This window comes from Lepidochelys olivacea, assembly GCF_965140295.1.
Source record: "Lepidochelys olivacea isolate rLepOli2 genome assembly, chromosome: 14".
In the NCBI taxonomy this organism is placed as follows: Eukaryota; Metazoa; Chordata; order Testudines; family Cheloniidae; genus Lepidochelys; species Lepidochelys olivacea.
The window spans coordinates 5,683,537-5,827,715 of NC_140424.1; the positions used below are offsets into that span (position 1 = coordinate 5,683,537).

At 42.0% G+C, this 144,179-nt stretch overlaps 2 protein-coding genes across 2 annotated transcripts; both read right to left on the minus strand.

Moving 5' to 3' along the window:
• Positions 1-32,533: 32,533 nt before the first annotated feature.
• KCNJ2 (potassium inwardly rectifying channel subfamily J member 2) lies at positions 32,534-39,742 on the minus strand. Its single transcript, XM_084648546.1, has 2 exons — positions 39,615-39,742; positions 32,534-34,344 (listed from the first exon to the last, which is right to left on the minus strand). Exon 2 carries the CDS (start codon positions 34,120-34,122, stop codon positions 32,839-32,841), a length of 1,284 nt encoding a protein of 427 aa, XP_084504672.1. The 5' UTR covers positions 34,123-34,344; positions 39,615-39,742; the 3' UTR covers positions 32,534-32,838.
• Positions 39,743-60,234: 20,492 nt separating this feature from the next.
• On the minus strand, positions 60,235-108,882 carry KCNJ16 (potassium inwardly rectifying channel subfamily J member 16). The gene is made up of 3 exons (XM_084647560.1): positions 108,802-108,882; positions 108,651-108,721; positions 60,235-63,166 (listed from the first exon to the last, which is right to left on the minus strand). Exon 3 carries the CDS (start codon positions 63,043-63,045, stop codon positions 61,816-61,818), a length of 1,230 nt encoding a protein of 409 aa, XP_084503686.1. The 5' UTR covers positions 63,046-63,166; positions 108,651-108,721; positions 108,802-108,882; the 3' UTR covers positions 60,235-61,815.
• Between the last annotated feature and the right edge of the window lie 35,297 nt (positions 108,883-144,179).

Genomic DNA, 144,179 nt, shown 5'->3' on the forward strand with positions numbered 1-144,179 from the left:
GGCACCTCCCCGTCATTTGCAAACGCCACAAAACCGGGATTTAGATATTGTGGCTCCCCACTCCCTCGCCCCCATGTTTGGAATTGAGGGTTTGGTTTGGATCCATCTGGGTTCCAGAAATTCAGAGCAAAACTCAGCTCGAACTCTCGGATTTTGTTTGGTTTCACATAGAGACCATGCAGTGGCACCAGTTTTACATGTTTTCCACCCAGTCCCTGTAAATCAGTCCCTGTTCTCTTGAAACTCAGCCCAGTTTTGCCATGCGGCTTATAAACCATGGAGGCTCTGTGTGATCCAAGTTTCGTCACAAAAGACGCTCACAGCTCTAGCCAGGACTCTTCCTTGCAATTCCTGGCTCCGCTACTGACTTGCTGCATGTTCCTGTCAAGTCACTTAACCTCATTTTGTCTCAAATTAGTCATCCTTCATGTGGCTATGAAAAAAAGCTTGCCTATCTCTCTGGGGTCTTGTGAAGCCTAATTGATGTTTCTAAAGCTTGGCATTCTACAGTCGAAGGTGCCACATAACTGCAAAGGACAGAATCATTCACATTCTTTGCGCCAATCTGAGACATCCTTTCCTCCTTGTATTATTTTAGAGTCTGTCTTCGGAAAATGTGGTGCGTGCTGCATGATCACCCCATTCCCTATCATCAGTGCTTGGGGAGAGTCATAGCAAAAATAGAAGCTGAGAGAAGGAAGAATTTAGGAAGCACTAAATAGCACACAAGCTATGGGCCAAACTCTGGTGCAGCTCCATGAGCTCTGATGCTGCTATACCGCCAGAGATAATACTCAGCTGCTCTTCTAATAGTCAGCAGGTAATGAGTCAAGTCTGTCAGCACTCACAGTTAATAAGCGATGGGGGTTTTTTTTTTTCTACTCACAGCACTCCAATGAGTATGATTACACATTCCCCAAAGGAATATAAAGAAATAACACAACACTTCAACAGTGAGGGTAATTAACCATTGGACCTATTTACCAAGGGTCATGGTGGATAATCACGGGCAATTTTTAAATCAAGACTGCATGTTTGCGCTACAAGGTCTGTTCTAATTCAACAGGAATTAATTCAGGGAATTCCTATGGCCTGAGTTATACAGGTCAGACTAGATGATCTCTGTGGTCTCTTTGGGGCTGGTGATCTGTGAATCTATGAATAATGAACTCATCCCAGCTGACCCTACAAAGAAAGTTTGGCTCTCTTTACAATCATTGGTCAGCAAGTGCACACTTGTCAGAGCCCTTGCAGAATTCCCTGCTGATGCTCATCTTTGTTTTGCACTGGTTACCCACAAGAATTTCCACACAGATGAATGTACAGTATTATACCTGGTATATGATGCTGTTTTTCCAAAGCTCTGTACCACAGACACATGACACTGTGTATGTATTCCACTATTGTAAAGCCTTCAAATCATCCAGCTACTCTGGATCTAGGGATCGGTAATTACCCATTGTCTGGGAAGCAAAATTTACTCTGGATCGGTGGAGCTGTAATTACGCAATAGACTGTATGACTAACTGATTACTACCAGGCGGGAGGTTTTTCGGTCAGAAGGTGTAATGTAATCCTCACTGCCACTGAATGTTTTGCTATGTCAAGAAGCGGCTGTGATGATTCTGGGGCAGGACATCAGTCAGTCGTGGTAACTTCAGGTAGTGCAAGAGATACTAGGCCAAATTCTCTGCTGGAGTAAAATTAGTGGAGCTCTGTTGACTACAGTGGACCCGACCCAGTTTATACTAGAAGAGAATTTGGCCAATTTTCTCTAGGCTAAATTGAGAAACGGAGAGAGTGTTTCAAACAGCCCTCATTCTTGCAACCACAATGCCCAGATTCACTTCCTTTGCTCCAACTAATCTCTCATATTAAGTGTCGAGTGTATCACAAAAGAGAGAAGTCTCCATCACAAAGTGTATCTTTTCCCTCCACAGGCTGAGGGATTTTTGCAGATTTGGGGTCACTTTCTTTTCTGATGGTAGGTCCCAGATTCCCTAGAAGGGACCAAATTGTTGGACTAACCCCCAACATCTACCGTTGCTACTCTGAAGCCTCAACATTGTCTAAAAAGAAAAGCCACAGGGGTGGAAGGATAAGCAGGCTTACAACCAGTGCTAGTGTGAAAAACTTTCTGAGGAGAGAAAATAATTTATCCTGATTTAATTGAATGCCACAGCACATAAGCAAAATAGATGCAATTTTTAGCTATGATAGCTGAAGCCTAGCTAAAATTCTGATCTTGGAGGCTACCAGTCAAATCTCACATTGGGTAAGATTTCTACACACTTTCTTTCAAAACATCAACAGTTAATCCAGCAAAACAGCTGACTGCACTGCTGTTACACTGGCAGAAGATCCACCTTGAGAAGTGATGAGAGAGAGAGAGAGTTCCGAGTATTCTCTTTGAGCAAATGTACACAATGTCCTTGGCAAAACTGTTAGATCCCTATTTTAATTTTCTTTTGTGTAAATTCAATCATGATAATAATTTGCAAAAATTTGGAAGGATAACAAAATATACAAGAGGAAAGAATTTGAAGAAAATGAACTGCAGAAGATAGAACAGTAGAGGATGCAGGCAAGGAGAAGAAAGGAGAGCATAATGAATAGAAAGTCCTACATTTGAAGAGAATACAAACAGGATAACAGGAAGACATAACCAAGCAGCTAAATAAAATACACGACATTAATTTTCATTTTATCTCCTTCAGATTATCCAATGACTACCTTGTTTATGGAACAAAGAAAATTCATTGTTGCAGGGAAGTTGTGGAATTAAGATTGACAATTTAGATGAGCAGACAATCTCTAGCTTAAGAAATCATCCATAACTTGAGAACCACTGTTGGAGGAAGAATATTGTCTTAAGTATTAGTGCAATGAGTGAGGAAACAATTTTTTTTTTTTGGCTGGTCGATGTGTGGGTGGATGGGTGGTTGCTTGTTTGTTGGTTTGGGTTTGTTTTATTTTGTTTGAAAGAAGATGAGGAAATTGTGACTTGATATGCACCACTTGCCAGATTTCTCTAACCAGCCATGATAACTGGTTTGAAAGCAAAACTTTAGTTGATCATCCCTGCAATGAAATTCAAAGGTGTTGAGGGCAGGACTTTGCCAGTAGTGCAAGACTTTGCCTCTGAAATTGATTCCCTACTTTAGAGCCCAAATCTGGCTGGACACATTCATAACAAGATGCATGATACATTTGTTTATGCAAGCCTTGAACAAATATCTGCAGGTTCTAGAATCCCCTATTAGATAGATTTTCCTAGTGTTTAGCTAGTTCAGTGCTACAGGCTCTCTCAGATTATACATTCCAGATTTGGAGCAATATAGTTTCATATGGTTCTGAAAATTAGTAATATACACCACATTGGATGCTCTATCAAGTGCTTGTAACAATAATTATAATTAATTTAATTGCCCAACATATCTAGCCTGTATACAGTGTATAATTGCAGGCTATATAGTCCTGAATTAATTTGCTATGGTAAATATATCTAGTGTGAAATAGTTGTTATGCCTGGAAATGAATGCTGAGCATTTTCCAGACAATTTGCAAGGGCCTGTATCATACCAGTTGTCACTGTAACTCTAAACTTGAAATAAACCTTGCTCTCTGGCATCAGTTCATAATAGGATGGTTAGACTTATCCTTTTAGAACTTTGCCTGGAAAAACTATCTACAATAGAAATGGAGATGGAAGGTGGAATAAGATTGGTAAATTCTTGTACAATGTCCAGTTGAGATACAGTTAAGATTTGCAAAACAAACTCAAGTGTTTTGATACATTTTCCATACATTTTAATAAAAATATGTGTCTAAAGATCCTCTAGACAGTTTTGGACATCTCAATGTTCATTCGCAATCTATCATAACTCAGCTCCAGTCCTTCCTGTGCTGATCATGCCTACTACAACACAAGCCAAGAGAGCACTGAAGAATTATATTCTTTTCACTAGGCAGATAGAGCAATTTAAACAAGGCTGTTCACAGTGCAAACCCAACCACTAATGCATGAGGAAGCAGTTTTAATATTAGACTGAATATGGCTTACAGATTTTTACTGTAAATTTATGGCATATTTTGATTTTTGTTTTAGTTACAGTAGCTTTATCTTCAGTGGGGCATAACATCAACAGAAGGCAAGAAGATGGGAAGATGCACCAGTGGGGCAGGTGAATGTTAAATTTCACAGTAAATGTCTGTATTTTTTCCTATGATCACTTATTGCAAATTGAATTTGTTCCTTCTCTCTCTCTTTTTTAATCTTTGGTGTTGTTTTTTTAGATTTCAGCAGTGATGCAACCCCAAAGCTGCAAAATTTCTCCAAGGCTTTCTCATGCTGTCTTCAGCTTTACTGGGCCCATACATCATGAGAAAGGAAAGCCATTCGTACATCTTAATAAGGGAATTAAATTGCACTACTGCAGGGCCAAATTCTATACAAATCTATAAGCTTCACTTCAGGATTCCAGCACTGTATATATCCCTTAATCTCTGATTTTTAAGGACAGTTTTTGCAAGGGTCTCACTTATTGGAATACTCAAGATGACTTTGAATTGTTCTGTTCTGCTTGATGGAATGCACTGCCAGATGCAGTCCAAGCATAGGTGCTGGGGGTGCTACCGCACCCCCTTGGCTTGAAATGGGGTTTACAGTTTGATTCAATGGCTCTCAGCAATGGATCTCAGCACCCCCACTATACAAATTGTTCCAGCCCCCTTGGGTCCAGGTTCTTTTCTCCAGCCTCTCTATCCTCTCTCCTTACAACATTCTAGTCTCACTTCCCAGGCCAGCAAAAACTGGAAGGTATTGCAGAGTCGGAGTCATCCTTTTCCTCTGTCATTACTGTCACTGGCTGTATTTGAGCCGGAGTTGCAGAGTCAAACAGTTCTATGTCCCATTCTTTCTGCCCTAAACATTATCCAGTTTTCCAGATGTATGCTTCTTTATATGATACACAAATAATAAAAAAGAAACAAAAGCAAAAATAAATATATAAATATATTGTGGCACTAACAAAATTGATCATGGGGCCACGTGCATATGGAAAGTGTGATCTTAGCACAAGAACAGAATCACCTTCATGACATGCAGTCATATTGGTCTTTACCTGTGGCCCACTGAAAGCAAAGGAAAGATTCCGATGGAATTCAAAGAGGTTTGGATCGGGCCCATTGTGCATGATATATATTCATATTTTGCTGATGAAAAGAGCATATGTGCCTTAGTTTTAAATATATGTATTTAAGGCACTGATGCGCTTTTCATCAGTGATAGATAGATAGATAGAACCCTGTTCACATTAGATGTTGTTGGTAGGGTAGAGGGTAGGGTTAGGAAAACATTTTCTATTTCCAATTTTGGAAAGGAAATAAGTAATTATTGTCTTAAAAAATGAATGTCATGAAGTTCCAAACTTCATTTGTTTCTGATAAATATCTTGCAACTTCTGACAAAGGTTGCTGGAAATCTGTCTTACTAGCAGTGCCATGTTGGCCAAGAAATGGTTAATCTGAGCTTTGGCCTTTCTATGGAGTGGGTTGGAGAGGTCTATAGTCAGACACAAACCATCTGTTTGTTTGTTTTTTCAATGACTTTCAGCCAGTCGGGGTAGTTTGAACAGCTACCCCAGCTATGCAAAGAAGTAGTTAAAACTAAAAATGGGCCTGGATTAGAATGCCATATCTGCCCACTACTGAACACTGTGGAGCACATTTGCAATCTTGAGCTACATTTCGGTCTTATATCTGTGACTTGGACCCAATTCTACTTAATACACAAGGCTTGGGTATACAGTCTGTGCTGAGCTGTATGCATGTAAGTTGAAGCAGATCAGTGCTATTTCAATATTTTACTGGGGCTTTCATTGAGACACCTCAAAGCCAAACTGTGAACAGACTTAGTGCCCCCCTTTTTTTCCCTAGAGTAATAAACGCAGAGTTTAAGGCCATAAGGGACCACCAGAACTTCAAGTCCGACCTCCTATATATCACCGGCCACCAGCACCACCAAGCATGCACAACCTACACCCAACAACTGAAATTAGACCAAAGTATTACAGCCCATAAGAGACCAGACCATTGTGTGCTATGGGTAGAGAATAGACGAGATCAAGGTGCACCAGTGCCTGAGACCCCTGAAATGGCAGGGAATTGATTAAATGAGATATAGACAGACAAGCCCAGCAACTGACTCACACTCCATGCATAAATGTTCACATGAGTACAAAGAACATCAATGTGGCTATAGTGGGTCCATCTCTCTTAAGAAATCTGTCTTGAATACTTATGTTGGCCATAATTCTATGGCATGTGAGAGCCTCACAATCTTTGGTATATTTATTCTCATAGAATCTCAGTGAGGGATTACGCTATTATTGACACTTTATAGATGGGGGACTGAGGCACAGAGAGACTCACAGGTAACATTTTCCAAAATGCCTAAGTAACTTAGGAGCCTAGTTCTCATTTTCAAAAGTGACTTAAGCATATAAAATAGGTCCAGTGAGACCTAGCCAGTTTATGGATATAGGAATACGGGGACTTTATTCTTCAACTTCTCAGATGAGAAGGGGGAAGAAGCTCCAGCCCATCTTACTTGCAGCCTTGAGGTCTAAAGATGTGGTGGGGAACAGCTAATGGGCTTATCTGGAGGCACCATATTACTACCCATTCCAGCACTCTTAGGGCTGGTCTACACTACCGCGGTAAATTGATCTAACTTACACAACTTCAGTTAGGTGAATAACGTAACTGAAGTCAACATAGTTAGATCCACTTACCACGGTGGCTACACTGCCCTGTGTTGACAGGAGAGCATCTCCCATTGACTTCCCTTACACGTCTCGGGAAGGTTTGAGTACTCTTCCATTTGTCTTCACCAGACCTGCTAAATTGACCAGCAGTGCCGATGTACCAGTAAGTGTAGACATGCCCTGAGTCATTCACCTCAGTCACGATGCGTCCTGCTACATGCAGCTTGGGACAAATCCTTGCCCCTGCTCTTTGTGGTATGTACTAGTGTAGAAGATCCCAGACACAGCAGAACAACAAGCAGGTGAATTCTAAGGGTAGGGCAGGATTTCTAGAATCCACCCAGGAAGTATGTATCCTGGCTAGTGCTTGTGACTACCACTGCAGCTTGCCAGAGGCAACTAGAATTAATTATGCATCTTGAGAAGATAATTTGATAACAGAATTGAAAATATTCCCATCTATTTCCCTTCTATTGGATTGCACAGATAATGTCTACTCTTCATAAAGTACTATGCAATCTGAGATTACACAGTAATTAGAGGGACATTGCTTCAGGACTCTCTCGCGTAAACTTCATGAGGCAAGACCCAAGGTATTAATGTGGTTGGATTTCTTATCCAGATTTCATTCTGTTCAATGTGTTCTGGTATGTCATTACAGGATGTGTAAGTCCTATCACAGCAGATAGGCCTTTTGCTCCAAAGTCCCTGTGAAAGATGACTGCAGAAAATATTGGCAATTGTCACTGGTTCTTGAGAAACAGTGGACAAGAGGGACAACATGACCCCTTTTATTTCACCATAAAATAAGGAATAATGCGCAATCATAGCTCTAAAACCTTACCTTGGTGGATATGTTCTCTTCTTGTTCCCAGAGGAGTGAAGTCATGTAAATGCAAGCTTCAACACGGACTAGCCTTGCAAATAATTATCCAGGGTTCCAGACAGGTTTGTACAGCCCACGCTGAAGAATACACTGCCATCGCTTCAACTGTTCTGGGACCTGAGCAAGCTAGATTGAAGCTAGCTTGAATATGTCAGCTCGAGCTGAAATCATACCCTGTGATATCAGTCTAGACACATCCATAGTTGAAATCTTTATCTCCCCCACACTTCACAACTGGGTGTGAGCTAGAATCGACATACCAAGCACTTGTTATAATCCTGAAAGCCCACCCCAGCTGTGAAGCCCTCATACTCAGAGGCCTTATCTATACTAGGCTTTTATTGCCCCAAATTTCCCACCACTGCTACTCCAGATCCCGCTCCAACAGTAGTAGCAATGGTAAGTGCACTCAGATACAAACCAGTGACTGCTGGCATTTTTAGACCTGTGTCATTTAGGCTCTCTCTGCTAGCAAGGTCAAGTGGCTGCCTAGAACCCAGTTTATATAAGAGCTTCCACTGATGGAGCGAATAATTTGATTCCTTTGAACCTGAGTTATCAGACTGTAAAATGGGAATAAAAATCCTTCCTTTGCCTACCTTGTCTACTTTGGGTGTAAGCAATTCAAGGTGGGAATTGTCTCTTAGTATGTGTTTGTACAGTTACTAACACAATAGGCCCCTGATCTCAGTTGTGTCCTCTAGGCACTAATGTAATTCAGAAACTACTACTAATAAATGTGTTTGGCCTAACAGTCCCTACTTCTTAAACATACCCCTGTGTTAATGTAAATATATTAATTACTTAAAGTCATGTTCAGATGGATGAACTGGACAAATAGCTGAAGTTCCTACCTGAATCACCACCTTATTTTAAGCCATTGGGTTATGAAGAGATATGTGTTCTACAGGAATTCCTGTGTTTTATAGATACGTGTTTGCTAGAAAAAGCTGAGTGGTGAAAAATCTTTCCTTCAGAATGTAGGGACTACATTTTAGTTTTACTGCAGAATATAGCCATCACAGTTTGCAAAGCAGTTTTCATGCAGGTTTATGGATATTTTGCCTGGAAGTGCACATCATTCTCCTACTGCTTAAGCAGCTTTAGATAAGAAAGTATGGCTTCAGAAAGATTAAGAGCATAAGAAAGCTCTCAGGGCTAAGAGGAAGTCAAGGGAGTCATCAGGCATTTGGGAAGAAACGCAGCCACGTGGAAAGGCTGGAGAGTCATCAGAATAGTTTTAGGGGTTCAATAGAGAGAATGATTTGGGGGATTACTGTACTTTCAGACGATAATCATGAAGCCAGGATAAGTGTACAAACTTTCAGCTGAAGAGTTTAATGGCTTGAGACTGCTGTCCGGAAATAAATCGGGGATTATGCTCCTCCTGTTATTATTTTACAGTAGGTTTGAATTGAGATTAGGGCCCCGTTGCATTAGATGCTGTACAGACACATCATGAGAAGCAGTCCCTGTCTTAAAGAGCTTATAAGCCAAATAGGTAAGACAGACAAAGGATGGGAGGGAAAACAGAAGCATAAAGAGGTGATGTGACTTACCCATGGTCAGACAGCAGAGCTGGCTTTCAAACATGTCTTACACCCTAGCTCTTTCTACCAGAGTTCTTTCTTCTCTCACATCCCTTATTTTCTGGATAGAATGTAATGCTCCAATGAGTCAGCAGTAATGAACCTAAAATCCCTGCTCAAAGGATGGTGTAACAGGAAAGCCTGCCCTTGTTACAATGTGGTCAGCTGGGGAATATTTCACACACATTTCTGGGCTGCAAAATGGCCCGGAACAAAATTGTGATAATTTTTTTCATGAAAAAAAATCATAATTTTTGTCCATCACAGAGACACCACAGCCAAAAACACTAAGGTCAAGGCATGTTACTATTTGAGTGCTAACATTTCGGGAGGGGAGGGGGTATTAGAGAGGTTTGCATTTTTAAGGTGCAAAAGTACCATTATAGCTGTAATTTATTTAGAAGGTGTTTTTGCTTGTTTACTATTTTGTTCCTTGCTTTCAAGTAATTTTAAATATCTCTGTGTTTAAACATCTCTGTGTGATGTTTTGCCACCACCAATCCCTTTCCTTGCTTGATTTTTTGAAGGGAAAAAATATTTCCTTGTGAATCTTTTAAAAATTTTTTTAATAACAAGTGTTGTTATTATGACCTGATGTGATGTCGAGATGCATAGAGAGTAGAAAACTAATCAGTGGAAACTCCTGTATTTGAATGACATGGAAAAATCCCTCAGGCTTTCAGTCAGCTAAAAGTAGAAGAAGGTCAAATGTAGTCAGGACTATAAGCCTGTCAATAGATCTTAAATCCAGTATTTAATATCGATCTTCACCTTCATAAATAGTGTATCGATACCAGTGACATAAGTATTGACATCAACATGATGAAATATAGCCACTAAATATAAAGGTGACTGATGCAGTCAAACTTCATCCTAGCAAACCACTGGAACGAAACAGAGTGACAAAAATGGACCTTTTGTAAATTGTATTAATTGTTATTCATGATGAAATGCAGGAGGGAGGTCTACATGTAAGATGGAAGATTCTTCTTTGCTCTCCAGCTCTCCAGCAAACTTCTCTTACATTATGTGCTTACGGAGCAGTGACATGTTTTATATTATTATAGGGAGGTATTGTTAATATTAACCATATTTTTCAGTAGTTATGGTAGGGCAGTTCTCGCCTCATTTAGTGCCTCTCCAGCCCTTCTCCCTCACCCAGACTGTACAATGTGGGTTTCTCAAAGCTTTTTTTCACCATGTGGACCACATGATATCTGGTGCACAACTTTCTCGCTCATGCATGATTGCATAGCAGCCCCGTGGCACCTCAACCAATTGCTTACCTGAAAAAAAAAAATAGGAAAGTACTGAATGTGTTTTCAGACGTATTTTAATACAGATTATCCGCTAGAGGTGAGGAAGAGAGCCAGAAACACATGGCCAGACAGCTGCCTGCTAACTATCAGGAATGTTCCATGGACCACCAATAAGCCAGGGGTGACATTTTGAGAACCTCTGCCGTATGGTCTGAAGTGAGGAGTCATCCCTATCAATGGGGGAGAAAACACTATAGAAGGGGTACTGTGATGGTCTTCTTGAAGATATTTCCTCAGAATGTTCCATTTGGGGGTACTGAATTGCTGGGGTTTCATGGTGAAGGTCCCGTGCTTGCAATGTTTCATGCCCTCATACAATATTGTAATATAATAACATACAAATACACATACACATCTATGCACAGAAAGAGAGCTGATCAGGAATTGTTTGATGAAATAATTATTTGCAGAAAACTGAGATTTGCTGAAACTGGAATTTTTTGTGGGAATGTATCATTTTTGACAAAACTTTTACTGGGAAATTTTCTTGGGTCCAAGATTGAACTTCTAGTCAAAACCAGAGAGTGAGAGGGAAAAAACCCACCACAGCATAGTCAATACCCTGGTGGTTAGGGCACTCACTTGGCTCTCTTACATTCCAGTGAGAAACCTGCCACTGGACTTGTGGTTATTCAAGTTATTACACAGAAAAAATTGAAAAGTTTTGGTTTCCTCCCAAAGCAGAATGGGAATTCTATTATTTAAATTTCCATAGGACAGAAAAAATATTCCTGCCCCGCTATGTATATATAAACTAAAATCAAGGAACAGCTCTAATAAATCACACAAAGACCACTAGAAAATGTTGTAAAACCTGTTGTAAAAGTTTGCAAATGACCACAGTAACATTTAGGGAAACAACCATGAGCTGGCAAAATTTCACATCCCAATTATTTTCAGTAAACTAGTTGTTGGGGAGGGAGGGGTTCAGTCTTGCCCTGAAAATTTTACAAAACTGTTTTTTACAGAGCTCAGTTAATTGTCACTGCATTCATGATGTTCACTGAAAATCTGTGCCTGCAAAATTATTCCATAAGAGCCAATAAAATTATAATGGCATAGCTCTTCGTGGCGCTGACTTACACTGACCGATGATCTGACACACAAATTGGGGATATCTCTTTTTATACTATGATTTATGGTCACCCGTTATAGCCTGCTCAGGAATAGGCCCTTTGTTATAGACAATTGGGCAGCAAAGGAGAGAATTGTGTCTTAAAGTGATGATAGTTCAAAGCACTGCCCTGTTACTTTGACCCTTGTATAGATCAGAAACGGTCCTTGGTTTAATTACATTATCAGTCTCCAGACTAGACAGCTCCTAAACTCATTTATGTCCTAATCTATTTTCTGGTGCACTTTGTGATGATTTACAATACAACCAACGGATTCTTCAAGCAACAGATGAGAATTGTTCAGAGAAATTTGCAGTGTGTGTGTGCAATTACATGATCCTTTGAAACAAAATCAAAGTTCATTTCTGAGACTACAAAAGTCTCTTCTTTCTTCCCTAGCACAAAGAATAAACAACTTGCTCTTTTAAGTCTGGAGTAGCAAAAGCTTCAGGCATAGAATTAAGGGACTGTAAATTATTATAGACAATACACAGCACACGTCTAAAAAAAATTCTATTTAAAAGTGGAGGCTTGAATATTACACAGCATACAGCGGAGGAATGTCTTTTTGTTCTGTGTTTGTATAGCGCCCAGTACAATGGGATTCTGGTCCATGACTGGGACTCATAGGCACTATAATCATACAAATAAATAATAATAACAATACATTACAGAATTGTCCTGGCACAAATATCTCATCTTGATGGGGCTTGCTTTTGTTAATCCATGTGCTAAAATAATGGTAACGATATAATATTCCCTTGCACTTACAAATATCCGAGTAGCTCAAGATGCCTTACAATCAGTGGATAATTAAGGGTCAGAACACCCCATAAACTAATGATACACCTTGCCAGCAAATATTATTTTTTACTGGGGCAACACTACAATGGGCCACCTTGTGACTGGGTGCTCAGAAAAGGGGCTTTTCTTACTTAATCATCTTTGGGCTCTATGAACATTGATGGAAAATCTGCATGTGGATAGCTTAGGGATGACTGGAACAATGCCAGCACAAATGGGTGGGGTGGGGGGGCACGGGAGGGATGAAGAAGTCATTAATTCATACCACTGAAGGAAAATGATCCTTGGTAACTGGCTTCTCAATATGAAACTGGTTTATTAGCCTTTAAATAAAGCATACAATGCTCTTTTCCCCATCCAGTAGAGCATAAGCATTCTTAAGAATGTAGCCCTCTGTTAACACACTCTATAAATGCATTTTGTTGTGAGGTAAGATTTAGAGACACCTTTACAAGAATACGTTGCAATACACTTGACTTGAGGCAGCTCTTGAACAATACCTGAAATACAGGAGTCAGGGCAGCCCAAGAATCTCCATGAGATAAGGCAGCTCGCTGCTCTGTTGTGTTAAAAAAACAGATCAAACCAGAACGCTTTGAGTTTTCCCAAACAAAAATGATCGGAATTTCAAGATTTCTCGCTTTTTTTTAATCTCAACATTTTTTGTCAATTTTTTGGGAATTTCCCATGGAACGACTATTCCAAGTTCCAGACAGCTCTACTGGTTACACACACTACAAATCACTACATCGTGTGGGAGTCAGGCACTGAGATATTGCCTCTACCTCCATTCCCTAATGGAGTTATGACCCACTAGATCTCTTCTTGCTGTGTGTTCCTGGGGGTTAAATTCTCTACACTTAATGGGAAGGCATTCTCCATGGAGAGGCTATACCTCTGGATCTCCAGCAGACCAAGTTTAGCAGTCTTCACGGTCTATCATAACAGCTTTCTTCTTCGTTTCCTCAAGGCATTCAAAGATGGTCAGAGCAGAGGCCTGCCTGCCCTTTATGCTTTTGAAAATGTCTCCCTCTAACTGTACTTTAAGGGTATGTCTACACTGCTTGCAATACAGACATGGCTTTGACGTTGCAGTTTTGGGCTGGAGCTTGGGCTCTCAAGCCAACATCTACACAGCTATTGTTAGCCACTAATGCAAGCCCCGCTAGCAAAAGTCTGTGGACCCAGGCTGGGAGGCTTACTGCCGAGGCAGCGTAACAAGACCCTAAGTGCCTGAACCTGACATTGAAGTCAAGGGGTGGGATTTTCAAAAGTGCCTAAGGGATCGAAGCGCGTAAGTTCCATTGTGTTTTATTAACTTCCAATTGACTTCTGTGGGCTTTGGAACAGGGCCTATATTCCGCCCACCTCTTTGGTGTACTCTCTTTCACCCACAACCTCTTTCCTCTACTCAGGACCTCTTTTGCCTTTTCTCTTCCCATTTAATGTGCCCCCTTCCTGTTCCTCCTCCTCAGTCTTTTTTCCATATTATTTTTTTTGCAGTGGGTACTTGTTGAGAATCTTCCTTTCCCCCTTGGGTCATTTTTCGCTGCCATCTGACCTCTGGACAAAACCACATGACATCTCTCCATTCAGTAGCAATGTTCAGATGCTATTATCTGACTGAATTCATGTCAAGAATCGCAAAGTTCTAAGTTTACTACAGAAATTACTAGGTGAAGTTCTTTGGCCCAGATGTCAGACTAAATTATTCTATGAATATTTATTTTTCCAAAAAAATTCAGGGAGCCTACTTTCCCACAATGGGCATTTCTACCATCCCTACTTTTGGCCTCAGATCAGCAGTCCATCCATATTCAGGAAAACATGTAAGCACATGGATAAGTTTAAGCATGTATTTAAATTTTAGGGATGTGCTTAATATAGACAGAGTTAAGGACTTGCTTCTGTATTTTAGATTCATAGAGTTTAAGGCCAGAAGAGACTACCACATCACCTAGCCGGAACTCCTGTATATCACAGACCACTAACCAATCCCTTACCAAGCCAGCCACCAGAATTAGACCAAAGTATTACAACCCCCGGGGTGTGCCACAACCATTGTGTGCCACAAGCAGAGAACGGGGGGGACTGAGGTGCACAAATGCCTGAGGCCCCCTGCCATAGCAGTGAATTAATTAAGCAAGATGTACCCAGGTGATGCTTAATCATGTCATGCCACTGATTTTTAAGAACTCTCAGAACTTAAGCAGAACTTTGACAATCAACAGCATGGTGAGTTGTAATTTTTATACCTCATGAATATATATTTGTTCTTTTTTTGTGTGATTCTGCTTCACAGATTTAAAAAAAAATTCCTCCATGAAGTTAAACCCTTTATTTGTCACTTTTAATATATGCTATAAATAAATTTGCCTACTGATATTAAAAGAAACTTTTTCTATCCAAATAAAATATTACAGTTCTCTAAACTGAAAATACATTTAAATGGCACATCAATCAGCCTTAACTGATTCACCCAATGAATTACATAAAATACCCCTAAGTTGAACTGCAGTTAAAGTTGCTTTGAAATTATTTTACAGATCTGTTCTATCGCCAGCAAATCAGAATTTTTCTATCTCAAAAGTGTCTTTTAATAAGACACCAAAGCATTGCACTGACATATAAGATTGCTTTATAATGAATCAAGTGCCTTACTAGAGCTAATTAATATATATCTCAACATATACAGATGGATGCATCCTATTGGGGCAGTATAACAAGGGAACTGACTCAAGGGAAAAGTGAAACACTGAGGATATGGGCCAAGATTTTCAAAAGGTAATTTGAGGTATTTCTATGTGTTTGTACATAGCTTGAGAGAACTTAAAGGGCCCTGCTTTTCAGAAGGTAGCTGCTCAGCACTTTATGCTCATTCAGACCCCTTTAAAATGTCTCAGCTTGGCCAGGCAAAGTCATTTGTCCCTTTGGAAAATGTTGGCCACATATCGCTTCCAATATAGGACTTTACAAATTCCATTAATGTTTTGTAGCCAAGATTTTCCACAGCGAGTGCCCAAAGTTAGGATCCTAAGGCCCTATTTAGGAACCTAAATAAATGGTCTGATTTTCAAATGCGCTGAGTAAAAATGGTAAAGCAAATTTTTTAAAAAACGGATTTTTTTAATGAAAGGGACAAAAATTTCACCCACACAATTACAATAAAATGTGTTCTTTTTTCAGCAAGCTCATTGATTTGGGATATTTGAGGTTCACGATGCTTTAGATGCAGGCCAATGATTTAGGCACTTTAATATGGTCTGAGGACCTGAAATTTAGGCTCATCTTTTTAAAAATATTGACCTGAGAGGATAATTATAGCTCTAAAGCCTTTTTTCCTAGTATCTAAAGAATTTAATTAGATGACATTATAGTCTAATTTGACAGTACCTATGCAATTTAATTAAAGTACATCACATTGCTCTTTATGTGAGCGTTCACCCTTGGAAAATCAGGGTCCTTAAAGAAGCTTCAATTTGGACAGCAAAACACGGAGACATCCAAAATTCCCCAGACTACTTTTGAAGCTGTAAGTCTTTATTTTAAGTAATGAAAGGAGTGAGGTAGAACACAGAGGGGGTTTTTTTTCTGCCCATTAAAAATATTTGTCTCCACTAATAGGCTCAGAAAAGAAAAGGAAGAATAATTTGAAGATTGGAATGATTCTGCTGTTTCATAAAATTGATCCGATAAGAAGGAAATAAAATCACGGAGCCATAAGATCACTCAGACATCTGAATCAAGTTAAAAGATATAAAATACAAACTCCTGCAGCACTGCAAACTGGGTTTTTGCCTACTGATATTATCATTGTGTTGAATCACACTACAGATGTATTAAATAAATGAAACAAAGGCCTCGTTCTGATCTTACGCTGGCTTTACAAACTCCATTGACAAGGTGTGTGTAAAACTGACATTAACATCAGGCCCTAAATGCTTGAAATAAATCGATGTTCTTCAAAGAAAAATCTGCTCCTGCAATTTAGAAGGAGGGATACAGTTCTGAATACCTCACTGAGGCAAATTTCCCACTGAAGCTGGGATTGGTGCCAATACATATTATTATGAAAGTTTTCACCACCACCTTACGGTTCAAATAGAGTTCCAATTCTCTGTTCCAGTCACGAACAACCAGAGTGTAGAAACACTGTCTGATCTTACATGTTACACAGATGGGACAGCGTAGAGCTGTTATGCCAGCTCCATGCCACCTGGACATAAGAGGCTGGTTTTCCACTCTGTTATAGAGCACCGACTCTGGTGTAACTTTTTTGACTTCAGTGAAGTTTAGGACACCCAGCATCTGACAAGACCAAATCCTTAATTTGTTGGATCCTATGTATTTATATAATCTGTTTCTCTGGACTTTGTTTATTTTATCCATACTTTGTGTTCATAGATTTGTTACAGTTGTGGGGCTTTTAAAATCCTAATTCCCTCCTCCCCTAGTGTAAACCAGGAGCAGATGAAGTTACTATGGTGTGAAAGTGGCGTAAGCGAAAGGAGAATTATGCCCATCGTCTTTTGAATGAAATAGTTTCTCTAGGTGTTGCCCCTTAGGAAACAGAAATCATTTGTAACGATGTCTTAGCACCTGATTTCGGAAAGACTTAATACTTGTAACAGAGCTTACTTGTGTGAGTAGTCTTGTTGATGTCAGTGAATTTTCTCATGGTAGAAGGCACCATGCTTAATTGTAAGTCTTTGTAGGATCTGATATTGAGAGTTAGAGCTGGATCTTCAGTGGGTGTAAATCAGCATAACCCCTTTGAAGTCAAGTCTATCCTGATTATACCAGGCAGGGCCCTAGCCTAAAAAGAGAGTTCTCCAAAATGGGGACAAAGATAACCTGCTGAAGTAAACTTGGCTTACATCATTGCCTGTAAGTTAGTAAAGGTAGGTAGCTAGGGGGCCAGGTTCTGATCTCATGTACATGGGTGTAAATGTGGCATCAGTGATGCTACTCTATATTTACACCTGTGTGAAATCAGATATAGGGCCAAGGAATCTGATGAGCCTACCTCCAGGAGAGATCTCCATGATAACAATAAAGGCTGAGAACTTACATAGCGCTTTCATCTCCAAAGAGCTTTATAAGCAGTAATTAATTAAAACCAATTGCCTATTAAACCTAAGATATGAACAAATTTAAAAAAAGCAGAATTCTTGCCCAGGTCAAGTCCATTTCAGCTCTTCTGCACGGAGGGCAGAATCCCACAGGCAATTTGGTCCTTCACAACAGCAGTTCGGCTAAGACTGCTATTATGATTTCGCTTGGTGCCAAGTCAAACGACTGGCGGCAGTATTTGTTCAGTTTCTGAAGCCTGTTGATCATAAGGGAAGGAAGCATCACAAGGAGAGCATTACAGAGGTCCATATGCCAGTGCTTACAGCTCAGCTTCCGCCTCAGCCTGAGAAAGGTATGGGCAAACATTCCCAATACATTACAGTGAGGATAAATGATACTCAGGGGGCACAGGAGCAAGACTGTCCAAACAAAGGCCCCCTCTCAACTCCGGTTAGCCAGCTTGCAGTGCTAGGAGGTGAAGGGACAGACCTGCTGCTGAACACCACCGCATGGCAGCTGGAGTTCAAAGGTGGCTTAACGACAAGTTACCCCATTACCAATATATCAGAGGGGCCCCACACGTATCTTGGAAAATATAAATGATTTCTTTCCTTCCTTGAGCTGAAAGGAGTCTCGGGAGACACCCATAAGCAAAGGCTACCCAGACATGCAGACAAGCACAGTTGCGTCAGAGCATGCACAAGGGAGCCAAATTTAAAATATGCTTGTAAAGCACCAGTAGCTCTGTTCCTATGACTAACGTATCCCAAAGGTGCCATAACATATGCCAATGCCGTACGCATTCTAACCACTGAACTCTGGAGCACTAGAATAAGTACAGTGAGAGGAGAAGTGAGGGGGGGAGAGAGATTTTGTTATGAAAGCCCAGGGGATATTTTTCCACAATTTATCATGCTACTTTTATGCTGCATGTTATCCTTTCCTTAGAGTGCAGAGATGAAAAGTTGCACATTTCCAAAATGAATAAAGCCTGCCAAGAAAAAGAGAAGCAGCTTTCTCTGCTCCCTGTATATAAATTATGTCTGTATGTTACCATTTTTTAAATTGCTGAACTTCAAGGAAAGAACATGAAATTCTCAAGGCTGCATCTAAGTCTCCCATTTTGGATAGGGACAACCGTGTATCCAGTTAGACAAGTGCATGAATGATAATCCCCTAAAGTATAGTTTTAGGATTATTCCACCATTCAAGATGAATAATAAATAATGTCCTATCCTTGCTAAGGAAAATCCCCTGGCTGACTGTTGTAATCAGTAGATTGTGGAAGTGACAGGTAGCAGGTCCATACTCAGGGTCTCCTCACAGTATGGAAACACCCCTACGAAGTAGAAGATTTGTGCCTGTACAAAATCCAATGGACCATATCTGATGGCATCAATGAAATCTTGTCATCAGGAAAGTGTCACTGGTAGTTTTTAAAGCCTAGAGAAATCATGGTATCTTATAGAGCTGGATGGGAATGTTTTGATGAACTCTTCATTCACCAAAAAAAAAAAACAATTTGCCAAAAACTGAAAATGTTCGCAAAACATGGTCAAAGTTTTTATGAGTCTCCACTAAATTTTTTTTGAAATTGTTTTTATTGAAATTATCTAAAAGTTCCATTTTGACATTTTCAAATCAGCAAGTGTTGGTTTTTCAAGCTGAAATGACCTTTCATTTAGAAATTTTAGTACATTTAGACTAATAAAGGGTTAAAGAGAAAAGATCAAAATCAAAACATTCTGAAATTATTGAAATGAAATGTTTTGATTGACTTGAATTGAAAATCCTCAGAATATCCATGGGATGGGAAAACCTTTTCCTAACCAGCTATAATATGTTATCAGTTTACAGAGCAAAACATGGGCTCCCTTGGTGAGATTTCTAATTGTCCTGAATTGGGTTGAATTTTTATGATATGCACAACCACATCTGTAGGTACACACATAGGAGTCCAAGGGTGTCTGGGAAATGAGACTTACCAGGGTCTCCCATCAGGAGGAGAAGTAGACTCTAGATAAGATAGTGTGCAGACCTTTTTTTAATTTTAACAATCCTTTTCCTTTTATGTTATGCTTTCTTTCTACCGTGAAGATTAAACAATATTTTGGTTTGAAAAGACTGTCTGGTCACTGTACTTACCAATAGTCCTAGCTCCCAAAGAAAAGAACTGCAGAAACCAAATCCAGAAACCAGATAAGCTTAGTTAATGCACAGGGTCCAATCTAAGTGTGGGAGAATCACAAGATTTCATCCCAAGAGCAGTAAAAGCACCGGACCAGTAAAGATGTACTCAGAGGGTATGTATACACAGTTCGAGCTCAGGCTCAAGCCTAACCCCCTTCTGTGTACACTGACCCAGGGCTTCAACCCAGGGCCCCAGGACCCCACAGGGATGAAGGTTCCGAGCCTGAGTCAAGCTGAGATCCAGGGTTCAAGCCCTATTGCTTTGCAGTGTAGATGCAGCCCTACTGGACTCATACTCTGGGAGTCCGCCAAATATATCACACAATCCCAAGAATCAACTTTCTTTGTCCTCTGGATAGTCAAGTTTTCCCACATTGCACCACGAACAAAAGACTAGAGCGGCCACATCTGGAAGGGCACTAGGACGTCTGGGATATGGGTGGCTGGAGTCGGGCTTGCATAATGCAGCGTAGATGCTGGGGCCTTAGTTTGGGACCCAGTGTTCAACAATTCCTAACCTGGGGTTACAAATGAGTGTAGATATTCAAGGCCTAAGTTAACAAACCTAGGGTCTGCTAACTCGAATTCTACTAACCCTGGGCTTTGCAGCGTAGACATATCCAGAGAGACCAAAGAAGGGTTCAGATATGCAGCTACTCCTATAACCGTGACAACCATGAAATCATTTCAGCTTTGAATCGGAGTGCATTTAAAGATCATAAACTAATGGAGAAAGGTTCTGTATCATGACCAGTTACCTCCCCAATTCTGCCTAGCAGCTATGTACCAAAATAGCCCTAAACTAAAATGTCATGGAAATTCTCTGCTAGGTTAAACTGTTAGAATTTTAAAGTCCAACCAAAAGCCCATGAATCCCCCTGAACACTTGAGAGCTGAACCCATGTCAGAATTGCAGAATTATTTATTTATGTATTTATTTTTTACTGGGGAGGGTGAGGGGAAATAGATCTCAGATTTGTGGTGAACTGCTTCTGAAAACACAAGCTAAATGGCTCCAGTCCTGGGATAGATAAGGGTGGAATTTTCAAACTCCCACTGCCTTAATTCCCTTAGACTCCTTTGTAAATTTGAGCCTCTGTGCACAAGCTCTAAAGGCATAGCTCAGCATGCCTGGCACAACTAAGCAAATCCGTGAAAGGAGATATCAGCCAGAAGTGTTTTTAGTGCGTTGTACCTTTGGTGTACAATCTTAATGCAATACCAGATTTGCTTGTGGGCCAGGTATAAAAGAACCAGGAAGGTGCTCCTGGTCCATGATAACACCTATTACAATCAATGTAGATTCAGCAAAACAAGATGCAGATGACACAGGGTTTCCTCTCTTTAATTAAAATCTTTTCCTTCTCCAGCTGTTGCTATAGCAATTGTCCCCAATATAAGCAGCAACATACTGGTAGTCTGCCTGTGGGTGGGGCACTTGATCAGCATGTACGTTTCTTAGCCGCTCCAGCATTTCCCTTTGCCTAATCTATGCAAATAGGGATTTTACTTTGAACGGTGTTACATACTTTCATCTCTTCCATAATTTCGGTCATATTTTTTTAGCCTTCCCATCTGGAATTCTTTACTGGGATGATTAATGGGGGAGGATCCACGAATTTATCTGTGAAAATAAAGAGATGGATCTGTCCTTTTCCATTTTTTAGAGCACAGCGGTATCTTAAATAAACTGGTTTCAGAGTAGGAAAGCTTATGCTCAAATAAATTTGTTAGTCTCTAAGGTGCCACAAGTACTCCTGTTTTGTTTTGTTTTTTTAAATAAACCTGGTGTAGCCAAAGCATTTTTGCCTAAGGTGTAAACAGTGACAATACTAACTATTGAACTACTTGCTCTGCCTTCCCTGTGAAGGTAAAGTTACTACAGGTATCAACATGAAAAAGTGATTTACTGGCCCTGTCTCTTTAATTTTCCTTGGATTTTTGTGTGAATGCTGTTACCCAAATCATACAAAGGAATCATAAATGTATGCAGCTGCAAAGACTTGAAGGTATGAATTACATCTGGCTATAGGCTGAACTTCACCCCTGCCACAGGACTAAAACCTGAACATCACTTGAGAGAATGACTAACGCCCACAAAATAAGGCTTAAGCACTGTATTGGGTGCTTGGCCATGAGTGACTTTAATCCATATACATAAAGGTCCCATGTCACTAACCTGTAGCCTTCAAACCCAGCCTTTGCTGGTACCAGCCTATTGTATAACGATGAAATAAAAGCCCAGATAAGGCCGGACAGTGATTTTGGGTGAAGAGATATCTCTAAGCATCCTGGCTTAGTTTTTTTTTTAATTTATTTTCATTTGACTAACTATTTAAACCTTGATAGCAATGTTGGTGGTGCTGCCTGGTTTCCATCGTAACCATAAAAGGCTTGCACTTCACTATTCCATAACCTGTGCTCTCTTTGGCCACCAAGAACCTCACCCCACCCAAACACCGGGGTAACTGTGCAGCGCCATGCAGGGCATATTATGCAAAATATTTAATGAACCAATTTGTGTATTCAAATATAATTGGCACATAACCATATGTTTCGCCTTAAAAAAATTGCATGTTAGTGAAGGCCTATTTGACAACCCTGAAGAAGAAAGCCCTCTGGTTTTCTAAAAGGGCAGCAGTAAAGCAAGCTTCACACACACTCTGTCCAAACAGCATGGCTTGACTTATTCAGAGTGACCAGATAGAAAATGTGAAAAATTGGGGCAGGAGATGAAGGATAATAGGAGCCTATATAAGAAAAAACCCAAATATCGGGACTGTCCCTATAAAATCAGGACATCTGGTCACCCTAGATTTATTTGACTTATGCCTCTTTATTCCTTGCAAAATGCAGGCCACTGTATTCACCACTGCTTTCCATCTTGGCCGATCTCTTGCTGCAGTCTTAGCTTTTTCCCAGGTCACTCTGATGACTTTCAGTTCTGCTTCTGTTGTGCATTTCCAAATTGGCCTTAGTCTACCTCATCACCTCTTGCCCTGGGGATTCCGGTCCAGCGCCTGTCTTGTTATGTTGTTCAGTTTTTTCCTTCATTTGTGTCCTAGCCACCTCCATTTTCATTCCATAATTTGCTGTCCTATCCATTTCTGGTTTGGCCTCTACCAAAGCTCTTCTTCTGGCTGACTGATGTTAAGGATTTGTCTAAGGCAGCTGTTTATTTAAACTTGGAGATTAGACAGTAGGATGTCCTACCAGCATACTTCTCCCCTAAACTGGGAGAGGGTAAAGGGCAATTCCCTCTAGGAGTAACAGGGATGGGGTAGCAAGAGGCTTGGGGCAAGTGGGGGTTGTTTAGGATCTGAGTTAGCAGCCTCTATTTTCCCCCATGCCTCATTAGTTTTCCCTATTCCTATCTTTTTCAAATCCTGCTTGTTCTCAGCTCCCTCTTCAGTCCCACGTCAGGGGATCTGGAGAGACAATGCAAGCCCTTCCCCTCAACAGATGCAATACTGTATGTTACATTTCTATAGCATCCTTCAGCCCAAAGGATCCCATACTGTACCTACAGGAATCACGTCCCCACAATGATGTAGACACTTCTGCACACCTTTGCGGAAGGAGGAGGAGGATCACTGCCCAGACAGAGCAAACCAAACCCCTGCTATTCATAGAGAGGCCTGTATGCATGACAGCAGTTCCTCAGAAATCATACTCTCTGCCAGGACTGCTTCTTGCCCCTCTTGGTTCTCTTTGATGCACCAACCTGTGCAGAAATGGGGCGGGACAGGGCTATAGCCCCACCTCTTCCCCACTCTTCATCAACCCCTTTTCTACATCCTACTTTCTGGGGGAAGAAGAAGACTATTGTGTGACCTGCTGTCAGGGGTAAAGGGAGCTTCTTGCTCACCCCTCTGGCCCCATACAATGGTCTTGCCTCATCTGGCCCTAAGTAACTTGCTCAAGGCTACAGAGGAGAGTGCAACTCAAAAAGAAAATAGTGGAACTGGAAAAGATTCTCAGAAGGACAAAAAGATGATGAAGGGTATTGAATGGCTTCCATATGAGGAGAGACTTAAAAGATTAGGTCTGAAACCTGTCAAGATTAGGTCTGTTATCGTAGAAAAGAGACAACTAATGGTGTGGGGAAGGTATGATAGGGTTCTATAAAACCATGACAGGTGTGGAAAAAGTGAATAGAGAAGTGCTATTTACCCTTTCAAACAATACAAAAACCAAGTGTCACGCGATAAAATTAATAGGCGGTAGGTTTAATACAAACAAGAGGCAGTACCTTTTCACATAAAGCACAAATAACCTGTGGAACTCATTGCCATGGGATGTTGTGATGGCCAAAAGTATAACTGGGTTCAAAGAATAACTAGATAAGTTCATGCAGGATAGGTCAATCAATGGCTATTAGCCAAGATGGTCAGGAGCGCAACCCCATGCTGGAGGTGACCCTAAACCTCTGACTGCCAGAAGACAGGATTGGATCATTCCATAATTGCCCTGTTCTTTACACCCCCTTGAAGCTCCAGTATGGATCACTGTAGGAGACAGGACAGTGGGCAAATTGAACCATGTTCTGTCTGACCCAGCATGGCAGCTCTTATGTTCTTATATTCTTATGCCAGAGCCAGGATTAGAGATCATGACTTTCTTCTGCACAGGCCTACATTGAAACCAAAAGATCACACCTCTTTTATTAAGGGCTTGATTCTCCAGTTCTTTCTCAGCCCAGAATTACACTGAAGCCAAACCCACTTCGTTTTGTCTGAGTCATTCAGGATCAAGCCTTAAGTGTGTTTTTTGTCTCTCCAGAAAGAAAGCAGAAGGGGCATGAAATGGGCAATAAAATGCCCAGGAGCCGGGTAACCCAGTAACTATTTCATAATTCACTGCATGTAACTTGTATGAGTCCCTACAAGGCTCTTTAAAAAGCTTATTGCTTTACCTCTGTCCATCCTCATTGACTGTATTTCAGCCCACAAGCTGAGGGAACTTATTTTTTAAAGAATAAAATAAAACTTATGAGCTGCTTAAATAGGTGGGTTTTCCTCAGGCTGCCCAGCCCTACAAAATACACTTTGCTTGCCAGGCAACACTTTGGATTTGTACCTTTGGTAAGACTATAAACTGCACTGTTGGAATGAAGCCTGTACTTAGGGAAACCCTTGAAAGAATTGCCATTTCCTTCAAGGCTTGTATTTTATTTTTACACTATTGAACTGTCTGTAATATTAATTTTCTTTACTTTTGTGTTCTCCTGTCTCCCCAAACCCTCCCCCCGCCGCCCATGCACGGACACACCAACATCTGCAAATAACTATCCAAATTTCAAGAGAAAGTGTTATTACTAGTCCACTGCAGAAAAGGAAAAAGCCAAAGGAAGGCATCAAAACTTGTCTAGCAGTAAGGTAAAGTGCAAATGGGAGGAACTGCAAATCCTCACTCCTCAAGAACTTGCATTAAGATGAATGTGCTGGATTTTAGGTAACAGCAAGAGTTTACAAAAGAAAATCTACCCTGCATGCAAGAGAAATGTAGAGATTTAGGAATGGATTTGAGCTCCTGTTGGAGAATTGCCAAATGTACTGAAAACGCTTGCCCATGGTCTTTGTTCACTGTTCTGGCCTATGTTGCATGTCTCCTTTCTGACTACCATGCTGGAAGTGATGTGAATAGTTCACATAATCTCTCTGGTGTTCCCCTGGCAGCATTATCACCATTACAACATTCCTTCCCGTTTTCCTAATGGGAAAAAATATAGATATGCCATCATCTGTGATCTACCCTAGTGAATCTCCCACTTCTCATAAAGTGTAGTTCCCACAGCATTCGCAATACACAACGGGGCACTGCCCTAAGTGTTTTAGAGGAGATTCCGCCTGCTTCTTCACCCCATGCCAAATTCTGATTTCAACCACCTTGCTGTAAATCAAGAGTAACTATTGATTTTACTTAGCTTCTGATTTCAACGGAGTTACTTTCGATTTGTACCTGTGTGGGTGAGATGAGAATTTGGTCCTCTGGCTGTAAATATTTTGTTGATTAGTAAGCACTGAAAGATTCTTACTCTCTTTTTTGGGGTGACTTCTCCAGTTAGAATGCCTGGCTTTCATGTTCTGTAGCACTGGCCGTTTTGTCTGGACCCACATTGCTAGGGTTTTGAACTAAATACAGGTCTAAACTTCAGCGTAAGTGCAATTAACTGGAAAAATTTGAAATGCTTCCAAATGCCATGCCACCTACCAGCCACTGGAGACAGTTCTTCAGCAAGTCGGGTAATTCTGATTCTTCTGAGCAAGAAATTCTACAGCTACAGAGGTTAAATAAACAATAGCATCTTAGAGATTGTAGAAAACCCCTTGTGCACTGATGGCCAAATGCAGAGGTGAATTGAAATAAGACTTGAGAGACAGTTAGTGTAACTCAACAGCTGTTCCTCTCCTCCCCTTCTCAGAAATATGTTATGCCCCTCCCCTCTCAAAACGTATATGTTATTTCAACTTAGACTCCCGTTCGCTGTATACTGGGGTTTATATAGCAGTGCAAACCCTCATTGTAGATAGGCTTCATTGTTGTAATACAAGGCGCTCCCTGATGTGAGTTAAACCAGTATATTACCAGGATAAGTGTCCCTACTGTAGTGCATCTACAATATGATTTGTGCTGTTCTAGCCACATCAATGTATTATTACTAATAATTATTTATTATTGGCATGGCAGTAGCACCTAGGAGCCTCAGGCATGGACCCCATTGCGCTAGGCGCTGTACAAAACCAAGAAGACCATCCTTGCCCCAAAGAGCTTACTGTCTAAATAGTTACACCAGTGCAAATTAGTTATTCTAGACAAGCCCTTTTAAAATGCTCTGACCCACTTGCCAATATGAAACTGACCCCAACATTGCCACCCCCAAAATGTTCAAAAGTCATGACTCCGACCCTCCACAATCATTAGACTGGCTTAAAAACGCTAAGTTTTTTTAAAAATAAGTTTAAATTCTTTTTAGTTTTTTTTCCTGGCCTTTGAGCCTTTACTCTGCAACCACGAAGCCTTTATTTTTTTTTTAAATAAAAGCTGAGATCCTCACATCATTCCATAACTCTAGGAGCTCATGATTGAAATGAGAAGAAAAAGAAAAAAGTATTGTGAGATTCCCACTACAATCACGAGAGTTTGGAACACTGGTGCTGTTACTTCCACATTTCGTCTCTGAATGGGGCCTACAGAGTCTAACTTCATCTATGGGAGGCTGCACCGGTATAATGCAGGTAGAGAGACCAGAAGAGGGCAGCACAGTAAGAGAAGCAAATAACAGGAAGACAGGCTAAAGTGCCACTTAAAATAAGCCTCTCTGCACTTTGAGCCAGATTCTCAGCTAATGTATATCAGAATGTCTCCATTGTCTGGCTTTTCCACGTACACTTTCTGCTGACCAGTGCTGACAGTGGTGTGGATTAGCCATTTGGCCCTGTTTAAAAACAAAAACCATGGATATGTATGAGTTTCAAAGCATCACATAAACTAACTTTCTAAGGGACAGATTTTGGAAAGGGAAGCTGAATTTACAATGGGGTCCTTACAGAGGACAAGGTTCTGTCTTGAAGAATCATAGTAGAGATTCATTTATATACCATTAAGGACCCGTAAAAGCCAGAAATGCAGTGCAAAACTCAATTTGAAACTCTATACTGTGCTTGGACATTAATATATTTAAATCTTGATTATGTCGGCCTAATCTTCTTGAGCCGAGTAGGAGTTCTGCAGCGCTTATGCTGGCAATATTAGATAGTTTGTAAAATCTTCTACTTTTTCCAGCTCCTTGTATATGGAGGCACAAAACCTGAAATCTGTTTGCTCTTGTGTCTTTGTCAGTCATAGCATTATAGCAAAAACTAGAGGGTATCACTACAGTGGTGTGGATTAGCCATCCACTTGTACCATTGAATTTAAGTTTTCAAAGCCGTGTGGGGGCACACCTCTCAACCCTAAATGATCAAATGCAGGAAAGAGACTAGATCAGATCTTGTACCTTGCTTTACAAAAAATGGGCACATATTTTTGTCCCCACATCATAGACAGGAGAACTGCTGCATGGAGAATTGAAGCTACTTGCCCAAAGGCACATAGGGAGTTGAGGGACAGAGCCCAGAACAGAAGTCAGATTGAAGGACACACACACACAAAATGGTGCAAGAAGTGCGTCTGGGTCTTCAGCCTATTTATTAGAGGCAGAGATTCTATTCCCAGATACTCAAGCATAAATCCAGCTGACATCCAGAGGCACTACATAGGAGTATCCCGAGGACAGAATTTGGCCTATTGTGACATCAGGTTAATGATTCAGAATGATCTAAGAAGTTTATGATCATTAAACCAAGTCTGTTTGTAATAGAGGTAAATATGGAACACACCTTTGGGATGCTACATGGGCATTTGGAGTTGCGGCTCCCATTTTATTTTCAAATCCATGCCCAAACCTCACAGGAGGTCAGTTTATGCTCTGAGTGTCCATTTTCCCACCTGCTACGCTATATTGGTGAATGCATACACACTTTTTTCAAGGCCCCTTGTAATCCGTTATCTCATCACCATTTTGATTGATGTGATCTCTATTTTGTGTACAAACACTTTGTACTTAAGAGAAGAAGGATGGTCACATGCAATGCTTAATTTGTGCCGGGGTTTGCCAGGGCCGAGCCCTGGCACCTCTAGAGCTGGCAGTTCATAGCCCCAGCACCCCTGGGCTTGCTGCATCAATTGTGAAAGTAAAAAAAATTGCTTGAGCCCCAGCACCTCTTTCATTACAACTTAAGCACCGATCATGTGGTTAAGGCTCTGGAGTAGGACTCCGAAGGCCTGGGTTTAATTCTCAGTTCTACCACAGTCTTCCTGTGTGACTTTAAGAAAGTCACTTAATCACTCTGGGGCAGATCCTCAACTGGTGTAAATTGCCAGAGGAGACAATGAGGCTCTGTGCCTCAGGCCCTAATCTGCAAACTGAGAACAATATCACCTTTCCTCCTACCCTTCGTCTACTAATATTACAAGCTTTTGAGGAAAGGGGCTGTCTCTTAACATGTGTTACCGTGGGAGGCACTTCACAGGGACCCCTATCTTGGCTGCAGGCATTACTACAGTACAGTTAAAGAGTGATGTTCTGACCCACCCTCCGCACACAGAAGATACAGACAGAAGATTGTTGGGTTTTTTTATTATTATTATTATTTAGAAATAATAAAATAAGACATAATATATAAAAATCTGTACAATCCATGATTTGTGCAGTACATGAGGAAGACTTTGATACAAAAAGGCTGCAAACAGGAAAATAGTAATGGACAATTGTCAAATGTCTCGATTGTTCATCTTACAACAGCTGCAGACCAAGAGTCATTGTAAAATAAATTTCTGGTTGGCGGTGGGATGGCAACCCTGCAGCACCCTTCTGCCTTAAAATGGTCAAGAGCAGCCATAGTTTAAAGACATTACAGTACTTCTTGGTTTTACCTTGTAATCCAATATGGAAAAAAAAAAAAGGACCTAAGAGACCAGATAAAAACATACAAACCCTTTGTCTTTGCCAAAAGAGAACAAGTGCTAAGTTAACACCACAGAAATTTACCATGATTGGGAGAATGTATCATTAAACACAACTAAAATGTAGTGATTTCCACCCTTGCTACTTATCCAAAAAACAAGTTGCACCTAAGAGACAGAGAGAAACAACATAGCCCACCTGTCTCACAAATGCCTTTTGTCATTGTAGGCAGTATTATGTTCAGACATTAAGTCTTATTCAAGTATTTTCAGGGAAGGGCAGAAATAACTAAATCCTCCCCGACTCCCCAAGCAAAATACATAAAACCACCTGTGCCAGACACTAAAGACATTGAGCCAACTTCATCCTTGGGGTCATGCCATAGACTAAGGGCTAGATCCAAAACTTTTAAAGCCAATGGAAAGACTCCCATCTGCTTCAATAGGCATTTGGATCAGGCCATAAATGAGGGATTAATTTGGCCCAGTATCACTAAGTATGAATGCTGTCAGTCACTATGCATGCCTTTAAAAAAAAAAAGAATTAACCAACCCTACAATAGTCAGACCTGTATTGGGCTTACCAAGGCGTGTTCAGAAATGTATTTAAACCATTTGAGATATGAACAAGGGGTGGGGAGGGTACCATGAAATATACATTGCAGGTCAGGTCTCTTTCCTAGCAGCTTTCACAAGCCAGAGGCTGAGTGCACATCTGTAAAGCTAGATTCAGTCGGTAGAGACAAAGGGTTATTTAAAAATAAAATAAATCCAGCAGAGAGTGCAATGAATTACCTAAGTATCCACTCTCAACAAGACTAGCAATCTGAAAGCTTGTAACTTTTAAAAATGCCAGTAACTAGAAAATATTTTCAAATTAAAAGTCCATGCTTAAATAAATAACAGAAGTTCATAGCATTAGGAACCCTATAAGGCTTGCAAGTATTTGCTAAAACAATGCTAACCGGTAGCATCTAGGTACGAGCTAGCAGAAACTGCTGAACTGAATTTATACTTTCTATGGATTTATTTAATTTTTCATTTTTCTTCTTCTCCTTTACAGACTTCTATTTACATTTGGCTTTAAATATGAAAATACTTGATAAACTTTATAAAATGTACATTTAAAAACCATTTCTGAAAAACCGTGACTCGAAAAACCTGTACACCAGAAATTTCAGATTTTTTTCCTTTTTGTTTTTGTTTTGTTTATTTTTTCTTAAAGAAACAAACTGAAGCTTTTTATTTTCCCTTATCTCCTGTCCCTTGCTCTGATTTTTCAAGTCTCCTAAGTGGGGCACTGTGTATTTTGGAGTGATCTAATTGGGGAAAAGGTTCCCTTTTCTCCATCTCATTCCCCCATTTCCTCCCTCCCTCATTGCATCTTCATTTGTTTTACATTTCACTGAAGACTCTTTGGTTTAGTTGTTTTCCTTTACAAGAATATCATGATAGCAGCACAAGTAGCATTCACTGGCTATGACCCAGAACTGTGTTCAAGTTGCCGTGTGGGTTTAATTCCCTTTTCCCCTCCTCCCCCCCATAAATAGTTTTAGAACTTGTATTTAAATAACATCTGCCCTCTTTAGTATATCCAGAGCTACCTTTACAATGTAAAATTTCCACAGTTTTAGAACCCACCTACTCAGGTTACTGTAAATACCATCTTATCAGAAACCACCATCTCATTGCAGGCATTTCCTTCAGGCAGGGCTGTAAGGGGCCAGAGGCCTTCACAGATATCCATTTGCAGAAGACATTAGACCTAGAACAAGCTGTTTTTTAATGGCATACAGTGATCCAATACTGTAAAAGAGTTGACTAGGATCTATTGTCCCCACCACCACCACCATTACCTATTCCTTGAGGAAGATTCAGAGGCAAGGAACCTCCAAGTACAGCTAATGTATATGCTTGATCGTAGAGGCACAGAAAACATTAAAGCATTCTTGGCAAGGGGGCCAAAATACCATTCGAGCCATGATTTTACAAAAGGTCTCAAGACTTGATGTCATAGTTCATCCACGGATAGCTCAGTCGAAGTTTACAGGTAAAAAGGAGGTGGGAGAGGGAACTCTTTTACAGTATTATCTGCAAATAATCCTTTTTCAAATGATCCAGAGCACACTATTATATCTGGGCTGACACCCGTGTCCTGCCAAAGGGAAGCATTTTCCCAAAACATTCACATCCCTCTGCTCTTTCAGATTGCTCTGTTACAACTTCCCTCCCTTCCGCCCCCCCCCCCCCCCCCAGGGATTTACGTGTTGCTCAGCTCACCTACACCCAAATGCCTGCTCCAGCCGAGTTAGCCTAGAGCAGATCAGCAGCTTTGCATGTCTCTAGCCTAGTTTAACTGGAAATGTAATGACCGCCTGCAGCATGTCTGATGGCTCAGTTCTCAGAACGCTGGGTCAGCTCTAAAAGGGCCCTCTAAGTTCTAGAAGCAGTTTTGGAATGTGTGTAGAATAACACTTGACCTTCTGCAGTAGCCCTGCTGGTGTTTTGCTAACAGGAAAGAACAGATGTTTGCTTCCCCCCCCCCGCGCCCGCCCCCCCGCCCCCCGTTGCTTTCCTTCTTATAAAAAGAAAGAGAGGGAGCTCGTTTTCCCATAGAGGGGGGAAAATGTCTTGCTTACTTAGATCTGAGTCTTACACTCTATTTTCTGAATAAGGTGCGAAATGAGGCCCTTTAAAAAGAAGTCTGAGGTTCAAATTTTGTTTGTTTAAAGCAGCCTGTTTCATTTAAATAAACTCCACTGTGCAAAACTGTGCATTTTCTTTGGTATCCATTTAGGTAGTTTTAACTTAATTTTTAGATAGAGAATTAAACTCTATCAGCCCCCTCCCATCCCCGCTCCTGGAATTTTTTTTTTCCTGGAGGCTACCAATTGGCCTGATGTTACATAATGCCCCTTATGTAACTGAAAAGAGAAAGAAATTGATTCTAGCTATCAAACTACTGGCCTCAAAAGAAGTTCAGACTATATGGCCGTATTGGCCTCTTTGAAGTGTGATCACGAGCTTTTCAACCCACAAAGTTCAATGCTGACATTTTTTAAAAAAAAATTACACAAAAGAAAAAGAAAAAACTACATGGCCACAAAAAAATTACAATTTGTGTCAATGTAGTTAGCAGCAGCTTTCTTAAAATAATAATAATAACAACAACAACAATAATAATAATAAGGCAGATTCATGCCTTTGTTATGCCATTAAAAACATTCTTGTTCCCTAAAGAGAAGCATTCTGGAAAAAGTTGAAAAAAAAAAAATAACCCAACCAAAGCTCGCCTGCAAGTTCAAGTTTTGTAAAAAAATATATACATAATTTATTCTACAATATATATGTGCCTTCTGATCATGCTTAGACATTGTTTAGTGCTTCGTGTTTAGAGTTCATTTTCAGCTCTCTCTCCTGTAAAGACAGCCCTAAAACTGGCTTAGATTCCTCAGGACCACTTGTCTTCACGCCTTTCTTCAACAGTACCATCATCTGAAAACTGCTTTGGGCCAACTCTCAGCTCATTGTGCCTTTGACCGACATTTTTCTTTTAAACCAAAAGATAACAGAGAAAAAGTCAGTCAGTCATATTTCCGATTCCCGCCTTAATGGCCTAGGTTCTAGTGGCACCCCAGCTTGGTTATGATGGTCCATGTCTGGGAGGGTGTCCGTGCTCATGCTTTCAGGCACCCCATTGTCACTCTCGTCCTCTTCTTTGCTGGTGAGGGCCACTTCATTCTCGTAGCAAAAGGAATTTGCATTCGAGAGAATGTATTTCTTTTCTGCTAAGTCTCTGGCACTACAAAGTGGCGTGTTGGGCACTTCGTACGTTTTGTGGAACCTAGAGTAGTCCACTTTATAGTAGTTTTTCTCTTCGAAGAGCACAGGCTCATAACGGTGGCCCCAGAGGATTTCATTTGCCAGATATGAACTACGGCACTGGGTAGTCATGGCGGTAGCTTCCACCATGCCCTCTAATATTACTACAATTTCAAAGTCTGCATTGTCCATGTCTTGCTTACTGTAGTCATACAAGGGACTTTGTTCATCTATTTCATGGACTATTGTAATTGGGGACACCAGGAATATGCGGTCTATCCCACTGTCAAACCCAACGTTGATGTCTATTTGGTCCAAAGGGATGTATTCTCCTTCGGAGGTGACCCTGGATTTAAGGAGCTGGGCTCTCACATGTGCCTCAACCAAATGGCTTTTCCGTAGGTTTCCAACGCGCCACATTAAGCACAGCTTCCCATCCCTCAGGCCCACAACAGCATTGTGGCTGAAGACTAGAGTTTCGTTTCTCTTTTTTGGTTTAGCCATCTTTGCCATGACAGCCCCAATGATGAAGGCATCAATGATGCAGCCTACAATAGACTGGAAAACCACCATGAATACTGCGATGGGGCACTCGTCCGTGACACACCTAAAACCATACCCAATTGTTGTCTGGGTTTCGATGGAGAAGAGGAAGGCTGCAGTGAAGCTGTTCACATTGGAGACACAAGGTTTGTAGTTTGCTGGCTCCTCCAGATCCCCATGCAACAGAGCAATCAGCCAAAACACACAGCCAAAAAAAAGCCATGAAAGAATGAAAGCCAGGCAGAAGATAACTAGCATCCACCTCCAGCGAATATCCACGCAGGTGGTAAAGATGTCTGCCAGGTAACGTTGTCCTTTCTCACCCACATTAATGAATTGGACATTGCAGTGTCCATCTTTCTTGACGAAGCGACTCCTGCACTGCTGCCTAGTGTGTACCTTGCTCTTCCCGTTCCCGAAGCCATTGGCAACTGCCATGGTTGCCAGCTTCATGCCATCCTCTTCTGAGGAAACGATGCTATAGCGGTTGGTTCGCACGCTGCCCATCACTACTGCTGTGGACTGAGGTGCTTCTGCTTTAGAAAACAGTCTGAGTTTCTGCAAAACCCTTTGGAGAAACAGTTTTGAAAGTTCTAGAGGAACACACACACAGGAAAAAATAAAAGGACTAGGTTGGAGTTTCCGACAACCCCTGGCTCTACCAAGGAGAGTCTGCTGACATGCAGAGTTAGCTTAGCAATTGAACATCCGTCATAGAGAGCACATGGTCTGCAAGAGAAAGACACACTGCATATTAGAACTCAATGGGACAGAACACTGAATCAAAGCTATATAAAGACCCCAGCCTCCAAATCCATATGGTTCGTTTTTCAATCTATTCACTTCTATTCATGGAATTGTCCTGAGGCACAGAGATTCTCTGTTTATGGATCGACAAAACTGACATCATTAATACAAAGAAGTCATCACTCTTTCCATAGCAAGCACTAAAGTGAACAGGTCTTAAAGAAATATTCACTTAAAAGCAGGAAATACACGTATCTGTCTAGCACATACACCTGCACCTTTGGTGGTTTACTTGGGAATGGTGAATTAGCTTTAACACATGCATGTCTGTTCAAGTCTCAAAGTTGATTTACAATGACATAGAAGTCTGTGTCTCAGGGTCTATTCCAGCCAAGATACAGGTGTGTGTTAATTAAAAGGAACAAGTGCATTATGAGGATTAAATGCTCCTTGGGCCAAATTTCGCTCTAGTGATACTCCACTAACTACCATTAAATTACAGTTGTGCAGAATTTAGCCCTTTACTAGTCCATTCAAGCAAAAGTCATGCATTCATTCTTTGCCAGCAATAGGAATAAAGCCATACAGACTATGTTGGCAACTATTTAAACCAAAGCTACAGCAATTTGATGGGATCCATACAATCATTAAATTCACAGTAGGAAATCATCACACAAACCACATGAGGCCTCATCCTGCTCCGGCTGAAGTTATTGATAAATGGCTTTAACAGAAGCAGGATTGGCCTAACATCTCTGTGGTGCCTTTGATGGTGGGTACAAGGCACTTTCGTCTCTGGAGATAAAGGGGATTCCACCCCAAAAAGGAGAACGGTCCTGAGTTTCCCTTGTGTCTTGAATATCAGTAGTTAGGGCTTAGCCTAGTGGATACAAGATGTGTTTGCTGAGACTGGAGGGCACCAAATTCATTTCATGGAAGTCTAGCTTAGACCCAGTGTTTGCTTTTAACAAGCACATCATCCATTAAGTCATCACCCATTGTATTGGAGGAGATTTAATTGAAATACTGCAGAGGAGGCAAAATGCATGAATTGTAATAATCCCCCCTACACACACACGGCCAACGGGGGAAAGAAAGTCATAACTGATTTTAAAATAATGAGGATTTTAAGATAATGTCTGTTGTGGGTTTGCCACAGCAGGAGATCTAAGTACGAATCACATTAGTGGAAGAGTGCACTAAAATGTCTTTTGTTAACGGATATTAACAAAATTAATCCGACTCAATTCTAAAACCTGACACAATTGTGTCAGCCAAAGAAAAAGACTTCTGCATGTGAAATAGTTTGCACACACTCTAGCTGTTCTTCCTGACCTGGGTAGAGCAAGGTTAAAAAGTCATACTGTAGATAGGAACGTCCCCTGGTCCAATAACAGGGTTAAAACCTAGACAGATTTGGAATCTCTAGAGTTCAGCATATGATCTCTTAATTCCTCCGTCCCCTACATCTTTCAGCTGCATCACAAGGACACAGGTAAGCAGATGTGTGTAAGAAAACAGCAGGTAACAAGCAAAAAGAATAAGTGATCTTTACAGATGTGCATAAGACATTTCTTCCTGAAGAGCTACTTCATGGTTTGCTTTAAATGCACACACACTTCAAATTACTCTACAAGAAATGTGGCCCAACACATATTTCCTGAGATTAGTCATCTGTGACTCCTGCAGTGCGTGATACATTTTGGCAGCTTTCAACTTTTAAAATACCCAGTTTGAATGTAGCTTTCATATTAATGTATAAAGATGATATGATGCTGTTAAACTTACACCTGTCTGAATATTTTGTTTGCATTGTGTAAAGTTCCCTTTGTATTTTTGGGGGTGGGGGGGGGGGGGAAGGAAGGGTGAGAAGAATAGAGATTTTCATTCCTGCCAATATATAGCTCTCTAAAGCGATGGAATGCTTCTAACATTCAGTTTGAGATATTTTCTGTTGTATTTGGTTTTAGATGCATTTTCAAGCCAAGTGGGAAAGCCAAATTACTATTTATATGTTCCATGAAAAAGAACAGCTCATTGCAAAATCATTGCATTGGTTTGCAGATTAATCACTTTTATAAACCACATCCTAAAATCATGATCATGTTGAACTTCCCTGTTCCAAGCAGGTTTTGCTCCAAGTTGATGGACATATATAGCCTTAGAACTAATTTAGTCATTTTTCTGCATTGTCTCTTGGATTTCAAGGGAGGAAGGGTCTGGGGAAGGGACAGCTGTGAAATCTGAGGGACCTAAAAGTGCAACTACATACCAAAAAAAAAATATTTTTTTTGACCCCAAGACATTTGTTTGAATTCCACAAATCACTGAAACCACAATGCCAGGTTCCTACAAATATCTTGCCATATTTAGAATCCTGGAAATAGCGATATGACAATGGTAGGTGCCTATTTCCATTGCTAATTGTCACCTACTGTACATCTGCATGGTATTATTAGTTAGAATCATAGAATATCAGGGTTGGGAGGGACCTCAGGAGGTCATCTAGTCCAACCCCCTGCTCAAAGCAGGACCAATCCCCAATTTTACCCCAGATCCCTAAATGGCCCCTGCAAGGATTGAACTCACAACCCTGGGTTTAGCAGGCTAATGCTCAAGCCACTGAGCTATCCCTCCCCCTATTAATAGTTATGTCACTGCACGTGTTATGCCTTTGGAAGCAAAAACTGCTCCGACTTTGGCTTAAACGTTCCTGACACACTGTAATGCAGCCTTGAGGGGATCTCTTTCCTGTGTTTATAGACTTTCTGGATGTTTAGACAACAAAACTCTGGCACATGCCACATATTACAGTGCTGGTCATAGGATAGCTGTCTACTGTCTTTTAACACAAATTGCCTCTCATCCTTGTGTGTGTGCTTTGAGTAGCTAGGATATGTGCGGGGGGGGGGGGGGGAATTTGTAACACTTCAACAGTCAGACTCACAGCTCGTGAAACACAATGGGCCTGATCCTGCCCCCAGTCAAGAAGGTGGCAAAATTTCCATGACTTCAAGGATCAGGACCTGTAAATATGTGGATGGGGGGGAAAAAAAATCAATAGATCCACCAGTGTTGGGATCTGAACTTTGTGTATCCTAAACTCTTCCAGTTGGCTGCAGTGGGAGTTTGGGGACTGCAAGGAATACAGGGTCAGGTCTTATACAAAAAGTGTGCACAAAGCTAAAAATGCACAGACCTGGGCTAAAAATCTAATATTATGCCTTACGTTGATAATCCACCTGCTGCTCAGTGGTAATGCAAGTTTAATTTTTCCAAACATTCTCTTGTTATCACTGAGGGGACCAAACCTACAACCCTCACTTGGTGGGGCGGGTTGTCTGTAGTATTGGGCCCATTGCATAATGACATCTAGTCAGACATAAACTAAATTATCTTATTTTATTCACCCCATTATCTCTCTACAGAAAAACAACACCATTTTCACTGTACAGAAGTATTGAAACCAGTTGCTGGTACGTGCACAGATTCACTACAGTGAGGTAGATCAGAATTTCAAGTATTGCAACGGGAGGCTTGAAAAAGGGGGAATAGAAGGGGACTTCACTATTAATGAAGCATTCCAGGACAAACACTGATTCAAGAACAATAGAATCTCTAAGAGCCCACAAAGAAAAATAATTACATCGATGTCTGTAATTTGCACTGATCGAGTGGAAGCGGAACGTGCAGGAGGGCTTCAGACTGATCAGAGATAGAGATGATACAAGAGTTGAGAGAGAGAGAGATTGCTAATGAGCGATCCGGGCAGTTATTCCCAAGCTGACGCCACATTACCCTGCTTTGTGTGTGCAGGGCACATGTTGCTAAGTGAGCACAACTGCTACCTTCCTCCCTCTTCAGTAAACAGAACACAAGAGCGGTCTGCCAAGATATATAGCAAAACCAAAAGTCCATGCTCTCTTATTTTATTGGTCAGAGATCTTCAGGTGTAAAGGCTCAGTGACCTTTCCCCAGTCCTATATATTATTTAAAAGTTATTAGCCCAGACTCTCCTCATTTCCCTACTTGCTTTGGTTAGGGGATTTGAGGCATATTACATATTAAAGGCTAAGCTAGCTTGGATCATGACAGATTTTCTTTAATAAAACAATGAAGACATTAGAGAAAAGAAAAGTAGGTGATATAGGAAAAATGTACGGAGAAAAAGGGGAAAGAGAAGTGGCACTGTCATCCGAGATCCTGCTCTTTTGCAGATCTCAGGATATTTCTAGATGATGACAAAGTAACTACAAATGAAATATTCATCACCGGGGGTGTTGTTGATGTGCTGGCCAGCAGGGTGGAAAAGCAAACAAGTGTAAAGGTAAGGCAGAGAACACAAAAAAGAATACAGCCTGATGAGCAGAGATGTGGCAGTGAACACATCTTTGTTAATACCCAGCATAGACTTTCAGTATGTTCTGCAACTACTGTCTACAATCTCCAAAGTGCAAGTGAAGCACTTGCCTGGTTAAAATGGAAAAGCTCATACAATACAGCCATAAAGAAGTCTGCCATTTCCTATATGTATTTTTTTTTAAACTGTCATGAATCAAGTTAAAATGACGCAATCTCTCCACAGTCACTCAAACCACAATGGCTTTTTTTTTTTTTTTTACTTCTTCTTTTTGCCAGACCCATTAGGAAAGAATTCCACAAGTTCCTTTGATGCATCTTCCATAGACTACAGTCGATTTGCAGTGTTATGAATAAATGTCACGGTGTTGTGCAAGAGGTGAGAGAACATCAATTTTTTTTAAAAAATGAATCTAAACTGTAATTCTGTATGCTTTGATCCCTTCCCTCTCTTTTAGAATCCCTGAAATACTAGGCAAAAAGAAAAGGATGCACAGGGCAGAGGAACGGAGAGTTTTCATGCTAACTTCCAATCCTCCCCCAAAATACAATATCCTTCACTGGCAGCTGGTGCCTGGAAAGAAATGAGCACAAACAGATGCTCAAGTGTTCCAAGCATACCTAGCTAATTATTTGCGCTAGTGAGATTAATTAGACTGTTTGCATGGTGTATGAGAAAGGGTAAAGCTCTCCCTTCATGTGACTATGCAGAAAAGTGCAATCAATAAACCTGACAGTAAAGCACATACATATAGACTGATCCCCCCCCCCCCGCCCGCCCGCCCGCCTCCGTCCCCCCTTAAGGCACAGACATTCGAGGGTGGCATTTCAGAGGTGACCGTGCTGCCGACTTCACTACAGAAATAGGTAGGTTCAAATAAAGCGCTCCTTACCTGTTAGTGGATTTAAACTGGGGATGTAGATACATAAAAGAGCGTAAGATCCAGTGGCTAGGGGGGAATCAGCAAACCAATCCCACGCTCCCTACCCCGCTGCACCGTTTGCAACTCAAACACTTCACGGGCTACTGCCTCCCTTTTGAGGGCGGCCATGTGATTTTTAACACCGGCTCGGCAGGCTCCGCCCTCCGGGGCTGCCCCAGACCAATGGGAGAAGGGAGGCCGGCCCAGCCTTGGCTGGGTCTCCGCTGGCGCGCCCGGCTCTGCCCAGAGCGAGGGATTCCCGGAGCGGGGGCGCCCGGGCTGATGGTGCTGCGCCGAGGCGTTTGCGGCGAGCGCCGAGCCTTGCGCTGCCCCCCGGCCGGCGCGCAGCGGGGACCGGCTCGCCCCCGGCCCCGCGGCGGGTGGCACCTGGCGGGCAGCAGCGGCTGGAACTCGCTGCCCCAGGCTGGGGCGCGGGTCTCCTGCCCCCGCGCCTCCGGCAGCCCCAGGGGGCCCCTCGCCCCGCCGCGGGGCTGCCCCGTGGCGCGCTCCGATCCGTCCCCGAGTGAGCCCCCGGGGGCGCTGCCGTGCCAGGAGGGAGAGCAGCCCGGAGCCCCTGGCCCCTTGTGGGGGCGAGGGGGGTGCAGGGGGAGGACGCACCTTGCAAGGGAAGAGGAGGGAGTGCGGGCCGGGGGGGGGGGGATGTGCCGGTTCTTGGGGGAGGAGGAGGCTTTTCAGGAGCTGGAGAGACTAAAGGAGGAGTGGGGGGCAGAGAAAGTGAGGAAGGGGTTTGAGGGGGGGGTTGGAGGGGATAGGGCGAGTGGGGGCAGCCTGGAGAGGAGAGGGATCTGGGGGGGAGTGGGTTATGAAGGGAGGGAGAGAGGCAGATCACAGGGCCCTGTTGGTGCAATGTCGGGTGATCATTCCCTCCAAATGCAATAGCCAGGCGCTGTATGGACAGCTGGTCTGCGAGTTGGCCTTGAGGCAGATCTCGATTTATATCCGGTGCAAATGAGAACATGCTGTCCAGGGGTATGTCTACACTGCACAGTGAGCTCAGGTTCCAACTCAGGTTTGAGCCCCAGCCCGCCTTCCGCCCACATACAAATTGGGCTGATGCGGGTCAGCAAGCACTCAGGACCTAGGATCCTGCTATGGGGGTGGGTCAGAGCCCAAGTCCTGTTGTGACTTGGGTCTGAGCCCTGCCATTTTGCAGTGTGAATGCAGATCGAGCCATAGACCCGAGACAAAAGATCTGCATGGTGCAGTATGGACACATTAACACAACTGTGAGGCCTGGGTCTAGCAATTGTAAACCCAGGTTTACAACACCGCGTGGACTCTCAAGTGCAGGCATGGAAAGACTGAGTCCAGAAGTCCGGGTCCCATAGACCTAGGTTTATCATAGTGTAGAAATATGCTATGCTTCCAGCCTGGCTGGCAGTAAAACCCTTCCCAGATTAATTCCTAGGCTGAAGGGCACTGGCTCTCGTGCTCTTCGACTGGACCCGAGAGTATCATTATTATTTGTATTGCTCCAGTCATAGCCTGGGACGTCATTGTACTAAGTTATAGCAACACAAAACAGAAAAGACTCTCCATGCTAGAAATAGCAGGTGCATCAAACAGTGTGAGTAAAGATGTTAGTAAATTGTACACTTCAGATAGGGAGGGATTTCAGCCTCGGGCCTTGTCCCTCTGACTTCTTCCTGTGGGGCTTGACAGGAATAGAGAACACCTGTTAAACATATTGCCTGTGTCCATAAAGAAAGAAATCACATAACAGGGTGAGAAGTTAGAGAGACAAGGTGGGTGAGGCAATATATTTTATTGGACCAACATCTGTTGGTGAGAGAGACGTGTTTTCGAACCACACAGAGCTCTTCTTCAGGTCTAGGATATTACCTCACCTACCTTGTCTCGCTAATATCCTGGGGCTCATACAGCTAAATTACATACAACAGTGTTAGATATAACATATCAAAGCAACTTTCCTACGTGTATGGGAACCCTCAGGATTCATCTTCCGTTAAGAGCCATCCTGAGAAGAGGAAATTAATTTCCGTTTAATTTTTCTGGGAAATCTGCCAAACTTTATTGGGAAATCTGCCGGACGTTTTGGTCTGGTCAATCTAATCTCGCTTTCTTCAATACCCCCATCACTCTTAAAAACATAATAGCACTTAGATACAAGTCCCACGTAGTACTGAAAAAAGTCTTTTATTTCTATCTGCTGTAACAATGTCCAATATTTATTTATTTATGTTGATAGGTACCCTTTCTTAGTATTTCTAACCAGACACTCTAATCACCAGTGGTATAACTTTAAAAAGACATCACAAATATTACCCCAAATGCCACAATGCAATTCAGTATAACACTCCCAAAATGAGGTTTGCAAATAAAGGCTATTTTGGACCAACGGAGGAAGCAATGGTTGTTTCCCCATCACCGTAATAACTAGGCCTTACATACCACCTCTAGGAGATGGACCTGGGTGCTGTCCCACTATTTAAAAATATGCAAGTACCAAAAATTATTCCAAAATATTCTGCCATTCCTAAAGCTCCTTCGGTCCAAAATACCCAATAAAGAAAATGATGAAGAAGTGTTTGGACAAAATACCCAATCGGAATAAAATAAAAGGCTTTGTAATCATGATCTGAAGTATGCTGAACTCTGGCTGTGATGGACAGTCAGGAGGTGTTAGTTTCAGAGGCAGGTGCCCTCAGGAAGCTGAGTTCTTGGCACTAGCAGCTGAAATGCATCTGAGAGCCTCCTATGTTGTGATGGAAAAATATGGAAGAAAGCAGCCTGTTAAATGAAGGGGGTCACAGACCACATAGTGCTTTAGAGGCTTTAGAGATTATCACTAGCACCTTGAATTGCACCCAGGACTGAAATGGTAGCCATTGCAACATATGGTGAACAGGTGCTCTGAGCACTGAGGGCCGGATGTGCACAAGTCCATGGGGCCGGACGAGTTGCATCCGAGAGTGCTAAAGGAATTGGCGGCTGTGATTGCAGAGCCATTGGCCATTATCTTTGAAAACTCGTGGCGAACGGGGGAAGTCCCGGATGACTGGAAAAAGGCTAATGTAGTGCCAATCTTTAAAAAAGGGAAGAAGGAGGATCCTGGGAACTACAGGCCAGTCAGCCTCACCTCAGTCCCCAGAAAAATCATGGAGCAGGTCCTCAAAGAATCAATCCTGAAGCACTTACATGAGAGGAAAGTGATCAGGAACAGTCAGCATGGATTCACCAAGGGAAGGTCATGCCTGACTAATCTAATCGCCTTCTATGATGAGATTACTGGTTCTGTGGATGAAGGGAAAGCAGTGGATGTATTGTTTCTTGACTTTAGCAAAGCTTTTGACACGGTCTCCCACAGTATTCTTGTCAGCAAGTTAAAGAAGTATGGGCTGGATGAATGCACTATAAGGTGGGTAGAAAGTTGGCTAGATTGTCGGGCTCAACGGGTAGTGATCAATGGCTCCATGTCTAGTTGGCAGCCGGTGTCAAGTGGAGTGCCCCAGGGGTCGGTCCTGGGGCCGGTTTTGTTCAATGTCTTCATAAATGATCTGGAGGATGGTGTGGATTGCACTCTCAGCAAATTTGCGGATGATACTAAACTGGGAGGAGTGGTAGATACGCTGGAGGGCAGGGATAGGATACAGAGGGACCTAGACAAATTGGAGGATTGGGCCAAAAGAAATCTGATGAGGTTCAATAAGGATAAGTGCAGGGTCCTGCACTTAGGACGGAAGAACCCAATGCACAGCTACAGACTAGGGACCGAATGGCTAGGTAACAGTTCTGCAGAAAAGGACCTAGGGGTGACAGTGGACGAGAAGCTGGATATGAGTCAGCAGTGTGCCCTTGTTGCCAAGAAGGCCAGTGGCATTTTGGGATGTATAAGTAGGGGCATAGCGAGCAGATCGAGGGACGTGATCGTCCCCCTCTATTCGACATTGATGAGGCCTCATCTGGAGTACTGTGTCCAGTTTTGGGCCCCACACTACAAGAAGGATGTGGATAAATTGGAGAGAGTCCAGCGAAGGGCAACAAAAATGATTAGGGGTCTGGAACACATGACTTATGAGGAGAGGCTGAGGGAACTGGGATTGTTTAGTCTGCAGAAGAGAAGAATGAGGGGGGATTTGATAGCTGCTTTCAACTACCTGAGAGGTGGTTCCAGAGAGGATGGTTCTAGACTATTCTCAGTGGTAGAAGAGGACAGGACAAGGAGTAATGGTCTCAAGTTGCAGTGGGGAAGGTTTAGGTTGGATATTAGGAAAAACTTTTTCACTAGGAGGGTGGTGAAACACTGGAATGCGTTACCTAGGGAGGTGGTAGAATCTCCTTCCTTAGAAGTTTTTAAGGTCAGGCTTGACAAAGCCCTGGCTGGGATGATTTAATTGGGGATTGGTCCTGCTTTGAGCAGGGGGTTGGACTAGATGACCTCCTGAGGTCCCTTCCAACCCTGATATTCTATGATTCTATGAGGGGCAAACAGATCCTTGCCCAGCAACTGGGCCATCTGCTGGTCTGATATGGGAGGAGTGGAGCTCTCCACACAAGGTAGCGTGTAGAACTATGGAGGTTATGCCATCCAATTGCTAGACTAGGTTCCCAGCATATGTGCCCCCACCCCCAAACTCCATGGAAGGGGTGCATGATCCATTCCTGCTCCCACTCACTAGGGTTGTAGCCATGATGTCAGCCTGGTTTAAGGAGCTTTTTGGAAATGTTTTACAAAAACCATCTCTCTTAGAGTCCAGGCTTTGCATAGGTCTCAGTTCATCGTGGAATGTTGTGATCATAGAATGAAATCGGGTTTATAATGCTAACACTGATAAAGCAGTAATCCTAGAGACTCTAACTTGTCCTACATTTATCTGTGTGAGTGCACTTTAAAAACTGCCGCACACACTTACCACTTCCACTGTTATTTGTGATATCTGAAGTATTCTCTATTCTCAGAATGGGGAAGTACCACAGATATTACAACAACCAGTAAAATAGTCAAATTTGGTGAATGGAAGTTTTAAAAATCCTCACCCTACGTCTTTCTGTTTTTAGTTTATACAAGCTACACATTACATAGGGGTGAGAGGGAGAGACAGAACATAAGAATGGCCACAGGGGTCAGATCAATGGTCCATCTAGCCCAGTATCCTGTCTTCCGACAGTGACTGGTGCCAGATGCTTCAGAGGGAATGGACAGAACAGGACAATTTATCAAGTGATCCATCCCTTGTCATCTAGTCAGAGGCCTAGGGACATCCAGAACATGGAGTTGTGTCACTGACTATCTTGGCTAATAGTCATTGATGGACCTGTTCTCCATGACTTTATCTAATTCTTTTTTGAACCCAGTTATACTTTTGGCCTTCACAACTTCCCCTGGCAATGCTTTCCACAGGTTGACTATGTGTCGTGTAAAGAAGTACTTCCTTTTGTTTGTTTTAAACCTGCAGTCTACTAATTTCATTTGGAGATCCCTGGTTCTTGTGTTATGCAAAGGGGTGAAAAACATGTCCTAATTCACTTTCTCTACACCATTCATAATTTTATAGACCTCTCTCATATCCCCCACTTAGTCATCTCTCTTCTAAACGGAACAGTCCCAGTCTTCTTAATCGCTCCTCATAAGGAAGCTGTTCCATACTCCTGATCATTTTTGTAGCCCTTCTCTGTACTTTTTTCCAATTCAATTTTTTTTTTGAGACGGGGCAACCAGAACTCCACATAGTATTCAAGGTCGTGGGTATACCATAAATTTATATAGAGGCATTATGATATTTTCTGTCCTATTAGCGATCCCTTTCCTAAGGGTTCCTAATATTCTGTTCGCTTTTTTGACGGCGACTGCACATTGAGCAGATGTTTTCAGAGAACTATCCACAGTGACTCCAAAGTCTCTTTCTTGAGTGGTAACAGCTAATTTTGGCCCCATCCTTTTGTATGTATAATTGGGATTATTTGTTCCAATGTGCATTTCTTTGCATTTATCACCTTTGAATTTCATCTGCCATTTTCTTGCTGAGGCACCCAGTTTTGTGAGATCCCTTTGCAACTCTTCACAGTCAGCTTTGGACTGAACTATCTTGAGTAATTTGGTATCATCTGAAAACTTTGCCACCTCATTGATTAACCCTTTTCTAGATAATTATGAGTATGTGTATATGTCATGCAGATGTATATCTTATGAATCATAAAAACCTTGGGTCACTTTCTATCTAATAGTTCATTAATAAGAAAATAAGAAGTAGCCGCTCCATTAATTAGATACACATTTCCTTTGCATGATAAATCTAGTAAAAATCAAGTTGTCTAGTAAGAATAATTGATTTTAGTAATTTATTATGGTTTTGAAATAATTGAATATGGGTGATTAGAGAAAACCACTACCAAGCTTCTGCACCTATATTAGGATTGGGGAGGGGGGACCCTTATTAGTTCTCCAGAGTCCCTGTTTATTTTTATTACGAAAATAAGTATAACAGTTAAAACAGATTTCAGAGTAACAGCCGTGTTAGTCTGTATTCGCAAAAAGAAAAGGAGTACTTGTGGCACCTTAGAGACTAACCAATTTATTTGAGCATAAGCTTTCATGGGCTAGAACCCACTTCATCAAATGCATGGAGTGGAAAATACAGTAGCAGGTATATATATATACACAGTACATGAAAAGATGGGAGTTGCCTTACCAAGTCGGGGGGTCAGTCTAATGAGACAATTCAATTAACAGTAGAATACCAAGGGAGGAAAAATCACTTTTGTAGTGGTAATGACTAATTTTACCATACTAATTTCTCCCTACTGTTACTCACACCTTCTTGTCAACTGTTTGAAATGGGCCACCCTCATTACCACTACAAAAGTGATTTTTCCTCCTTTGGTATTCTACTGTTAATTGAATTGTCTCATTAGACTGACCCCCCGACTTGGTAAGGCAACTCCCATCTTTTCATGTACTGTGTATATATATACCTGCTACTGTATTTTCCACTCCATGCATCTGATGAAGTGGGTTCTAGCCCATGAAAGCTTATGCTCAAATAAATTGGTTAGTCTCTAAGGTGCCACAAGTACTCCTTTTCTTTTAGTTAAAACAGATAAACCTGCAAACTGGGAATGGTAACATGATGATCTGTGTTGATGAAAATATATTTCAAGTGGGTGTAATTATATGCAAGTGAATGAAGCACTGATGGAACGTTGTTTAGACCATACTGTGAGTTCTACAATGCATTGCACAATGTACCCAATACATTACAGAATAAGCTTAACCCTACAGACTCTTGCATAAAGACTCCTCTCTTATGCACACTTATGCAAACAGACCCAGTGAGCTCTGGGATGACTGGCATGAATAAGAATTACTCACAGGAAGCAAAGCTTTGCAGGATCAGGCCAAGTAGTGTTATATATTGAACAGGGTATTAGAGAAAAGCAGAAAGTGATATTCTACTGTTGCTAGATTCTTTGCAGTGCTCTTAAGGTAGTGGCAACTATGTTCTAAAGACCCTTCCTAGCAATGAAACATCCATTTCAAACAGGTTGCTTTATTCTGCTATTCTTAAGAAATTCATCTCTGGCCTGTGAGAGTGGCAGAAAGACAAATGCTTCCTAAACGACCTATGTACCAGGAAGTTTAAGTTACATGAAATGTTTCTAAAAAAACCCTTTCCTGTTGCAAATCTCTTCTCGAAAGACGGGATGAAGTGGGTTAGATGCAGTTGAAAATTTAACCCTTGAGAGTAAGCATGGCTTGTTTTCTTCCTAGCCATGAATGGTTCTCTGACATGGTGTTACCTCTTTCTCTCTCACATTGGTTGTCTATAGCACTCATCTGAGCACTAACTCCATTGTACGTAATGTCCTTTTTTCCAGTCCAGGAGTTAATTTTGCTTTTAAAATATGTTTTTTAAATATAAGGTATAAATAGTTGCCACTATAAATATCTCCTACTTTGCTTTTCCCCTTTCCTAGCCCTTATAGGGTCTGGACCCCAGGGACTGCACAGTGGGAGACAGTGAAATTGGTTGCGTGGGGAGAATAGTCAGTTCTTTCAGCATATTATCTGCCCTCCAGGATGACTTTCTTTCTTTCTCTTCAGCACAGCATCTGAGAACTGCTTTTTCCCTTGCAATGGGGAATCTCCCCAATGCCCTATCTGAAGGAGCAAGTCTACCAAAGGCCAGAGGGGGCAGTGGGAGCCAAGGCCTAACACAGCATCATCAGTCACATGACCAGTGCGTCCGAGATCGTGCGTGCACTGAGAGAGGAGCAGTGAGCACCAGGCTCTCACTCCTTATAGAGACAAAATTTCAGTCATACACATGAAACCACACTGGTATAAAGAAAGGGTACTCTTCGTCCCTATGCAAGTAAGCCTTTCCCCAGCCCTGCTCTCACCTTCCTCCCTCCATTCCTTCTCCCAAACTTTGCAGAACACAGCAGAGCCCTTGTGGAGAGAGACTTCCCTGGGGAAGGATGGGATCCAGAAACACATTGCATTGGACATGTAAATAAATTGCTTTCTATGTCTGAGTGGTGGACTGCCCTAATTATATAGCATCTCCATATCTTGAATTGGCCAAGTACATTTTAGTTCCCAAAGTTTTTATTTCCAGCTGAAAATATCTTGACTCAAACATTACATTTACAATGGAATCCTGGTCTTTTATCCACTTGGTACAATCGGTTCACTAGGTTCATGCAAAACCAGAAGTAAAGCTTTATATGCAGGGAAATGGAGATTCAAGCAAAACACAATATATAAACTGGTATAAATTAGCCTTTCTCCTCTAGCTGTTAGGTCAGCTAGAAAAAAATCCATCAGATAAAGGTGTTTGTCTCATTCACAATAAAATCTTGAGGTTGAGATGTTCTTAGATGTTAACAGGTCTGATGCCTAGGTTCTGTAAGAAAAATTAAGCCATATTTGCAACAGAAATAATAGAATATGCAATATATAAATCAGTAATGCATTCTGTAAGTAGAGGCAATTAAATATATTGAGTTTTGATGAAGGATCTAAAAGAGCGAACAAATGTGTTGCATATTTTGCAAGCAGATAGGATGTTCACATGTACAGCCTGTGACACAGTGATAACAAGTTTAAAAGCCAATTGTTCATAAGAGGAGGAAGAAATATGACATAGAAAATGTAGTAGGTTTACATTCCTGACACTAAGGAGTTTTCTCCGTCTTTCCTATTCACTATTCTGATTTGTGGGAGCTGCAAAAATTGCTGAAGACGGTAGAGTGTCGTATTACCTATTATAGGATGGAAAAATCCCACCAAGCAACATCTTTATTTCACAGGTTTAAAAATGAATCTGCATTTTCTGCTCCCTACACACCAAACCTGGGCACAACAGACGGTGAATGCAACAAGCAAGGTGAAGAAAGGGTGAAATGATGAGTCAAAACTAACAATCCAACAGTGAAGGCAAGAGATACCCTCAACGACAGAGACAGTGCTTAATACGAAGAGAAACTTCCTTTCCGCAACATAACATTTTAGGCCCTGACCTTGCAACAAATAGGCATGGAGCACTCTCAACTCTCAGCAGATGCTTACCACTTCACAGGCGCAAGCCCACAGAAATTGTGGTGTTCAGTGTGCAGCTTGCATTTTTACAGTACTACAGACTCCATCATTCCTGAGAATAAGTGACCATGTTCATTTGTAGTGCACTTTGTAGTGATTCTACCTAAATGCCGTCTTGACAACCTTCATACTTTAGAATCATGGCTAATCATTTGGGTTGGAACGTTAAGTCGACCTCTTGGGTCATCTAGTCTATCCCCCCGTGGCATTATAGGATTGGCTAATTTTTTTGATCCAGTTTTGAAGGATATACTCCTAAATACCGGTTATAGATGCCTGGGTTCTGATCTGAGTTCCCAAATGCGGAACTGAGCTCCCTAACTGGGCTGAGTCCTCAGTTACAATGTAGGAGCCTTAATTTACCATAGCCTCAGCTCCGCCAATAGTAGCAAAGGTGAAGGTTGTTGAAATGAAAACCACCTGGATCCTATCTGTACATTTTTATTTTTTACCACTATGTTGTCCAACACTACTGTGAGCACGGCTAGGCAATAGGAAGATAAAACCCTGGAATCCTCTCTATACTAAAACCTGCAAAGAGTAGAATAGACACAGTGATGGAATTTGCAGGTTTGAGGTCCCTGTGTAAAGAGGTGTCTCTACTGATTATACAAGGGGGCCCTAATTCTCATTTATACTAAGGTTACTGCTCTGGAAATGTGAAGCGACTTTAGTGTATGTAAAAACCAGGCCTTGAATGTTAGTAAGAATATATTTTTCTATATGTCTGAAAGGCAGTTAATTATCTTCCATAATCTCCATTCTTTGTATATCTCAAGAGAAAGGGAGTTAATGGTTAATAAAAAGAAAAGGAGGACTTGTGGCACCTTAGAGACTAACCAATTTATTTGAGCATAAGCTTTCGTGAGCTACAGCTCACTTCATCGGATGCATCGGTGTATTCCCTATGCTTAGGTGCACCTAAGCATAGGGAATACACCAGTTTCCACCATTAATTTTGGTCTTGTTCTGGTCTTTTCAGGCTTCTGACAGTCATGTTTATGGATTGAGCTTCTTTCTCTATTGTTCTGTGTCATGTTTCTATAGGTTGCCATCATTGTCTCTTCCCAGGTGGTGTCCATATTATTACTAGAGGTGAAAGTCATTTTAGTGGCATCCTTGAAGCATATCCTAAATATGTCCATCACCATCTTCTTACCATGTTAAATGCTTTCTCTTGGTTTGCTCTACGTACAATTTCTGATGTTGCAAGAAACTCTTTCCAGTGGACTCTGAAGATTTTCTGCAGGCATTTACTTTGGAATGAGTTGATGTTCTTATCAATTTCTGATGTAGATTTCCACGACTCTGCTCCGTAAAGGAGGACAGGCATGGGGCCTGTGTTAAAAATTCATTATTTTAGTATCAGTGCAAAGCATGCTACTTTTCTAATTTGATTCAAGTTTATGAAAATCGTTTGCTGCTCTTGATAGTGTAGAAAATAATCTACGGCTTCATCGACCCTGCAAGTTTTAGCATCAAAGGCAAAACTCCCCATTGTCTTCAGTGACATGATCAGGACAGTGCTTAATTTGTGTCAGGGCTGAGCCCTGGCACCTCTAGGCTTGGCAGTTCATAACCCTGGCACCTCTGGGCTTGCTTCATCAGTTATGAAAGGGGAAAAATATTGCTTGAGCCCTGGCACCTCTTTAATTACAAATTAAGCAGTGGATCAGGATCAAAATCCATGGTAGTTTTCTAAGACAAATAATATGTCAGTAGTTGTTTTTATTTCACTGGGTTTAGAGGAGTGTATGTTCAAACAGGCAGCACTGAGACAGGCAGGGGACAGGACCAGTGAACAAGAAAGTCAAATTGTTTTACAATGGCTGATTTTTTAGATGCTGTACAGTCTGATCAAACTAAGCTCCTGAGCAGTGGGGTGGGGCCACATGGATGAAATAAACAGGCCCCTTCCTGAATTTCCCTCAAAATTCAAACCAAACCAATGGGTCAAAATAGTTCAGTGAATTTCTTGACATTGTTTCTGATTGATTATCCAGAGCAGTTCACCCACGCAGTGAACCAACTCTGTGGTTAGCAAAATATATGGATGGAGACACAACGATCTTCAATAAACAATATGTCACCTTTTCCTTTCCTCCCCTCTCATATTTCTGTGTTGCTTAGCTTCCTTTCTGGGGCCATGTAGCGCCTGGGGGCAGATCCTGCTTGCTCTTTATGTGGGCACACCGTGGGGACATGAAGCACCCTTCACACACCTTTATGCTTCCTGTAGAGTCAAGCAGAGCAGCAGCCCTGGTACTCAGAGAAGCTCTGACCCTACTCCACTAAGCGTGCATAGGCAGAGGGGAGGCGATTGCACCTCATGAAAAGCTGTAATAACAGGCTCTCTCCCCTTAGCACAGGGGAGTGCCTCTCCTGGGGCCACTGCACTCTACTCTGGCTGTTCCTAGCAGGCGCAATCCAGCCTTTACTTTATAATCTCCCTAATACTTTAAAAAGTTGGCTTTGATCCTCTACTATTATTTGAGCCAATGTCCAAATCCTATGAAGCAAACACTTGTTGGGAAGGTCAGAGAGAAAAAGATTATGCCATTTTCTTATCAAGTGCACGTGCCCACACATACACACACACACAAATCGAAAAGGAAATTCTCAGAAAGTTACCCACAGCTGGTTGTGGCAGCATGAGGCAACTCAGTGCACTGCTTTCTGCACGGGTCCCGCATAGAACACAGTCACAAATGCAGTGTGTCTCATTTGCAGAGAGCTGGTGTTTGTGCTTTCCAGCTGTGAGCGAGTGCTTCAGAGAGAAGAATCTTCGTGGGCAAATGTCCTCTCTTTTGCTGTTTGCGGAGTGGATGCGAACAGGTCATGATTTTCCCCAGTTACTTGCTCATCCATAATAATCCCGTGAAAAACTTCTGCAAATAATTCTCAGTCTGTAATTCATTCATGAGTGAAGATCTTTGCAAGTATTTAACAGCTGTGTTAATTTGAAAAAATAGGTCATATTCCAACTTTCTGTTCTTTTACTGGGGCCTTGTTACGGGAAACCATCCTTTTTCAGCACAGTGCTTAAGCACCGGGGTTAAGCACTCTCCTGAATTGAGATGGATTTACGCACAGGCTTAACGGTTTTCCTGTACTGGGGCCTGGAAGAGTGAATTTGCAGAACTCCACATCTGAAACGCATGCTATTCTGATTTAACAAATATTGTAGGACAGGGGTTCTCAACCAGGGGTACACAGACCCCTTGGGGGTTTGCAGAGGCCTTCCAGGGGGTGCATCAACTCATCTAGATATTTGCCCAGTTTTACAACAGGCTATATAAAAAAGCACGAGTTTTACAAATTACAAATGAAAATTTCATGCAGATAATGACTGGTTTATACTGCTCTATATACTATACACTGAAATGTAAGTACAATAGTTATATTCCAAAGGATTTATTTTATAATTATATGGTACAAAGGAGAAAGTAAGCGATTTGTCAGTAACAGTGTGCTGTGACAGTTCTGTATTTTTGTGTCTGATTTTATAAGCAAGTGGTTTTTAAGTGAGGTGAAACTTGGGGGTATGCGAGACAAATCAGACTTCTGAAAGGCGGACAGACGTACAAAAGGGTTGAGAGCCATTGGGGTAGAACACCTGATAATGGCCCCAATCATAGACAAAGGAGAAAGGATGAGAGACAGAGAACAAATCGAACCTGACACATTAGTCAAATCCATGTTGTGGGCTGAGCGAAGCATGATTAGGCTGGTGGGTGTGGCCACCGCCCTTCATTTAGGATGGCTGTGGGAACCAGGCTTCTTTATAGCAGCTCTCACCTAGGACAAAGGGGTACGTGAGCCCAGCCAGAAATTAGAAGTATGTGAGTAGAGGACTTTGCTGGGTATTGGTTCACCGAGGGTGAGGGTGTTTGAAAGAGAAGCAGGAAACATAGCACAAAGAGGGACTCGGGCCTGGTCTACACTTAAAAATTAGATCGACCCTTCTACATCACTCAGGGATGTGAAAAACTCTCACACCTGAGTGTCATAGGTAACCACATGATAGATGCAGCCAGTTCAACAAAGCAGTTTTTCTGTTCTTCCTGTGCTCATAAAAGGGATCCATAATTATATGTAAGCGAGGGAATAGTCCCGCTATTGTGGGGAACTTTCCTGGCTTCTGCACTACCCCGGTGAAGTGGGCTAGCAAAAGGATCTGAGTCGTCGCTCCCACTTCCTTTACCCATTGGTCTCCCTGCCCTTGAGGACTCCCCTTCCACTCTCCTGTCTGGCAGAGTCCTCGTAACCCCAACAAGGCTGGGTCCAGGATTCCGGGGGGGGGCTCGACCCCCAACCCTGTGTGGTCTCCTAGGACAGGGGCTCGGGTGTCCCCACTCCGGGGTACTCTCTCTGCACTGGGCACTTCTCTGACCCACTGACCATTACATACAAGTTAAAACAAATGCAAGTTTATTTAATCAACAATTAATTTTAAAAAGGATAAGGAAAAATGGGAAAGGTTAAAGGAAACACATCAGCCCGCTCTGTGGCAGGGAACATCACAAACCGTGTCTCTGGAACGTCAGGGCAGTTCACAGTCTGTTCCTTGTAGGTCCCAGGCCCCTTCGCAGGCCCTGGCCGTGCTGCAGGGATGCTGTGGGTTGGACACTCGCTCTGGTGGTGGCCACACGCTCTCAGTGGTAGGACCCTTCTTCCCAGTGTGGCCCCCGCCCTGTCAGGGTTACGATCCAAGCCTGGCCTGCAGAGCCTCTTGACTGAGGCGTCTCCCTGTGCTGGGCCCGCTGCCCAGGGTCCCCCTCGCTCTCCCCAGTTCCGGACTGCTCCAGCCCCAGCTGCACCACTCGGTCTCAACACTGCTGCTGCTCGGCCTCCAGCTCCCTGGGCTGCTTCTCTGGCCCCTCTGGCTCTGGTTGCTGCAGCTCGGCTCCAGGGCAAGTCTGCTCTCCCTGGGCTGTGCCTCTGGCTCTGGGGCTGCAGCTCTGCTCCCAGGACAGGGGCTGCTCTCTCTGGATCTGGCCCAGCTCTGCTCCCCAGCTCAGCTCGGGCCCCTGCTTTCTCCTTAGCTCGGCCCCACTCTGTCTGACCCAGGCAAATCCAGCTCACACGGAGGACGGGACCTCCCTGGCCTCCTGACTCCCTGATTAGCCTGGCTCGCCCTGTCATTCAGGCTGACCTGTAGCATTGGCCTCTCCCCATTGTTCCTGGGGGCTGTCAGTCTCAGGTTCCTGATTCCCCATCGACGCTTCCCCCTTTTTAGTACCGGGAGCTAGCAACTAAAACGCCCGCACTGAATGTTAGTAAGGGGGAAAGAGTCCCCTTACATATAGATCAGCTGTGTGTGAGTCTTCCCTTTATATGGTCCTGCTGTTCCCATGCTCTTATCAGCTCTGGTGAAATTAGCAGTATGGTAATTACACTGGACCAAATTCACTGCTGTGAAATAGCACATCTTTCATGGGGGTGAAACTTGAGGTTAATTTAGCCCTCTCTGTTCCATTTTAATAAAGCCAACTTAACTAGGGCAGAGGAGCTATTTCTCTCTCTCTCTCTCTCTCTCTCACACACACACACACACCTTCTACTCTGCAATGATTGCATCTCCTGCAGCATTGTACCTGCATCCTGAAATAGCAGATATGATGCAGTTTTAAAAGTGATCCTGGTGCATCTCTTGCATTGGCATTCCTAATGGAAGACTGTCCCCTTCAGTGCCAGTGTGTGTCTTATGACTTCCCCCAGAAGAAGAAGAAGAGAGAGGGTGGAGAAAGAGCTGCTGGGCCCTTCGAGAGTAGATGCTGCTGTCCTGAGTGTTAGTGGGGCGCTCAACACACTGTGACACCCACAAACATATAAAACAAAACCCAGTGGGGAGGGGATTCATGTCTTTGTGAACAGGCTGGTGACTAGCCAAACAGAGAGAGGGGATTTTAACCTATAGCCATGGTGATTAACTGGTGAGGTGTTTACCAGAATCTGCCTCCCTAGTCACATACTACTGTGCTGTGCTTTACTCTGGGAGCAGTCCCACTGAAATCAGTGGGGCTGATTTTACTCAGCATGAATAAGGATAGCAGAATCTAGCTCTAAATTTGGGCTGAGAGGGAAGTTTTCCCCTAGGCTATATTGATAAGAGTCTTTTCCAGCTTTCTACCTAGAGGAAGGACTTATCCATCTATTTGCATTTTCTGGTGTTGGTGCCCATCCTAAGCTGTGAGAGCTTTTACACACATTAAAACTAACCCTATTTCATACAAAACTTAAAATCCTATAGCACAGTGGTTCTCCATCAGGGAGGTACAAAGTACCCAGAGGTCTTCCCAGGGGTACATCAACTCATCTAGATCAATTTATCTCAACTTGGGTGTTGTGACCCCGAGGGAGGTCTCAGGAGAGGTTTAGAGGGGTTGTAAGTGCCAGATGGACATTAGAGGGTGACAAGCAGGGAAATTCCCTGGGACCCCATGCTACAGGGGCCCCAAAAGCTAAGTTATATGCCAAAGCCCTGGGCAGCGGGGATCGGGGTTCGGACTCCTGAAAGGGTTGCAGTAGTCTGGAAAGGTTGAGAATCACTGCTATGGCACACCCCGAACAGGCTGCCTATATACATGACAATGATGGGAATGAGCGCTGGTCATATCTGACATGATCAGTGTAGGTCGGTGACCTTACTGGGACTTTGGCCTGCCTGTCTTTGTGCTGTTCATTTTTGTATTGTAGTAGCACCTGGAGACACCAGTCATAGACCCAAGGCGCCCCATTGTGTTAGGTGCTGTACAAATGCATAACAAAAAGATGGCCCCTGCCCCGAGAAGCTTACAATCAAAATATGAGATGAGAGACAACAGACAGAGAGTACACAAGGAAACAGTGAGACAATACAGCTCAGCATGCAAAACAGTGACTCCAGCTGCCTGACCATTGTCAAGTTTTCTGTGGGCACCATGGTACAGGAGAGTTTTAAGTAGGGATCTGAAGGAAGACAAGGGGGTTGCACTGCAGATGTTTACAGGGAGCTCCTCCCATGCAGCATGGAAGAAAGCACAAAGGCACTTGTTTGAATATTTGTGTTCAGCTATGCACAGTGAAGGGAGCATTGAGTGTGAAGTGATCATTATGGTATTTCCATTTTAGAGTCTGCCTATTCTTCTGTATTATTTACCATTATAGGCATATAGTGATACTTTGTAGTTGTATTTGATGAAGTATCTTGATAGCCCTTGGGCTCACACATGCAGAGCCAAACAGACTGGCAGCATGTAACTTCTTGTCACTGATACACATTGAAGTAAGTATCTTTGACTGTAAATAGATTGTTGTTCTATTGGAAAGGTCCCTGGTGGAGTGTAGCCAGTTTTGGCTGGTTATATAAACCTATGGTGGCAAATCAAGCAACCCTCCAGTTCTGCTTCTATATATAAAAGGAATGATACAGTATAAATCAGAGGGACTGAACATGTGTGGAATCAGTATTTATAGCAGCATTATTTATTCACTGAGCTTTGATTTATTGCAATGAGGTGGTGGTGTCTAATGGATTGAGGATAAGGGTCAGGTTTAGGAAGCCCTGAGTTCTAATCCTGTATTTGGGCAATGCCATATAATTGCTGTCGTAGCTTCCCCATTTGTGATGTGTTATAAAAACACTTTTTAATGTAGTGCATAGGCATATCAGGACAACAAATTGGTTGATGCATGTACAGTGCTTTGAATATTTGGAGCATTCTATGTATCCTAAATGTTATTGGCTACAGTGGTGGTCAGATTTTGTAGAGATCGGCACATGGGAAATAGCTAAGATGAATGGAAAGAGAAGGGATGGATTCTCTGGGCTGAGCTTTAGGAATTATTTTTAGTCTATAGCCCTTTTCTGCTAGTAGGTGGTTTCCAGAAATGTTTAATTATATACCTCGGCATCAGTCATGAAGCAAAGTGGGGCCAGCATGCTTAATGACTGCTCAGGCCTGTATCCTGTTATGGCCACAAGGTGGCGCACAGATGACCAAAAATATGTCTCACTGGCTATGAGTGAGCTAACGTCAGATGATTATTTTTGTGTGTGTCAGACGCTTCATCTTTACAGTGTGTCAATGCCAAAGAGCAAACCCAGGGGATTTGATTTCTTACCTCCCTTGTCTGTAAATGGAAACCGAGGTCTACCAGCCCTGCATGTCTGCCATCCACTGGCAACCTACCGAATTTCCACTAGTTGTATGAAGTCCAGCTAGAGCTCCATGAAATTCAGTTGTATTGCTTCATATAGGTTGGTGCAAAACTTTGGTTCTGTTCCAGTCTACATGGGGGTTTCCTTTGCGAAGGAAAGTGATGGGACTGATTTTCACCTGAAAACCATAACGCCGAACTGCCATTTATGTCAGAACCTTGGCTGTCCCAGTTTGATTCCATTCTGGACCCACGTGCGGCCTGATGGCTTGGGAATCTTTTGATTTGGGTTTGAAATGGAACCTGAATGAGTTTTGAGGTACTTTGGGGTTTCATTGCGAATGTGTGTGAAGTGAGTATGGGTAACAACATAAATACCACATTTGCAGAAAAAGATGAACACTCCTAGAGATATGCAAGAATCAGAAATCCGTTCTGAATTTGGCAGTGATCAAAATCCAGATGTGAATTTTCCAGTTTAGTACCAACTCTACATGCTGCTTCTTTGATTCATTTCCATTCAACTCCAATAGAACTAGGATTTGACCTTATAAGCAGGCTCCAACTTGCTGGAACCAGAATCTGGATCAATGTTTGGGGGGAGAGGGGGAGAAGGAGCAGAGTTGAACAAAATCCAGATCCAAATTTTCTGTCTTGGCCCTAATGTCGATACAAGGATTGCTTCACTCCTTTAGTCTCTGGACTTGTTCTTATCCTACATGTTATTTCACTTGCTTTCTTGATGGTTTGAAAATGAGAGTGAGCTGTTAAAATGTAGCCTAAATGGGCTGCCTAAAATTGTCACCCTGCTCCCAACCCCCTTCTGTGTGCATTCTCCCAGATTAAAAACAGCAGAAACTTTTAAAAAATGTCTATCAACCCAGCTTTGTTCCTACAAATACACCTTCAGTGCGCAGTATTGCACCTGCGATTTGCTGAAATGACTGTACAGCTTAATGCTTCATGTTCGAAAGAGAGCCAAAGTCAGACCTCCTGCGCAGTGTTTAGAAATGAGAAGTAAACAACGGGATTATACATTATGTTCCCCATCTGAAAACTGACTTCACATGCGCTAAATGATATATGATAATGGGGAAGGAAATGGCAACTGGCTGAACGAATGGTGGTGGGCGGATCTGGAAAAATGTTTTTGTTTTTTTTTAATAATAAGCTCTTATTATATTCCCTGTATCATAAACTATCCTTGACTTCAGAACAATAGTTCTGAGCTTGCGGAGAAAATAACTGAGATGCAGCCTGTGCTAATGAGATCACTGCAAGGAGATTTTTACTTTCTAGTCAACAATTCACAGTATCACACATGTTCTGCTGCAATAAAATAAATAAAATTACCTGGATAAAGGGAAGAGACAAACTGGCTGTTCAGTTCAGAGCCCAGTCTGCTGGTGCAGCCAGTCTCTCCTAGTCTCTCCACGGTGGGCGGCAAAGGGATGAGCTACATACAGGCCTTTGCCCTTTTGCCCTAATCTTCAGATCTGCCTCTGTACAAGCAGCATGTGCTGCAACCTTGTAAACGGCTGCATAGCAGCTACATTCCCCACCACCCCAATCCTTTCTCTAGAACTCTGCAAAAGTCGGGGCGTATTGCCTTGGGGAGTTCCCGCTGAGCAAATAATTCCACCTGCCCCCATCGCCGGGCCATAGCTGAAAGGCACCACCTCACTCTTTGTGGGCCCGTGATCAGTGGGTGAAAAGATTCCCATTAACTTCAATGGGTTTTGGTGCAGACCCTATGCCCATTTTTCCGCTGATGATGTGAGTGAGAAAAAACTGCGTGCTTTTCAGGGGCAAATTCTCCATCTAGTTCCCAGTGTGGCATGGGGATGATACCCAGAGCCAGTGGGAAGCGAAAAGCCGTCTTTCTCACCCACCACCAGGCTGTGGTGCCATTCAGACAGAAGCAGCCACTGCAGGAGTTTGCAAAGTCCCGTTATGGGAGGGAGGATGGAAGATTCAACCAGGAGCCAGCCATGCCCTGCCCACTGCATGACATCATAGGGGAAGTTTGTGTGAAATGGGACTCCATGCTAGACCGTGGTTCTGTGCCCCATTCACACCTTTAGCTAGTCCCCTAGCTTACACAGTGGAACCACACAAGTTCCACTATAAAAGGGCCCTCAACACCAAGGAAAGTGGGGCTCGATATGCTTCTTTGGCTAACAGCCCAGGATCAAATAAAGGTCAGATGTTAACCTTGGATGGTCACTTTAGATGAGGGGGATACCTAGTGGAAGTCACCTATAGCACAGGGTTGTGGATGGGTTGTTCTGTGCCTTCTTGATAAGAGGCGTCCCTGGAATGTATTTATAATGTTGAGGACTTCACTTTTGTTTTTAAATTCTCATCCTACAGCTGTACCCCCTTGCGCCCTGACAATCTTTCCATGACATCTTCAGTGCACAAGACATGGAAGCTGCAAACGCTCTGATCCAGAGAGGATATGCCATCATGGGTTGTATGTGGCAGAAGCATACACTCTCCCTTAATGCATTTCTTTATTCCTGTGTCTTCATTAATGAAAAGCCAACGCATGCATTTCCAGGCTGTATCCAAGAATGGCTAGCCTCAGATGCTTCAGATAAATCTGTAAGAATTGCTGTAGCGGACTGTTATGAATTAACCTGCCCACAGAAGAAGTTTCTTCCTAACCCACATCAGTTGGCTTATGCCTCAGAACATACATTCTTGTACACACACACACATCTATATCTGTATCTACAGCAGGAAGCATATGACTGTACTCTGGATTTGATTAGCAGTAGACATTTACAGAAAAGGGCAACCTGCTTATTGTGAACTTGTATATAATGAAACCCTAAGTATAAAACCCTCTTCCACAAACACTTACTCACACATGTTGCTTTATTACATGAGTAAATCTACTCATTTAGGTGTTTGCCAGACCAGCAATTGGTGATAGAGAATGAAAAATCCCCAAATGGGTTTAATGCATTTGCAAAGTGCATAGTTCAATAGTTCACCAAGCTTCTTGTTTATCAAGCCGTTATTCTCCCAACACTGTTGTATGGAGTCGAAACTTGGACAACCTATAGACACCACTTGCAAGTCCTTGAGAGGCACCATCAACACTCTCTTTGTAAGATTCTGAAGATCAAATGGGAAGACAGGCACACCAATATTAGTGTTCTGGAAGAGGCAAAGACCTCCAGTATCGAGGCAATGATAATCCATCAGCAATTTCGCTGGACTGGTCATGTTGTCCGTATGCCAGACCATCGCCTCCCAAAACAGGTCCTGTTCCCTCAGCTAAAAGAGGGGTAGCGTAATGTGGGTGGACAACTGAAGCGTTATAAGGACTTGCTGAAGGACAACCTAAAAAAGTGTAATATTGACATTGACACTTGGGAGACACTTGTCCAGGATCGCTTAAAATGGAGTGAAGTCCTACGTGATGTTCCCCTGCATTTTGAACTTCCTCGCCAACAAGCTGAAGAGGATAAGAGGTGCAGGAGGAAGGAGAGACTGGCTTCCAGTCAACAGCCAGTTGGTCATGATCCACAGCCTCCTGCTGAGCCTGAAAACATCTGCCCTCATCGTAATAGAACTTGTGGTTCAAGGATTGGCCTTATTAGCCACCTGAGGACCCATAACTCCCATGGAAGATGATCATACCCGGTAACAAGTAATCGCCCATCATCATCAATTCAATAGTTCTGTTTCCAGAGACACCTTTTCTTGTTGGAAAAGTGTTCCATGCAAGGAACTGTATTAATTGTAACAGACGTACACTGTAGATAATGCAGAGGAGATTACAGGTGGACTGCTGTGAAAACTGGATTAACAAGGGAATCTGTATTAAGGGTTCAGAATAGAATCCAGAATACCAAAGTGATCAGATAAAGGGAGAACAAATAACAAAAGCAAGGCAACAATATTGTTTTATGTTACAGCTCCTGGGTTTCACTTCCTGAGCGTTGCAAAGAATCTTGTCAGAGTTCATCACTGTGACCATATTATAGATCTGTTCTCATTACCATATTATGGATTTTGTCTTCAAAAACATGAATTTTCAAAAGATTCTACCACTGTATATGCTGATTTCAAAACAACCAAATTTCCCAAACATTTTCAAAAAGAATCTTTGCAAAAAAATTTCATCTACAATTTTGAGATTCAAAATACAATATATGTTCAGGTTTTGAATGGAGAAATTGTTTGGGATTTTCAAAGCCACAGTGAGATGATGGATACCCAGATCCCATTAATTTGGGAATTGGCCATCCAAATAAATTAAGTAGCTTTGAAAAATCTACCTACAGGGTACATTATATTGTTTTCATTCTCTAATACACTTAGAATTAGATTTATTATGTAAATACTTTTGTGTATGGAGTTCAACAGTGGTTATATTTTACAGGCTGCTTAGGGAACAGTTGGGGCAGTAATTTTAATGGCAATGAATAGCTAGATCTTGGACTTTGCTAAGATTTTATTTAAGGTCAACGGATCTTTCTGATGAGGAAGTTCTCTAGAATCTTGTTTGACAGCTTTCATTAGATCTTCTGGATCTTCAGAACTGCTGATGAGGGCAACTGCCTTAAATGATGTATCTCTGACCTCCAGTGTTGATGTACTTGTTCCTCTGTCCAATGTTTTCTTAGTTCTGTTCCATTCATGTTCCTTCCTATCCAGAAGCTTTGCACTGCAATAGGGAGCATAAATTTCCGTGGTTTCCTCAAACTGTAGGCAATCGACGTTGTAGTATTTTTTCCTCACCTGCAAGACATTGTTGAACCTGTGTCCCCAAAGGATTTCTCGGGGGACGTATGAACTTCTAGACTGGTGTGAAGTTCCAGTTGAATCCCCAGTGTAGACAAATGTAACCAAGATTTCAAAACTGTCTTTGGCCAAAGCTTTCCGATCTAGACCGTATAAAGGGCTGTCATGGTCAATTTCATGAACGATGGTCACTGGTGTAACAAGTATGACCTGGTAATTTAGTAACTTCAAGTCCTTGTATTCCATTGTCATTCTCCCTTCCTTATCTTCCATGTAGCGCAGAAGCTGAGCTCTTACTGTGCCTTCAACCATGTGGTTTGGCCGGAAATCACCAATGCGCCACATGAGGCAGAGTTTATCATCTCTTAGGCTTACAGTGGCATAGTAGCTGAAGCGGATGGTCTGAGCTCTCTTTCGAGCTGTGGCCATTTTAGCCAAGGCAGCTCCAATAATGAATGTGTCAATAATACAGCTTAATACTGACTGTAGGACCACCATGAGGATCGCTACAGAGCACTCTTCAGTGACGCAACGAAAGCCATAGCCTATGGTTGTCTGGGTTTCAAGTGAGAATAAGAATGCTCCTGTGAAGCTATGCACCTTATCAACACAAGGGGTCATTTCTTCATCATGTACTAAATCTCCATGTTGGATTGCTATAAGCCAAAAGACCAAGCCGAAGAACAGCCAAGAAAGAATGTAAGATAAAGAGAATATCACAAACATATGGCGCCATTTGATGTCCACTAGTGTGGTGAATATATCAGCCACGTAGCTCTCCCATTCTCCAAAGATGTGTTTGAAATACACATTGCAGCTGCCATCCTTGTGGAGAAATCTCTTCCGCATTTTTTTTGCCCCCATTGTGGTGCATTCTTGGGCAGAGTTTTGGTAGCTGAGCTTATTTCCTTGCATGTTTACAAGCCTCTAGTGATCACAGTGCTCAGTCATCTGTCTTGTGTCGGCTCAGTGGCCCCAGGTCGCTGGACACGTCCGTGGTTCCAGTGGCTAATTATTCTCTCTCCTCATTTGAAATCTACAAAAGAAAAAGAAGAGAAGAAAGTTTACTTTTGATTTCCTATGCTGGACTTTCTGTGACACCTAAACTATGCACATTACCTCTATGGTTTCAGTAACTCCTATTAAGTTGTACAAATATTAAGTATTGATTATGCCTCTCACCTCAGAAAACATCATTAATTTGGGACTGTACTTGGAAAATAAAACTTTCTGGCAATTTCCTGAACTTTTTAAAGATTTTTTATCCCATCAAAATGGACAACAAAGAAGATTTCTTTTTTCTATTTTATATATTATATTTCTAATGTTTCTCACAAGTAGCATTTGGTCAGGCTGGATTACCATGAAGCCTTAATAGGAATGACAAGCACCTGCAGATGGACCTTTTGAAGAAAGAGCTGGAATGAATGAACTAGAATAGAGAGATTCTTGAAATGATGCACCCAGTTGCCAAGCTTAGAAACCCAAATCTGGTTGCCCAATTACAGACTGAGGCACTCAGGGGAGCTCACAGGCACACTGATACCTTACTGAAGTGTTAAGTGTCAACTGAAACAGTCCATTGAAAATGAACGTAAGCACCTACATTTCAAATTTTGGTTCCGAGGGCCAACTTCTGCTCTCAGTGACATGGCTGCAAATTCCGAGAAACTCAGCTGAAGTCAATAGACATACTTTGGATTTATAACTGTATAACTGAAAAAAGAACTTAGACCTGAATCATCATTCCCAGTATCATACCAACATGGGAGAGTATTTCACACATGCACAGTCTTCTAAGCTCTTGATGGCCCACCAAGCTCCAGAAGGACTATGCTAGCTTGCTGAAGTTTTTCTTCCACAGTTTTGCAAAGTTCTGCTAGTTATATTGCTAGAAGGGGCTAAACCTCTTTTCTACCTAGGGCTAAGCAGATGACATCATATACATGACATCAGTGGACCAGATTCTCCTCTCACATTGCTGTAAATCAGGGGTAACTCCATTGACATTAGTGGGGTTTGACTGGTATAAAACTGGTTTGAGTCAGAGGTGAATAGGGGCCTATAATCATGTCACATTGCAACATGTAATAAAAGAGAGACTGAGGTACTGACTAACCAATGCCTGGCACATTTCATGGTTATGTATACCCATGCCTAGTGGGTTTGAAACACCAACAAATCAGAGTTGATTGTAGGGCTGGCTGAAAATTTTCAAGCATAACTTTTTTGACAGAAAACTGAGTTTTCAACTGAACAACATTCTTTGTTGAAAGTGCTTGCTCTCCTCAAAAAAATCAGATTTTTCAACCAAAAACCAGTGTTCCTTCTCCCCCACCCTCTGTTTTTTTAAGTTTTTAGCTGAACATTTTTAGCTTTAGGTTTTCCAATGAAAAGTGAAACTTTCCCATGGAAGGAAATAAAACATTGGTCAACCAACCTGGGTATTTTCCACCAACTCTGTAGTCATTTTGCATGGGCGTAAATGACCACGCAAGATTCAAGATACTGGAGAAGCTGTCCCATAGAGAGGAATATTGGATGAGCTAAATTAACAGGCCAAAAATTCTTCTTACATCTGAAGAGAATGATAGGCATGCTTAGACACTATTCCAAAAACACTTAAAAGCCAAACATACTTTCCTTTTCTTTCTTTTTCTTTTTTATTTTTTCCCTTTTGGTACAAAAATGAATGTGACATATGGTGTCGTAGCCTCAGAATGTGGCCTTCATTAAAAAACACAACATGAATGTTTCCAAAAATACTCCTTGGAACACAGTCTTTGGAAACATTTGTATGATTTGCTTTTACTTGTGGCTTTAAATATGCACTGTAGTGTCGTCCATTGCAGACTCTTGACCTACCATTTAATAAGTTGCCGTTGAACAACGAACAAAAGTTGGGAACAGTTTTATTATTTGAAAATACTCCATGATGTGAGGTGTGAAAATGAGGCAAAATCTGATCAAAGACCAATATGATTTCAAATGAAAAAACATGCTTAGGGTTATAATTGTTGTTCTTGTTGACTGGTTCAAACAATAGTTCCTTAAGAAACCACAAACATCATGGGATTCTGAGAGCAAGAAAACAGTTCATAAATCAAGGGCTACTGAGTTGACTCTGCTCTCTACTGCTTCCAACAGAAAATCATCATGTTTGAAAAATGGCATTCCATTGGAACCATCTTAAATTCTAATGGTGCTGGCAACCGGTTTCTTCTCAAGCACATTCTACTGCACATAAACCCCTGGAGAGCTTTCATTTTACAGTAACGTGTGAGATGCCAGGAACAGTATTTGAACATATGCTTGTACAATGCTTAACACAATGGGACTTTGATTTCAGTTCAGGCCTCTACATACTACTGTGTTACAAATAGTATTATCTATACATTCATGAATATTAGTATGTAAGTATTTTTGTCATTATCGTGAAGACATGCAACAAAACTGTAGGTAACAATTTTCAAAAGCAGCTATGTGATTTAGCAGCCCAAATTCCATTGAAAGTCTGCAATTTTGGCTCCTAAGTCATTTAGGTATTTTAAAATATCTTGCCCTGTATCTTAGATTTGTGATTAAAGAAAAACCAAGCCAATAATATGAAAAAAATCTGAACATGTTAAGGTTGACCTATGAGTAAATTTCATGTAGTAAATATTTTATATTGACCGATGATATTGAATGTATCTTCAAAGTATTAAAGCCCATCCTCCAATACCCTAAAATAGATGGGTCAGTATTTTAATCCCCTTTTATCAATGGGGAAATTGAGATACAGAGAAGTCACATGACTTTCCAATAACAAATCAAAGATCGAGCTAGACTCTGAACTCAGATATTATTGGCTTCAAGTTCTGGTCTAAATCCATTGTGTCATTATTCCTTTTGTAGAATAATGTGAGGACTATTATTATTTGCCTTTTAATGGAGAGATTTTTCAAAAGAAGCTAAGGGACTTAGGCGCATACATCCCATTTACCTACAATGGGACTTCTGCTCCAAAATCTTTTAAGTGCGTCTATTTTGCTCTTTGCCTCAGCATGAAGGGATGGACGAGATGACCTACTGAGCTCCCTTTCAGACCTACATTTTATGATCCCGTAAAATTGTCCTCCTAAAAGGAATGGATGAAACCTTGTCTGAAAAGACACATGAAATTCTATGAACTGGACTAAAGGTTTTGCCATCTAGTAAAGATTAACAGAAAAAGAATTGATTCTGAGACATGCTCCTCTCACTAAAGCTCATGGATCAGTTGCTGCAAATGAATCTCAGATATTGCCAAGGAACATTTTTGTGCTAACACACTAACTCTTTTTTTGTTCCTGGCCATGAGCATGAACATCATAAGCCTCTTTTTTCTTTCCCCTCCTCCTCTCTCCTCTCCAACCATTTTGCTCTCTTCATCAGCGCAGGAAGTGTGTTGAAATTTACAAGACTCTTGCTGAGTAGATTTACTTCTTGTTATTGTATCTGAAAGAAAGAAAGAAAGAAAGAAAGAAAGAAAGAAAGAAAGAAAGAAAGAAAGAAAGAAAGAAAGAAAGAAAGAAAGAAAGAAAGAAAGAAAGAAAGAAAACTGGTTGCTGCTAGAAATGGAGCAGTAAGGCTGAGCTGGGTAGGAAGGTGCATAGCAATGGGCAAATTTCAGAAGGGATAGATTCCGTGAGGGTAAACATCCCTAGCTTCAGAGGTTGATCCAAAGCTTCTATATGAACCCCAGAGGTCTAGAAATCATGCCAGAGATCAGAACTCTCTTCTTAATTATTTGAACCAAGATCAGGATCCAACTTTGAGAGACAGCCCCTGTCCAAAAGAGCTATAATGATTGGAGCTGAGCACCTACCTCACACTGGTGCATTTGAAAATCTACCCCCGAAATTAACCAGACAGACAAAAGGCAGAAGGGGGAGTAATGCATAGAGGTGAAATAACTTCTCCAAGGTCACAAAGAGGTCAGTGGCAGAGTCAAGCATAGACTCGGGTCTTCTGACTCTCAGACAAGGATGTGAGTCATGCAAACTTGTATATATCATTATTTTCACCTCTTCTCGTGAGTGGAACCCAAGTCTGAAGAGCCGTATAAAAAAAGCAGACAAAGGGAAAAAATGTATACATTTTTTTCAAATCTCAAAATAGCTCCAATTTGGTTCAATGTTGGATGAAGGTATTGAGGGGTTCTCATCGTGTCTGAACGCTCTTTGGCCATCTCCCAAGACCTGAACTCTGATTTGAATTTTGTCAACTTGGTCAGAGAAGCAATAGCTTTGGAGCACTGAGCATCCAGCTGAAGTCTTTGGACACTCACAGTAAACATGCGTTCCAACTAAATCACGTAATTTTGAGCTTATTGAGTGTGACAGTGTCACTTTAAATCAAGCGTACTGTAGCACCTTCACCTAATACCCTATTAGTTGCTGTTACACCCATGATGAAGCTAGTTTCCCCATCATTATGTAAACTAATAGAGGTGAATTTTTGTTCAATGATACGTCAGTCAACAGTCTGGTTGTAAAATATTAAACAAAACAGTGTGAAAATCTTTGTTCCAAAATAATGCTATTCTGAGAATCAGATTAAATCAAAAGGAAAACAATCTGAAACCTGCAAATGAAATTGTGTACTCTCCCTCTAACCCCTGATGCATTCAGTGAATCTCACTTTAGCGTTGGCTTAGCAATCGCGTCACACTTTCCCACCACATGTTGGAGGGGGAGCTGAAAGTTTTCCAGTTTTGTACATTGTTGTGTAACCCTGGATGACTTTCAGTTCAGAGACAAGAAATGTGAAGAGCTGAAATATTTAGAACTGGTTTGGAACTGATTCATACTCTAGTTCCTCTTTTTAAAAAACAAAACAAAACAAAAAAAAATCTATTATAGGTTGAAGAATCTCAAATGAGGCCTTTTCCTTGATTATTCTTCTGCAAAGGGAACATTTACTTCTCCCAGCACAGGAAGGTACTGAAGATTATCTCTTGGTTGTCTGAAAGTTTTCACCCATCCATATGCTCTAGTAGGCTACTATCTCACTAATCCCTCACCCTATTTTTCCATGACTGCCAAAGCAGTCCTTTTTTGGTCCTAGGATACCTGTTCTTACCCAACCTGTCCCTCTCCTCCTCTACAGACAGAAAGAGTCTTCACTAGTCCCAGTTTCAAATAATGTCTCACCCACTCCTGACTCAAGTCTCATTATACCTTCTTCTCTAGCACGATTCCTTTTGTAGCCAAAGTTCCTCACCATGGCTCAAGTCCCAGCCAGTGATGGAATCCTCAAATCAGTGATCTGCATTAAGGCACCTATCCAGTTAAGCATGTGATTAACTTTAAGCATGTGAGTACTTGCACTGATTTCAGTGAAACTACTCATGAGATTAGGTTCTTTGCTGGATCAGGGCCTAAACAGCTGGTCCTGCAACATAGAACATCAGAGTTGGAAGGGACCTCAGGGGGTCATCTAGTCCAACCCCCTGCTCAAAGCAGGACCAGTCCCCAATGTTTGCCTCAGATCCCTAAATGAAGGATTGAACTCACAACCCTGGGTTTAGCAGGCCGATGCTCAAACCACTGATCTGTCCCTCCGCCCATCGATTAAGTCAATGTGTGTTTTAATACTGATATCAGGAAGAGCGGCATCTGGACCATCGCAATGAGACATAGTCAGAGGTTTAAATGCAGAGTAATTCCTCTGAAGTCAACGGAGTGAAGTTTTTCAAATCAAATGACTCTCGTTTCTCTTTCATATGAATTCTGTGTCCTCGTTTTGTTCTCTTCAGTTTGCATGTTTGAATCACAGCTTGCATGTTTGAATCAATCCAGGGTGCTAAGGCTGCAATATGCCAACTGGCAACAGTATTGTCCTGCACAGATATTTCTTCAGATATTTGTTTCAGTTCTAGTAGTAGCTTCCCATAAGTGATGCCTTTTCCCTACATCATTTTACATATTTAAAGACTGTTCTTTTAAAAAAAAATCCAAACAAAGAAATAAAAAGAAGCTCTGTAAGGGCTGAGATCTGAGACGGGCAGAAGAAAAAAAAATATCCTTCTTGGACTACCCATTCCAAACCGCAGTGAGAGACAGAAGACTTAAAATATCAATATAAAAGTGTTTATTAAACATTTTAAAAGGCAGACATAAATAGCATGTAGCACCAGACAGTTGCACAGACTTTAAAGTCATGCAATGGTACTGTAATCGGCACTGGAACAACTCACAGCAACAAATACATTGACATTTAATTCATCTAAGTAAAACAGATCTTGTTTAAAAGAGAGACAGAGAGAGAGAGAGAGAGAGAGAAGGCATTTGGCCATTGAGGGTTGACAAAAGAGGCTTGGAAGTTGATTTCACTTGGTAACTTACTAAGATAGGTGACCAGGTTCAGAGTTAAAGAAATGATCCAGAGCTTTGTCCAAAACTAAGACCAACTCCCAGATCTGGGGTAAAAGAAATATTTTAATGTTATTTTAGCCCTATGCACTGGCTGGCTTTAGCCAGGATCAAGCTGTGGAAATATTGAAATACCGTGAGAAATGGAAAGCACATGCAACTTGAAACTGATGATTTTAGGGCTCCCTACTAATCTCAGTCTCTTGGCAAATTTGGGGAGGCAGAGAACCTAAAATGTTGTTATTTCAGGGATTCCCACTTTCTGTTTTTAAGTGCCTTTAAAGGGGGCATATAAGAACCCAGACAGTTAGGGCTTGATCTCACCAGCTTCTGTGCAGTAGCAGCCAGAGATAGCATTCAAAGTTCTGGTGTTGGGACGCAAGTATCAGAATGCCCTTTAAATCACCGGAAGGGTCCCTGGGTCCTGCCAGACCACTAGAGCACCAGCACTTTAAAGATGGTGTGCTTGGCACATGGTGTATCCCTAGAGGTTTGCTGAACACAATAAGCATGAGCACACGCAACAGAAGAGATGCTTGTCTGATCTCATTCGTGTGGAGGTCAGTGCAAACCTCTCACTGACTTTAGTGGAAGCAGGCCCAGGCTCTTAATGCATTTTAGGTGAGAAGCAGTTAAATATAAGCGTGAATGCTGAGCCTAATTGCCTCCTCTCTCATGTTCTTCCTCCTTCTCTCTGACATGCTGATCTCCATTATGAGCACAGTGAAGGTTAATTTCAGCAGCTCTGATGGTTGATAAGCTTAGGTTTGGTTGTCTCTCCAGATTTCTCCACACAAGGAGTCTCAGGGGTTACATGTAGGGGTCAGCCTAAGGAGGCATAGAACAATCCTCCCCAAACTTCGAGGAACTTTTCCATCAGCTCGTGCTGGCAAAGGACAGTAGAACAGTTTGTTGCAGCTCTAAATAGGACATGATGTAATATAATAATATACTCAACAAGGTAAATGGAAGGTCAGGAACAATGATAGAATCAGATTAGATAATGCTGGCCACTTTCAGTTAACAGAGCCTACACCCTCAATCCCTTTATTTGCAGTGTTTCACTGCTGCCATCTCTGCTCTCAAAAACTGACTATTTTTTAATAGTATGTAGATTTGGGGGCTCGGAAGGACTGGTTTTGTAATGTGATTGTATAGTCTAAAGCCAGACCTTGAGTATCAAGGTATTACATTTCCCATTACATTGATTTGTTACAGTATATTTACAGCTCCCTGAGGCAGAAAACGTACATCCCTTTACACATCAGACTGTACCAAGCACAGTGCTAGCATCCACCAAATATTCAAATAATAAATAATAATGACAAGGCTGCGATGCAAGTGTTCAGAGCCGGTTTTGTAAAGTCGTTGAGTTTAAGACCAGAAGAAACCACCATATCATTGCGTCTGGTGGCCTGTGACTTACAGGAGGTCAAACACCACCCACCAGCTACACGTCAAATCCAACAATCAGAATTAGACCAAAGTATCGCAGCCCTCAGGAGACTAAACTAGTACGATCCACAGGCAGAGGACAGGAGGGACTGAGGGTGTACCAGTGCCTGAGATCCTCCAGTGGTAGGGAATTGATTTAGTCAGAGGTAGTCAGATAATCCTAGCAAGTGACCATGCCCCATGCTGCCCTGTCTTTCCAATTCTGCCCTTTATTTAAGCTCGTCTGTAGAGTACGAAAGGTGGAGAAATATTTCAGAGTAGTCTTCATGATGATAGGTTAGTGACTGCAGCATGGTGTGGGGAGTTTGATTGCTACATGCTCTATTGTGCACACACACACACACACACGCAATATATATAAAAAGCTGGAGAGGAGGAAGCGTTGGCTAGTTGTGATTGAATGGGATCTCTTGTGGCTATATGAATCCTGCCAGCTGACTAACCAGCGCCTTTGGTAATCCTAGTTCACTAGAGGTCTGATGCAAAATCCACTGAAGTCAATGGAAAGACTGATTGTTTCAAACAGGTTTTGGGTCCGACACTAGGTGCTCAGGTATCATGGTAGTGGATGCAGTTAATAGGTTGGGTAAGATCAGTTCAAGAGAGGAGTAAGAGGTGAGGAGACTGCCTCACTATAGAGGATCAAGAGCATAAGAGAAGATGGGATTGCCCGACTGGAGGAGGAGACAGGTGGTACCAATAATAGGTACAGACTAAATGATGTATTGGAGGAAGGCAAGCATGGAAGGATCATGAACTAACACTGAGAGCTTGTAGCACAGATGTAGTAGAGTGATTATGGACGCATGGCTCACAATAAAGCTTGTGTGAAGTGTCTCCCTTCGGATAGTCCTCTTGGATCATTTGGCATTAAATACTTTGATTAAGAAATCCAATTCAGAGGGAAAAATCTGGCACAAATTTGTGATCGCCCATCTTCCTCAGCAGTCATGCTGCAGAGTTCCTGAGGGATCATATCACATAATACTTGCTTGATGTATTCTTTTGTCTCATCCTACCTGGTCCACATGGATGAAATGACAGTTGCTTGGAATACAACCCTAGAAAGAGAACTACCAGATTAAAGACGAGAAGGCAATGCAAAGGGTATTGTCTGAGGTTGCTGGAAAAAAAATGTCATTATCATGTCAGATTGCAGCTCTAACAGTTTCTACTGACTCAAGAATTCGAGCTATGAAAATACTGGCACTCTGGCACTTCAGAGGATAGTAGGGGTTTCTTCAGAATGGCATTTGTTCAGTTATTCAGCAACCGAGAAATTGCTCCCTTCATCTTTTGCGTTGATGGGTCATTTTCCCCCCCTGCTTTGGACTTACAGGAGAACAATAATCCTCTCAGAAATTAGATGTTTTACATGGCCGATCCACTGGTGAATATGGTGACCTATTTGTATGTTACAGGACATGCAGGTGTGGATTGTTTCTTTCAAATATGTGACATGAAACCTAAAACCATTCACATCCAGTAGGTTTTAACAGGGCACTATTGGTATTAATATTGTTCTTCATAAAGAATTATTTAATCATTATTATGGGCCTGCTGCCACTGAGTTCGCTTGGGACAGGCCTGATAAAACATCCCGCCTTCCCCTCACAAAGCTGTTTACAAGTACAGCACAGTGATTCATCATAAAAACATTATAAACACAATAGAAATACACTGTGATTAAAAAAAAAAGCAAGTGAGTAGGGATATTTTTCCTGAACATCATGGGCCACATGCCCAGCTGGTATAAATTGCCTTGGCTCCTTTGATTTCAACGACATCATGTCAATTTACACCAGCTGAGGATCTGGTTTTTAAAAGTGCGTAATACAGAAAATGCAGGGCCCCCCAATGTCGGACCAGACCCATGCTTTATCTAGTCTGGAATCCTTCATCTTGTAGAGGAACGTTAATACTCTTCTATTTCAACTAGCCAACTGTGCAATGTTGTATATGTTAGAAAAATGCCTACCTAGAGTGCTTATCAGCTGACACACAGAAGAAAAATGATATTACCATGTTAATATGATCTAATCTCTATCACATTATCTAATCCTTTTTCTGCAAGACAAATGATGCTTCTATGGTCCATCCCAACCTCTTTACTCTGCAACTTCAGCATAGATGGCCCATTTATGCACACAACCTCCAGAAGGGTGCCACATTCTTAAAGGAACAGGGATGACAGCCAAAAGAGTATGTGGTATGAGCTCTGGAGTGAACAACTCCCAGGATGGGAGTTTAATGCAATTTAGTAATATCAAGAAAATAGGATCCATATTAATTCCAGCTGTAGACCACAGGGGCCATGGAACATGGGAAATGGGGGTGGGGCTGACACTCCTATAGTGGAAATATTGTGTGGGCTGTGCCCCTACATGTAAACTTGGAGGCAAGGGCAGGACCCAAAGATGGGCTCAGAAGTAAGTAGGAACCTGCAGGACATCCTTCCCAGCCTGGAGCCAGCTGCCCCCTCTATCCACCCTCTTCCCCCTGGTAAGTCTTAGTATCTTCTCTCTCTTCCCCTCCTATCTCTCTGCCCTCCCATTCTCAGGGAACTTCTGCCCCCTTGGTAGACTATGTTCTCTTCCCTTGCCAAAGGATAATGCAGGGTGGGCAGAGTTCTCTCCTCGTGGGAATCTCCATTTTTTCAACCATATCCAAACGTCACTGTGTTCCCATGTAGAACATGGGTCTCATGTACAAAATTAAATTTAAACAAGAGGTATCCCGAGCCTGGAAAGCAAAATAGAATTAAAAATCTCTGACAAGAATGTGATCTACACTCTGAATACCCCAGGTTCGATGGGGATGACCCTCAGTTGTAAATTGGCCTAGCTCCATTGAAGCCAATGGTTAAGTTCAGTGACTTACACAAATTGAGAATATGGCCCATATGCTTATGGACTATATGGGACAAAGCTAGCTACCATCTCCAAAGGAGTGCAGGTTTTCCAAGCAGCAGAGGCAGGGCCATTCTGTAGCAATGGTTGGTCATTTTGCTGCTATGGAGGGTGAGGGGTGAGATATGGGGTGAGCATACTGGTACTGTGGTAGTGGTTGACATAAATCAAAATCAGAGCATTAATGCTGATGGGGATCATGCTGGTGCAACACTGTAGCCATCTAGAATCATCAGGAGCCTCCATGAGGAAAAATTAGGCAACATGATTTCTTACAGCATATATATATATATATATATATATATATATATATGGGTTTTTTTAATGAAATAAGTGATTTTAGGGCTCTCATGGCCAATATCACATATTAGTACTGATTGAATTCCTCCAATTACTGTAGAACAGGTCATACATGGCCAGCATCAAAGCAAGCTTCCCCCAGGCCCTGCTCCAACAGTGCCCCTTACTGTGCAAAGTTCAATGAGTTTGGGTCACAGGATTTCAAGCAAGTAGGCTGTGAGTTTACACCCACTAGGTAAGGTTCAGACCTGGGGCAAACAAGTGCATTCCCTTGATGTAAGTGTATTTGTACATGTTCACAACACCAGGTCTGAATTTGATCTTTCTGTCTCCCCACAAAACTCTCAAACTTAGTCAGATCTGCTGAATTTCATATAGTTTTGCATCTCTCTGAGACATACAGTTTACAAAGCAATAAATCAAACTAGGCTGGCTCAAAACTGGGCCAAGGTTTTGAACCAATAGTTCATGACCCTGGACTGAGTTTGCAACGAAACTTAAAATGAAGCAAGTGTCCTGTGGTTTCATGCTTCATTGTAAACATTTCACAGAGTTCTAGGCTTAACCTTTTCTGAAGCGGACTCTCTTAGGGTCCATTCTCCAGGTCATAAAATCCAGCTTCTTTCTGCCAAAACACACTCTGTTTTTCAATAGTGGCCAAGATATTCAAAAGATGCCTGATAACTGGGTGTCTCTATTTTTGGTTGCCCAACTTGAGAGACCTTAAAGGGGCCAGGTTTTCAGAAAGTGCTCTCTGAAAGCCAGGTCACTTTATGTTGTCTCAGGCAGGGTAATCAAACATCACTAGCCATTTTTGAAAATCTTGCCAATGTTGTTTTCTTGTGTGTAAAGGTCACTAAAAGATGGACCGAGACCAAGGACTAATTTCTGTGGATCACAAAACAGCTGCAGATGGCAACAATGTTTGGTTACTACTGATCTCAGTTTCACAAATCAATGACCTTGATGTGAATCTCATTACAATTCCCAGAAGCTGTCCTGTCCCACCTAATAAAATAAGATGCTGATGGAATTAGTATGGCCTTTATATTTTCAAAACTAAAATAGGGTGGAGTTGTAAAAAATATCATATTTCTTCACTTCAGGGAGCAAATGGAAGGGTGAAGAAAGAGGGAGAGAGAAAAAACTAAAAATAAAACAGGTAAATAAAACTAATCCCATCCAGGCTGATCTAATTGTTTAGGAAATCTCACCAGAAAACCTGTGCTTTCCAGCCTAATTTCCCGATCAAAGAGGTTGAGATAAGTGCTGGCTCAGTATTGAGTCAAACAATGTATCTGTTTTTTTAGGAAAAGGGTTGGATGATTTTCTGACCGATATTAACACATGTAGTTATGCAAGCTAAAATGAGGGTGATCAAATTTTATGTTCCTGGATGTCAACTTGTCAATGGCTACATAGGCCAGGAAGATATTTTTCCTCCCATGTACATCTTGGCACTATTGGCTTTGGGTATTCACACTTGTGCAGAGGTCTCTGTTTCATAGTTTAAAGCCAGAAGGGACCATTAGATCATCAAGTCATATCTTCTGTATAACATAGGCCATTAAATTACACCCCAAAACCACATTATTAAGACCAAAAACTTAAGTTAGACTAAAGCATTTCAGTCCTCAAGAAGCTAAATTGTTGTGTGCCAGACGCAGAGAACTGGAGAGACTGAGGTGTCACCAGGGCCTGAAGTCTCTGAGATTCGATGAAGTGAGATGGGCCCACATGATCCAAGCAGGTGTTCCATGTTCCATGCTGCAGAGGAAGGTGAAAAAACCCAAGAGGTCTCAATTCAGACCTATTTTAAGGGCTTCAGTGAGAAGAAAGAGGTGTATTGGTGCTTAGCACAGAGCTGAATTTCCCCCTTTGTGCATTAATTGAGAAAAGGCTGACAGCTTTCCCTGAGATATCAGGACAGGAGCATCTTAGATGGCATAATGGAGTCTGTGGGCCTGTGGTCTGATCTGGTCAGGCAACTCCAATAGTCCTATGGCTCATCCCAAGTTTTAGATGCTTTATCCAAAACGAAAGGAGCCTCCAAATATTTTGGGGGTTCATTTATCACATCTTTTTATCAGCTTTTGAAATATAGTAAGCAGGGTATGCAGGGCCTCATCCAAAGCCCAATGCAAAGACTCTCACTGACTGCAATTGGTTTTGGATTAGGGCCCTATCACTGGATTTCTCAAGCAGACAGTATCCCAGTTTGATTTTTAGGACTGGCTGGCTTGCTAAAATGACAGCAATTGCTTTCGTGGCACAAAAGTTTTCTTTTAAGTTTGATTACTTCCCCCTCCTCCCTTCCCACAGAAACAGATCTGCAAGTTTATCTGTCTTCAGGCTTCATCCCATGGAGCACTGGGATTCCCATACAGGGTGCTCAGATCCCAATAGCGTCAATGGGAATTTAGGGCACGGGTAGCAAAGGAGTGCAATCTGTACTTCTCAAGAGACTCCCACCATCTCTGGGAGTTGACCCACTCGTGTGTACTTCCATATGAGGGTCAGCTTCCCAGAAAGGCCACAAGTGACCTGGAAAGGTAGGTTACTCTGAGTCTAGGCAGCTGCTTTTGCCAAATCTCCTGCTCAGCATGTTGTTGGCCACAGCTGTTGTTTTCAATTGCCATTTTCCTCCTGAGTCCAATAATACTTTAATTTACAGTATGCTGGTGTTTTGAGAGGCAGATAATTAAAATAACCTGTAAGGGAAAAGTCGTGTGTGTGTGTGTTTGGACTGTACACTTACAGATCCTTAGTTTCATCTTAGTGTGTGGGTTTTATGAGTTCTATTCTATATTGAAGTTCATATGCCATCCCCATCAGTATGGTATTTCAGCACCCAATTTAGGCCCTTGAATCTCAGATATCAATGTGAGTATAAATATGGTTGAGAAGGATGAAGAGATTCCTCTTGGCTCCCTACTCTTCTTCCTTTACACCCTCCCACTGGGCAATTTCATCCACCCATCAGAAGATAGGAATTGCCAGACCAGATCAGATGTGAGATCCATCTAGTCCGGTAGCCTGTATCTGACTGTGGCCAGAACCAGATGCTTCAGAGGAAGGTGCAAGAAACTCTGCATTGCGCAGATGTGGGGTAATGTGTCCCTCCCTATTAGGTCTCCTGCTGATCCCTTGAGTCATAAATTGGTTCAGTCCCTGAAGCACGAGATTTAAATCTCTTCCAACATTTGTGTCAGCATTAACTATAATGCTGGCTTTTGTTATCCATATGAATGTTCAAACCCTTTGGCTTTAACTTCCATCTCTGCACCAGTGGCTCATAGATCTACCTCTCCACTCATAATGTCTCCTTCCTCCTAGTCCTGCATCTCAGCTTGTCTTTTGGACCATCTCTTTTGGGATATCTTCATGTCAGCATCATCTCTGGAGGCTGACACAATGGAGATAGTGAACTCTCTCTCTCTCTCTCTCTCTCTCTCTCTCTCTCTCTCTGTCTCTGTTGCGGCTTTCATCACCCTATCACACATTCCTTTGAGACACTGAACTTGGTCTTTCCAATTAGGAACAAAAGTTCCTCTCATGCATTTTAAAGAGAGACTTTCACAATAGAAAAAACTTAACAATGTGTTCTGATTTAACATCAATTGTCCTCATCTCACTCGGTGTATTGCTTTCTGTGCATTTCATAGAATATTTCATGCCAACTTCTCCTAGCTAGTTCTTACTTTAAAAAAAAGATTTGCTACAACAGTTTCTCTTACTTCACTTCTTATGGAAAAGTCCAATAGAATTAAATACATTGAACTAAGAAGGTTCTACAGAATCTTAATTGGGTTCTACACATTAAAATCATATAGACCTCAATGGACCTATGCCCATTTACACCAATTGAGAATGTGGCTCACAAAATTTATAGAAAATGAAATCCCTTCTATAGAATGTACACCAACTAGAAAATTATATCTTGGCTACAGATTCCTGTAGGATAGTTTAAACATTGAACAGAAAAAATACCATTCTCCATGAAATTCTGTCCGGCTTTTTTAATAAGAGACACTGCATCTATGAAATGGATAAAAATGCCTTGGAGGATGAGCAAAGAGCTGATTGGAGACCTCTTAATTATGTCATCCAAGCAGTGTGTAAATTAGCTGTTACCACTCAAGAAAGAGATTTTGGAGTCAGGGTGTTAGGAACCATTAGGAAAGGAGTAGATAATAAGACAAGAAATATCATTCTGCCACTCTATAAATCCACCTTGAATACTTCATGCAGTTCTGATCGCCCCATCTCATAAAATATATATTTGAACTGGAAAAAGTACAGAGAAGGGCAACAAAAATGATTAGGGTCTGGAACAGCTCCTGTATGAGGAGGGATTAAAAAGACTGGGACTGTTCAGTTTGGAAAAGGGAATAAGATCGAGGTCTATAAAGTCATGCATGGCATGGAGAAAGTGAGTGCGGAAGTGTTATTTACCCCTTCACACAACAAAAGAACCAGGGATGACTCAATGACAGCAAGTTTAATAGACAGCAAGTTTAAAACAAACAAAAGGAAGTACTTCTTCACACAACATGTATTCAACTTGTGGAACTCATTGCCAGGGGATGTTGTGAAGGCCAAAAGTATAACTGGGTTCAATAAAGAATTAGATAAATTCATGGAGGATAGGTCCATCAATGGCTATTAGGCAAAATGGTGAAGGATGTAACCCCATGCGCTGGGTCTCCCTAAACCTCTAACTGTTAGAAGTTGGGACTGGATAATGGGGGATGGATTGCTGAAAAATTGCCCTGTTCTGTTTATTCCCTCTGAACTACCTGGCATTGGCCGCTGTCAGAAGACAGGATATTGGGCTAGATGCACCACTAGTCTGAGCCAGTATGGCCATTCTTATGTTCCAGATCCAACAGGAAAATTGGAGAAAACAACCATCAAGACAGAACTCCGCTCTGAAAGGGACCTTCTACCTTGTAGCATGGAGGTGTCCTACCTGTACAAATAGTTACTGTGGCCAATGCCATAAACAGGGTGTCCAGAATCTAGCCCACAAATTTGCTAACAAATGCAATCATATGAGTAAAAGACTTACAAATGGTTGCCCAATCAGTGGTCCATCCCCCTGCCAGACCCTATCAATCCTCATTACAAGTTGACACAAAGCACTGTTTATCTAATACATAGCAACTGAGATGTGGGAATTTTTCAGTGGGCAGGTTTGCTCCAAATCATACACTGTATAAATATCCCGGACAAACACTGTCACAACTCCATGTTTAAATCTAGATTTCTGTTCTCTTTGTTTCCCATCTTATGCAGCCATAGTATTTTCCACCAGGACTGATGTTGATAGTGTTGTGTCTATCTATAATACAGGCTGAGCAACAGGTGATATGTTGGTGTTAAGATGATAACACTTCTTGTATGCTTTACACACAGTGAACACTACTATTGTTCCTCCAGTGCATAGCTTGTTACATTTTCTTCCGACGGTGTAACTGGCAAGCCTGCTTCACACCAGCAGTAATATTTCCTTGAATACTTAACTGCAGGCCTTGCACACACTATAAAAATAATTAGGTTTAAAGAGGGCTGTGGACAAATGCTGTAATAACATGAGCTGTTTTATTGCCCCTGTGAATTTAAAAAGCAAAAGAAAACAGACATATGATAACTGTGTCAGGTTCCGTCTACCCAGAGATAAAAGACCTGCAGCATGGCAGCAGCTGGCCTGACTCAGGCTCACGGGGCTCAGGCTACGAGGCTAAAAATCACTGTGTGCAGTCTACACAGTGATTTTTCACCCCCAGAGCCTGATCCCTGAGAGCCCAAGTCAGCTGGGTGTTTTATCCCTGTATAGACATAACCTTAGAAACCTAACATTTTAATTATCTGCCAGGGTTTAAATACAGTTCTCTAAACATGGTTAGGGTGGGAGGGATTGAAAGCACTGTCCACCCAGACAAGAAAAAAATTACATGCTTTGGCAACAGCTATGTTGCAAAACCAAGGATAATATCCAGGCACAGAATCTTTATTTATTTATATAGATGCCTATCTAAGGCTCTTGGTGTCCTGATATCATTAATGACACAATTAATACCATTCAATTAAATCTCTAGAGCATTAACATCGTCAGTTCCGCAGGAATTCAGCCGGCCAGTCACCTACCCACTGTCATCATCTTCAGCCTTCTCCAAAGGCCCTGTAAAAAGATGTCTTCTGCAGCATGCCTCAAAAGCTGACCCAATTCAGGCTATTTCAGCCCATGGAGGGGGAGCAAGTTCCAGAGTGCTGGAACCCTCACAGAGAACATGGGGCCAGATGCCCCCTCTCTTTTGTAAGAAGAAGGCTCCAACTCAGGTAGCTTTTGTGACCACAGCTGTGGCAGTATGACACAGAGAGAGAGGGGATCCTTGAGTCCCAGGCCTTTTACAGCTTTATAGGTCATAACCACACCTTAAACTGTGAGCCCAATGGGCATCCAGCGCACATGCCGGAGCACTGATATCATGGGCTCCTATTGCAGTAAGCAGGCATTCTGCACCTGCCTTTTTCTCTCAATGGTTTGAAGGGGTGTAGCCCCATTAGAGCACACAAATAATACAGTGGGGTGAGGAAGATGAGTGAACTAAGACACTGGGCTCTAATTCAAGAAAAACACCTACGCATATGCTTATCTTTCAGCACATCATAACGATGGATGGATGCACATACTTAAATGCTTTCCCGAACTGGGGCCAAAGAGGTTAAATACTTGCTAAAGGTCTTGCGGTGAATCATTCAGCTGTCCTGTCTCCCAGCCCTATCATAGTGAGGCCAGTGAAGCAGTGTATCGAGCAGCTGTGTCTGTGAAAATTAAGATGTTACTTTCTGTCCAAAATAACGAGCTGTTTCCAAAAGTGACCATGCCTGTTTCCAAAGAACAGGAGTACTTGTGGCACCTTAGAGACTAACAAATCTGCCTTTAAAAATAAAAGTCAGAGCTTATGCATATGCCTGCGGGGCTGGTTATTAAATAGATGCTGGATATGCCTTTTTTGTGCCCAAGCTGTATGACCCCAGGGTTAATCTTTGCTTGGAGGAGTTTCACGTAGCAGTTTTGTCAGTGAGTTACAGAAGGGAGGCTCTGCTAATTTTGAGATGTTAGTCATTAATCTGTTCAAACAGCCATGCTTTTCTCATTTCATTCTTGAAAGGCAAACATAGCAAACAAAATGAACAGATCTTATCAAGATGTTAACTGAAATACATCAAATAAAAATCTGTTACATTAGAAATGTCAACATTTGCGAGAAAATTGGTAGAAACTGCAGTAAAGGTTGTTTTTTATTGCCAGAGCAACTCCTCGGGAATGTTTTGGGAAACAGCTCCTCTTGTTTTCCTTATAGGTACAACTGACCTATAAAAGTTAATCTATCACTGTTTAGCCTAGTACAGATTAATTTTTCAGTGTATCATCAAGTGGCTATAGCATGCCATTGCATTATTGTTCTGGCGTCTACATCATTTCAATTTCTAATAGTCTTACTTTTAATGTATTTTGAATATAGCTAAGCTCCATTTACGGTTAGGCCAGAGCTGAATGAATAGTGGACAAAAATTTCAACATCAATGGAAATCAATGCGAGTTGCGGTCAAACAGTGATAGTAGGAAGTTTTATCATTTATCTCCCCATCTGCATTTTATTTGGTTTCAAACTACATGCACCTAGAGGTTTCCTTAGACTTTTCTATTTGAACAAATCCCAAAAGCCAAAGAGAAACTCCTGAGTTTCACGTGGTTTTGACATAAAGCCTTAAATCAGCCCACGGTCACTCAAAATATTAATGAAGCATTTAGTGAACCTTTCATTAACTCTGAGACCAGTTTCAAGGCTTAAACCCTGAGACCAGTTTCAAGGCTTAGCAAAGCTCAGACTCCAGTTCTGAGTGGTAGCAGGGTTTATTAAGAACGTTTTGTGCAGCTCCAGTTTGTATTCATTCCACAGTGAAAAGAGTTTTAAGTTCCTAAGGAATGGAACCTGCCAAGGATGTGAAGAAGCAAGCTGAGAAAGCAAAGGGTTTGCTGAGCTTGAAATTCCTCAGTCTAGGGGCAACTGTCATTTGATTGTAGTTAGAGTTCAGTGCAGGAAACACAGATAATGGAACACTAGAAAGTAGTTTGGAACGGAGCCAGAAACACTGTAACAATGGAAAAACAATCAGGGAATGATGATGTCAGAAGGTATCCTGAGGAAAGAAGAAAGGATGGATCTTCAGCCCACATGAATACTAGAGGGATGAAGTTATCTTGGAACTAATTGTTGACACAAACATGCTTTAAAAAGTTTGACAGCTGTGTAGCAATTAGCAGAGGAATTTGGTGTGTCAGAGCAGAAGTGATAACAAGTGGAATCAAACAACATTGTGACGCATGTTGACACTTATGACTTTATGGCATTAATTTGGTCCTTGGGTGTTTTTCAAATCAGGAGTTCAGATCTCTTTGTTCTTCAGTGTAAAGCTCATCTCTGAGGTCATTCTCCTCCTCAGACGCCCATGGCTGTTTATGAACACCCTTGCAAAACTCAAAACCCATTTCCCACAGAGGAAGACAGAAACAGGTTGGGTTATTGGACTGTCTCAGTTGTTCTTCTTAGCAGCATATTGATCCCAAGGAGAGGAACACCGTCTGTTCTTACTAGCTTGAAGCTTTATTGTAGCCTCATGTCAGCAATGAAAGGGAAATACATGCCAGGGACCCATGATTAAAGGAGGTTCTGCTTTTTAGATTAAGCCAAAATGAAAAAGGAAGACAGCTCCATGTGCCTAAAAGAAAAGTTTCTGCTAGAAGATTCCAGGGTGTATTGGACAATAAGTGATCTAAAAGGGCCCACTCATGCTACTCCTTACTCTATCCAGATGCCAATGTTGGGAATCCCTAATTCCCTAGCTGCACAGATTCAAATCCCAGAAGAGGCAAGCTCAGCCTTTTGTGCTTCAGGTGTAGATACAACTGAAAACCTAATTTCTCCACAAGGACCTCAAAGCCCCTGCTGCCTGGTTTGTATTGGTACTTTAAGAGGGTTTTTAAAAGAGCATAGAGTTTTCCCTGCTGTTCTTAGGCAAAAGCATTTCCTTCCCCCATTCTTGTGTATCATGCACTGCACCCGAGAAGTAGCTGCATTTATTTAGTTTGTGAAGCATCTGGGGATCTTGCGGGATAAAAAAGATTAAACTACCATAAGAAGAAGAAGAATAACAATAATAAAGAATTGATATTTACAGTTGGGTCAAGCCACAATATGCAGCTCTGGAAGCTGTTCTGGATATATACTGCCTCCAGAATTGGGATGGTTTGAATCTCAGTGCTCTGGAATGAGCCCATCCCCAATATTGTATAAATGTCTGGTGTATATGTCAAGGGTGAAGGGACTGTCGACACATCCCAACACAGTGGAAATGAGGCATAGGGAGAAGGCAGATGTGCTGTACACTTAGATGCTATGGGTGAAATCTTGGCTTTATTTAAGTCAATGGCACAACTCCCATTGACTTTGGTGGTGCCAGAATTTAATTCTGTGTTGATGGATTTTCTGTAAACCTCTTTGGTAGATAGAATAGGGTATCATGAGGTAGATAGAGCCCTACAGTCCTTGCATACAATGGAGTAGGGCTCTGTACCATTGCCATACCTCATAAGAACATAAGAGCTGCCACATTAGGTGAGACCATGGTCCATCTTGTCCAATATGGTGTCTCCGACAGTAGCCCATACCAAAGCTTCAGGGGGAGCATACAGAACAGGGCAATTATGAAGTGATCCAACCCTGTCTTCCACTCCCAGCTTCTGGTAGAGATTTCAGGTTGCCGCAAGCATGGAGTTGTACCACTGACCTTCTTGGCTAATAGCCATTGATGGATGTATCCTCCATGAACTTAACCTGTTCTTTTTTTAATCCAGTTATACTTCTGGCCAGCATAAAAAGGAGAGGACATTGCAAATAGTTCCACAATCACACATTCTCCAGACCCTGCTTAGGGAACTGGAACAATGACTGCAGGGGATGAAAAACCATCTTATTCCCTGCCCATGGGTTAGAAGTTAGATTCTTTTCTCTCCCCATCATCAGTTTAGGGTTCAATCCTGCAATGGTTCTGAACACTCTGCCCCTGATCCAGCAAAGTCCTTACATGTATGATTAACCTAGCAGATGAAAACAGTCCCCTGGAAATCAGTGGGAGCTACTCAAATGTTAAAGTTAAGCATGTACTTAAGTTTTTGCTGCACTGTGGCCAGAGTGCTGAGCTCCTTGCAGAATTAAGCCCTTAGACACAGATTTTTAAAGGAATTTAGGCATTGCAGTGTTCAGCATTACAGTGCCTTGCCGATGTAGAAGCCTAAATCTCATTTTGGCTTCTAAATTAGCCTAATTTTGGCTCCTAAATCCCTTTTGAATCTGAAACGTAAGCCCCTAAACCAATTAGGTGTTGGAACACTGTGCGCAGCAAGGCTTAAATGCCTTTAAAAATCTGGGCCTTAGTTCCCAGCACCATGCCTTGTTCTTAGCACAAAGTGAATGAGTTTGGGTTTTGTGCAGAGAGGTTGAATTTTACCCACTGGGAGGATCTTGTTAACAACATGCCAAGCTATACTGTATCTCAGCTCAATTTGAAAAACAGAATGAACAACGATGTTTTACAATATTTTCGCAATACACATTTCATGTAACTTTCATTTTAATGATTGTCACAAAGGGCCAAATCTGCAGGAACAGTGTTGATTTAAAGACATAGCAGCCGTAAATCACAGATAATTGCGATTGCACTGTTTTGGTTTGTTTTTTTCACTTTGACCTATTATACAGATAGGGCCACATTCCACTGGCTGTTCAAAGGATTTTGATTCCACTCTTGATTGTGACATCTGATTCTCAACCCCAAGCCTTCTCACACCAACATTTTGTCTTTTTAAGTCGATTTGCACAACCTAAACATTTATCCGCCATCAAACAAAATCTGAACCACACCTTTCTGCAATCTGATAAATTAAAGTTCACTCTGAAATTGTTTGCAGCTCTGTGTGTGTTTGTGTGTGTGTGAGAGAGAGAGGGTCCATTTTTGAGTGAGCCACCATATTTAGAATAGAAAGTGGAGGTGACAAAATACCACCAGAAAAGCTGTTCTTGTGATACTCCCAACCTAATCAAGAACAGAAAGCACTGGAAATCTCACCAGAGACTTTTCCTGGCAAAAGTTCCATCCAGTTGTGCAACCCCCCCCCCCAAAAAATTTGGGTTAATATCCAGACTGCTGGTTGAGGCTCTGAACTGAACATCTGAACTTCCTGAGTTCTCCCATCACTGTTTTTAATGTAGGTTGAGACAGCACTATGGTTTTATGAGATTTGTTCTTTTACCATGTTTATCTTCACTTGGGCCATGTTTCATTAGATCACATGAGTAAAGTAGGGTCAAGTCTGGTCTCTTACCTGGATGGAAACTTTACAGAACAAGCCATGCTACATGACTTGAGATTAGTACTTCAGAAATGGCACACTTCTCTCAGTATCAGTACTGAATCATGCCCTCACCTAGTCTTAGGTATGTACAACATTTGCTGATGGTTACAGCCAGGGAAAATATTTCTTTTTTCTGTATTTACCCATTGCTATTATTGCAGAATAAGCCACTGGAAACTTGAATGAAGATGTATATGTTCCATTACCAAAAATGTTTCCTTAGACCCTGAATCATCAAAGCCCTTCAGCACATGGTTAACCTAAAGCCTAAGCTTAAGGCCCATTGAAGACAATGAAGTTAAAGTTAAGCTCATGCTTAAGTACTCAGGTCTCTCATGGTAGGATTTCTTATGAGCTGTAGACTGCATGTACTGGCTTGCTATTGCAGGGTGACGATGATGGTGGTGATGATGATAATTTATTTGCCCTTCCCCTGAAGAATCTCAAAACATCTTTTCAAACATTAGTGAATGAATTTTCCCAGCCCCCATGTGAAATAAGGAGTTCTTATTGTTGTTGTTGTTATTTTTATTATTATTATTATTTTATTATGGCTATCTCACAGATGCGGAAGTCTAGGCAAAGAAGTGAAGGACTTGGCCTATCCATCTGTAAAGGAGCGGCGACTCACCCCTGTGGTGCCTCCTGCTGGTTGTTGGGAATTAGCTCTTTTCCAGCATGGAGCACAGCTCTGGCCCCCTTGTCCCTCACAGACCTGGGTGCCCCTTTCTCTGGGGTTCTGCCCCCTGGCAGTACTCCCACTCTCTGCCTCTGGGTCTCCCCTTCCTGGGGAATCCCCAACCCACTATCCCCACCTTGCCTCTGTCTGGGGTACTGCCAGTCATCACCAAGTCCCCGCTCCCTAGGGCAGACTGCAGTGTAAAAGCCACTCATCATAGGCAAGGGGGTTCGGACCTGCTGCCTTCCTCTGCCTCCCAGTACCTCTATGGGCCTTGGACCAGGCCCTGCAGCCTGGGGAGTTGTCAGCCTGGAGCTCCCCTGCTCCTCTGGCCCTACCCAGCCCTACTTCACTCCCAGTACCCTGTCGGGCAGGCAGCCAGGCCCTGCTCTCTCCCAGCCTGGAGAGAGACTCCTTGGGCCTCTGGCTCACTGCCTTTTTATACAGGCCAGCTGGGGCCTGATTGGGGCATGGCCCAGCTGCGGCTGCTTCCCCAATCAGCCATCCCCAGCCACAGCCCTCTCCAGGGCTGCTTTTAACCCCTTCTATTTTAGGAGCAGGGTAGCCACCCCGCTACACCATCTAAGGCAGTGATACTCAGATCTCAGTGGTTCAGGAGCCAAATTAGCCATCAACATTACCCAAAAGAGCCACAGTCGTGTGAATGCATTGTTTCGTTTACTATAGTACTATTCATATTTAAACAGCAGGACAGGGGAAATATTTATTATTATTATTCTCGCAGCAAATAAGTTAATAACTTAGTGCAAGGTGATAACTTAATTGGTTAATAATATAGTCAACGCATCCTGACTGGTTAATAAGTTAGATGGGTTACTAATTAAATCGTAGAGTTTTTTAATATCATGCACGGCAAAGAGTCGCAGGAGACACATTAAAGAGTCTCTTGCGGCTGGTGAACCTGTCAGAGTGTCAGTGATCTAAGGCATTTCTCAGGCCTGGTCTACACTGGGGCAGGATCGATCTAAGTTACGCAACTTCAGCTACCTGAATAACGTAGCTGAAGTCGACGTACTTAGATCTACTTACCACGGTGTCTTCACTGCGATAAGTTGACAACTGAGGCTTTCTCCTGTGCCTCTCGCCTTGGTAGAGTACCGGAGTCGATGGGAGAGCGCTCGGCGGTCAATTTATCGTGTCTAGACTAGACACGATAAATTGACCCCCGCTAGATCAATCGCTGCCCGTTGATCCAGTGGGTAATGTAGACAAGCCCCCAGGCACCTACCACCATGGTACGTAGCCCTGCAGCTGACAGCACACAGATGTTGCTCTACCTACAGTGAAACCCATTGACTTCAATGAGGCTCCATATTGGTGTATCAATTCACCCACGTGCTACCAGCTGTAATATTGCATTCACACTGTTTTTAGATCAGTGTAATTCCATTGGCTCCAGCAAAGTCACACTTGATTTAACCAGTGGAACTCAGAGCCCATATCTAACTAGCATAAAAGAGACATCTGAATAAAAGAAGCCAGAGAAAAAGAGGGGTGGGAGGGAGGTCTTCTCTTATTGCAATTAACCAGCAGAAACGTCTTTCTGATGGGTAAACTGCAGCTTTCTCTTCTTCTGCTCTCTCTCCCTGTAAAAGTGCCCACCTCTCTGCTCTGCCTCAGATAGGAAAGCTTCTAGTAACTCTCTGAAAAGCACCATCTATGAAATAAATGCTCTTGGCCTGTCACTGGGTCACCACTCCCACTGGTGGATGCCTCACTGGGTGGTGACAGCAGCTGGAAGAATCCAGAAGACAAGATTGCCATGAAGAGGAAATGGGAGAACTCTCTTGTGCTATCGTGTCACCGCGTGGGACGCATTTTAGTGGAGGGATTATCTTTGGCAGTGGTTCTCAACCAGGGATCCGGGGCCCGCTTGTGGGGCGCGAGCAAGTTTCAGGGGTGCAGTCAAGCATGGCCGACATTAGACTCTCTAGGGCCCAGTGCAGAAACTCAAAGCCCTGCAGCAAGGGACTGCAGCCCAGGGCTGAAGCCGAAGCCTGAACTTTGCACTACCCCCTGTGGTGTGGGGCTCTGGGAAATTGCCCTGCTTGCTACCCCTGGCTTTTATATGCATAAAAACAGGTGTTGCGGCATAGCTGGGCTATGGAGGGGTTTTTGCAGATGTGCAGGGGGAAGCCTCAGAAAGAAAAAGTTCTCAAACATCTTTGGGACACGTTCCTGATCTTTGGGACACGTTCCCTTTGACTTGTGTTCACACCGCTCACCGCTCCAGCGCTTCACAATCTCATACTGTCCCAGCAGCCACTACAGTGCTACAAGGAAGAGTTCCCTGAGGAAAGTGTGTAATGTATTTTTAGTGCCTTTTAATGCAGTTTAGTCGCTGGGCACAAGGAGGAGGAGGAGCCAGCCCCATGTGATCAGGCTGCTCCACACAGATTGTCAGCAAGTGCTCCGCAGACCAGAGTTTGGGAACCCCTGCTCCAGGATTTGACTCCTTCTGCCTTCTTAGAGAGCTGTGCTGTTGCTCTTTCTCCCCACCCCCAGACTTTGTGATGTGGCCGATGCAAGAGACAGGTTGTTTTCAAGAGGGAGGCCTTGGTAGCCAAAGCGCAAACAGTAAACAAAGGGGGAGGAAAGGAAATCCCATGCTTCTTAGAGAGCACATCCGTCAGGAAAGACATTGTATGTTACCTTCCAGCCCTTCTGAGTGTGTGATAAACAAAGAGCTCTATTGTCTTTGTGGGAAATACTCTTCCGACCCCATCCAGTCAGGCTGAATGCACACAGGGTGCCCCAGAGAAGGTGAGGGAATGGCCTGAGAGGGGATATACCCTGACCCTCCCACTCAAACAGGCTTCAGAGCAGCAAGGTAGCCGTTTGACAGCTGGTGCTGCAGCATCAGGGCTGTAGCTGTACCTTCAGTATGTGGGGACACACTGAGAAGGGGGGAGGCTGCTTGGTGGATCTGCATATTTGCTCCTTTCTCAGTTCACCTTGTCTTCTGGGCTCTTGGGGACCTCTAAAGAGCAGAGCCTTGTGATGCACAGGGGAGTCAACAACAACCCCCCCCCCCCGGCCCTTCCCCACACACACACCTCTTCCAGCAGAAATGAATCAGTATATGGGTCCTCCACTGCCAGTCTCCTTTCTACTCACCTGAGAGAACCAATACATTGGTTGTCTAGAACCAGACATAAGCCAAACTTTGGGACAGACTGATTCTTCAGCCTCCTGGTCATTTCAGCCCACTTTGCTCACCGTTTGTAACCTTCAGTTTCCTCTGGTGTGAGCTAAAAACATCCTTATCAATCTGCCCTCCTAACTTAAGGAATCACGTTATCAATTATGCTTCACCTTAGCTTTGTTCCTTGTTTGGGAAGGACAAGCTGGATAAACCTCCTCAAATGGACAGACAGTAACATAAGAACATAGGATTTTCCAGCCTAGATCAGACCCAAGTTCCAGCTAGCCCAATGGCTTGCTTCTGACATGGCTGACACCAGATGCTTCAGAGCGGGGGTTCTCAACCTTTTCCTTTCTGAGGCCCCTGCAACATGCTATAAAAACTCCACAGCTCACCAGTGCCCCTAACAACTGGTTTTCTGCATATAAAGCCAGGGCACCTGAATTCTGAACCAAAGCATTCCTGCTAGCTCTACACTTTCCAAAGGGAGTTGAGACCATGCTATCATCATCCTATCATGCCAGCCAGAAAAGCTGAGTCAGTGCAAAAGGAATCCTATGTGGTACAAAGCACTGCTTTCCCACTCTGGCTTATTTCTCCACAGCATCTCTAGAGGCATCGTGGCTAATTCAACCAGTATATGCGTCTGGGGACTGCCACGGCTGTGGAGAACATCGTCACTCAACCCATCATGGGCTATGTCTCTAAGCAGTCACTACATAGCCCTAATGGGCGTGGAAACCAAATTAACCTCTCTACCCAGCAAAGTCCATCCAGGTCAGGGCTCAGATGCATTGGCTTCCGCTGCTTGCACCACTGGACACTACTGCTGTGTGTGCTATGCTTCTCTGCATGCTGGTGGAGTTTTAATTCCTTGGACTGTCACTGGTAATAATAACATTTGTTCTAAAACCCAACTAATAGTTTTTAACAAGGAAACCCTAAGTTCCTAAGCCTAAGTGCAACTGTTCTCAAGCGTGAGTCATCAAAAGAACTGAACAGCAGGTATCTTTCATACTGTGATATTTGTGTGCTTTATTAAGACGACATTATGTGGCATGAAACTTTACAGTTTCCATGACCTGGCCACAAACTTTATTCTCTGTCTCTTTTTTTCCTTTCCCTCCGCCTCGCTGTAAAAACATTGCAGAGTAAGACTTTACATATCTCTGCATAAACTCTGATCATGAACTTTTGAACAATAGATGCTGTGCATATATTCTTTTTTAAGGGTCAGCGCCTTAGCTCTTTTAAATTAGTGTAGCTTAATTGACTTCAATTTACATCAGGTGAGGCTCTGGCCCTACGATTTACATTACGGTATACAGTGTGTGTTATGGGTAAGCAGCAGATCAATAAAGCCACAAATGATTAGATACTTCGGAGAAAAAAGACTATTCTATTTAATGTCATCATTAGGAACTAGAGTCTATATGAACTTACTGTGTCATGCATAAAATCAATACAGCACTATATCTGACAGGCAATTCAGCTCCATTTTTCACCAGATAAGTAACTTTAATATACATCCTCCTTCTTCTGCTTCTTCAAGGTTTTATTTCCATTCCTGTCATCATATGCATTTTTCCCTGTATTTTTTGCCATCGGAAACTGTTCTGAATTGTGGTCAGTGTCCCTGCTTTAGATGCTAAGGGAGATAACACAAATGCTTGGAAATCTTTCTGGTGGAGAACAAGATAACTGAATTCAGACAGAACTGGTTGCGACCAGCTCCAAGGTTAAGTGATAATGAATCACAGTTTAATGCACCAATGCTTAGCAAGACACTGACATGAGAAAGTGTTCCAAAGTTGGTAGGATGTTTGCAGTCTCCTGTTCTGCCATGATTTCGAATATAGATATGAAAGGAGACAATATGCTTCGTTAATTACAGGTCTGGATGCTCAGTCAACCCTGACACTATAGGATTTACATAGAGGGCCAGATCCTTACATGGCTCCATTGACTGCTCCTTGCCAATTATACCAGCTGAGAATCTGGCTCAGCATTCTTTGAAAACAAAGTTGCTGTGAGATTTTAAAATCAATCTGTAAATAACGTAAATGACACACTGAGGTATGAATTCTTATTTATACCTAAATGTTTCTCCTGTTTTCTAGTAAATTCAATGCAATCTAATAATTCACCCACAGGGTATAGATCATTCTAGCAGTGGAAAGGCTGCAGAGTGCTTGAAACCTTGGTTTAGACCACATAATTAGTTTGTTTTATATATTTGTTTTTAATGCCCATGTCCAGTGATCTAGGGGCCTAATCCACAGTCCTTTAAAGTCAAGGGTAAGAGTCCCTTTCATTTCAATGGGCTTTGGATCAGGCCCTAGCTACATGTACAAGAATTGCATTAAGGCTGTGATTTTTCAAAGGAACCCAGTAGTGTTTGAAAATCCAGTTGAAAATAAATGGGAATTGGAAATCTATCATGCCTAACACCCTTAAGCGCCTTTGAAAATCCCAGCCTTCATATATATATATATATATATATATATATATATACAAATGCATATAGCCCTTTCTCTTTCTTTTGCTGTTCATCGTTTGTCTGTCTGAGCAGGCACCAGCCTGACCAGAGCAATCTATATGTTGCAAGAAAAAAAAAAAGTTGGATCCCATCTTTTCTGGTACATTTTAGCCTTAACGAGCATGTTGCAGGGAGAGTGTAGCAGTGATGAGTCATTGCCCCACATCCATCCTCTCGCTGCCACTTGTCTTGAAAATAACTGTTTCCTTAACACAAGGACATCTGTACACCTAAATCTGCATTTATGGATGGCTTGTAAACAGGCCACACCCACAAACACTTTCACTTTCCACCCATTCCAGGCTTCCTTTTCCCCTTACTTTCCATAAACTGAGGGTGTATCATGGTTGCCAAGGGGGAAGAATTCGCTGTAGACCAGGACAGCAAGGCGTGCTATCAAATGGATCATTGAGCCAGTCCTGCTCCTGTTGTCTTCAATGGGCACAGCTGCTGGTCATAAATCCTGTGGGGGCCTGATGAATCCCTTAGCCCTACCAGCAGGACAATCAGGTTACTAGGAAATCTAGAAGGCCAGTTTCCTCATCCACTGTTGCATAGGGAGACTACTGCAGTCCTGGACTTGAATAATTCACCAAGAAATCTGCCAGCCAGTGTGGAAATAATTTAATACCTAAGGGCGCAGTTCATTTAAAATTAACTGGATCTCTGGGGAAGGATGTAGATTATTGCAGCTGAATAGAGCCCGGATTATTGCAGCTGAATAGAGCCCTTATTTATCAGATGGAAAAGGTTAATGTCATTTCCTTACTTTCTTGCCCACATCACCATTTATGGAGAGCAGAAGGTGCAGACAGCGTAAGAACATGTGCTTGATTGTTTAAATCACCAGAGCTGTTACTTTAATAAAAGAAAAAAAATTAACATTTCTCCTAGTTTCCCATGGGGGAATTATAGGCCTGGGAAAAAATAAAACACTGAAGGGAGGAAATGGGCTTGTGCAGCACCTGGACTTAGATTTGACATGTAAGAATATTGGGTTTTTTGCATTCCCATCTACTGTTCTTCCAAGGAGACCCAGGGTCAGACTAGCCTAATGTTCTTAGTTCATATTTACAAAGAAAGAGTACATTAAAAATGGGCACATTTGATTCCTTAAAAAAAGTTTAAAGACAGTGGAAGTAAGTTTTGCAAACAAAGCAGTTGTAATCCAGCTCCCTCTCTCCTGTAGTCTTAATAGCTATGAGCCTAAATATAAATATGAAAGTAATTCCATTTTCAGATACACTCTCTATGAATAGTGCCAGCTGTGGGTGTGGTTTCTATGGAACACTTCACTTCTCGACTCCTTTTCCTGTTTACATGGTGTCTGAGGTGCTCACAGTCCTTCCCCATTCCTTCTTGTCAATGACATCAGTTTGTAGGTCTTGGAGTTCCAGTCCTTTTCTCATCCAACTTCTCTTGATAGAGTCTTTCCGTCATATCCTCAGTCTTTCATGTTCTTTCTTGCTGTCTTCTTCCTCCCATGCTTCCTTTGCTGGTCATTCTTCTCCCATTCTTATCACATGCCCAGCTCACCTCAAACCTGCACTCTTCAGCCTACCTATCACTGAAAGTCCAAACTTCTTCTTACACCTCATTTCTTCCATGTGCATTCTGTCTACCATCTGCTTGGCTGCCATTCTCTCATTGCATTGTTTTCTACTACCTGTATCTTCCTTTCTTCCATCTCCCTAAGACCCACTCTTTCCAAAGCATAGAGCAGGGCAGAACAAACACATATGCAAGCACACTTCTCCTTTCAGTTTGTTACTTAATTATTAGTCCCACAATACTCCTGCTGCCATTTCACTGCCACCCCTGCATATTCAGTTCTTCTTTTCAGTTCTCCAGCTCTCTCTCAGAGGGCACTAAGTGTACTTCCCCAGTGCACAAATTCTTTCTTCGGATTTAACTTCTCTCATGGCACTTCAATCTCTTAGAATATGCATTAACTACTTATGCTAAGCAATCTGGTCCACTTTGTATTTAGCTGTGACACTTTAAATACCTTCCACAGACATGAAGAAGAGCTCTCTGTAGCTCAAAAGCTTGTCTCTTCTACCAACAGAGGTTGGCCCAATAAAAGATTTCACCTCACCCACCTTGTCCCTCTGTATGCACTTTTGAGTATCTCGTTATCATGATCTGCTTCCTCAACCTCTTTGAATAATTCTTTTGTTCTTTTTAATGTATCTTGTACATCAGACTTCCACCACCAGCTTGTTCTCCAAGAGCACCCCACGTTACTGCTCAGTGCTGGGCCGTGGGCAGCGGACATGGATCAGTTACCAAGTTGCAGTCAGGAGCTGAGTAGTGGAGTCAGGGATGAATTGGGATCAGGAGCTGGGGTCTAGGGTGTGCAGCAAGACAAGATCTGGAGTGCAAGCAAGCAGGTGGTCTGCATCATTGCTCAGACTTCTCCTTGTGAAAGCTTCCTGGGTTATATACCAGCACAGCCCAACCAGTGGGCTGCAACAGACCGCCACTCAGGCCCTGCTGGACGATACTTCCTGCAGTGCCTAGCTTCACAGGGACCCGCAGGAGGACCCTTGCCTGAGCTTCTGGTGGTGATGTAGACGCCTACCACCCTTGTAGTCCCAGGCCCTTCTCCTGCAGGGTCTTGCACTTGACCTGCCGCATGCTATTTCCACTGCCTTAATGAACCTTTCTATGGAAATAAGACTAGAATTGGTTAAGGGACTGGACTGGGACTGGTGTGAGCTGGGTTCAAACATTGGCTGAACCACAGTAGGACATTGAGCAAGCTCCCATTCTCTATTCCCCTGCTGTAAAATAGGAATAATAGCATAACTCTATCTCCAAGGTATTTTGTGAGGATACAATTAATTAATATTTCTGAGGTGCTCCTATATTACCGCGGGGGTCAGCAACCTTTGGCACACAGCCTGTCAGGGAAATCTGCTGGCGGGCCGGGCCGGTTTGTTTGCCTACAGCATCCGCAGGTTTGGCCGATTGCAACTCCCATTGGCCAGGGTTCGCCGTTCCAGGCCAATGGGGGCTGCGGGAAGCGGCGGCCAGCACATCCCTCAGTCCTCACCGCTTCCCACAGCCCCCATTGGCCTGGAGCAGTGAACTTCAGCCAGTGGGAGCTGCAATCAGCCGAACCTGCCAATGCTGCAGGTAAACAAACCGGCCCGGCCCGCCAGCAGATTTCCCTGACAGGCTGCATGCCAAAGGTTGCCGATCCCTGTGTTACCGTAATGGGGATACTTAAATCCAGGTCTGATTGAAATCAGTAGAAAGACACCTAATGATTTATATGAGATATAGGTTGACCCCTTATTCATTTTACATAGCTTACCAAACAGTATTAATAGTTAATCTCTCTTAACATCAGATGGCTAAGAAGTTGAACAATAACTGCTTTAAAATATCTGCTTTAAAAAAACCCAGCATCTATGTTATACTTGAGTAAATTAATGTATGTATCTAAATACAGATGACAACTTTGTGGCTATCAAGTTGGCTTTATTCAGGGGATAAAGAAATGTGTCACAGCGTAATGAATTTACTCTTATTCTTTCTTGCCTGCAAAGCAACAGCTTTCTCAAACAACCAAGCAGCTAGATAGTACAACCATGTAAAGCTGACCTTGACTCTTTGTTATAAATACTCTGTAGACATAAAGCCACTCGTCAATTAAATGTTACTCTCCTGGGCTGGGACATTATATATGTTCATTGACATGGAATCCCTCTTAATTCACTTTGCTAACTCAGTATTCATTTGCATTAGCCTTGGAAAGACAATGGAATTGTTTGAATAAATTCAGCCACTATTGAGGATTTGGGTTTATTCTAGTAAATTGACACTGGAACCCTCCTCCCCACTTCCTGTAGTTTTGTATTTTATATCCTGTATCGCTCTATCAGCTGACACAGGTCAGTCTGGGTTTAGCACCTGCTCAGGAACAGTACATTAGAAACATTTAATTGTTGGGAAGAGAATTCAAATGTGATATCTGATAAACAGACAGAAGCCAACCCTGACAAACCCCATAGCCAACTCCTGGGGTCCCAAGAGGCATCAGTTCTCAGGGAGACATGGGGGAGATTTTCTTCAATGTGCCCAAGGGAGCTAAGGAGCACAAGTCATGTTGACTTTCCATGGGAGTTGTGCTCTGACATCTCCCCCAGCATCTTCCAGAGCTCACCAGTGCACAGAGGGGACTGCAGCTTCTACACTTCTTCAAGGACTTCAGTGTATGCTCCTTCTGCATCCAGCCAACTCCACTAACCAGAGAGTACTTGAGCAGAGACATGCTCTCCCCCTGCCCCCACGCACACCTTTTGAGTGATCCGTATTGTTGGGGGTGCTAGTCAGCAGGAGCCCTTAAACTCAGGAGGACCTATGCTTCCCTTCCCATACTCCCACACTAGGGTTAGCCACAATTTAGTTCTTTACACTGAGGTTATTATTTTGCATGGCTGAACATTCATAATAACAGCATTCTTCAGCACCTTTCATTCCAAAGCTTAGTCACAAACTTTACAATCTAAAATATAAACCACAAATGGAGTTCACTTTATCTGCTGCCTCTTTGGTGGAATGCGGCAGTTGTTTAACTGTATCCAATATCACCATTCAGCAGTTTAGGGTAGAAAGTTAGGCTGCTAATTAGATTGTAAGCAATCTGGGCTGGGGACCATGTCATTGCTACATGTTTGTACAGTTGTACAATGGGACCCCAATCCAGGATTGGTGCCCTTAAGCACTACTATAATATACATAATCAATAATAATTAATATGATAATAAATTAAACTGAGTGACAGGGACTGAGGTCAGCAGAATGCAGTTACCCAAGATGGACTTTGGACTGGGGGGACTGTTTTAACAACTTTTCTTTCAGAAAATTGCCTGGAAGCTTTATTGGCCACATGTGCTCAGGATATCAGTTTTGCATGTCATCTGAAAGACAGAGCTGAATGTCAGGATCGGTACGAATAGAGATGTATTCTGTTTTCATCCCTCTGGCGCCGTTTAATAGGCTGAATAGTCATTATTGTTTAACAAGCACAAAGTTCAGTTACTCTTATACTGGGCCTCATTAAGATAAAGAGAGGGACCTAAGTGTTGTGTTTGAGTGGGCGCTATCCATTCAGCACCACAAAAGCCCTGCGTGAGCAAAGACAAATAAAACACAGGATTGTTCAGAAAATGTAGGTCTCTTTTCAGCCTGGAGCAGTGTGACCTTGAAGATGAAACAACAAGCTGATAATAAGAAAATTCTGCAAGCATCTCATCCTAGTTAATGTCACTTATTGTTAGTTTTAAAACACACCTGCTTTAGCCTTAATCTTAAACACACAAGCAAAGTCCATTTTGTTAGGCTGTTTATTGCTTTGTGTTGTTCCTTCATCGTAATCAGGAGTATCTTATTCTTCTAAATCTGAGAAGAAGAAAAAACTTTTTCCAGATATAAGTTTTGTATGGTTTTGTACCTGAAAACAAATATGCTAGTGGGTCTTCTGATCTTCAATTAAACATCTTTAATCCTAGCAGCAAATGCAGCTTGCTGCAGAAATAAAATGGGGAAAATGTCCCAAATTATATTTTTTTATAGTGACATGGCCATACTAGCCATTTCTTTTGTCACTTGTGAAAGATCCTATGTAAAATAAAATAAAATCTTTTTCTTTTTCTTCATCCTGTTAATATTAGTTAAGAAATGTCTTTGTTATAAAAATGTTGATTATGTTTTCTCCCCTTTATCTAATGGGATTCACTGCAGACAGTGACTAAGTTGAACAAACTGTGTAGTTTGGGGACCCAGTCCTGCATTTGGGGCAAAACTCCCGTTGAAGCACATCAGGATTGGCACCTTAATTTCTTCTTAATATGTAGATAGCTGGAAAATGGACTTCTAACATTCAAAGGAGCTTCAGATTTTCCTGTTGAGTATCAAGTCAGCCGCCATTTCTATAGGTGTAATTTTTTGTGACAGCGAATAATTAGTTGATCCTGCTTTTTCGTGCCCACAGTTTATCACAGTAAGAAATATTAGAAGTTGCATATTCAGCTGTCTGTCTGTGCCCACAACAAATATGAGTATGATTATTTCCAGGAGCAAAATTTATCCTGCAAAAATGGAAGCCAGCTAAGGCCCAGTTGAAAATTAAGACCTAGATATAATTCTCATTTTCTCTGAATTTATTTTTATTTGGAATATATTCACATGTGGCCAGAAGGAAAACCCTGTCTAAAAGGCATGAAAAGGAATACAGTGTCTTATTTTAAAAAAGAATCCTAAATTCTAATGGAGAAGTTTATTTAAAGGACTGGATTTCTCCAGGTCTCCAATAGAGTTCCTTATTTTAATTTGGCAACTTCTGTGTCTTTGTGTTTGACAAAGTGCAGTATTATGCAGAGCAGAGTAAGATTTTTTTTTAATATATATAATCTCTACTTTAAAAACGTGGTTCTCTGAGCGTGTCAAAGGGGACAAAAGTTTTCCAGTCATACTCACACACACCCCTCTACAGGTTAAACATGATAGATAAAAACTAGTCGTGGAAAAGAGCCTGAGCTCCCTAAGGATAACGGAGCATAATTTTGGAGATCAAGATCATGTGATTCTGGAAAGTCATTATCATTCATCCCTGTGCCAGAATTTTGTACGCTGTAGATTAGAATGACTTTCAAAAAGCTTGTGATTTAATCTTATCTGCAGTTTGCTGCTTTGTGTGTTATTTACTTTATGTTTCAGAATATAAGAATAATATAAGGCTTTGTTTGCTTAGTGATGGAAATTGATTTGGGTTATCAAATGAAGTCTCATAAAAATGTATGGTGCCTCCTAATAAGTGCCTGCTACTCATGTTCAAAATATAAATACTATCTCCTTAAACAGGTGTTATCAAGCCAGGCCTGTGTGCTTGGCAGGGATCATTATTAAAAGGTAAATATATACAATTCACAAGACTAGATTGCAGAATACAGTTGAGTTGGCCCGTTCTAATCTGTGTTTGATTTTCCTATTTTCCATTGCTCCAGAGCTTTCGTAGACTTGCCAAGCTCTGACTGGTATGAAATGGTTTGATAAACTTCACTATCTGACATCTCAAGAGACCAATTCCTCTCAAGAAAACCAAAAGCTGATCCAACTCCTGTGGCACAATGAGAGATGAATCAATTGCCAACAGAGGGGAGAATTTGCAAGGTCAATGGGATTTAACCCAGGGCTCATTGAAGCCCATCTTTTCATTGACTCCAATGAGTGCCCTTTGTTCCCTCTCCTGTCATCCTTGGGAGAAATGGACAACAAAGATATGTAAACTTAAGTGAATGGCGTATGTATTCTGCCAGGTCCTTCTCTCTCCACAGCTAGAGAGAGACTCCCTACCTTCTGGCTCAGCAGATCTTTTATAGGGCCCAGCCTGGCCCTGATTGGCTGCCTCCTGGCCTTTTCTGATTGGCTCTCAGCCCCAGCCCTCTCCACGGGCTGGCTTTTAACCCTTGTTGAGCCAGAGCAGGGTGACTGCCCCGCTACAGGGAGGTTTAAATAATCTCTCTTGCCCAAACCCTCTGCTGTTAAAAGTAGTGCCTGGTTGAGAGCTGCTTCACGGGGAGCCAGCTTTACCTTATTTCTCCCTTTGGTCCAAAAAATGCTGCTTGTGATGGAGAACCTCAACCCATCACTGATGCAGCCAACCCCTTGAAGGATGCAGGGACACCACACACAGTCCCTAGAAACCAGATGGGAGTGGGAGGACCAGGTCTCAAGTTCTCAGCCAAAGGTTTTGGGGTACCAGGCATAAGAAAGGGCATGTCAGAGCTCTGTCCCATAGGTTCCACAGACAGATGTCAAACCACTCAGTATGGACTTCTGAAGGCTATATGCTGGCTTGCTACCAGAATGCTTATTATCTGAACAGTTGAAATGCGAAATTATGAAAGATCATGGCAGAATTGGCATCCAGGGAATAAACCTTCGCCATCCAGGGGCTAACCTAGTGTGGAGGGCTTTAAACTAGGTTCACCGGGGGAAGGAGACCAAAGCCCTGAGGTAAGTGGGGACTTGGGATACCAGGAGGAAGCATGAGCAGGAGAGTGTGAGAGGGGAGGGCTCCTGCCTCATACTAAGAAAGCAGGACAAACAGCAAGTTATCTCAAGTGCCTATACACAAATGCAAGAAGCCTGGGAAACAAGCAGGGAGAACTGGAAGTCCTGGCACATCAACGAATTATGATGTGATTGGAATAACAGAGACTTGGTGGGATAACTCACATGACTGGAGTACTGTCATGGATGGATATAAACTGTTCAGGAAGGACAGGCAGGGCAGAAAAGGTGGGGGAGTTGCATTGTATGTAAGGGAGCAGTATGACTGCTCAGAGCTCCTCTATGAAACTGCAGAAAAACCTGAGAGTCTCTGGATTAAGTTTAGAAGTGTGAGCAAAAAGGGTGATGTCATGGTGGGAGTCTGCTATAGACCACCGGACCAGGGGGATGAGGTGGACGAGGCTTTCTTCCGGCAACTAACGGAAGTTACTAGATCACAGGCCCTGGTTCAATCACCCTGATATCTGCTGGGAGAGCAATACAGCAGTGCACAGACAATCCAGGAAGTTTTTGGAAAGTGTAGGGGATAATTTCCTGGTGCAAGTGCTGGAGGAACCAGCTAGCGGCAAAGCTCTTCTTGACCTGCTGCTCACAAACCGGGAAGAATTAGTAGGGGAAGCAAAAGTGGATGGGAACCTGGGGGGCAGTGACCATGAGATGGTCGAGTTCAGGATCCTGACACAAAGAAAAAAGGAGAGCAGCAGAATACGGACCCTGGACTTCAGAAAAGCAGACTTTGACTCCCTCAGGGAACTGATGGACAGGATCCCCTGGGAGAATAACATGAGGGGGAAAGGAGGCCAGGAGAGCTGGCTGTATTTTAAAGAATCCTTATTGAGGTTACAGGGACAAACCATCCCGATGTGTAGAAAGAATAGTAAATATGGCAGACGACCAGCTTGGCTTAACAGTGAAATCCTTGCTGATCTTAAACACAAAAAAGAAGCTTACAAGAAGTGGAAGATTGGACAAATGACCAGGGAAGAGTACAAAAATATTGCTTGGGCATGCAGGAGTGAAATCAGGAAGGCCAAATCACACCTGGAGTTGCAGCTAGCAAGAAATGTTAAGAGTAACAAGAAGGGTTTCTTCAGGTATGTTAGCAACAAGAAGAAAGTCAAGGAATGTGTGGGCCCCTTACTGAATGAGGGAGGCAACCTAGTGACACAGGATGTGGAAAAAGCTAATGTACTCAATGCTTTTTTTGCCTCTGTCTTCATGAACAAGGTCAGCTCCCAGACTACTGCACTGGGCAGCACAGCATGGGGAGGAGGTGACCAGCCCTCTGTGGAGAAAGAAGTGGTTCGGGACTATTTAGAAAAGCTGGACGAGCACAAGTCCATGGGACTGGATGCGCTGTATCCGAGAGTGCTAAAGGAATTGGCGGCTGTGATTGCAGAGCCATTGGCCATTATCTTTGAAAACTCGTGGCGAACGGGGGAGGTCCCAGACGACTGGAAAAAGGCTAATGTAGTGCCCATCTTTAAAAAAGGGAAGAAGGAGGATCTGGGGAACTACAGGCCAGTCAGCCTCACCTCAGTCCCTGGAAAAATCATGGAGCAGGTCCTCAAGGAATCAATTCTGAAGCACTTAGAGGAGAGGAAAGTGATCAGGAACAGTCAGCATGGATTCACCAAGGGCAAGTCATGCCTGACTAATCTAATTGCCTTCTATGACAAGATAACTGGCTCTGTGGATGAGGGGAAAGCAGTGGACGTGTTGTTTCTTGACTTTAGCAAAGCCTTTGACATGGTCTCCCACAGTATTCTTGCCAGCAAGTTAAAGAAGTATGGGCTGGATGAATGGACTATGAGGTGGATAGAAAGCTGGCTAGATTGTCAGGCTCAATGGGTAGTGATCAATGGCTCCATGTCTAGCTGGCAGCCGGTATCAAGTGGAGTGCCTCAAGGGTCAGTCCTGGGGCTGGTTTTGTTCAATATCTTCATTAATGATCTGGAGGATGGTGTGGATTACACCCTCAGCAAGTTTGCAGATGACACTAAATTGGGAGGAGCGGTAGATACGCTGGAGGGTAGGGATAGGATACAGAGGGACCTAGAAAAGTTAGAGGATTGGGCCAAAAGAAATCTGATGAGGTTCAACAAGGACAAGTGCAGAGTCCTGTACTTAGGACAGAAGAATCCCATGCACCGCTACAGACTAGGGACCGAATGGCTCGGCAGCAGTTCTGCAGAAAAGGACCTAGGGGTTACAGTGGATGAGAAACTTGGATATGAATCAACAGTGTGCCCTTGTTGCCAAGAAGGCCAGTGGCATTTTGGGATGTATAAGTAGGGGCATTGCCAGCAGATCGAGGGATGTGATTGTTCCCCTCTGTTCGACATTGGTGAGGCCTCATCTGGAGTACTGTGTCCCGTTTTGGGCCCCACACTACAAGAAGGATGTGGAAAAATTGGAGAACGTCCAGAGGAGGGCAACAAAAATGATTAAGGGACTGGAACACATGATTTATGAGGAGAGGCTGAGGGAACTGGGATTGTTTAGTCTGTGGAAGAGAAGAATGAGGGGGGATTTGATAGCTGCTTTCAACTACCTGAAAGGGGATTCCAAAGAGGATGGATCTAGACTGTCCTCAGTAGTAGCAGATGACAGAACGAGGAGAAATGGTCTCAAGTTGCAGTGGGGGAGGTTTAGGTTGGCTATTAGGAAAAACTTTTTCACTAGGAGGGTGGTGAAACACTGGAATGCGTTATCTAGGGAGGTGGTGGAATCTCCTTCCTTAGAGGTTTTTAAGGTCAGGCTTGACAAAGCCCTGGCTGGGATGATTTAGTTGGGGATTGGTCCTGCTTTGAGCAGGGGGTTGGACTAGATGACCTCCTAAGGTCCCTTCCAACCCTGATATTCTATGATTCTATGATCCTTTCCATGAAATAAGTCAATGGGTTCCATTATGATGCCAGTCAATCACCCTAGTTACACCCACTTCTTTTGGAGGGAGGTGGGAAAGATATGGCAATTTACTTACATAAAATTAAGTTGGGGAGACCCTCGTGAATTAAGTGTTTTGGGGATCTGTTACATTAAATGAATGGTTTATGTATTATTGTTGTCCTGAATTTTATGTAACCTTTCAAGGGGGGAGATGAGACAGATGTGAGACCTGAGGGGTCAAAGGACAGTATTGAACAATGTGCCAGACAAGAATGGACTTTGGGAACAAAAAGTGTTAAGTGGTTTTCTTGGGGAAGATCTATGGGGAGGTAAATGCAAATTCCCCACCTCCAGTTATACAAAAACCCAGCCTTTTGAAACTACACCCAGAGGAGAGAGCCATTGTCTGCTGATCACTTGTTATGTGAGGCCAAGATCAAAGGCCCAAGCTGCATAGAAGAAAGACTGAACTATTCATGGTTGTTCTGATTCTGAATTTGACACAGTTATGAACTGGTAACCACAGGGAGAACCCAGTTGTGGGTTATGAATGATTGATAGCTACTGGGCCCCAAGGTTGGAGCTGAGTGACCCCTGGTAAGCTTTTTAGCATGTGTGTAGGTTCTTTTGCTCCTTGTTTTCTCTGTAATGCTTTCACCTTAAGAATGAGAGTGCTTTCAGCTGGAACATTGTGATGAACAATGAAAACATTTTGCAAAATTGTTAGTGCAATAGTTTTTGAACCCAGCTGTAGAGAGTCACAGCCCAATGACTTCACTACAAGATCATTCTTCCCGCTGTCTCTAGCAAAATGTACCAGCAAGAAGTGCTCACCCACCCCTTTTATGTAATAAAACTAAAACAGCTCTGTAAAATGCAGGGCCACATATGGTCCCAGGAATAATGATTAAGATGAAAAATCCTCATTGACCAGACAAAGCAGCACTGAGCAGCTTTATCCAGAGGATGCCGTATGCCAACTCCTTATGCCCCTAATAAATCTGCATGTGATCATGTGCTATAAATCCTTAAGCATATTGTAGAAACTGGATAAATCCTCTTTTCATTTAAAAAAATGAAAATGAATATAATTCTATTTATTTTAACATCAATAGATTTCCTGTAAAAGAAACCCTGACATTTTGGAGTGGTATTATTTTATTTTAATATTTCACCCTGCAAAATGCTATTATCCAATGGAATTATGGGCTGCAGAGCATGTGAGATGTGAGACACTTGACACATGTAAAGAAGGAGTTGTTTAATTTTCTCCTCCTATTAGTCAAATGAATGCCAATGAGCCACGATGAATTAATGGTGCTGGAGAATGTCACCTTCCATGCTTGTGGTTTTAACGCTGTGTGAATTCCACTTCTTCAGCAGCAATATAAAAGGCCATGCATTAAGGGAGCTATTAGCCAGGATGGGCAGGGATGGTGTCCCCAGCCTCTGTTTGCCAGAAGCTGGGAATGGGCGACAGGGGCTGGATCACTCAACGATTCCCTGTTCTGTTCATTCCCTCTGGGGCACCTGGCCCTGGGCACTGTCGGAAGACGGGACCCTGGGCTGGATGGACCTTTGGTCTGACCCCGTCGGGCCGTTCTTATTGTCCATACTATGGCACCCACTGGTAACACTGAGCTGGGGCTTGCACCAGTGGGAATGCTTTTCTAAAATTCCCTAATGTACACAGGGCCTACGAGCACAAAGCGTTAATTGTTCCTCACAAACCTAGTACAGTCCAGGCAGCAGCAGTGCAAAATTCCCCACAATGCCCTTCTGTTGTCTCTCCACTGACCCGGAGGAATGACACGCTTAAGGGTCAGGATGGAAATTCAAGTTCTGAATAACCCCTCCGTTCCTTGGCGTTCTGCTGCGCCGTCCGTCCAGCAAATCATGTGGAACAGGTGTGACGTCCCATTGTCTGTGTGTATTTTAGTAGCTAGGCCTCCCTGCTTAACGTTCAGCACATGCTCACGTGCTTTGTTGAACTGCCAGATTGCACAAAAACACCAGGAAATAGACTGACTCGTCTCAAATATCAAGCACCTGACAAATAATAAGGCACTTTAGCCTGTACAGCCCTAGGGTATGTTTGAATAGATGGAAAGTTCCTTATCCTTTTGCCAAGTCTCACACTCTTCCAGAGAACCTGTTCTGATTTTGTAACCTCTCGGCGGATTGCAACATCTGAGTTCAGCTACTTTACAACAGGTGCCATTTTGTTGGTCGCAACTCTGCAATTGTCTTTATACTTATTTCATGAACAGACTAGGAACAAGCTAAATCCGTGAGCTTCTTGAAAATTAATAAAAAGAAAAGGAGTACTTGTGGCACCTTAGAGACTAACCAATTTATCTGAGATGAAGTGAGCTGTAGCTCACGAAAGCTTATGCTCAAATAAATTGGTTAGTCTCAAGGTGCCACAAGTCCTCCTTTTCTTTTTGCGAATACAGACTAACAGGGCTGTTACTCTGAAACTTGAAAATTAATGTCATTCCACATTTACTTTTCTCCTTCTTATGGGCCAGATTCAGACTTCTTCCTTCGCTTGGGCCAGATTCTCTCTCCTATCAGATCATGCTTCCTACCCCGAAGTACTCCCGTTCATTTCAATGCTATTCAGTGTAGGAGTCTCAGAATCCTGCCAACAGCTGTTATTCACCATAGCAACTGCACATTACCCTCTCCCCAGGATCATGACAATTCTTCCTGCTAACTAAACTACAAGCACCGATCAGAGCAGGGACTGGCATGAAATCCCATTCCTCACTGCGTAGGCTGCATTCCTTTGCATTGATCAGGGCAATTTTCTGTCCAGCCCAAACTAGATCCTGGACTTTGTCACAGTGGTACTTTCCGTCTTGCAAGCACAGAAAAACAGGTCAGTGCACCTAGGATGGCTGAGGGTGAATGAGACCAGAATGAGCTCACGAAAGCTCATGCTCAAATAAATTGGTTAGTCTCTAAGGTGCCACAAGTACTCCTTTTCTTTTTGCGAATACAGACTAACACGGCTGTTACTCTGAAACCTGAGACCAGAGTGATTTTTCTCTCCCCGCCCCCACCAATGGTAACATTTTTTATGTTTACAGGAGCGAGATATGCATAAATAGCTCCTAAACTGTAATTTATAATTTGCCTCCAAGGCATGTGAAAATGGTGAAACTTCATGGCTCTGGGTGCTTATTGCAATGTGTCACTCTTATATTATATAATGCGCTTGTGAACCTTTGCTTACCATATTCTCAAAGCAACTAAAAATTACTAGTCGTTATTTATATATTTACATTACTGTAGCACTTCGGAGTCACAATCATGGCCTAGGACTCCATTGTGCCAGATACTGTACAAACAGAACAAAAGGACTGTCTCTGCCCTCTGGTTTTGATTCCTAGGAATGTAGGAACTTAGTCCCTATCCTGATGAGATAAGGTCAGACCAATAATCTATCTCTTCTGGGTGTGGATAGGGCTTAGCAAGGTGCGGGTGCCGCTGTCATATCAATAAATCATAATAATAATCTTCCCACCAGCAGAGCCCAATAGTTTAAGAAAAAGGTAACTCCATAATCCAGCACATTCCTGAGTGTACAATGTTAGACTTGGGGGTGGGGAGAGGGGAGATTTCTTCCTCACCCCTATTTGAAGGCTGTGTAAATCAGGAATGAGAGACTGTCTAATGGTAAGAATTAGAGGCTGAGTTCTGTTCTTAATTTGCCCCTGACTGGCTGTGTGAATTTGTCCCAGTCATTTGATGCTGCCCCTGTGCCTCAGTTTCCCCATCCATAAAATCCATTACTTACCCCATTCAACCAATAGTACTACTCATGGAGTAAATTGCTATGCAATGTGAGTCAGAGTGGAAGAATCTGGTTCTTCCTCAATTAATATTAATTAGTTGTTTTCAAACAACTTTATGGTAATATCATTATTATAAATAATGCACCAGATCTTATCTAATATTTACAATAGATTCTAGAGACAATTGAATAGACAATGCCTCCATTATACCTTTAATTTCTTTTAAAATTGCCTTCAATTAAAACTTAACAAAACAAAACTCCAGCCCTTTAGTTATTACCTGAATTACCTTTGTGCACTTAATTTTGGCAAAGATCCCTCTGAATCCTTCCCCACTTTAAACCCCGTCAACGAACATAAAGGCAGAGCTCAGCATGTGAGCCCTCTTAGCCAGGCACTCACTCTGAGCTGCTCTATACCATACACACTGACAATACAAAGCGAATGCCTGTACTGCACCAAAAATCAAGCTCATAGCTGCATTGGGTTAGAATGGCATTCTAGCCCTTTGTATATTGCGCAGATGAATCAACAGCTGGCTTCCCTCACAAAGAACCTTCTTCCCACATCTACAAAGACATAGAAGGGAATAAAATGCAAGGACACAATCATCTGGAGAGAGTAGAATAATTAGGCTATAATGAGCTTTTCAAAGGGGCTGATGAAACCCTTAGACCTTAATACAACAGAAACAATAAGGCTATCTCTTTGAATGGGGAGATCTGTTAAGACAATAGTGCAAAAGAGAGAGAGAGGAAGATACAGGGTATCCAGTCTGGTGAACAGGGAAATGGAGGCAGGAGAAATCTGTGCATATGTGTGTGTGAAATCTAGATTAGGATTTTCCATAGATCATAAGCAAGAAGAGACCACTGTGATGATCTAGTCTGACCTTTGAAGAGTTCATTGTCACTACTCACTTTAAATCCTAATATGATATAAATGGAATTAGTATGAAAACAGTTTGGTCTATTCAGTGACCTGCTTTAAAAACATGTAAGCAGCCAAAGGACTTCCAGTGTGATGCTACCACAAATAGGGCTGGGTGGAAGTGGGGTTTTCCCATCCCGTGAGAATATTTGACCTTTTGAAATTGTTCCCATTCCAAATTCTGATGAAAAGTTTTAATCTTGAAAATTTTCATTAACCAAAGGAGTGGAGCAGGGTGTGTGTGTGTGTGGGGGTGAAACAATTCAGAAGAATCAGTATCTTTTGTTTCAATAATTTTTAAATGCTTCATTCCATTTCAAACCTTTTCCTTTAAAATTTTCTAGTGTAAATTTACTAAAATTTTGAAAGAAAAAGTCATTTCAACTAAAAAAAAATTGGTTTGAAAAGTTTCAATTTTGTCAAAACACCCTGTTTAACTTTTTCAAACCAGAAAGTTTCAGTTGTTTGAGTCAAGCGTTTTGGGATCAGTTTTGGTTTCAATGAATCAGCATTTTCAGAAAAAAAAATTGTCAGAAAATTCCCAGCTCTAGCCACACAATCTCAAGGACAAAAATTCACAACTCTGAGCTGCATTTCTTGCTGTCACTTTTGCTTTGCAAGTGAGATCTTTCTGACAACGTCATGGCATGACTTAAAGGTATATGGGTCAACTGGCCCAAAAGGTAGAAAATATCATCAGAGCAACATAAAATTTTCTTTCATTCTGAAACCCTAGTTGGATGTTCTCCTGTTTCTACCTGACACAATATTGATATAATTTTCTACATGCTCTGCTACCCTGCTAGAAAAAGCCAATATGGAAACTTGAAGCATCTCTCCCATTGATAGAAACGATAGGAATATAAAACATAAAGCACCTTACCTTTGATCATTCTTCCATAAGCAAGTTATATGAAGTACCCCTGTGGTATCTGTGTGTTTGCAGTTGTGCAACTGTAAAGAAAAAAAACCCACGCTGGGTTAAAAGGAAAGGCGAAAGCCACAAACTCCAAAGATTCAAGTTAAACATTTACCCCAGTTTGCTGCTACACTCGAACCCTGAGGATCTACTTAACTAGCTGCTGGCATCTCGAGAAACAGGTGACAGCCACTCAGCAACATGCCTGGCTACTTCCCTGTCTGCTCTTCAAACACAGGCTACAGAATGCTAAGGTCACCGAAGCACAACATTTAGATTTCCTGCTTGAGAAATACCATTCACAATAGAAGTGATATTTCAAATGTTTACAGGCAGGGTCAGTTGGCAAATACCTGCTGAAATGTTACTATAGGACTAAGGGACTTAAAGTTCCTATGTTGTCTTTTTTACAGTCTTTTGTTCCTAAGGTCAGGTGGAATTTCCATTGTGTACAAGAATGTGTACTAACCTTCTTTCAGACAGGCAGGTTACATATTACATGGTGTTACATGTGGATCGGTACAAGTTAGAGGTGTGCAAAATGGGTCAAGAGAAGATCAAAAAGAGGCCCCTTTACCCCCTCCTCTCCACACACACACACAGAACAACTTTGGTTCACTTTGGGACCTTTTCTAAACATTTAAAATGTTTGCTGGATTTTTGCTTTCACCACCTCTGCATTCAAGTTGCAGCTGACAAAGTTACTGTCCCGGTGCTGTGACCTTGTCTCCCCAATTCTTGAATTCCTTCACTAGCTTCAACTTTCCACAGTCTTTGCAGCCAAGCTCCTCATCCTGCCCACCACGGCTCTGCAAAATTCCATCTTCCCCTATATCCCCAATCTCATCTCTAAATACACACTGACCTGCCTACAACCCAAGCACACTAGACTCTGGATCTCTCCCTTTTCCCCCTACTCCTGACTTCGCAGCATCTTTCACATCACCCTCCCTGATTACATTAGCTTCCCAATTAAAGCTGCCGCTCGACCTGTTTCCTCCTTCCAAAAGCCCCTTGACGCAGCCACGCTAGAGTGGCCACATTCCACTCTGTGTTCACTTTGTTACACATCACTCTGCACTGTGCTGACTTAGACTGTATGCTGCCTCCATGCAGCCTATACCTTACTAGTGCAAGATTCACTTAATAGTGCTAAATAAATAAGTACATTAAACGAAAATGAAAGAAAGCTGGGAAAGGACACAGAAGGGCTAGCAAGGTTCATCACAGCAGAGGGATGCGGGTGATCCTATGACAGGTGAGCTCAGAGGACAGTGGAGGGTAGTTAGAAGTCAAAGCCAAAATTTCAGAATTAGATGTTTAAAATTATGTCCCAAAATCCATATTTAGGCCCCTAACTCAGTGATCTGATTTTGGATGGTGCCGAACTCGCACATCTCTTATTGACTTCAACACCTCTGCAAACCAGGTCACGTATTTTGAACCATACATGGATTTAGACAGCTGAGTTTGAAAACTGTGGTCTCAGTCCCTTAATTACAAGATCCAGCCCATGTTCTAAATGAATAGCACCCCAGAGGCAGCTGGAGCAGCAGAAAATACTAAACTTTGAGGCAACCCAAAAGCAACACCCCAGAAGCAATAAGAGTCAATATAGTTACAGGCGTTACTTCCCTCTTCTCTAGTTCTCAGGGCCAGATTTACAGAAGTATTGAGTTACCTAAAGGTGAAGATAGACACCTAGTGGGATTTTCAAAAATGCCTAGGCAGGTTAAGTGCCTACTTTCCACTGAAAGTCCCTTATGACTTTTCCTAGAGAGTTAGCATGGGCAGCAGTAGCTCCCAGGGCTGAGAGTCCAGGACAATTCTCTATGTGTTTTTGGAGCACTCTGAAAAGCTTGGTGGATTTATGAAAAGCTCCCTCTTACCCCTTCCTCCTAGCCACTGCAGATGAGTATCCAAAGACATACAACTTGTTTGAGGTCTCCTGTACATAAACGGTTGCTTGGACTGTGTCTCCTCATACTAACAAAAGGGGTTCATGGAACTAGTGACAGATGTTAACCTGACCAATGTTCAGAATACAGAAAAGCAGACTGTTTTTCCATCTGATAAAAACTCTGGGCTCAAGCATTGCACACCAGAAGATATGGCACTGTACTAGGACTCAGTAGACCTGAATTCTATTCCCAACATTACCACTGATCTGATCTTTCTTCTCTCACTCTTTATCTGTGTTGTCTATTTAGACCATAAACTCTCTGAAGCAAGGACTGTCTCTCACTATGTGTTTGTACATCACCTAACACAACTGCACCCCAATCTCAGCTGGGGCCTATGGGGTATTCAACAATACAAAACAGTAATAATAATTGTACTTGTGAATAAAGTTTGGAAAAGAAGTCCTAAGTCTCTCTATTCCACTTCCCACATACACACACACACAAAAAATCTACAAATATTATTTCTTTTGCCAGTGGAAATCTAATCCTACCTTGGTTAGCATAACAAAGAGAACAGGAAGCACAGGGAAGGAATATTTCATTCCTGGGACGACTTTGATTTTTTTTCTTCTTCTCTATCAGGTCATTTTAAACTCTAGATGTTTCCAGTTAGTCTATGCATAGTCTTGTTTTGTCTACTATAGTCAAGTGTTATTTAACTTCCTTCTCACTGATGAAAAACTTGACTACGCTTAGACTTTGCCATTGTGTAAGTCGGAACCTGAGAACTTTAGGAGTCCTACAGGGAATACAGCTGAAACCCAGAGGCCTCACCAGTGGAAACCAATCCTTGCTTTGCTTTAACAAAGATGAAATACAGTTGTATTCTGCATAATGCTAAACTAATACTTTAATCAACTTTTATTGCAGCCGCCACTTTTTATCACTTAGCGTTAGTGCCTTGTTTCAGCTTTCCAACATATGGAGGAGGTTTTTTTTCCATTATACAATTTGATTTATATGCATCTAAAGAATACTAGGCTCAAAACACATTAATGTCTGTTTAATATTTGGGGCTATAAAGGAATGTGTTGGCCCTTATTTCAGGCCCTCATGGAACGTAAGACTCTGTCTCATGTGGGCAGGCTTTTGACGTTAAAACAAGTAATAATTAAAATATGCATGGCCTACAAAGGCTTTAATTACTGCGTATTGCCGGGTGCTTCTCACTGGCAACATCATGCCTGTAGGAAAGATGAGTTTGCACCACTACAAAGCTTGGGCTGACAACACATGCAAGATAAAAAGGAAAACAAAATCATCTTGAAGTAGGGAAAATAGAATTCCATTCTCCTGCAGATGAATGGCCCCATCTCACTAACTGGAGCTTCAGCAGCATTTAAATGAAGCAAGATGGATGCTTGTGCTATTGGCCATTTGTCTGGCCTCCTTCACCCCTCTCCAACTGCCAATTGTTGTCTGGTCTGTGCCTTACTCTCCTTGACCTTTATGCCCTCTTTCAGCTTTCCCTCCCTTTTCGGCCCCTTCTTTTTCCATCCATCACCTCCCTTTCATTCCCCTCCCGCTTCTCTTTCCAGCCTAGCATGTTCTTAAGGAGAAATCCTATCCAATTTAATAGGGATGAACCAGTGGTGTGCTAAAGAAATGTCAGAGAAATAGAAATGTATAAATTATTCTAGACATTCAAACACTTTAATAGAGAGTGGGATCTTTTCTACTGGGTTTTTCAATTTCTCCCATAGAATTCTATAGCAGGGCTATAATCTTCCATTAAATGCTAAAGGATGGTTCATAAAACCAGTGAAAAAGTACACATTCTCCATTAGCTTCTATTCTATCTACCTTAGGTACATATATGGCCCCAATTACCATAGTGTATAAGAGGCCCATAACTTTAATGTATTTATCCTCACAGCACTGCTGTGAGGCCTTGTCTATATTGATAGTGGAGTGAAGGATATGTGTAGCTACATGCCACAGTGAAACGCAATCTATGTTCAGATTGCGGAGGGGTGGCTACAAGCGGCAGCGAAAGGCTCTGACAGGGGAGAGGCAGCGGAGAAAGACATTGGCAGTTCCTCACTACCAGAGCCTTTCCACACTGTCAGAGGCTCTCCGTGTGGCAGTGGAGACATGGGAGGTACTGCTTGGGTATGCAGAAGGCCATGTATATATCCTGAGGTTCTGGCATGTTTTACCCTACTCACCTAAGCAGTGCCTCACCGTCTACACTGCTATTTATACCTGATCTGGTTGGGGGGGGGGTGCACTCTGCGTACTCTACACACTGCTGTAAGTGTTAACAGAGCTATTATCTCTGATTTACAGGTGGGAAACTGAAGTGAAGAGAGACAAATCGAGTTGCCCAAGGTCACACAGGAAGGCATAGAATCATAGAATCATAGAATATCAGGGTTGGAAGGGACCCCAGAAGGTCATCTAGTCCAACCCCCTGCTCAAAGCAGGACCAAACCCCAACTAAATCATCCCAGCCAGGGCTTTGTCAAGCCTGACCTTAAAAACCTCTAAGGAAGGAGATTCTACCACCTCCCTAGGTAACGCATTCCAGTGTTTCACCACCCTCTTAGTGAAAAAGTTTTTCCTAATATCCAATCTAAACCTCCCCCACTGCAGGGGCAGAGCAGGGAATTGATGCCAATCTCCTGGGCCTCAGGCTAGCCCCCTAACCATTGGGCCACTCTTCCACTCTATTAGAGCATCCCACAAAGTCTCCTTCACTATTTGTCTCTTATTAAATCATCCCCTTTCTGCTGTTCCCCTTGCCCCAATTAAGGCTCCAATTTAACAAGTGTAACCTTAAGACTATGAATAGTCCTATTGACTTCAACGAGATGACCCCTGCTTAAATTTAGGCACGTGCTTCAGTGCTTTACTGAATCAGTCCCTCCCTGCTCTAAAAATGAAACAAAACAAAATACAAAACAGTGATGTTAATTCTATCGATTTTTAAATGCACTCATACACAAATCCCACTCTCAAGGCATTTGCTGATTTCATGAGTCCAAATCCTCAGCTTGTGTAAATCAGTGGCGTTCCATTGACCCTCCCACCCCCAGGGCCGTACACCAATTATTCACAGCAGCTGAGGGTCTAGCCTATGTATTTGTATCATCTATGTACTCAGTAGTCCACTTGCCCACTACATTGCTATGCCATGCTTTTCCATATTTATTTATTGCTGCATTTATTTATATATAGGCCCCAGTCCTTCAGATACTTAATCCTGGTCACTGTGCACACTATCACGAGCAGTCTGATTGATTTTGAGAGGACTGCTACTCGTGGTAGAAGGCACTGTCATGCCCAGATGTTCAAAAGTATTTAGGCACTTAACTCCCATTTAAATCAATAGGTTGGCAAATAAATAGTGCTAATAAATAATGAGTTTCCTCCTGAGCTTTTGATTTGAGATGTTACCCACTTACAGAACTATCATCGTTCTATGTGGGATCAGGAAGGAATTTTACCCCAGGTCAGACTGGTGGTGACCTTCTGCAGTTTTTTGCCTTCCTCTGCTATTTGTGGGTGCAGGTCACTTGCCAGATTTATCTGGGTAGATCTCACTTAATCATTTCTGTGCCATTACAGGGGCCTAGGTCACCAGTGCACTTCAGTCCCTTCTATTGTCTGCCGATGGCACGTTAACAGTCTAGTCTCCTGTAGGCTGTAATACTTTGGTCTCATTTCTGTTGTTAGGTTTAGTGTGCAGGTGCTGGGTGGTGTAGGTGGCCAGTGAGGTCAGACAAGATGATCTGGTGGTTCCATCTGGCCTTAAAAATCAATGATTATGACCGTATGACTATAAGTTCTAGCCATTGGTCCTGATTCTGACCTGCTCACACCAGTTTTACATGGGTGTGACTGTTGACTGCTCCTGATTGATTCAATGGTTGTGAGATCAGAATCTGGCTTTTCACATCTTAGTGATTCTTCCCTTTTCCCCTTTTATACTCAGTGGCAAATGTATCATGTCAGACTTTACAGTTAGCAGCTGCTACCCTGCTGGCAAAAGATAATCACAGAAAGCACTTTGAAGGCAGGGTGTGCATTAAGAAACTTTCTCCCATCTCATGGCTCAGAGACATAAAAGTTCAGGGGTATTTTTATTTTTCTTATTATTACTTGAATCCATACCATAACGAGCTACACACAGAGAAAGGTTCTAGGCCATTATTGATCTCATTGACCCCCAAACCAGGGCATGTCTCAGAGCTCCATTTACAACATTTATAGAACGTTCTTCTGCGCTCTTGCTCCTAGATATTTATAACTCAAGTGCCTAGAACCAAAGGGCTGGGAGGTGGTTAGGAAGCTGGTGGCTCTAGGAAGATGGCTTTGCTTTTATTTTCTTTTAAACAGAATTCTTTTCAGAGTTAACAGAATAAAACCTCTAAAGAAAGAGACCGTGCGAGAGACGACACACAGAGCAACGGAAGGAGTGCGATCAATACATAGGGCTAGATTGTGCTGAGGAGTCACCACCAGGAAGTGGAGGTGCTGTGGAGAAGCACTGGGCCAGGGGGAGCTCAAAGAGGGTTTGTGCCTCAGGGAGCAATGGCTCATGGACCACCCTTTAAGGACATACAGTGGCACTGCACCCAGCCATGGTCTTTTCTATTTCTTCTTCATCCCCTCTGGGGCAACGCGTGCCTCAGAGGGTGCACAGGGTAGCAGTCTCTATGATCCCCTAAACGCATAGACTGTGATTGTCCCTGGCTCTTGTACAGGGTCAGCAAGGGGAAGAAAGGAAGGAAGGCTCATTGGCTCAGATCCCTCAAACGTAGTTAGGCTCCTAACATCCATGTACATCTCTAAATACCTTTGAGGATCTGGTCCTTGCCCCTTCCCCCTTCAATGCAAGGTTGAGAGACAATCCAGCCCTACTAATATGGCAAGCAGGACAAGAAGAACAAAAAATGCAAATGAGTGTGAGGTTTGTTAATACAGCAAGAGTGCACCATATTTATCTCAGAGCAGAAAGAAGCAATTAAATATAGCTGGTTTCTTCATTATTTTTTTGAAGTGCCAGTTTTAAAGCACCTCATCAACATTTTCCTCCAGTCCCAGGGGCATTCTGGGCTTTCTGCTTTGGCAGGAGTGTGGGGAGGAGAGCGGGAGAAACAAGCAATATTTTTGTAATGCTTAATAAAAAGAACTACTAATAAACCCGACAAATTTAATTGCTCAATTCCTCTATGATGCAACAACACTCATAGGGAAAAAGACCGACTTGAAGTCTAAAGAGTGAACTGTAAGGAATGACTTGGTTTCATACAATTCTCTTGATTCAGATTCAGATTTTCTTGCAGTTTTAAAAAGGACGGACAATCTGAACTGGTGGCTTAAATGCAAGTGTCTCAAGGAAGACAGCTGTGCACAACTTTGGCTGCATTTTTCCATCAGTATTTATAATCAGTCAGTCAATCAATAAAGGCTACAGATGGAATGCAGGCTCAAGAAGGGGAGTAAAGGTGGGTTGGACAAGGGGAAGCGATGTAGCCTAGACTAAAGTCCACCATGGGACAAAATTGAGTTGTTCTTCTGATATATCCCTTTAAAGAAAGAATGTACCCTACCGACAGGAGATTTCACAAGTCTTTCTGCAATGTGTACTTTCACCCCCGAAGACGCACTGAATCTTGTCTGTAATTATTATTATAATGTGGTCTGATTGTCCTTGACTCTAGTGTGGATGTGTAAGGAGGCTGGGTGTGAGAAGCTTGTATCCTCGGGTCACAGCATGCCCCAGCAGAGACAGGGAGAGTCATGGAACTCTCCGGTTCTCCCATCCCTAAACCCACAGAGTTTACCAGCTCCCCCACTCTAAGTAACTTGTGTATCGTGCATACCCCTACAATGCTGTGTGCTGGCTCTTGAAGGACAGGCCCTGCATGCTTGTTTTGAGGCCTCAGACCTTTAAGGCTTGGGTTTGGGGAGCTGTTGTCTCCAGAAGGATCATGTGGCTGATCATGTGACTAGACTGAGAGCGAAGCAAGAAATGAAAGGCAGGTCTTGTTCCCCCTTTGAGATTAGGCCTGTGAGCAAGTGTGCTGTTTGGGAGCCATTCCATAGGAAAGGGAAAGGCTATAGATGTTAGCTCATTCTTGGGAAAGCTGGCAGAAGGAGCCTCAAAGGAGTTCCGACTTGGTACTAGTGAAAAGGGACAGGGGTAGCTCAAGGTAAACTCTGGAGTTTCAAAAAAAAAGGAGTACTTGTGGCACCTTAGAGACTAACCAATTTATTTGAGCATGAGCTTTTGTGAGCTACAGCTCAGCTGTAGCTCACGAAAGCTCATGCTCAAATAAATTGGTTAGTCTCTAAGACGCCACAAGTCCTCCTGTTCTTTTTGCGAATACAGACTAACACGGCTGTTACTCTGAAATCTGGAGTTTCAATGTGTCCAAATAGACACAGTTTTACAAGAGAATTGACTATACAGAAAACACTACTGTATCTTCAGGACCTAGCCAACAACCTATTCATTATTCTAATAAATGTTTTCACTTTATGCGGTGTATCTCTAGCTTAGGAGATCACTGGACACAATCCAGGGTCCTTAGAGTTAAAGTTCAAAAAGGTGCTGGAGTCCTGTGATTTTTAAGTGTGGGGGAAAACCCCTGTCTCAGATTTTCAGCCCTAGAGATTAGTTTATATTTTTGAAGGTTGCAGTCACTTGAGTGAGAGACTCCAATTAACATTGACATTTAAGGACAGCCACAAAGTCACAGGCTTTGCAAGGCACAAAGACCAGTCTTGGGGATCGCGATGGTGACTTCATAGAGCCATCTCCGCATCCTTCTCCAAAACATTAAAGTCACCCTAGCCCAAAATTTAATCTGGTTAGATTTAGTTTAGATTACAACCAGATTATGAATAATTCCTGTAGTCATAGGTGCTGGAACTAGCAATGCGGGGGATGCTGCCACACCCCCTAGGTTGAACTGGTTTCCATTATATACAGAGTTTACAGTTGGGTTCAATGGCTCTCAGCGCCCCCACTATACAAACTGTTCCAGTGCCCCTGCCTGCAGTTTGTAGAGACAGAAAGAGATTCATATCCAGAGTCTGTTCTTGCTTAGTCTAGCGGAAATCCCCAGTCCAGGATCTGATCGTAAGAATCAGCCCCATTGGAAATGGCCCAGGCTCACTCAGTGGTAGAGCTGGTGTTCAAAGGCTGTACGCGTGTTACTGACAGCTATGAAAACAATCAGCCTCGTATTCTTGCAGCACTACAGAGCATGGTAGCTTTACCTGTTCATTTCTTCCCCCTAATTGGAATTTAACAAAGCAGAACAGGCAGGAAAAAAAGAGAATCTGAGAAACTCATTGAAAAAATGAAACCGGTTGTTTTTTTTAAACAGATAGTACAAGTTAATTATTTTTATATTTCAGTTTCATCCAAATGAAACAGTCTGTTTTTTTTTTCCCATGAAGAATCAGTCAGCTAAAATTGAAATGACAAATCCTGCCTTATTATTGGGTTTTCTTCAGCAGCTATTCCAATTGCCTGAACAAATTGTATGTATTTATTTTCACGCCTGTGTGCCTGGCATTTCAAAGTGCCAGGATAGGAGTTGTTCCTTTGAAAAGCAAAGCAATAACATTATTCAACAGAGCAGTCTAGTTGGGTTCACTCCGACAATGGACCAATTACTGTGTAGAACAGAGGAAGCGACATGCCAAGCACAATAAAAAGTGAAGCACTGGAATGTGACACTGGCATTTTTCTCCAGTTGGTTCTTCATTTTAGAGAATAGATTTTACTCCACAGGAAACATTTACCTCTTATGTATGGGCAACTGGGAAATAATAGACTTGTTGAACGCTTGTGGTGAAATCCTAATAGCTCCTTGCCCCTGCAATAGCCCCTCCAAAGCACTAGAAAAGACCTGTTTAGGCATCTCGCCATTTTCCTTGCCAAGTCGGGATTGTTCCTTACACTACAATTGCCAGTGCTTTGCTTAGGCTAGTTTTAAATGTTCCAACTGATGTGGCTTCCACCACTTCCTTTGGCAGACTATTTTTCAGCCTAATAGATCTCACTGTCAGGAAGTTTTCCCTGCTATGCAGCCTAAATTTTCACAGTCTTAATTTCGTCCCATTATTTGTAGTTATTCCTCCATGTGCCACACTAAATACTCACTTTCTATCATTGAAGTCAGTTATCACATTCCCCCTTTAGTCATCACTTAGCCAAACTAGTGTCAGTTAAACTAAACTCTTAATCTTTCCTTATAAATCAGTCCCTGCAGCTGCTGATCACTTATGTTGATCATCTCTGAATGCTTTCCAATTCGTCAGTGTCTTTCCGGCACGATATTGCAAAGAACTAAATGCAATATTTCAGGTGTGGTCTGAGCAGTGTCACATACAGAAAAACGACATAGTCCATGTGCCAGGAAGATATACCCCTGCATAGGCATTTAAAAATTGCAGTAGTCTTTTAGTCTCCATACTGCGCTGCAAACTCATATCTAATTTGTAGTCCAGTGTTACTCCTATATTCTCAAAGCAGTGGATATTTGTGTATCATTTTTATGGATTGTCATGACTATTGATTTTACTTTCAGCACAAATAAAACATGCTTTTCACTGGGGTTATCAGCTCAAATTCAATCCCAAGATTCCTTATAGGGTTTAACTCAAGCTGCTAACCAGTTAAATGCCAGGTTGCCACGTCTTCACTGCTATTTTAACTCCAGTTAAAACACACCTTTTTTGCACTGAAGATATGCCCTGTGTCTGGAAGTCTCAAGTAAAGCTCTGAAGAACACCAGAGACGTTATTTTATGGCAATGTAACTCCACATTACTGTGCATGTTTACAAGAATTTCATGTAGACACAAACAATCCCTGTTTTCCAGACTGTACTGCTTTCCAGACTGTACTTTGCTTTAACCTTATGTTGTCAATGGTGACAACAGGCAGTATGTCTGAAAACATCCACATATAAAATAACCTCTAGTAACCATAATGTTTTATGAGTAAATTGATCCCTGACAAACTTGCAGAGATTGCCACCTGCAGAAGTGTCACAGAGTTGACACAGCATGACAATCAGCATTGGTTTTATAGTCATTTTATTGCAGACTGTCATATTCACATATGCAAACACACACACACACACATAAGGTCCTAGGAGTCAGTACCGGAGACAGCAAGCAAAACAATGCTGGGTGGGAATGGAGTGGATGCATGAACTGGAATGGATGGTTTGACTATGCATGGAAATAACCACAGGTTGAGGCATAAAGACTGAAAAGGATTTTTAAATATATATTTCACAACCTAGCCATGTAAAACAATTGAAGGTTCTGTCACTTAGGGATGTTGATTTTGATTACAGAAAGGGCGAGTCATAAACATTCCAAAAATTGAAGGGGTTTTTGGATCCAGTTAACTCCTAGTTCGGAACTTAACATCTGTCTCCATCACCATAACAAGCTGAACTAAAGTCTGTGCAACAAGAACCTGTCTGAATCTGAACTCTCTAATTCTGACGGAGTAATCCAGCTGGCTTGAGATGAACACATCACGGGTATATGCTGCACTGATTGTTCGACAATTAGTTGTATGTGTTTTATACACAGGTTATTTGGTACCAAAATATTTCACTTAAATGTGTGTCCCTATGATATTTATTCAGTATATAAATGAGAGAGAGAGAGAGAGATCTTATGCCCACACAAGAATTAATACCAGTGGAAAATATTTCAAAAATTGCAGGTGAAGCCTGTTATTGTTTCCAGAGCTGTTTAATAAGGAAGATAAAGTTTTTGAAAGGTCACTTTGACCTTCACATCCACCACAACTAGAAAAGAGTCTGAAATGATGTAAGTGTCTGTGTGAACATGGATATTTTATCATTGATACAGGGGGTAGTCCTGGGACCCATGGCTGTCCAGATGCAAAAATGTAAAGCATGGTTGGGGCAGGGCGAATGATGAGTCCTTTCATGAATGGCATGAAAATGCTTTGTCTCAAGAGAGTCAAATGTACACAGGTAATGCTGTAAAGGTGGCTCAGAAAGATTCATACCTGTCCATCCAAAAATGCCATTATGATACTGGAGACACCAGATGACAGGGCTTTGATGTCATTCAGGAGACATGTTGGGATGTGCAGATCAAGATGGGCATGTGGACAAGCATTGGCTCGCTAGGTGTCCATCCATCTACCTGTTGACACACCAAGCAAGGCAAACAATGCAGCAAGAACAAAATCTTTGGTAGCAAGTGAAACAATACTTAGCTTTAGCAGCCAATGAAAAGAATACAAAAGAAGACCTGCACACTCTCTTGCTGATAAGCTCTTTAATAGATCCATCAAAATTCAGCATATCCCACCTACACCACAATTACCAAAGAATAGACAAACTATTAACAGTTTAGCCTCTCTAATCCTCCAAATAGCAGCCCTTTGTTATAATAATTAACAGTGTAAATATCCTATGGTGGGGGAAAAAATAAGTAAAGTCGCCAACGAAGCTTGACAATTGCTTTTCCCATGCCCTTCCTTTGGTTAAGCTGCTATTGAGCTCAATCAGAGACAGCCCACCGTAAGGGTATAGGAAAAATGAGAGTAAATAACAGTGCAGATTATTTTTAATTAATCCCAGACTCAGCTGGAGCTGTTTGCCTGCCAATCGTGTCATACTCTTGTTAATAATACACAGTAAATAATATACAGGTCAGAATTGCATTACAATTTCCATTCCATAATTGCAATAAGACACACCGGGCCTTGCATTTCTCAGGGATTACTGCACTTCACTGCATGCTGAAGTCACTTGGGCTGTGGCCTCAGAGCACCACCCCAGGCTTTCAGTAATCCCCCACACTGTAGTCCCTGTTGTCTTATTTGCTTAAATCGAAAACATATTTTCAGTTTAGACTAATCCCCATTAAAGATCACTGAAATCATACACGCTTTTGTGCTGAGTCGAATAAAAATAAACACAGTTAGAAGCAATTTAGTCTAGTAGCTCAGGCATTTTAATACAATTCTGTGAAACCTGCTGCTGTGTCGCTGTGATTAGCTACCTCCCAATGCTTTCGCTGTAATCAGTGAGAACTAGCTCACTTTACTCGATCACAGACACAAAGCGAGTGTTTTGTGAGCCTGTTAAGACTTTCCCAGGTTATTGTTAGGTTTTTAGTTGTATGTAATGACGTAACATTAGGGTGTTTGGGGAATAGGATAACTAATATATGTAAAAGCAAAAAAAAGCTTGCTTCCGGTCTTGGTGATAACTTTCTCCAAAAATACCTAAAGCCACTGTATATTGGCTTCTATATGATATTGAGCTAAATAATATTGATTAGCTCCTGTGCTGGTTCAAACTGGTGTAGCTTAATTGCTGTTTTGTGGGATAAGATGTTCCATTCTCTATGTTCTGTAAAAAGGAAACGCTGCTCATCTATACAGCATGATTTTCCTGAAAATCCTTGATCCCCTACAGTCCCCAGCGGTGGAACTTCTCCTGGCTTTGCTACCATTTAGAACACAGTGCAAAGTTTATCTTTCTAGCCAAGATTTTTTTTTTTTAAGTTTGTTTGTGTGTATTGAAGACTTTGTATGGAATTAATTATTTTTGGAGCTCTCTATTGTGGTCAATTTGAGTTAAGGTTTTTACTCTGTGTGCTAAACTAGGCACATCTAACAATCATTGAGATGTGCAACTGCCTTAACAGCATGATCCAAAACCTACCGAATTTCATTTTCTTCAACGGGCTTTAGATCAGGTTGTAAGTGAGTAACCAAGTCATTTTATTATCATAACCTTTGTCCTAACTCTTTCCTTCCCTGCATTTATTTATTATCCTCACCTGCTAACAGCACATCTGACTTTAGATTCTAAGCTCTTTGGGCTCAAGACAATGCATCTACTTGTATCTGTGTAGTTCCTACCATATTTTGGGTGCTCAAAAATAACAATTAATAATATGACCAAATTCTTATAATTCTCATCTCTTCCATAAGTATAAATACTGCAACTGGTCATGTAGGAGCCCAGACCTTTGTAGAAAATATATTAACAATATGGGAGTTCATAAGCTTGAATTTCAAAGGGAATTCACTACTCTCTGGCTTCTACTTACATGCAAACAACTTTGTATTCATACAACTGCCTGACTGCACACTTTTTGTGCACAACTGCTTGCCTTCCAGCACAGACACTCACAGATTATATCTGAGCAATGTTTTATCTACTGAATTAATCAGCCTATGGCATGAGTCTTTGAATACTGAGCTATTACACAGTTATACATGTACGTTTGGCCTATGGGCTCATCTATTGCCATGATAAATGCTGATCAGGAAACAACAGTTGAATGCCTGGGGGAAGGCAGAAAGATGGCCTTTGGTTAAAGCATTGGACTGTGACTCATGAGAGCTGGGGTCAGCTACCAGCTTGATCCCTGTGAAGCTTTGGACAAGTCATTTAATTTCTCTCTGCCTCAGTTCCCCATCTGTAAAATTGGGGTAATATTTTCTTTCTCCTGACATTGATCTATCTTGTCTATTTAGATTGCAAACTAACTGAGGCAGGGATTGTTGTTTACAATACGTTTATATGGTGCCTACCCAAATGGGGCCCTGATCTCAATGACAAGTTATAAATCATAATAAAAATAGGAATAATAATAGGAATCTTGAGAGGACAGAAGAATTCAGTGTTCAGTTCTAACTCATCTACCCTGTTCGTGCATTACATCTGGCAAGGGCATCATTGTTATTCGGTAGGATGTGTTCCATTTTCAATAATGACAGGTTTCAGAGTAGCAGCCGTGTTAGTTTGTATTCGCAAAAAAAAAAAGGAGTACTTGTGGCACCTTAGAGACGAACAAATTTATTTGAGCATAAGCTTTCGTGAGCTACAGCTCACTTCATTGGATGCATTCAGTGGGAAAAAAAATGCATCCGATGAATGCATCCGATGAAGTGAGCTGTAGCTCACGAAAGCTTATGCTCAAATAAATTTGTTCGTCTCTAAGGTGCCACAAGTACTCCTTTTCTTTTCCATTTTCAATGTTCTTAAATAGTGCCCTTCTACACAGCACACTTCCCCACTGATTTGAACAACTGTATTACATTGTGTCCAATATTCTGTAGAAAGATAGGGCCATACTTTATGGCCTCTTCATTCAACGTGTAAAAAAGCAGAGAGAGGGTTACCATTCGTTAAATTACTTTCAAGTTGCCCTTGGTCTTTTCCAAAGGGGCTGAAGTGTAATTATATGATTGTCCCTTGTTCTAGGCAGCCCTCTGTGAACAACATTTGCTTTCATCTTGAAAGGTCTACAAGGGACACAGTAGCCTTTGCTGGTAACATTGTTTTACTGCCTTGTAGCATATAAATTAAGATCAGACTCAAGGTTATACCCTAAAGCTACATGTTGAGCCAGTTACTTGCTCCTTAATGGATCTTTATGACAGTCTGTGTCGGCTGGAACAGGAAAAGCTAGCAACCAATAGTTAAAATTCAAACAGCCATTAAAATCTGGTTCTGACAAGACATAGCCACTCAGTCCCTAGTGGACTTTCCCCCCACAAGAACATATTTGTTGAAGGAAAAATGCTTCAGAAACGTGTCTTAGGTGACTTCCATTCCTGCTAATACAGAGGCAAATTCCAAAGCCTCTTGAATGCTATTGCAGTATGTATCCACTATGGATGTATAGACAAGATTAAGAGATGTGGCCTTAACCCTAGCTACAGAAATGAATACAAACTACCCTTTTTCTCCAAACATTCTGTACCTAAGCACACACATTATAGTGTGCATATTGCAGATATACACATGGCCATAGCCACATTTCGCGTTCCATCAGGAAAAGTCACAGGAGAATGCTTTTGGTTACAACATATTAGAGCACATGTCAGTAAACAAGAAGCATCTTAAAAGAGGTAAGTGAGGTGCAAGCTTTCCCACACAGAGTTCGTGTAATGTGCTACATAGGACGAGAGCAAATTGTCAGGCTCTTTCAAACAAGTTCACCTTGCCCTAGTGGTTTAGCTGGTCTCTAATGATCCCCATCCACACTGTGGGGAGAGACAGCTACAACAGGAGAGATACCTGTATCAGGATATCCCCTCGTCCGGTGGTTAGGGCATGCAGCTGGAAGGGGGCAAATCCCTGCTCGTGCAGAGTGTGGATTTGAGCTGGGGGTCTCCCACGTAAGCACTCTAACCACTGCTCTAAGGTTATAAGGGATGTCTTCTTCCCCAGCTGTTTTGTGTCAGCTTGCTTATAGGGCATAATCTGATAGCAAGGTCTGAGCATGCCTACCAGATGGGCCCTGCAGGTGAGTTTGGCAGAGGAACTCCTATCTTCCCTTGGTTTGTGAATTTCACTGGGCTTTAGGTATCTGGACGCCTGGCATGGGGCTGCACTGCACATGCTCAGAGGCAAAACATAGACGCTGAGCAGGTTTAGGTGCCTACAGCATTCAGCAGCAACTGAGTGAGGGTTTTGGGAATCCTAGCGGTGCCTGATTCTGGGATTCAGGCACTTAAAGTGGCAGTTAGGCACCTAAATCCTGTTATGGAATCTTGTCCTTAGTCTTTCTATGACTCCCCTGTAAAAATGGGGACATTAATGCTTCCTGTTTCCCATCCTTTGTCTGCTTGTCTATTTAGATTCTATGCTCTGCAGGGCAGGGACTGCCTCTTCCCACGTGTTTGTACAATGCTGAGGACAATGGGGTTTATAGGTGCGGAATCCAAGTGCCTTAAGAATGCTAAATGAGCATCAAGAATGATCTGTGCTGAGTCAATGAAGCTCTAGGGCTAAAAATGGAAATTGAGGAGTAGATTCTCTCTTACATCAGATCCCTACCTGATGCAGAAGAGGGTATGTGAGCAGCAGGAGGATGACTATGGCTTGCTGATTCTGAGGAGTAGGCTGGTCCCAATGCAATTGAGGCAGCTGTGAATTAAGCAGTTTCCTTAGCAAGAATTCTCCTGACCATTTGCAGCCATTTTATGCAACAGGAGTGGTGTAAAGAGTGGTGGCTGGACATCCAAAGAATCTGATTTCAAATCTTAAATTTGAAGAGCAGAAGTTTGGATGGGTGACCTCATTGAAAAGCACATTCATACTGTAGCTATTGACTTGGTTTGTTCTTCTAAGTGTTCAGATACCACAGTGAAGGACACAGTATAAAAATCTGGATGGACTGGCAGACAGAATCTAAAGTATTAATTCTCCTCTTGGTGAGCAAGAGATTTTCCTTCATGAGAGTCAATACAAATAGAAAGATAGATCCCATTTTTAGACATTTCTGCTCAAACAAAGAAACCCGCCATTCAGATGATCTATTCAGCTGACCAAAAGCTAAGTGTACCAAGTGCCTCAGGCACTTGGAAGAAAATGTGTAGTATTCACAAATGCCATTGTGCCTGTGATCCGGGGTAAGTGCAAATAACTTGTGCAGCTTCTGTTAGCTGCATCGTTCACGTTTCCAAAAGAAAAAGAAAAAAACAACAACTAAAAATCATGATGCTATTTCTAGCTGCTAATGAGACACACACTTTAGTAACAACTGTCTCCATCAAAAACGGTGTCTGGGAAACCTCTATTGCAAACCAGCCTGGGTATGGCAAACGCAAAGAAAGCTGTTAAATCCAAACATGACCTTATCTTTATTGTAATCAGCCCCTCAGTGCATGTGATTCATGTGGTGTATTTTATGTACATGGGAAATGTTTGCCCACTGTTTCTGCAGCGCTGAGTGGCTGAGTTGGCAAGGCCCTGGATGGCAGCACACCAGTTCTGTGTAATCAGTCAACAGCTGTTATACCAACCTTGCAGCTGCTTTCTGCATCCTCAGCATGGTGGCCCTCAATACAAAATGCTGCAGGCTGGCTCACACACATTACAGCTCTCAGATGCCTCAAGGCCAGAGCACCACACTCGTTGTCTGTGTGTGTGTTCACCTAAATGCAGAATTAGCAAATTACTATGGCCAAACGTGTCAAATGTAGGTGCCTAAAGCCCCCTACCCATATTTAGCCGGCTACGTGTGTGGCCAGAAATATTCAATAGAAGCTCAAGTCTCACTGCTCTGAAAAACAGTCCCTTTGTTCAGGTGCCTAACTTTAGGCATTTAAGTTTGAAAATGCTTGTGTCCATGTGGTAGCAAAATTAAAAGTCATTCAGGGCACAATTTGTCCCATTTAAGCATGGCCCTTCTTTGGTGTGGGGCTGTTTGTAGCTCCCAGGCACGTAGCAGCTGCCCACCACTTTCACACCTGTCTGTAGAGTGTGGCTTATTTCCCCACAGAGACAGAGTGGGGCCGTGGCCCTGCCTCCCCCTTGGGGTATTCTGTGTTCTGAGGAAAACAGAGATGGAGCAGCCCCACACGCTCTAGAGTGGTCCTTATGTGAGCCAGGATGTAGAAATGTGGGGATGCAAGGGAAAGAGGTTCTGTAGGTCTGTCCCACGAGGGCACAGAGGGTATCCATGTAAGGCCAGGCACAATCTTGCTTTTAATGACGAGACTTAGAACAAAGAAATGTGTGTCCAAGAATGGATCCCAAGCTCATCAGAGGCGGTTTGATAACAGGGATTGGGCAACCGGGTGGCTAACAAAAAAATCAAAGAAAGAAAGTCTTAATTTTTTTCTGTGCTATAAGACCTAGAGAGATGTCAGATACTCTACGTAGTTCCATTGGCTTCAATGAAGGAACACTATATCTAAAAGACTAAACCCCAGAGGGACTATGTATAAGACTGGGTATTTATTGAAATATATTGAATAGAAATCACCAGCACGGGGCAAGGACTGCTTCTTCCTTTGTATACAACATTCAAACAAGTAATAAATAATGATAAAAATATGTCTCACGTGCTTTGATCCGTTTTATTTAAAATCAGCTGGAGGAATAAAGATAAAATTCAAGTAAGTAAGGCCACATTAGTGCTTTTCCCTTTCCTTCCGAGATTACCTTTAACTTCCCACTGACAGTATGTCCTGCAGGGACAAACCTTCATTCTCACCTATAAAACTTGCAGCTGTTTTCCTGTTTTTATAGAAAGCAGCATGCAGATTTACTATACGGGAGTAAATAGTCCAGTACAAAGTACTGTTCACCTTGAGAGATGATGCCAAATACTTAAATAACTTTACTGGAATAAAGGCACAACCTTAATGACCAGTTGAGATTGATGTGTAAAGGAAGAAAAAAAAAAAAAAAAAAGGCAAGCCAGTGTATTGTGCACAGTATGCTGAAACATCAAGTTAATTTTGGTCTGGTCAGATGTGCAGTAACAGATGGAGTAAAATATTAACAAAGCAACTGAGAAAAACAATAGTCCTGATAAGGTAGAATAACTTACAAGGACTGCAGTGAAATCTGTGGAGGAGCTAACAGTGTACCAATCAATATTTAGTGGGGGTGAAGAAGGAAGGCCTGTGTTATGGAAATTATCTAATTATCATGATCTAGTGGATTGGAACTAAGAACACCTGGGATCACCTGGAAAAGTGATACTCAGACTGAGGCTCGCGAGCAGTAAGTGGCTCTTTAATATGTCTCCTGAGGCTCTTTGCAGCACATGATATTAAAACACTGTGTGATTTAATTATTAACCCAACTAAATTATTAACCAACCAGGATGCTTTTGCTATGTTATTAACCAACTGTAGTTGATAAAATAATAATACTTGGTCAGTCATTTTGCTATGAGAATAATATATAAAATATTTCCCATCATACTGTTCAAATATGAATACATTGTACTATAGTAAAATAAACAACAAATTCACACTACTGTGACTTTTTTGGGTAATATTGATTGCTATTTTGGCTCCTGAACCATTTAGGGCTGAGTATCACTTATCTAGATGATCTGGTGGTGCCTTCTGGCCTGAAACTGTAGGATTCTGACTCTGCCATGGACCTACTGTGTGACTATGGGCAAGTCACTTCACCTTTCTTTGACAGAGTTTCCTCTCCCACTCTTTTGTCTGTTTTGTTCATTCAGACTGTAAGGCCTGCAGGGCGGTGACTGTATTTTATTATGTGTTTGTGCAGTGCCCAATGCACTTGGGACCAATCACATTTGAAACTTCCAATATTTTATATTATAAATACGACAATAGCTTGGTTAATATTTTTAAACAATGCCTAACTGAATTAGGAGCTAAGTCCAATTTTCATAATTGACGTAGACACCTACGTGCCTATTTTTCACAAATGTCTCATTGGAGGCTTTTTTATATATATACCAGGAGTTGAATCATAGAATCATAGAATCATAGAATATCAGGGTTGGAAGGGACCCCAGAAGGTCATCTAGTCCAACCCCCTGTTCAAAGCAGGACCAATTCCCAGTTAAATCATCCCAGCCAGGGCTTTGTCAAGCCTGACCTTAAAAACCTCTAAGGAAGGAGATTCTACCACCTCCCTAGGTAACGCATTCCAGTGTTTCACCACCCTCTTAGTGAAAAAGTTTTTCCTAATATCCAATCTAAACCTCCCCCACTGCAACTTGAGACCATTACTCCTCGTTCTGTCATCTGCTACCATTGAGAACAGTCTAGAGCCATCCTCTTTGGAACCCCCTTTCAGGTAGTTGAAAGCAGCTATCAAATCCCCCCTCATTCTTCTCTTCCGCAGGCTAAACAATCCCAGCTCCCTCAGCCTCTCCTCATAACTCATGTGTTCCAGTCCCCTAATCATTTTTGTTGCCCTTCGCTGGACTCTCTCCAATTTATCCACATCCTTCTTGAAGTGTGGGGCCCAAAACTGGACACAGTACTCCAGATGAGGCCTCACCAATGTCGAATAGAGGGGAACGATCACGTCCCTCGATCTGCTCGCTATGCCCCTACTTATACATCCCAAAATGCCATTGGCCTTCTTGGCAACAAGGGCACACTGCTGACTCATATCCAGCTTCTCGTCCACTGTCACCCCTAGGTCCTTTTCTGCAGAACTGCTGCCTAGCCATTCGGTCCCTAGTCTGTAGCTGTGCATTGGGTTCTTCCGTCCTAAGTGCAGGACCCTGCACTTATCCTTATTGAACCTCATCAGATTCCTTTTGGCCCAATCTTCCAATTGGTCTAGGTCCTTCTGTATCCTGTCCCTCCCCTCCAGCGTATCTACCACTCCTCCCAGTTTAGTATCATCCGCAAATTTGCTGAGAGTGCAATCCACACCATCCTCCAGATCATTTATGAAGATATTGAATAAAACCGGCCCCAGGACCAACCCTTGTAATTTGTAGGATTACATTTGTCAGTATTAACCTATGTATCTTGTTTTATATTTTAATACCTGAGCCTAGAGAGCGTGTGATGGGCGCATCTTATCAATAGCAAAAGAAGGAGGTAAATAGATAGTCCAGAAAAAAATCAATGACTTTAATAGAAAGACCCTGTCTCCCCTAGTCATTCATGATTAGTGAGTTGGGATGCTGAATTTCAAACACTTTCTGAAAATCAGGCCCCTTTTAGCCTCGAGCTGGGTACCCAAAATTCTGTAACTTCTGGATATTTTAGGTCCTAACATGATTAGTATTATCAATAATTGTCGTAATGCAGCATGTATTACCATGTATTACAGATGAGACAAAATCAAAACCCAGATCCAAACACTCTTGAATGCTGATGAAGTTTTTATCTGTATCTGGATCCACACCTGAATTTTATGACTGATTCTTATTTCTTATAATGGGCAGAACCAAAACTCTGGCTCAAAATGCTCCCCTACTTTGAAGTTCAGATCTTGTTCTGGATCAGAACTTTAAAGCTCTGGCCCATCTCAAGGACTGAGATAAAATTTTATAGTTTCAAAGCACTATGCAAATATTTGCCAGTGAATATTTCATTATTCTTTTGAGATGGCTAGAACAGAACATATCTGTGTTTGAGTTAACTGAGAAAAATAAATGAGAGCTAATTCTCCTGTCCTGCATGCATCAGTTTTACACAAGTGCAACTCCCGTGGGCTTCAGGACTTATTCCTTATTTACACCAGTCTGAGAGCAGATTCATGCCAAGACGCTCCAAAGTTTTTTGCCTTTATCTGCAACATGGCATGCAGGTCACTTTCCAGGATGATCTGGGTATGCCTCACATAATCAACTCCCTGCCTTAGCAGGGGCATCAGACACTGATTCACCTTAGCCTCTCCTGTTCGCTCTCTGTGACACACAATAGTTTAGTCTCCTGAGGGCTGTAATGTTTTTGGTCCAATTCTTGTTGTTAGGCTTTAGGTGTGGATGCTGGATATTTAGTGGCCTGTGATACACAGAAGGTCAGACGAGATGGTCCCTTCTGGCCTTAAACTCCATGACTCTATGAAATAAGATTTCTGCTCAAGATAAAAGACAAGGTAAAGGTAAACCATTGCGTGCTCCAGCAGAAATAACAAAAAATATAAGGAAGGCAAAATTGTGCTCTTCACAAACTGAGAATTTTAGGGCTTTCTTGACAAGATTCATTGTTCAATGTAACGCTTCCAAAATAATACAGGAAAACAATAGACAGCTCTTGCTCTTTGTCCCAGCTGACTTAAACCTGTAGCACATACTGTACTATAACATTTGCAGGAGATCAACGTTTCTATTCCTGTACCCTTCGTTTCCCTCTTCTCCAGTCATTCCCATTAAAAACCCATTTGATGAAAGATCACAGCTTTATTTACAAGCACGTGCCTTGATGCTGCAAGCACTTCGGTGCCTGTGCTTAATTTTGCACATGGGTTGTCCGATTCAAATCAATGGAGGTTCTCACACATGTAAAGTTAAGCATATGTGTAAGTCTTTGTAGGATCCAGACTATAGTTTAATGATTCTTAAAAAGTTGTTCTAATGCCAATTCAAAGTGAAAACTTCTAGGGCATGATTAAACTTGCCAGTTAATATCAGGGTCTAACTCATAAATATTACTCCATTGGGAAACTTCCCTTTCAGACAGAGAGAATGCCTACATATAAAGAACCACGTCAACCTTCATATTATCATTTCTACTGTAAATACATTTTCACGGTAAAAGTATATTGCAACATATCTTACACCTAGAACGGCAAAAGACAAGCAAAACTAAACAGAACCTTCACCTAATGTTTATATATCTCCTTTCAACTATGGAGATCAAGTGCTTCACAGAGAAAAGCAAACATCATCATTCCTATATCATAGATGGGGAAACTGAGGCTCCATGAAGTTACAGCTTACCTAATAAGAAAAGGAGTACTTGTGGCACCTTAGAGACTAACCAATTTATTTGAGCATGAGCTTTTGTGAGCTACAGCTCACAATAAATTGGTTAGTCTCTAAGGTGCCACAAGTACTCCTTTTCTTTTTGCGAATACAGACTAACACGGCTGTTACTCTAAAAGCTTACCTAATGAAGGTCATCGCCACAGTGCATCACTAACCGTGCCTTGAATAGAACCTTGGGACCAGATCCTCAGCTGGGATAAATTGGCATAGCACCATGGACTGGACCTCCAATTATTTACATGAGAGGAGAATCCAGCCCAGGGCCTCTTGATTCCTATTCTCATGCCCTGTGCAGTGAATCACTCTGAGTGTGGATCACAATCTGTGTAAAATTGCACATGCCTATCTGCAAGCAGAATTTGTCCCAGCCTCTGGAAGCCCAGAGGTCTCCCTGTTGCTGGCAAAGTCTTAAACACATGTATCCTGAATACGATATTATCTTTGTTTTATTTGTTAAATCAATGGGGCTACTTGTGGAGTAAGTTACTACTCAGTGTAAGGATGGTAGAAATGAGCTCTGTATTAGCTATTATTTGCGGCTTTATAATTGGTCTGATCTGTGCTGAAAAAATACATCCACACCCCAAACCAAGAAATCAAAAAAGAGAAACATGTTTACTGAAGAAATATACTGGAGAAAGGTTTGGATTTTCTGATCTGATCTAGAAAGTGATTTAAAATCTGTAAAATGCAAATGTCCACATTATCAATGCAAAACCATCTTTACAGCTATACAAATAATCTGTATGCTCTTGAAATGTCTTAATTTCAGAGCTTCTGCATTTAGGGTGCAGTGTAAATCCCCTCGAGAATGTGAGAAGAACTCACTTGCCCCAAAAGACCTGACTGTTGTCCCCAATGGACCTGAAAATATGCCTTGTACAAAGGAGCCTTTAGCTCTCCATTTGATTTGATTTCTTACTGTACTTACAAGAAGGACATCTTGATAGTTCCCATAGATATTTCCTCCTTTCTCAGCGGTCCCTTTACTGACTTTTAAGACCAGCTGGAATTGTCAGTTTGGAATGGCAGTACCATTTTTTCCTCACACATACAAACAGCCTCTTATTAAGTTTTTATCCAATGCCAGGTTAGAACAGCTCTGTGCTAGACTGAAGTGCCTTTCTATTTTGTATGGTTAAATTAATGTTTCTTTATTAAAATTCAAAAGCTTCAAGGAAAATGCCTTGTGCTTTGTTCAGCCTAATTATACCCATGTATTATTACTCATGGTATATGCAAAACCCTCCAGGAGCACTCCTACTACCCATGAGTGGTAGACCCTGTGTGTTCTTCCCTCATTAGTGACTTTGTGGCCCACCTTGGGACCAGTGGGCCTGGGTTCTTTGTGCACAGTCTTTTCTAACTTCTGAGAGAAACTGCGTTAACAGCTGCCCAAAGGAAGCCATTTGCAGTGCCCAAACATTTCTACAAACCCAGGAATAGAGCTGACCAGAACACAACAGTTCCATTTGGTGACAGCTTTGGAGGTTTCAAATTTTGTTTTTGTTCTGCATTGGAAGGAAAACAAACCTTTTGATGGTTTTCGCCAATCAGAATTGTGTCAAAAGAGCTGTTTTCAGATCAAAATGTACAAGAACTCTCACTTTCTGAAGTGAAAGAGCTCAGGTGGTTACAAAACTCTTCTCACCAGGAATAAAGCTCTGAAATGTGTCTGAAAAAATGTAAAGTAATGATTAGATTTGACATTCTCAGCCTTCTGTGACACTGGTACCATCAATGTGCAATATAAGAGAAAGTAAAAGCAAAGTTACTCAGGAAAATAAAATGCTGCTTAGAAAAACTGAGCAAGGTCAATTCCACTTGGACTCAGAGGCCAAGCTGTGTTGAAGTCTGCCAGCTCTCTCTTGCAAAATCGAATATTTCTGTGAGTGTTTCTGAGAAACTGCTAATTTAATTCAAAGGAAAATGTCAGCAAATGCAATGTTTCCTTTATTATTTTTTTCCAAGGGAAATTGAGAAATTTCACCCAACAGGCAAACACTGGCCATTTCCACACATAAACTTGGCCTATTTCCTCATGGAAATGAAAACTTTTCGTTTCTAATAATGGCTTTTTCTTTGACTAGAAAACACAAATATCTGAGGCAGAAATGCAAATTGTCACATTTTTTGAAAAACAGCTGAATTCCTTCCCCCCACTTCCTGCCAGCATGTTAAGTATTTTTAAACACTGTAGGTGAATTCTGGTCCCCATTAAAATATATTGGGTACTTTGAGAGCCTTACAATTTTTAAGGTGGTTAGGCTCACAACACCTCTATGATGTAACACATTGCTATTATCCCCAGTTTAAAGATGCAGAGATGCAAAGTAACTTGCCCATGGTCACACAGGAAGTCTGTGGCAGAACAGGGATTTAAACCCAGATCTGCTAAGTTCTAGGTGAGTTCCCTAACCACTGAAGAATCTGTCTTCTCTGATTTAATAATGTTTAGCACTTGCTTAGCTTAACATAAATTGATGCTAAAGCATTCGCTCCTGATCCCATTAAAGACTATGGGAGTTTTGCCATTAAATTCTATGAGAGCACAATCAGCCTCTGAGATTTAAGCAAAGTGGCTTTCTTCCTCTCCAAGAAGGAATTTGTCTCAAAAATGCAGTAGAGAAAAATTCTCTTTTGTGATTTGCTAAAGAAATTCAAAGGCATCTCTTGTCCATTTTCATTTAAACCAAGCAGAGCGTCAACCCAATCTTCCCCAGAGGCATCAGATTGCCTGGATCTCCTGGGAAAATATATTTCCCTCCAGCAGAATCATCCACAGGATGACTCAACTTTAAAAATAAAGATGTGAAAAAATTAGGGATATGCGCTCAGAGCCAGAAAGCAAGCAAAAAGAAGTGTGAGAAAAGAGAGCTTGCTCACCTAATATCGCACTTCTTTGACATTTTCCAGGAAATAACAAAATACATTTCAGTTTTTAAGAGTCTTAAGTGAAGTTTATTCAAGAATATTTTTGTCCAAGTCTGAGTCAAATAGAATAAAAAGTGGTAAAATAATGTACCCTATGAATTTGTACCTCCCAACAGACATACACGCACACACATATAAGGCAGCACTATGAAAGGTTGTTCTTAGGTAAATATCTTTATTTCATTTCATTCGTCCTTCTTCAAGCCACTCTGAGCTTTTTGTTCTCCTTGAGGTTTAAAAATTCTTCTCTTCTCTCCTCTCTAAACTCTAGGCATGGACCAACCACTCAGACACAACCTTCTGCTCTTACTCAGTTTTGGACACAAACTTGCTTGAAAAGTTGAAATAACTTCACTTTTTCCTACTTAGGACTTTCAACCAGGACTGGTGCCAGTAGAGTTGAAACCAGAAGGGAACCTGTTCTCATGAAACTCTTCAGCCCGTTGTGTAGACCCAGGACTTGGGTCGAGTAGTTGAGATAAGCTTCTGCTAGGAGTCCAGTCTTCTGGATATGTTTCAGAGCCGTGTTAGTCTGTATTCGCAAAAAGAAAAGGAGTACTTGTGGCACCTTAGAGACTAACCAATTTATTTGAGCATAAGCTTTCGTGAGCTACAGCTCACTTCATCGGGTGCATACTGTGGAAAATACAGAAGATGTTTTTATACACACAGACCATGAAAAGATGGTTCTCTCCCCCCACCCCACTCTCCTGCTGGTAATAGCTTATCTAAAGTGATCACTCTCCTTACAATGTGTATGATAATCAAAGTGGGCCATTTCCAGCACAAATCCAGGGTTTAACAAGAACATCTGAGGAACAGTAGGGGGGAAAGGAATAAGCAAGGGGAAATAGGTTACTTTTTATAATGAATCAACCATTCCCAGTCTCTATTCAAGCCTAAGTTAATTGTATCCAATTTGCAAATTAATTCCAATTCAGCAGTCTCTCACTGGAGTCTGTTTTCGAAGTTTTTTTGTTGAAGGATAGTCACTTTGAGATCAGAAATCGAGTGACCAAAGAGATTGAAGTGTTCTCCGACTGGTTTATGAATATTATAATTCTTGACATCTGATTTGTGTCCATTTATTCTTTTATGTAGAGACTGTCCAGTTTGCCCAATGTATATGGCAGAGGGGCATTGCTGGCACATGATGGCATATATCACATTGGTGGATGTGCAGGTGAACGAGCCTCTGATAGTGTGGCTGATGTTATTAGGCCTTGTGATGGTGTCCCCTGAATAGATATGTGGGCACAGTTGGCAACGGGCTTTGTTGCAAGGATAGGTTCCTGGGTTAGTGATTCTGTTGTGTGGTATGTGGTTGCTGGTGAGTATTCGCTTCAGGTTGAGAGGCTGTCTGTAGGCAAGGACTGGCCTGTCTCCCAAGATTTGTGAGAGTGTTGGGTCGTCCTTCAGGATAGGTTGTAGATCCTTGATAATGTGTTGGAGGGGTTTTAGTTGGGGGCTGAAGGTGATGGCTAGTGGCGTTCTGTTATTTTCTTTGTTAGGCCTGTCCTGTAGTAGGTGACTTCTGGAAACTCTTCTGGCTCTATCAATCTGTTTCTTCACTTCCGCAGGTGGGTGTTGTAGTTGTAAGAATGCTTGATAGAGATCTTGTGGGTGTTTGTCTCTGTCTGAGGGGTTGGAGCAAATGCGGTTGTATCGCAGAGCTTTGCTGTAGACAATGGATCGTGTGGTGTGGTCAGGGTGAAAGCTGGAGGCATGTAGGTAGGAATAGCGGTCAGTAGGTTTCTGGTATAGGGTGGTGTTTATGTGACCATTGTTTATTAGCACTGTAGTGTCCAGAAAGTGGATCTCTTGTGTGGATTGGACCAGGCTGAGGTTGATGGTGGGATGGAAATTGTTGAAATCATGGTGGAATTCCTCAAGGGCTTCTTTTCCATGGGTCCAGATGATGAAGATGTCATCAAGATAGCGCAAGTAGAGTAGGGGTGTTAGGGGACGAGAGCTGAGGAAGCATTGTTCTAAGTCATCCATAAAAATGTTGGCATACTGTGGGGCCATGCGGGTACGCATAGCAGTGCCGCTGATTTGAAGGTATACATTGTCCCCAAATGTAAAATAGTTATGGGTAAGGACAAAGTCACAAAGTTCAGCCACCAGGTTAGCCGTGACATTATCGGGGATAGTGTTCTTGACGGCCAGGATACATTACAATACATACACATTGTAAGGAGAGTGATCACTTTAGATAAGCTATTACCAACAGGAGAGTGGGGTTTTTTTGGGGGGGGGAGTGAGAAAACCTGGAATTGTGCTGGAAATGGCCCACCTTGATTATCATACACATTGTAAGGAGAGTGATCACTTTAGATAAGCTATTACCAGCAGGAGAGTGGGGTGGGGGGAGAGAACCATTTTTTCATGGTCTGTGTGTATAAAAACATCTTCTGTATTTTCCACAGTATGCATCCGATGAAGTGAGCTGTAGCTCACGAAAGCTTATGCTCAAATAAATTGGTTAGTCTCTAAGGTGCCACAAGTCCTCCTTTTCTTCTGGATATGTTTCCAAACTCTCTTCTTTGGGTGACATTCACTCTGTGCAGTGAGCTAACACAAAACCTGTGCATCACATACCACCAAAATAAGGCTTAAGTGGGACTTAATGGTGAATTTCATCCTTTATGCGGTTGTCCCATTACCAATAAAATCATAATTTAAACTGCAATGTACAGCAAGCCAAGACGTTCTGGGATCACCTCTGATTTCTGTCACAAAGTTTTGGTAGACAATGTGCCCTTAGTCCTTTCTAATACTATGCCCAAGTTTCCCTTTTTCTTCCTTCTCACATTTGTACTTATACATCTATTTAACATCCATAATACTCAGTAATAGGAAAGCAACGTTGAAGAATCCTGCTTAGCAGCTTCAAAAATGTGTCACCTTGGGAGGCCAATGGTACGCTTGTCATCAATGGACTAAATAGATACCTAGCAGGCTGCTTGAGTTCATCAACATGCACCATAATTCTTTTCTGCATGGCCAAGAGGAATAATGATCGGAAAGAGATGGGAGGAAGGATTAAAAGGAAATGACTATACCTGATATAATCATTTCCCTCTTATCCTTCCTCCCATCTCTTTTCAGGTATTCAGATCAGTGGGTGAAATGATAAGTAATTGATCAAATGAAGTGCTCTCCAGGTAACAAATTCATCTGGCTCACTCTTAGAGTATATCCGATACTGATATATAATATAATATAATATAATATAATATAATATAATATAATATAATTAATTAATGATACTGAATTTTATAAAACCATAGACCCAGAGAACATTTATTCTCTTAGAACTTTCTCAAAATAGGGCACTTGATCTGAAGCCCTCTGAAGTCAGTGTGAAGATTCCCTGTTCAATCAGGCAGACTACTGACTTTACTTCAAGCATTAGATTTATTTAAATACATTTCACCTGCCTTCTGGTTACAGTGATCTTTACCAGTACCTTGTCCTCACTCCTGTATCTCTTTCAGTTGCTTTGTCAGCACCTGCTCCTGTTGATCATGGGCTGTTTTTTGTTTGTTTGTTTTTTAATGGTTTGATTTAGTTTTCCTAGGAAAATTAGTGCCTGCTGTCTCCTAGTGACTGATTAACTATCTAGCTTGTGGCTGTGTACTTTGATATTTCTTGTCTTCTGAAATGTATCCAATTCCCTGAACTGACTAAATCTACATGTTTCTATTGCTGCCACTTTGGATTTGACCACCCTTCCAATAAAGTTAAAGTTAGTTAATGGACATCGTTTGTTTTTGTCCAGCTAATCAGGATCAGCCAAGTATCTAAAAGAATAATCCCACAACAATCCAGCAAGCAGCTCTAAGTGGAATTGTCCACCAAATCTGCATCTACAAAGAAATTATCTGTTTAGAGGTGTCATAAATATAAAGGGAAGGGTAAACACCTTTAAATCCCTCCTGGCCAGAGGAAAAACCCTTTCACCTGTAAAGGGTTAAGAAGCGAAGATAACCTTGCTGGCACCTGACCAAAATGACCAATCAGGAGACAAGATACTTTCAAAGCTGGAAGGGGGAGAAACAAAGGTTCTGTCTGTCTGTGTGATGCTTTTGCTGGGACCAGAGCACGAATGCAGGTCAGAACTCCTGTAAAGAGTTAGTAAGCAATCTAGTTAGATTCTGTTTTGTTTAAATGGCTGATAAAATAAGTTGTGCTGAATGGAATGTATATTCCTGTTTTTGTGTCTTTTTGTAACTTAAGGTTTTGCCTAGAGGGATTCTCTATGTTTTGAATCTGATTACCCTGTAAGGTATTTACCATCCTGATTTTACAGAGGTGATTCTTTTACTTTTTCTTTAATTAAAATCCTTCTTTTAAGAACCCGATTGCTTTTTTCATTGTTCTTAAGATCCAAGGGTTTGGGTCTGTGTTCACCTATGCAAATTGGTGAGGATTTTTATCAAGCCTTCCCCAGGAAAGGGGGTGTAGGGCTTGGGGGGATATTTGGGGGCGGGGAGACGTTTCCAAGTGGGCACTTCTCCTGTTCTTTGTGTAACACTTTGGTGGTGGCAGCTTTTAACCTATGCTGGTAAGAATAAGCTTAGGGGGGCTTTCATGCAGGTCCCCACATCTGTACCCTAGAGTTCAGAGTGGGGAAGGAACCATGACAAGAGGGCAATGGAATTTTATAAAGCCAATTAACAGATTTCCAGTAAAAACAAATCCCTAAAATTTTATAGCAATTTATCACGCTGGAGCAGTTACAATAACAACTTCCTTGTGAGTCCAGTAAATGTCATCCTAGATACAACTGTGAAAATAGAGATACAATACCTTCCCTTTGTTACAGCTATGCACTAGAAGTTTTGTTTTCTGAAGGACGCATTGTATCTCAGTTTCAAAACATTATGGAATTGTCATGTGATACATACATGGATTCTGATAGAGGACACAAGTAGCCTTATAGAACTTTAGAATCTAGCATCTTGGTATTTATTTAGGGACCAATTCTGCCACTCTTACTCTGGGCAGTACCTCACTATTCGAGTCATTCTGTTGGCTACGTTGGTTCATGTGTTAAGGTTCTAACCAGGGCAAGTGTGAAAGAAGGTGGCCCTGTTTTTGCCTCAGTATTGTGCTTAGCTCTCCCAGCTTCTGACAACAATGAGCGATGTTTCAGGGTGTCAAAGAAGAGATTTTGGAGCAGAAAGAAGCCATGCAGTCTGCTGATAAAAAAAAAAAAAAAAATAGAGTAAATCAGCTTGAACACTGACCTGAAAACTGCTCTCCTCTCTTTGATGATTGCTAGCTACTAGCATTCAGCTTCTACTTTTAGTACAATTTAACAAGTTTGCATGAAACATGTTCTTTTCTTCTGGCAATACAATGTGTTTGTAGGAGTAAATGTGGGTGTGAGAACGTTGGAGGGATGTCATTTTCCAGAGCTTAACCACTCAACAATCTGAAGAAGCTACCAAAAATGGAATGTAGCAAAAAAGGGAGAAACACAACCCCAAACATTTCTATTTAACAGGGAACAAGCAAGAGGGAAAGAGTTAGTGAAACACAAACAGGGCCTCTCCTTCTGACACCAAAGAGCTCTCAGGGCTGGACAAATGGCCTGAACAGAGGTAGAAATTGTTGTCCACTCCCATCCCACCCCTGGTCCATATGAGCTGAAAGTTGCAGGGCACTCTATAAAGCTTAAACCTTTTTCCCTGTGCATTTCAGCAATGGGAGAGCAGGGGGGGGGAATAGAGTTTGAGGCAGAAAAGGGGTATTTCTTCATTCTGTTGCTCTGTGCCAAAACAGTTCATTTTTCTTTTGTTTTCTCTTTCATGACATGCTGTGGGATCCATTCTATATACAAATTAGAATTGTATCGTATTGCATTGTCCTCTAAGAACTGCCGTCCCTTGATAAAACTCTGTCTTATACAAATTCAGGGTGGACTTAAGTGGTGTAACTTGTTCCCCTTTCTATCCTTCACTGTGATTCCATGCAACTTATGTTCTAGTATGCAGATCTTTGTATTGAGTCCAACTTTGACTGGTTTGGATACAGCTGACAAGGTTCCACCCCAGGGGAAATGGGCGCAATCCTAATTGAAGCCAATGATAGTTATGGCTGCTGATATAACATGCCTGTAACATGTATTGTAACTTTCGCTAGTGACTAGTTCACAAATTGGATAATAGTTTACTGTTTCTTCTAGCTAATGAAGTAGCGTACAATTTTGTGATTGGCACCTGCAAGTCCTAGGTTTGTAGCTTGCTGGCCTCTTGTGGTGGGTTCTGTTTCCCGCCATGGAACTGTATCGATAGCTAGGTTGCTGGGAAAAATACTTGCAAAAGAAAAGAAAGGATCGGCTGGGTGATTTGTATTTTAGTGCTAAGAAACAAGAACAAAGGCTAAGGAGTGAAGTTCTATGACAGCAGATTCCTCACGCCGTCTTCATTTCATTCTTGTGGTTTTCAATTGGAGAGAGATTGATGTTACCCTCGTGACAAAGCAGCTGTATGCCACAGCTCCAAGTGATTGCAATTAGCTACCCTACTGCCCCCGGGAGAAGCTGCAAGCTCTGCCTGCACTCAGGATCGTAATGCTTTTATGACATGCCATTCTTTTCTTTGTCCTCATGCAACCTCCCAGTGTTTCCCAAACAGAGTGCAAGAATCCTCTGATTTAAGGCCAGATTCAGCAGTGGAACTATGTGGAGACTCTAGTTATTATACGCGCCAGATTCAGCCACTTGTGTTCACGATGTGACTTACTCCACAAGTAACCTCACTAAGATCTCAAGATCAGCAGAGTCTGGCCCTGTGGTGATTTGTGGGGTCAGCAATGGGGCTCCTACTATTTGGATTTATTTGCACGTGTGTAACGCCAACAGACCCGGGTCACCGGAGGGCAGGATCGAACCGGGGACCTCTCGAGCTTAGTGTATGAGCCTCTATAGCATGAGCTAAAAGCCAACTCGCTGATAACTAAAGCTGTAGAGCAGACTCATTTATCTCTTTCTCTCTCTCTCCAAGTCCTCTCCATGCCACTAGCTAGGACAGAACACCACACCCAGGAGGTGTGTGGGTTACATGTGCATTTGTGTTTTTATTTGATGTGGGCTTTTTAACACCTGGGGTGAAATGCTGAGCAATGTGGGGCCAAATTCGTGCTGCCATAACACCAGTGACTTCAGAGCAGCAGTGACTTTGGCTCCCCTGGTATTTCATTTCCTGGATAGTGGCAGTTATGTTAGAAGACCAGAGCTAACATTCTTTTGGCCCCGTTATAAGCTGCCTGAGCCAAAAGGAAAGTCCAGTAATTAACACAAGTACTGAGATATTTCCTTTTATTTACATGTCTGCGTAACCCAAATGCACAGTCCTGATGCTTTTCAGGATTGCACTATTGCAAAATGCCATGGAAATCTAGTGCTTGAGTCTGCTGTTCTTACTGACACTGAGTAGAATCTTACTCACATGAGTAAAGAATGGAAATATTTGCATGAGTTTGTGCTGCTCAGCATGAGAAGAGGTGTCAGAATGGGGACCGCAGTTATTAAGAGAGGAGCTGAAACTCCGTAAGTTCAGCTTGGCTCAGAGTCAGTACTTTCTTATGTTTTTGTTTTTGTTTTGTTTTGTTTTCGTATCTACCAGCTCTTTTGTTTTTTAACTGCCAAACATAAATGAAAAAAATGTCCTTTTCCTGTGGAAAAGGCAACCAAAATATCGATTGGATAAAAATAGTGTCATGTTTATTTAAAGCAAAATATTTTCAAAACATCAGAACAATTTTTAACTGTGAGAGTAATTAACCACGGGAGCAATTTATCTAGGATTGTGGTGGGTTCTCCATCACTGATCATTTTTCAATCAGGATTGGATGTTTTCCTAAAAGATCTGCTCTAGGAATTATTTCAGGGAAGCCTGTGGGTACATGAGGTCAGACTAAAGGATCACGGTGGTCCTTTTGGCCTTAGTAATGTAAAAGACTTCACAGAGTTATAGATTCTAATTAGCATATGTCCATATAAAATACATTTTAGTAAAGCTGAACATGAATTATTTTTATTATTTTTAAATCCTTTCCAACAGACATCCTGCTACTTTTAGATTCCCAAGCTACTCCCTGTGCTTCTACTATGTTTCCCATTTAGTATCTCTCTCTCTGTAACAGGAACATTGGAATTGCCATACTGGATTAGAACAGTCCATCTAGTCCAATATGCTGTCTCTGAAAGTGACCCCTATTCAATTCTTCAGAAAAAGGTGCAAGACACTTTGCAGAAGAGAAATATATTCACTGTCCATATGGGATTTCTTCCAAATATCCATGAGTTAGTGGCATGAAAAAATAAATTGTTTTAATATGCTATTTAAAGTATCTCATTATCCAGATACATGTCTAAACCTTTCTTTAATCCTACTAAGCTCTTGGCCACAGGGACAGGATATTTCTTCTGTGTTTCTACAGCGCTGAGCATAGTAGGACTCAGACCATGATTGGGGATCCTAGACGCAATGGTTATATCAATAAATAATAATATGTATTTAGTGGCAATGACTTCCCCAGGTTGCATTGTTTTTAAAAACGTTTGTTTGTATCCATTCTAAATATGCTGCTTTTTATGTTCTTTGTTGTAGTAGCATGACTAAGGGAAAATAGGAGCTCCTGATTTAACTTTTCTATTCAGTATCTTTTTAGGCTCTCTGCCTATACCCCAAACAGCCATTAACTCAATATGGATTAATTACAAACCTCTCTTAAGAACAATAAATAAAATATACTAAATCCATGCTTTGTAGTGCTGGTCACATACTGCAAAATCCGTGTTTAAAACAATTATCCATTGACCAAATGGATCTTTGATGATGATCATAATAATAAATAATAATAAATTTACAATCCTACCAATATTTGGGACCCAAAATCGCTTAGGAGCTAAGGGCCCCATTGTGCTAGGTGGTGTACAAACACAAAAAGACAATTATAGATTTTAAGGCGATAGGACCCATTATAGTTATATAGTCTGAAATCCTGCATAACACAGGCCAGAAAACCTCCGGTAGTAATTTCTGCATCAAGTTCATAACTTCTGTTTGTGCTCTATCACACCTTTTAAAACAACATCCAGTCTTGATTCCTACCCCCTTTTGATTCACTACCCACAAATATTTGCACAAGCCGGTTTTTATTTGCACAAATGTTAAGGAAATGGCTGTTTGCGTGAACATCCATATCCGCCTGCAACCAAAGGTAATCAATGCATTGACAAGTGTACTCACTACTCAGTATCCATCGGGTTCACTTTACTGTCAGTCATTCCTTACTCCTCTGTTCCAAAAATTACAGTTATCTAGTTACAGTAGAGAAATGCCATCAAGTGGTGGGAG

Bases quoted from the DNA above. Each gene is read 5' to 3' on its own strand.
- KCNJ2 (XM_084648546.1), bottom strand. From the start codon at position 34,122: ATGGGCAGCGTGCGAACCAACCGCTATAGCATCGTTTCCTCAGAAGAG.
- KCNJ16 (XM_084647560.1), bottom strand. From the start codon at position 63,045: ATGCAAGGAAATAAGCTCAGCTACCAAAACTCTGCCCAAGAATGCACC.